The sequence below is a fragment of the Empidonax traillii genome, unplaced genomic scaffold (genome assembly GCF_003031625.1).
Source record: "Empidonax traillii isolate 1590-97213 ecotype Southwest subspecies unplaced genomic scaffold, ASM303162v1 scaffold10:size5872457, whole genome shotgun sequence".
Lineage (NCBI taxonomy): Eukaryota > Metazoa > Chordata > Aves > Passeriformes > Tyrannidae > Empidonax > Empidonax traillii.
In genome coordinates this window covers 16,805-155,470 of record NW_020955203.1, presented here as the reverse complement: position 1 = coordinate 155,470, position 138,666 = coordinate 16,805, and the positions used below count along the sequence as shown (strand labels likewise).

The 138,666-nt window shown below is 47.9% G+C and overlaps 2 protein-coding genes and 1 pseudogene across 2 annotated transcripts; 1 reads left to right on the top strand and 2 right to left on the bottom strand.

Annotated features, from left to right (window-relative positions):
- Positions 1-26,062: 26,062 nt before the first annotated feature.
- On the bottom strand, positions 26,063-52,045 carry NOL6 (nucleolar protein 6). The gene is made up of 26 exons (XM_027885083.1): positions 51,662-52,045; positions 51,339-51,542; positions 49,847-49,963; positions 49,398-49,577; positions 48,954-49,122; positions 48,109-48,243; positions 47,801-47,964; positions 47,191-47,311; positions 46,780-46,838; positions 46,513-46,614; positions 45,882-45,997; positions 45,306-45,483; positions 44,785-44,907; positions 44,500-44,648; positions 43,791-43,866; positions 42,011-42,151; positions 41,596-41,713; positions 41,222-41,376; positions 40,814-40,977; positions 40,234-40,386; positions 38,932-39,029; positions 37,835-37,959; positions 37,601-37,690; positions 35,319-35,516; positions 27,700-27,801; positions 26,063-26,450 (listed from the first exon to the last, which is right to left on the bottom strand). Exons 1-26 carry the CDS (start codon positions 52,043-52,045, stop codon positions 26,301-26,303), a joined length of 3,771 nt encoding a protein of 1,256 aa, XP_027740884.1. The 3' UTR covers positions 26,063-26,300.
- A 19,360-nt stretch (positions 52,046-71,405) lies between these two features.
- Positions 71,406-122,583, top strand: LOC114058116 (ubiquitin-conjugating enzyme E2 R2). Its single transcript, XM_027885127.1, has 5 exons — positions 71,406-71,739; positions 113,457-113,543; positions 116,655-116,752; positions 120,115-120,249; positions 121,586-122,583. Exons 1-5 carry the CDS (start codon positions 71,563-71,565, stop codon positions 121,803-121,805), a joined length of 717 nt encoding a protein of 238 aa, XP_027740928.1. The 5' UTR covers positions 71,406-71,562; the 3' UTR covers positions 121,806-122,583.
- A 4,361-nt stretch (positions 122,584-126,944) lies between these two features.
- LOC114058108 lies at positions 126,945-135,377 on the bottom strand (annotated as a pseudogene).
- Positions 135,378-138,666: the final 3,289 nt, after the last annotated feature.

Below are 138,666 nucleotides of genomic sequence, written 5' to 3'. Positions count from 1 at the left end.
AGTGCAAAAGAGCCTGTGTGCTGCCAGAGGAGCTTATGGATGTGTTTACTCATCACAAGAGACCAATTAGTTCATCGGAAGGCATTACTGCACACTAACCAATGTAATAATTGACTATATGCAAAAGACTAATTCATTTCAAACATGATAAAAAGGGTTTGCTTAACCCAACCACGAAGGTGTTTAAACTCACCCGTTTAATTTCACAACCAGGACAGGCTCAAACAGAAGAAGAGAGTCACTTACTGTGTTTCGTCTGACAGGTAATAATTTCTTGTGATGTGTTGACTTAATTCTCTTGCAATCACATGAACATGCCCTTAATTAGGCACACAAAAGCAATCTGTCCTGATGAGCAGGGGAGAGAGGAAGTGCAGTGAAAGATGACAGTGACAGCTTCAGACGCCAGCTGGTGACCTGGGAATCAGAGAGGTATTTTAAAACAAATGGAAATACTGTCCTGTGATTAATGGCTGGCATAACAGTAAGGCCCAGAGAGGCAAGGATAAACTCAGATAGGTTGAAGAACCTGCAAGAATTAGAAACTAGTGGGATATATAAGGGGCTCAGTAGAAGAGGTTCTTGAATTACATTGGCAATAAGTGGAAGATGAAGAAATGCAGCCCTGTTCTTTACAGGAAAAGAGAATATACAGCAAGTGATCCTGGGGTGCATGAGGAAGAGTGTGGCCAGTAGGTTGAAGGAGGTGATCCATGGTGGGGCCACCTCTGGAGTGCTGTGTCCAGTTCTGGTTCCAGTTCAAGAAAGACATGGAACTACTGGAGCAGTCCAGTGGAGAGCTGTCAGGATGATGAGGGGACTGGAGCTTCTCTCTTATGAGGAAAGGCTGAGGGAGCTGGGACTGTTTAGATTGCAGAGGAGATGACTGCCTCTCAGTGTTTACAAATACCTTAAGGAAAGGCGTCAAGAGGACTGGCCCACAATCCTTTCAGTAGTGCCCAGTGACAGGGTAAGGGGCAACAGGCACAAACTGAAATACAGGAAGTTCTGGCTTCCCCAATTGTGGAATCTCCTTCTCTGGAAATATTCAAAACCCACCTGTATGCAATCCTGTGCAACCTGCTCAAGGTGACCATGCTCTATCAGGAGGGTTGGAGTAAGAGATCTCTCAAGGTCCCTTCCAACCCCAGCCATTCTGTGATTCTGTGCTCTGTGTGTCACTGGTACATCCCATACTGTGCTTCAGATGCAGGAAAAGGTAAGCTGGGACAAGCCAACAACAACAGAAAGTATTAATAGTGGTTGGGAGAAGAGTCCAGAATAGGAAAAACAGGGGTTGAAGCCCAGTGGGCTGAGTTTGATAAATCAGGGCTACTTAAGGAAGCAGTCAGAGGTACGTCAGACCCATTAATAATTATCTTTGAGATCTCTTGGCATTCCTATGGGACTGGTGAAGGGTAAACTCAACATCTATGTTTAAAAAGCAGTCCCAGGAATCCCAGCTCAGTTAAGCCACCTTCTGTACCCGGGAAGACCCCTGCTGCCCTATTGACCAATCTGCTTGTAAGTGCTGGGAACATAATGAGGTGCAGCTCAGATGGGTTTGTTGAGAAGAAAACATATCAAATCAAACCTATTTCCTGGCAGATTACCTTGTGGTCTGGGAGGAACTGGGACATGAGACACCATTCTTGGCACTCTCCTGCATGAAATCCTAGTACAAAATCAACAGAGTACAACGGCAGTTCTGGTTAAAAAAGATCTGTTATCAGAAATTTTCTTCTGCAAAGCCTGGTCTCCAATATGGGAATGTCTCAAAAGGATGCACAGGGGGGGCAGGCCTGGGCATTCTTTTGGTCTTTACTTCTACTGATTCCCATGCAGAAAAAAAAAGGAGCTTTACAGTGAGTCTGGGAGGGCTCTGGAGAACAGCCTCAGGTAGAATATAAATTACTTTAATAAAGCGAACTAAAAGGTTGTAGTACCCAGGGGGAAAAGGGTGGCTATTGTGGGGTAAGGACAAGAGAGACAGAACTGGGTCATGGGAAGTAATTATTTTGTTTTTTCCAGCACTGATGGATCTGTAGCTGGAGTCCAGTGTCCAATCGCCTGTGAAACACTATAGACAAGCCAGAAGGAGTCAGGACAGAAGGGTTGGAGGTTTCCAGCAGAGAAGTTTGGTGTGAGTTGCAACCTTCCTGGAGCACCTCTCCCAGCTGGTAGAAGCCCAGCATGAAGATTACAAGCATTGCACACAGCAGGGACATGTGGGCAGGGTTGGAAGATCCATGTGAGCTGGAGAGAATGATGGTCTTGAAGGCATCACCTGGTGCTGGTGCCAGTATTTGTGTACTCCCAGCTCCTGCATGTGCTCTTATGACTGACACCCTTTCACAAGCCCACCCCAAGGTTTCATACCATAATAACTGCATTCTCTGGAGGCTTTGCAAGTTTTTGCTGTGTTTAGGGTAAAAGAGTATTGTGTGTGCAAGGGCTTTGCCTGGGTTTTCTCCACACAGACTTGGACTTCATGGTTTCCACCAGTCACTCCCCGTCTATAGCATGGGCCTTTTGCCCTGTGCTTGGCCAAAATAAACCCAAGGGTGTGAGGCACTGGTTGGGAACCAGAAAGATGCACGTGTTCAACAGCACGCATCTGGCAGGGGCTGATGGAAAGCGCACAGGAGCAAGATAAGTAAAGGTAAACCTTGTCAGTCCAGTTCCCTGACTAATTCCCTGAGTGACACAATGCAGGTAATTCAGTGAGGAGGGATAGAAGCATCACCCCTCTGCTTGAGCTCCCACAGGGTCCCTGGCCCCTTTGCCACCACTAGTTCTGCTACCAAACCAGCTGGGAAGAGGTACCAGGGCCAGCCTGCTGTCATGCATTTATTCCCTCCCCAGCACAGCCTCACCTTGTCCTCAGTCCTTCCATGCCTAAGGGATCCTGCCAACTCATGACACAAAAGCATTATTCATCAGCTGGGAGAAAGGGAAGTTGGGAGTTTACTTTCACAAGAAATTTTTTTTTTTTATGTCATTCCCTCTCTCAAGGGATGCCTCTGCAGCTGGCATTGAGTAGGATAAGCCAGGACCATCATGAAGTACTCACATCCTCCTAGGTCCAAAGGGTAAATTCCCATGCTGGTGATGCTCACTAGTCATGTTGGGCTGCTGCTATAATCATTTGAAGGGGTTCATGAAGGAGACCTTCCCAAAAGGTGGGCATACTACCAGGGAATAGGTTCATACCAACATTTAGGGCCAAGCCTAATGACATCTGTCTCCAGCTTGAGCCATGTGAGCCTCCCACCACTTCTCCATTTGTTTTACATAGCCTACACCCAAGTTGTTCCCCCATGCCCCTGATTTTGGGAATGGGTCCACCTTTCAGCAAAACCATCTCAGCCACAACAGGCCACTTGACACAAAGCTGTATGGTTTGGTCTGCCCCTGCTTATGGGATGGAAGCAGTTAGTAGCTCTTCTCAATTACTCCACATTCTTCCCCCAGTTTGCAGGCAGAGCATGTGGGACATCAGCCCCACAGCAACCTGTGTCTGAGTTTGGACCTTTCTTCCTCGTGTTGCCTAAAACTAGATGGTTTTTGTTGTTAACTTGGAAGATAAAAATCATCCCTACCCACCCAGCTAGTGTGGCTGCTGGAATTTTTCTCAAGTATTGAGCTAATCAGGGCCACCTCCAACTTTTTTCCTGTTTTCCTTGCTCAGTCCATCATCTCTTTGCACATCCTGCACGGGGGCAAGACTCGGTGCTGCCATCCCCAAAGTACCCAGCAAGCTGCTTAATGGCGCACACAACACTCCCCACACACGTCCACACCCACAGCCCCCTCCCCCCATCTCATTTCCTCCTGCAGAGAGACTCCTCCACTGCTCACACTTCCCAGGGAAGACATGTCACCTTGTCTCCAGCTCAGTCCAACAGTGAGTGGCTCAGTGATGTTCCCTGAGACCTCCCACCTCCACAGCACCGGGTCCACCAGGACGTGGCACTCCCTGGATCTCTGATGCTAAGACCTGCCCTTGCTGAGCCTTTTGAGACCAGCCTGTGCCCAGCTCTGGGCAAAGTGGGGCACTGCCGGGAGAGGGTTAAAATCCCAGTCCTTGCACACTGGTGGGGAATTTTGGAAACCACATGGAATTCAAGCTACTTCGTACCAGGGTGGACAAGGAAACCCAGACAACCACAGGCAGTTTGCTGTGTGGTTTAGGAAGTTCTCAGCTAATTGCCACCTCCCGTCTGAGATGGTGCTGGGCTGTGTAGTAATTTAGATGCAAAACAGCAGATCAAGACTTTCATCTGAACTTGATCAGAAGCCAGAAAATAGAATTTACATGCAACTTATAAACATGCTCTACAGAGGAGGTTGTAAAACCAGGGACCCTTTGGTCCAGAAGGCAAGGAAACAATTAATGTCTTCTTATGGGAAAGCACTCCCACACGTACAAGGCATCAGATTTAGTGTAGACCCAACATCTACATGAGGAAAGCAAGCTTTGTGATATCTTTATGTTATTCAATAAGACGTTATTGCGCAAGAAATACTGTATGGCTTGTTGGCTGGGAGCAAAGATGTAGGAGGGTGTTATTAGAGCCATTACAGACACTAGCTGTCAGAAAAACACAAGTCTACGTTCTGCTTGAGAAAGATGGTATTTTGAGAAATATGCCACTTTAAAAAAAGGCAGCAGTTTAAGTATGGGCAAAAGGCACTGCAGGTCTTTTATGAGAAGTATGCTTTTCTAGAGGCACTTGCTAGCCCCTAAATATCTCAATCTGATAGATGCCTGGTAAAGTTTCTATGGGTGTTGGTTATCTTTCTGATTCAAGGCTCTAACCAGCCTTGGTTATTCCTTAACTGATTGTGATGACAAAACTCTTTGAAGAAGTGGTGTGTGGATTTTTTCACCTTATACAAACCTTTGTGTAATTACCCCTTCCTTGGCTTTTCATGTAAATCTGGGAGGTTTATGCTGCATTAGGCAAACTCCCACATTGTTAGCATGACAAGTCCCAGAATACAGAGTATTTGTTAAGAACTGGAAAATATTTGTTTGGCAGCACATAGAAAAGTTCCTCAGAAAATTCAGAAAGACCTGAAGAATATTAGGAGGAAAAGATAGATTTTAAAGAAGAAAACAAGAGTCAAGACTTTCTTTAAGAATTAAAATCATTTAAAAGACGCCTTGCAGGCTGTAGGACTTTTGCTCACATGGCAAAGTTTGGCAAGTTTATCTGGAAAAATATCTTCACTCCTTCAAGACCCTGAATAACCTGGAATGGCATCATACCACACTGAAATTCATTCAGATAATTTCTCTACTTGAGAAAAAAAGAGAAGCAAGAATAGTTTTTCTAAGAACAGAAGAATCCACAAAGCCACAAGCTGAAAATTTCAACGAGTGAACCCTACAGGGACACTGACTCATTGTAAGGATACAGAAGTAACATAAGAGCCTGCTTCAAATCCAGACAAGTATAAAATAATTGCATTTTCTTTATTATTTGGGTCTGTGAAAAGAAGTGATCTTAAAAAAACCTCTGAACTGAACATGTAAATATGTCCTCTGTCCTCATCCCTCACCACTCATCACACCCTCTCTGTAAACAACCTCAGCAAGGCAAACAACAGAAATAAAAGAGTTTATCACATAGCACAATTGTCAGACTCAGCAAAGTTTCAGCAAAATGACATATCAGAGTCTTTTGCTCTCTGGGTGGGGCAAAGCACTTAAACCACTGCCCACAAATCTGACTGTCACCTTCATAATGTTAATGGATTTTTTAAAACATTCTAGTTAATTCAGCATATCCCTGCTAATCTCATGATTGAGACATTTTCATGAAGATGAAACACAAACAAAATTTCAATGGGGAAGAAAATCAGTAGGATTTGATTGTGCTTTGGCTAGTTACTGAGATCTCAAGACAAGTCTGTAAAAGACTTCTTCTGAATAATAGGCTTAGAGGACTTCTTTGATTTCATAGGACTTATTAATAGCACCCGTTTTTATCCATTCAGCCTAAGAGTTTATCCTGGACATGCCCATAGGGATCTTCCAACAAGGAAATGGTATTGCTGGCTGTGATGCCACTTACCTACTGATGATCCTTGCAGCAGCTCCTCTACTAATTTGGGCAAAAGGGTGAGCCTGCTTAGAGCTGTAATCCTTGCAAGGCCTTTCTGCAAAGGGGTTGCAGCTAGCAAGAAACGCACTTCGTTCTCTGCTTTCTTTAACATCCTACAAAATACCCTTGCCTTTGACTATGCTGCCCCATAAGTCCTGGACAAAGACATCCAGAAAACCCTCTGGAGTGGAAAGCTCCTCTTCATAAATCACGATTTGTAGACAGCATGTTACAAAAAATAAGGCAGCACATGTCAGTGCCCTGAGTGGTGCCCGCGCCAGGGTGAGATACCTTGTCATCAGTGCTGTGAGGCTAAAGTGGGTCAATGAGTTATTGCGTACCTGAGACAACGACTGCCCCACTTCTAAACTCTGCCTTGAATTAACAAAGCCTTTTGACACATCAGTCCAGGATTTCAGAGACAATAAGTTTTTAAAATTGCAAATGAACTGCAGTTAATGGAACTGGAATAGGACCAAAATAGCAAAACAAAGCCCCTGGCCTTGCACTGCAATTACAGAGAACCTGAATCCGCCCATGTGGAGTGCAAATGTCTCACCTTGCCTGGATCATCCTCATTAAGTAACCTGTCCTCAAACCACTTTCCAGCTCCCATCAGCTCTTCCACTCTCTCTCCTACGTTCTAGTGAGACCCTCTGCAAGAAGTGTTGCCTCTCTAAAAAAGCTACATATAAAGCAAAACTTTGTCCAGTTCTCAAACGTCTCTCCTCGAGAGCAAATAAAGGTATTGTGGTGAGCAACTGCATCTTTTGCTTTCTTCAAGCCACAGCAAGTATTTTTGGAGGAATCAGATCCTTGTCAAACAACAGCAGTAGCATCACAGCCAAGCTTCCTGGAATTACCTTTTGTCTCGCTGCTACCAGGTAAAATTCAAGACAGTGGGGATTAGCAAAGAGGTGGATGACATTGGGGAGGGTTTGTTTGTCAGCACTGTGAAAAGTTAGGATCAAATCTAAGGCCCCTGTATTTACCTCCCAGAATCAACATGCCAGTCTTGTGATGCAGAATCATAGAAAAATAGACTTGGGAATGTCTGCCTAGCGATTCATAGATACCTGAGGCTGGATTAGTGGATTGGGATTGCTCAATATACTTTTACTAATCCAGAAAAGGAAGTGAGCAGTTAGGTGACAACCAGTTCATTGCTCACTCCCTTCTCAACTGTGTTTATGAATATATTAAATAACAATAACCATAAATTAACACTAGTTAGTTACACAATCATAGAGAACTGGGATGCAAAGTGACCTTGAGAGAGCCAAGAAGGGGTCAGCCCTATCCTTGTGATTACAGACAGATGTTTATCTAGCCTGTTCTTTGAGATTCCCCTGCTGGGAATTTCAAGCCTGCCCAGATCACACATTCCAGCACCTAGAGACCTCACTATCCGTAAGATTTCACATCCTCCATTGTCACTGCTACAAAACACTTTCTTAACTTCCTGAGAACAGGTTCTTCCTTCTATTTTATGCATTTAAAAATTGGCACTGGGCCCCTTTCAGTCTTCTCTGTGGAACAGGAGTGGTTCGCTGACTCTCACCACTGTTGGACCCTAAGCAAGTTCTTCTAAAAGGGCAGAGATTTTTAGAGATATTATATCTGTAGACAGCTCTAAAGCATATGGAAACTTGTTTTTCTTACCTCTTCCAAATATGTACAAATAAACCAGAAGACACAGATCACAGTCTGAAAAATCAGTGCTCCAGACCAAACAACCAGGTCCCATGAGTCCAGAGCCATGTTTCCTCACTTCCAGACACTTCTGTTGTATTCCTCTGAACTCTCTCCCACTGGTACACAGCTCTCCTGAAGGGCAGTGCCCAGAGTTGGCATATTACTGCCACATAGGCATGTTCCACACTAACAGATTGTTATTTCATGTGTCCTACCAACAATGCTGGTGTTTATACAACCCAGGGATGTTTAAATTTTCCTTTCTTTTTTGCAACACCATGACTCTGTTGACTTATGGTCAGCTGATTACTGCTACAACCACCTGCAAAGCCCTTCCTGTACAGATGCCATCTACCCAACTGTCTGCCTCTCTACCTCTCCCCTTTTGGGAGAACTCTATTCCTGCATCCACACCAAAAGCTGCGCCACCCTCCTTGAAATACATGCCTTCTCTCTGGTCAGAGCTAACAACTACAGGGAGCAAAGAGCTGACAGGGCTGGGCACAGCAACTACATGTGGTCTGTAACACTGGAAAATGGAACTCCATAATGCCAGCTGCAAGAAGAAAACATCTGATTTATTCAGAACATTGCTTAGTTCAGCCTCTCTGCAGAGAGACCTGACCTCCACACAGCAGTCAACACACTGACAACCTCTGTTCCATCCGTGGCCAGCCACGCTGTTTATTTTTTAACCAAATTTCTGCTTCTGAGTGGGAACTTCTCCCAGGCGCCTCCTGGTTCCTTGCTGGTGGTCTGCAAGACGCAGCCCAAACTTGTCTCACAACAACGTGGGCAAACGAGGGTGTGTGATTGCAGTGCTAGCACCACACAGCTCTGGCTGTTGTGGGGGAACGAGGAAGTTCAGGCAGGCATTCCCAGAAGCAAGAGCAATGCCGGAGCTGTACCCAGCACCACCTGCCTTGCTGCAGGAGTCTCGCCTTGACGCAAGACGTGGTTTCGCGTCGCATTTCACCGGTGGGGAGTAGTGAGCCTGTGAGCTCCCAGCAAGGTGGAGCTTTGACATCTACGTGGGGTTTTACGCCTCAGCTGCTTGGCAGGTGAGGTGGATAAAACGAGTGATGGCATCTCTCAAGAACAGTGACCAGGAAACCCATCAGAGTCATCCTGGCCTTTCACGCGCACTTCAGCCAGAGCTGAGATTCAGTGCAAAATAGCAGCAAGGAACAGGAGGAGGGATGAAAGAGAAGTACCATGAATTTTCTGTAATTTTTTTTCCTTTTTTATCTAGAGAATTAAATCTGGAGAGTTTTGACTGAACACTTTTACTCTGAAATGCTCTGTAGACCAGAGCTGTGTGGGTTGTTTTGATGTAGGGTGTCCTTACAGACCATTTTTCCCAGTGAGACCGGGGCACTCCACCTCCTGCACAGGTGGTGAGGACAAGCCAAGCAGATCCATGAAGATCTGGTAATGCCCATCTCATTAAATTGTCCTCTTTTATTTCTCTTCACACTGAAGAATATTTCAACTGGCATCAAGTTTTTCAGCTAGTTCAGGTCACAGACTAAGATAGAGCAAGGATCCATCAGATTTTCAGTGTATCTTCTTCGTTTTGTATCAGGATCTCCTAATCACTACAATCCCCCCTACTAATTAGAGCTCAACTGACAGGCTGAGACAGTTGGGGCTGTTCAGCCTGAAGAAGAGAAGGCTCCAGGTAGACCTTATATCACCTTCCAGTATTAGAGGGTTTACAAGAGAGCTGGAATGGGATTTTTTACAAGGGCCTGGAGAGATAGGACAAGGGGAAATGGGTTTAAACTGACGGGTGCCAAGTTAAGATTAGATATAAGGAAAAAATTCTTTACTGTGAGGGTGGTGAGGCACTGGCACTGATCTAGTGAAGGGTGTCCCTGCCCATGGCAGGGGTATTGGAACACAATGATCCTTAAAGTCCCTTCCAACCCACCATGCTATGATTCTATAACTGAGGAGTGAGCGCTTTGGCACCCAGGAGTCCTGCAGCCTTCCCTGCTGTCATTTATCATGCAGGACATTATTCACACCCCTGACAGTCCATTCGGACTCCCAGCTCACACACAGCCAGATACCAGGTTCTCTTGCCATTGTGAGATACTTGTAGTTTAAAGGTATACAAAGGGATGTAAAATCCTGAGTCTTCCCACATGCACAGCTTCTGTAGCATGAAAGGGCATTGCAAGGCCCCTGGGGCTCAGTGAGATGGACTGGGCAGTCCCCCCTCACCAGGCTGTGCAAACTATGCCATGCCACAGCCATGCCTGCAGCACATCCCCAGCAATCTCAGCCAGAAGAACCCGACTTCTCTCTTAACAGGAGGGGAGGAAAGCTGGAGAGGACTGATGAGAGTACCTGAGGGACTCTGGGATGCTTTATCACTCCATTTGATCACTCCCTGGGACAACTCACACAATGAGCCAGCAGTGCTGCTGAGCTAGAGCAAGAGAGCCCCATAGCTATTTTTCTTTCACTTGGCATCTGCAATGGCTTTTTCCACCCCATTAGCTGCTCTGTCACAGCCTGGGTGTGGATGCTTCCACTTCTAGGGCACAGATGAGGTCCCATTGATGGATTAACCACCTCAGTGGGCAACCTGAATGGCAGGCACGATTTGTGACCTCAGGCTGCAGCTGCCAGGAGGGATTGGATTTTAATCCCATGCCACATGGGTCATATCCTCAGCTCACAGCCTGAATCACATCCTCACCTCACATTCCTGACCTACCTTCTAGTATGATCCAGCCCCCTTGGCAAGGAAATGGTGAGGGCTAATTCAAGCACACCAGAGGCAACAAAGGGGGAGCCATGCCCGAGAGTACCACTGAAACTGGTGGAACATGGGGGCAGCTGAAACCTTTTTAGACCTGGCCTGCAGAAGGACAAACTTAAGCCCTGCCTTCTTTCTTTTTAAGGAGGTTGGAGAGATCTCTTTGGAGATGGACATTAACCAAGAGCCATCAAACCGCAGTTGTACGGATTTTCTTTCCTGGCCCTCTAACACTGCATCTCCCAGAAACAGCAAATCCCTCTGTTCCCCTCCACTTAGCTTTCTCCCATATAACAGGAACCAGGTTTGGTCCTTGATTAAGTGAGTGCCCTGCAAATAAATTACATAAGAAACCTCTGATTACATAAAGTGCATTGCACAATGCGTTATATAAAGCTCAGGTCACGGACTAATCAACCAGCACTCAGCTCTTTCACATCAAAAAAAATTAATCCAAGGAGCAGCAAGGAAGGGGAAGGAAGAGGAAGATGCTCTCCCTCTCTTAAGGAGGCGTGTGGCACACACATGGCACACATGCCCACTGAGTGCATGTCCATCCCCAAGCCAGCCCAGGAGGAGCAGCTTCCAGCGAAACCCTACCTTTTGGCTCAAAGCCTACCTGCAAAATACCTGGACATTGGGGAGAGTGATGCATCCTGTAGAAAACAGAGCTATAATCACTACCACCTCACTGTTAACTTTGTCTAGCTCTAACAGGGTTGCCCAGAGGCAAGGGTGTCCATCCACCACTGCAACACACCTTGGAGGGGAGAAATGAGCAAATTCTCCTGAATGCAGTGCTCAAAAACACCTGGCTTTTATTTTCTGATACCCTCTGATTTCAAATCAGTAGGAAATAGCCAAAGGGAGTGTTTGAATGCTGATAGTGACAGATGAAGTTTCACACCGGAAGATGGAAACCAAAACAAGGTGGAAATTCTATGCTGAATATGGTGCTAGAGGTACCCCCGAGGTACATAACAGAAGCCAAAGGCCCCTCTTCTGTGCCCTAATATTCAGACTTTTCCAGAAAAAGTATTTGAGTTTCACAGATTTTAAGGTCCAAGAACCCCACTAAATGAGACCCAGCATTTCCAATCAATCTAGCACAGGGATGGCAGGTAGGACCTGCTCCTCCTCTTGGAAAACTTTGCTCTTGGAGATGCCTGAGGCTACCTGTGGTTTTAGTACAACTCATTCAATCAGCTTCAACAGGTCTTGAGCAGGATTTTGAGCTTGCAAGCACTTCAGGGCAGGAAACGTCTGCGAAAGTTTCCACCATGCCTAGGAGAATCAGATTGAATCAGCAGGGGTGTCAGTGAAAATAATTTGTTACTACTGCTGGTTTCTGTGATAATAGTGTACATTACATAGGAAAAGCAATAAATCTATGGGGGGGCACTGAAAATAAACAGTGAGGCTTCAGCTGTGCTTTGAAGTACCATGGAATTGCCCAGAGGCAAAGAAATGCTGGGAACTGCTTGGTCTGTTGTGCCAGATCTGCAGAGAAGTTTCTTGTACCAGTGGGGAGACTGAAAGTTGCAAGGGGAGGTGAAAAGCCTTCTGTGAGGGTTTATTTTGCAGCTGGGTTGTTAAATGAAAGGCAAGATTCTGAAAAGAGAGATGAGGATGTAGAAAAAAGCGAGAGTAGCACAGAGAGGTTGTGGTGGGATATTTCTGAGCCTTGGAGGGAGATGCTTTCTAATAGTTCCTCCCATGAGAACGGTCATAAAAGAATCCAAGAGGAGATGGGATTTTGTATCCTGTAACATTTCCCTTTGGTCACAGAAGTACCAGTCATCACTACAGGAATACAAAATGTGGACCAAATGGATGACATCCAGATGGAGGGGTGTTACACCTCTCCAGCACTTCCCAACACAGCTGGCAGCAGATTTTGGGGACAGGAGGGAAACAAAACACTAAACCACTTGTCCTGTGTAAGAAAATCAAAGGGGAAACTGTGACTGGTGAGAAGGGAGCCAGAGAACTATTCCCTGTGACCAGCCATGCCCAGAGAGGGAGTTCCCACCATGTCTTCTGCAGAAAGGAATGAGTCAATGAGAAGTTACCACAGGCACGACGGGACACGCATGTGTGTGCAGGGAGACCAGGGAGATAGCTTTCCTCCTTGGGTGATGGGAATGGAGAGGATAACTCAGGAGACCTTTCTTGCAGCCAAGGTTTCCATGGGTCAGGTCAAACAGGTCATCAGGAGCAAAGGTACTGCAGACAGATTGATGTGCTGAAGCCTGGAGGTGGCATCAGGAGAAATTCATACACTTGGAGCCTCCCTGCACCCAGTGGCCATGGCAGTGGCAATGGGTTCAGGTTGGGAGGCAGAGGAGAGGGCGTTGCTCCTTGCTACTCCTTCTACCCATCCTCCTTTTCTTCCAAAAATGGTGTTATTTAGGGATTATTCAGTACACAAAGGCTTTTGTGTGCCAAGGTTAGTTGGCTGAGTCACTAGATGGAAAACAAACACCACTGGGGAGATAATGCCTGTAATGCCAGAGCAAGAGGGCCCTTGCAAAAGGCAATGGGTTCCCGACAATCAGTGGCCCCATGGCTGGCCCGAAACACCTGTGGGCTTTAGTACTCCAAGTAAAATTCCCTGGGCAGACACAAGATGCCAAACCGTGGGACGCTCAGGCTGGTTTCACCTCCTGTTTGTCCAGTTGGGAAACTGGTTCTGCAGCATGACCAGGGAAACCCGTCCCCAGTGATGCCTGCACCGAATCCTGCCTTTGTGTGGAGCAGCGCTGAATGGGTGCTTCCACTCAGGCTCTCTCCAAAGAGACTGATGTGCCTCCCACACCTCTGTCTCTCACAAACGGTGTGTTCAGGAGATCCCAAATAATCCCCAGCACAAATGGACTTCGCACTGTGCAAGGGGAGATAATCAGAGGGGTCATATTATTCTCAGCTAAGGCATGGGAGAAACACCAGCAAGGTGCTGAGGGCAGGGGGAGGCAGGCTGCCAGGCAGCTCAGCAAGCAGGTCTCGTCCCTGTCATTTTTTCAAACTTTTACCTTTTTAAAACTATTGCTCATCTGCTGGCAGAGCTTTGGGACACCATTTGCTGCCCAGCCACCTCCTTATCTTGCTCTCTACTGCCCCTTTGGTCAAGGGTAATGAAGTGATCCAAGATAAGAGAAACTGACATATTCTTGGAGTCATGGACAGAGTACAGACCATGGAAGTAACATGGGAGCACTCACCTTACCGTCCTTGGGTTACCCAGGCACTCCTTGCACTTTGTTGCCATGTACTCTCTTCTCTCTGCTTGTGGGGTTTGGCTTCATCTCCCATTGAGATCTATGATAAAAGCAGGGAATAAATAAGTACAGTAAATTGAGAAAGATCAGCTCATCAGGCCAAGTGCAAACACTACCGAGTCATCCAGAAAAGCGTCTTGTAACGTGCAAATGGGAACTGATAGAGATCCTCTTCCAAGGGCTGAGCTTACTCATAACTGATGGACTCCCTTGGCCAAAACTGCCTCCTGCATATCTGGGTGTGAGCACTGCTATCTGCTGCTGCATCGTGCACAGCCCAGATCTCTCCTGGGCCGAGGGCAATTCTCAAATTGGAGAGAATGGAAACATTGATCTGTTGTCCTCATTAGCCCATCGTGTCAGGGAGTATTTCAGGATGAAAGTGGGGGAAGAAACATGCAGTTTTATCTTGCCACATTCTTGCATATGGAAGGGAATAGCTGAATCCCTGTGAGAAGCTCTGCCTAGCAGAGCAAGCCCAGCTTCAGGACCAGCCTGTGGATCTCATGCTGCAGCCCACGTAAACATCTTGTTGTTGGGAACAACTCCTGGGATTCACAACACAAAATGGCTCAGTGCCTGGCAACAATGACTACAACAGTGGAAAAAAAAGCCTCACTAAGGAGTCTGGGCTCTCAAGGCACTGTAACACAATTAGTCTCACCAACTCTTTTCCTTGCCCTGGGGAACCTGCACCATGGGATGCCACCTGAATCCCTCCACTGAAAGGGCTGTGATGGGGAGGGCACACAGGTGCGGTTTCACACCTCCCCTGCACTGCACAGGGCATTGCTGAAGGAAGAGACGTCTTAGGATCACTCAAGGGGAAGTAGTGAGGCAAGACGGCAGCAGGGTGAAGCAACAACATGGGCAGCAAAAGACATGAGCTGGAAAACCTGCTCGTGGGTCAGATTCCTTAGTCCAGGCCAGGACACACCGCTGTATCCCATTCCTGGCATTGCTGCTGCTGACCTTTGCAGAGCAAAATCTGACAACCAGAGATCTGCAAGGCAGATGATGCACCATGACCACTAAAGCTGACTCCTGGCATCACCCAGGCCAAAGAGCTCCACACCCTGTGTACTGGGTTTGCGTGGCCAGGTTTTGGCAGTACGAGTGGGGCTACAGGGGTGGCTGCTTTGAGAAGCTACTGGAAGCTTCTCCCATGTCCTGGAGAGCCAGTTCCACCCCAGGACTGACCTGTCACTGGCTAAGGCTGAGCCAGTCAGGAATGACAGTGACACCTCTGTGCTAACGTATTTAAGAAGGAAAAAGGAGTTATAGCGCAGGTGAAATTGCAGCCAGGGAAGAGAGGAATGAGAAAACATGAGAGGAACAACTCTGCAGACACCAAGGGCAGTGGAGTCCTTTTCCACTGGGGAGAAGGTGCTCCAGGCCTGGTGTGGTTAACCTTGGTTGAAAGGCTATGCCACAAGTGCAGTGCTGGGCAGGGACACCACACAAGCTCTGCTTGGCAGAGTGGGATAATAGCAAACATCTACAGGTTGGCACAGGCAGAGCAGACAGCTAACATGGGGGTACAGCAGCCACTGGCCAGTCCTACCTGTCCAACACACATGGGGGTACTTCCTATCAGCCCCACACAGCCTCCCCTACCCCAGTACTGTCCCAGAATGCACAGGATGCGCAGGATAGGGGAGGAGTGAAGGACCTGTGGGATGGCATGACAGTGCTCAGCTTGCTTACAAGAGTATCTGGATAAATGAAACCTACTGAGGGTGGAAAACAGGCTTGATGTTAGAAGTGTGAAGCAATTATTTACTGGCCAACATATGCACACAAAAGATGGCTAGGACTGCATGAGCTGCTCACCTAGGCACCAGTGTGCTCACCATCTCAAAAAGGTGCCCTAAGAGCCTTTGCTAGCCAGGGATTGCCTGTAGGTATTCACAGCTCTAAGGAATGTCCCCACCTTAATGCGCAACAAACCTTTTGACTCCCTGCTTTTGTTCCTTTAGGATTTTTTACTTTTCCTTGTTGCTGCCATCTCGACCATCCCCTATCCCCTCTCTGTCTGCAGTCTTACCTTTCCCAGCGTGGCAGGGTATGACAGGGTCACAGCTGGGATTTCAGACTCAGGGAGCTGAGCCCTGGGAGCACAAATGGGGTTACAGAGAGATGGAGTAAGGGTGGAGAGGAGGGGTGGGAGAGGTGGCCTCTCCATCCCATTAGCTTTAACTGTTCCACCTCGCAAGGCAAAAAAAGAGCCCCTTGGGCCAGAGAGCGCATAAGAGCGAGACAGCTCCACCATGAGCCATCTCTGCTTTGAGACAGGAGGGTAGAGTGGAAGTTTCCTGTGCCCTGAACATGGAGGACAGTCTGGCACTGGCACTGAGTGCCAGGGCATCTCCCACATGATAAGAGACACACAACCCTCAGGGATAGCAAAAGCCAAATTACAGCTGGAGAGCAGCAAATATCACAGCACAGCTGATGTGCGGCTCCCAGCTGCTTGTCTTATGTGACATTCAACAACCTTCCTTTGAAGTCCAGTGGAAGAGGTCCCTGCCCATGGCGGGTCATCTAGTAAGCAAGATGATCTTTAAGGTCCCTTCCAACACAAACTATTCCGTGGTTCTGTGAAATCCCATCTTAATGGGGTCAAGGTAACTCTCCCTGCAGAGCCAGGACCCAACCTGTGCATAGAGAGCACAGGCAGCATCTGACTGTCTGCTGGACATGACTCCTTGGACATGTTACAGCTGAAATCTCAAGATGAATACAGGAACTTCTCACAGTACCACCACAGTCCCACTGGAAACACTAAACACAAGTCTACCCATGTGCTTTATGCTGCTGCAGAGAGTACTGTGAGAAGCTTTCACCTGCACTGCCCTTCACAGCCTTTCCCCCTGTGTCCCAGGAGATGTAGCACAGAAGCAGAGTTTAGGATGACAGTGCTTGTGGGACCCAGTGGACTCAGCAGCCCAGCTAGGGCCTCTCTGCTCCCACCCCAGGACCAGATGGTGGTCATCCAGCCCTCTAGAAAGTCAGTGGGTAGGCAGATGCTGCCCTTCAATGCTCCCAGGTGTTTACCAGCCAAGCAGAACATAATGTCAAGGCACAGGCTGAACAGGTACAGCCTGTGCAGGGGGTTTTGCAGACCTTTTTGGGATAACACAGGTTCAGGCTAGGGTAACCCAAAGCCCAAGGGTTTCACTGGAGGTAAGTACACTGTAGAAGACAGGATTGAGGCAGCTTGGGCAAAGCAGAGGGCAGTGCAAGCTCTGTGCTCTATCCATGCCCACCAGCCTCCCAGGTGAGATACTTTTATTGGCAAAACACAGAGCGTGGATCCATGTCTGCTTGATAACTCCGTGTGGGTGATCCTCAAGCAGACCTCAGCTCCACTGGCACCAGCACGTTGCAACACTCCCATTATGCACGCTAAGCTCCTCCTTGGAGATACTCAAAACCTAGCAGTTCAGGGAGAAGCAAAACAGACTCATCCTCTTGGTATCCCCAGACAGTTGCTGTGGTAGTGGACTCAGCATTGCTGTCTGCAGCAGCTCCCAATGGAGGCTGTGTTGAGCTTTTTCCTGGGGGATCAGCAGCTTCCCGGGGGCTGCAGAGCATGCGCTGGCACAGCCAAGGTCTGCCCTGACTCACACCCAGCCCCATTTGCCCCAGGGGTGCTGGTTCCAGCCATAAATCCCAGCCTGAGCAAGGCCTGCCAGTACACTTGGCCCAGCCAAAATCCCTGAAGAAAAGCTCACACTAATAAATAAAAGTTTGCTGGAAGTGCTGGCATGAGCCAGCAGGATGTTGCTGAGTTTTGCACAGAAACCTACCAACAGCGTTGTGGTTTCAGATGAAACCCAAGACACCTGAATCCTCCGGCCAAGTTTTGCCACTGGGTTTCAGTGTCACCCTCAGCAGCAGGAACCTTCCACCACCACAGAACATGGATGAGGCAGCACTGGGAAACTGGGCTGATGGCTGGGGTCATGGCCAGACCCCCAGCCCCTCCAAGGCTGGAGCACTGGGCTGGTTCCTGAGGCAGAGGGGAGCTGGTCTGCTCTGTACCTGCAATAACAGGGTTTCCTGGCAGCCTGCAGGTCCTGGGTTTCATCTCACTCCCCATAAGGTGGCAGGGAGGCAGACCAGCTCCCTTCAGCTTGCACCAAGGCCACAGCAGAGGCACCAGGCTCACAAGCCACAAAATGCAGCTGGGACATGGGTGGGCAGCCCCACACCCCCCTCCAACCACCAGTCTGACTTGCTGCAGTGCTCACTGGATCTCAGGGAGCTGGCCACCTTTCCATCTCTGCCAGAAACACTGCCACTGGGAGCTGAAAGCCCAAAGCATCCTCTACCCTCTCCACCTCTCATCCTGTATCCCCGGAACACTGCAGCTTGTGGATTCAGGGCTGCTTGCTACTGAGCAGGCTGTTTTCTCCATCTCCCAGCACTGATGAATTTTGCCCATGCAAAACTGCAGACAGGCCACCTCCTATTTCCAGGGACAGTAACTTTGCAGTGGAAATCCCTCCACTCAGACAGGGCCCCTCTGTCCTCACCATAGCAGAGATGGCAGCTTCGCAGCATCCCATTTCCATGGAGCTGCCTCACAGCTACACAGCAGAGGTGCAGGAGAGGCCTTGCAGAAGTGTGTTACAGGTTGATAGTTTATCTTGGATCACTCCTGAGCACGAGCAATCCCACATCCCTTGAAAGAAAACCCTCTTGGCTGCTTTCAGTGTTATGCTTCAGGCACAGCAGCAGCAGTAGGGGCATGGAAATATTTTCATGCTTGGGAACAAGCTGTCTGTAAGATGCTGCACTGCTTTTCCCAGCCTCCAAAGCCCCAAGGCAGCATGAGCTTGTTCAAAGAGGAGGCAAGCATGGCTGGAGTCATGTCCCTGCTCCCAGGGACACTGCCAGTGACTTGTCCCGTGGCTTTGGTCCCTGTTGCCTCCACAAGCCACACAGTGGCCCGCTGAGATGGGAAGATAAAGGCAGCCGTGTCCCCATGCTGTCAGACTGTGGCTGTAAGGCATTTTTACAGCACTTTACACATACAGGTGGCAAGGATTGCAGCCTTACAGGGGAAGTGTCAGGCTTGCAGCCCAGTCTGCCTCTGTGGAGATGGGGCAATGGCTGCTGCTCTGTGGAGAGGGTGTGAGCACAACAGGGAGCGTGGGTTTGGAAAAGGCCGGTGCTTCCCGCCTGCGTGTTGGCAGCATCAGTGACATAGTTCCATCTTGGGGCGGATAGCACTACAGTGGGGTGAGGAGGGGGCACAGAATGCAAATTTGGAATGTTTTTGTTGAGGGCTGAGGTGAGGTCCTTGTCCATGGCAAGGAAAAGGGCAGGGGAAGGGGCCCAGGAAGCCATATCAACATGCAGCGGCTTGCCAACCATCCTCCTGCCTTGTACAACAGGGACATACTCCCCCTCTTTTTGGGGTCATTCCGGGACTCATGGCTGTGAAAGTACCACCCATTCCCATCCCCAGACCCCACGCTCCCCTGGCACTCCCTCCTCAGCTGCCGCTCACGCCCTCCATGTCTCATCCTACCTGCCTCCAACCGTTGGTGCTCCAGGGCAGGGAAAGTATCTCATTGCCTCTTCTCGATGGGCTGTGGCAAATTGCTGGCACTAAACAAATTTCAGTTCCTGATGAAAAACATCACCGTCATGGGGCAGGAGCTGCGAGCATTACTCATGCAGGGAATTGCATTTGCCTGTGTCAAAAGGGGCCGGGGGCAGGAGCTGAGGGGACAGAGGCTGGGGAGGCCCCACTCTCTTTCCTACAGGCCAGTGGTGACATGGCACAAGCCACCAGTCCCCCACCTACATGTTCCAGGGAAAGGCATATGGTTCCCCAGCACCTCCCAATCCTACAAGTACACAGGCACCCCCTAAAAAAGTAAAGAAAAGGTGCAGGCATACCTATATAAATATAAGGTATAGGGCTGGTATAAGGCAATATAATAACCATGAAAGGAAGGGACATGGAGGTCTGCTTTGAAGGGCATAGGGGAAAGGAAATGCTCTTGGGATGGGACTGTGCAGGGAAGAAGGGAAGAGGCCCCGGTGCTGTGGCCGCAGGAGGAGTGTTACCCTCCTGCAGCCCCAGGCTGGATTGGGAGGGAGCATGGGATTTGGTTGCCAATTATTCCACCTGGCTGAATCTTTAGCAAAGATAATCCTTACTGACAAGACCCAACAGTAAGGGCTGGCTCAGCCCTGCAGTGTAGGACACCCCTTGCACCAGGCAGTCCTGCCCTGTGAGCCCTGATCCCCCTGAATGGAGGAAAGTCACCATCACCTGTCCCCTCTGCACTTCCTTCCAAGGAAAGGCCACCATCACCTGTTCCCTCTGCACTTCCTTCCAAGGAAAGGCCTTGCTCCAGGACAAGGTCTGCTGATCCCTGCTATCCATGCAGATCTAACTGCCCACCTGCAATATATTGCCACTCATTCCTTGCCCTGTAGCATGGCCAGAGTCTCCAATCACACACAAGCACACGGTTACCCCACGGCAGCACCTCCAGCCCACAACCACAGTCTTGGCCTGCATTGACACGAAGCAGCGCAGCATTCCACCAAACCAAGCTTGGCTGTCATGTGTTTTGGCAGGGAAGAGCCAGCAAGTAACAAACTCACAGCCCAGTGGAGCCACCACTGTAGTTTACCTCCCAGACACTGTACCAGGCTCCTGCCATGCCCTTTTCTGGCACCTCCCTTAGACTTCCCACGCACATCCAGGAGCAACATGAACAGGAACAGTCTGTCTGGCACCTTCAGCAGCGCAGGAGTCACGAGCACAAGGCACAAGTGTTTCTGCACTGGCTCACGGCCAACACAAGCCCTCAGCACCTTCGTTAACGACAGCAAATGAAGCCCTGAGGAGCAGATTCCCCCTCTCCCACTCTATGGTGGGAAGAGGCAGCAAGTTTGCTGAACCTGGTCACGATGCTCAGGAGGAAACTGGAGTAATGGGGAGATCCTTGATGTATCTCCAGTTCGTTCCTCTGCCAGGGCCCACCTTGGCATCACCAGCTACCCAGCACCTCCCCACCATGCTTAAGGCCGATGTTTATTTTTCTCCTGGCAGCTGCTGAGCCTTTGGCCCATCAGTCTAGTGCAAAGACTTCACAGTACCAGAGGCTGCATCTCTGTGCCAGCTCATATGGTTTCAGCAACTTGCAGTTTTATTCTGCTCCCCTGACAGAGCCTGGGGTGCCAGCGACAAGCGTTGCTTCCCCCACACAAACTGCCCTTTCTGTCAAACCCCAGCCTCCTTCCAGACCATGTGATTTTGTGATTCTGTGATTTCTCCCATTTTGCAATTCTCCTGATGACAGAAATACCAGCAAACACACCATCCCCCAGCCTAGCGGAATGGCCACTGTGGGAACAGTAAACTAGGGGAGGACATTCCCTTTCTGTGCCAAAAAAACCCCTCAAGACAATCACTCCTTCCCTGGCCAGCCATGGAAATTTAACCTAAGAGTTTTCAAAACTGTGGGTGCCTGAGCAAATTGCTTTCTTCAGGGCCTTTACTTCCAAGAGACATCCTTTTTGCCTTCAGGATCAGCCTCAAGTGAGATAGCCCCATGGAGACCCCAAACAGCCTCTGAAAAGGTCTCAGCAGCCTCAGAGGCTGAACACCAAAGTCTGAACAATCCAGTGGGCAGGAAAACCTCACAACCCTCAACCTGCTGGGGTCATTCCATTATCCCAGCTGTGTTCCATTGTCTCTCCACCTCCCTTTCATAAATCATGTGATAAAGCCCCTCAGAGCTCTCCAGGGCACCTGGAAAGCAGGAGTCTGGCAGCAGAAGAAAGGCTCCATCCATCTCCCCTTCTCCTGAGCCAGCACCAGCTGTCTCCAAAAAAACTGCTTTTCCAGAGAGCATCCTTGTAAAGCGTGAGCTGACCCTTTTAGGAGGAAGCTGCCCCATGGGTGGCTCAGGTAAAGGCCCAGGAACACACAACAGCATTTGGAAAGTTCTGCTAGAAAGCACACACCACTGAACCCTATCCTGACTGACTCCATCCATGCACTCAGTGTACCAGTACCACTCCAGCCCAGTCTTGCATTTGGAAATACCTCCCTGTTTGTGCTCACCCCCCTTGCACAGGATAAAGAGCTTTACAGGCAGCTTTGCAAAATCAACACAGTAGCAGTGGCAATACGTCAAAGGCCATTGCTGTTGCCTCAGCTCCAGCTTTTCCCTCCCTCTCCCCTCATCCCACCTCTTGCAACATGACACAGCACGGCCTCCCCAGGGCAGCTCTGTGTTTGTGAAGCTCTTGTTTATGGCTGGGGCCACAGCTAAGCAAACACCTGCAAGCAAAAGAGTGCCCACTCACTGCTCTAGAAGTAGAAGCCCAGCGCACTTGTCAAACAAGCAAGCTCTGAACAACCCAGGCCCTACCCAGCTTTCACAATAGAAATTAGTCACAGTGCAGCAACCTGAGCAGTAAATCAGGCAACAAGAGATAAAGTTGCAAGGACCTCGCTTGTCCTCTCTTGTGTACCTGAGACACCCCTTTGACACCCCTTTCCTTTCAATCCTGCCTTTCCAGACTCCTTAGAGGCACAGGGACTCTCTGCTCCTTAGAAAGGTGCTTTGCATTTTGCTTTAGGTAAACTGTCGCTCAAGACGTCAGAGCACACAAATATCCAGCGTCTGAGAGCATCCAGAGGAGAGCAGCCGAGTTGATTAGAGGGATGGAGCACCTCTCCTATGAGGAATGGCTAAGAGAACTGCATTTGTTCAGCCCGGAAAAGAAAAGGCTTCAGGGTGATCTAATTGCAGCCTCCAGTACCCGAAGGGAGCCTGCAGGGAAGATGGAGAGGGACTTTTTACAAGAGCATGGAGTGACAGGACAAGGGGGAGTGGCTTCAAACTGAAAGAGAGTAGGTTTAGATTAGAGATTAGGAAGAAATTTTTTATTGTGAAGGTGGTGAAGCACTGGAATTAGCCTGCCCAGAGAAGTGGATGCCCCATAGCTGAAAGTGTTTAAAGCTGGGTTGGATGGAGCTCTGAACAACCTGGTGTAGTAGTAGAAAGTGTCCCTGTCCACAGCATGGGGGTTAGAACTGGATGATCTTTGTGGTGGTTTTAGTCCAGATCTTCCTTAGTGATCAGATTGTAACTAAGGAAGGGGCAGTGTTCCCAGTATTCCATACGATTTTTACGTAAATCGTGGTATAAATAAGAAGGGAGGAGAGGCCTTCGCTCTTCTTCTCTTCCAGCGAGGTTCAGGAACAGTGAGTCCTTGCATTGGTCTCGCTTATCTAAGGCTGAGGCCTACAGCATCCACTGGCCTGCCACATGGAGGCTTGGAGAGTGCTGGCCATGTCTACCAATCCTGCTTTCTAAGGGATGTGGTGAGATTTGTTTTACTAGTTATTTTACTAGTTCTCGGGTTTAATTCAGTGTCCCTTTTATTTCCTTTTGTCCCTTTTTCCCCTTTCCCTTCGGGGGGTGTTTGGATTCCCGTTTGCTGTGTACATAGCATCTTAACTGTAATATACATAAAATATATTTTTTATATAACTAGCTTGATTTTTTTCAGGTTCTTCAATTTGCACAGTTTTTTTTCCTTTGCCCTGGGGGAAGAAGGAAGGGGGAAGGTGGGGGAGGCTGCTACTGGGCTTTGAGCATTCGGCAAGAAGCCAAATCCGAACCATCACAACCTTCAAGGTCCCTTCCAACCCAGGCCATTCCAGTAATTCTATGGCTCTGTGATCCCCAGGCCTTCCAGTTATATTTCAAGGTGACTGCCCACGAGGGTCTGAGTTTAGCAGATGATAAAACATGACCTAGAACATTTGCAATGTTTGCCCATAGAAACAAGCCCCTCAGAATGGCTCAAAGGTGCCCTTACGTATTTGGATACTGGGAGATTTAGTGCAATGAGGAGTTATCCTTTCTCTGAAAGAGGAGCCACGAAACTGTAGATCAGCCACAGCTCTGGCAATACAAGCGTTGAAAGCACAGCTACAATAACAGTCACTTGGGTGACTTTTGCTGACACAGATGTATCCCCTCCAGGTGATGTAAGCTGGGCTAGCAGTGGTCAATTTTGACAGTCTTAGGTGAATTCATTACAAGGTTATTGCTGAGATACCAATATTTGTCATCAAAATTGGGCTCGCATCTGGTTGCTGAGCACAGTGGCGTTCCCTTGTGAAACACCAGCAGGTTGGTACTTGCAGAGGGTTTGGTTACAGGTTTATCTATCATCAGTTTATTGGGCACGGATATTTTTGCAAAAGGTTCACCTGGACATTTCCTGGCCTTTGGCTGCACACTGCACATGGACGTATTTTACCCAAGGCTGGAGGAAAGGCTTTATGCCTTTTTAAAGGCAAAAAGGAAAAAGAGTAGCAATGCAACATCTGACAGTGTAAAAGAAGCAGATTAAAGCAGGAGTGCTGCAGGGCTAAAAGTACAACCTTCACAGACCCCACGGCAGGAGCTGGGCAGGGGAAGACAGGGCACAGAGGATTACAGCAGAGACTGTCTCTCCATAAATATTCCTAGACAGCAAATAAGCTAGTGAGGGGCTACATCCCATGACAGCCCTGGGGAAGGGATAGCAGGACCTTCCAGCCTGCCTGGTGAAGCAGAAGACTGGTGATAAGCTCCCTTGTGAGCTAAAGCAGGCTCCAGCCCACGCCTCTGCCCTAGCGAAAAGCAGATACACCAGTGAGAAGAATGTTCTGGACCAAAACCATTTACATCCACAACGTTTAGCAGAGGGAAAAGTGAGGGCAGGATGAGGCATGGAGGGAACAGGCAGACCTCTGGCACAAGGAACCAGCGCAGCAATTCAAAATGTTGTCCAACAGTTGTGTTGGCAAGTTTACGGGATCCAAATGTCAAACTGCACGTTCAGAGTGAAAGCAAATGGACACAAGAAGCAGGAATGATCCAACTACCGAGGAAAATTACAGCCACTGCTGAAGGCTGACTGGGTGATTCCAACATCTAGAGGATGATAAAGCAGAACAAAGAGAAGATTAAAAATTAATCCCCAATTAGCTGCTTCTGAAACCTGTTGAAATCACTGCCTGCATCATTTGCTAATGGACCTGTCAGCAGGTTTCCTAGGCTGCAGGGGTCACAGCAGAAGCAGAATGTGCTGTTTTATTCTCAGGTTTGAGATCTGTTTTGCCCACTAAGAGCATTTGATGTTTTCAGTTTAGGTGTACTCCCAAAGCTCTTGCAAGCAAAGGATGGGCAATGGATTTTGCCTGCAGCCTCCCTCAGCCAGAAGCACAGGGAAGAGAGGAAAATGTTCCTCATAATTTTAATACAGGATATATATCTCTCAAAACCAGGGATGCTGCACATATATATCTGTCCCATAGGACACACTGTGTCTCCAAACACCAATCAATGGGCACTAAGTAGACAGCACCAACCCAGTGCCCCGCCTCTGCCATAGCCCACTTTCAAATGCTTCAGAGAAAACATCTGAAAAACAAGCTGTGAATCTCCTCCACAAAGCACTGGGCCCTTTGCCAACAGCTGGAGAGGCCAGTAGGTCTTGAGGCAACACGTTTAACATGCCATCCAAAATGCTCCTTACCAAACAACAACTGCCTAACTATCTGGACATCCCCTTGCCTTTCCAAGCCTGATTTATTTTTGGTGTCTCAATATCTGCTGTCATGAAGTCTGTTTTCTTTACTCCACATCCGATTCACGTGTACTTTGCTGTTGGAACACTTGTGCTGCCTACACCAGAGGAGGGGATGGGAAAAGTCCATTTGCTCCATGTTATTTCTCTCTCTTCCCTCATCAGGAGTCTTAGTGATCATTTCACTTGAGAGAAATAACCCAACATCTCTGCTTACCGTAGGGTCACCTAGAGGAAGCTACCCAGGACCATGTCCAGTTGGGTTTTGAGTATCTCCAAGACTCTACCACCTCCCTGGGGAGCCTGTGCTGATGTTTGAACACTGTCGCAGTAAAGAAAAAGCATTTTAGTTAAAATTTCTCACTATGGCTCAGTAGAAGGGAATAACCTGTTCATTATGGAAAAACTGTGTTTCTTTGGTTTTGCTAACCACTACAATAACAGCATCTGCAATAAATTCCCTACCAAACTAGGAAGCTGCCTTCCCACTGCACACCTCAGCCATAATTTTCAGACCTTGACATTTTCACATGAACACAGCTTTGATTCCTACAACGACCAAGAAACAGGGACAATTTCAAAAACTTTATCCCATCTTCATATTTTCTCCAAAATAAAAAGGCATTCATATTCTCAAAAACAATAACAGGTCCCATTGGTTTTTGTGAACAAGGCATATAAAGATAAATACAGTAAAACAGTTCTGGGATTTAGAAAGCTAAAAGCCTTGTCCAGGACTGATTTATAAAAAGGAACAGACCCAGAGTGAACAAACTGCTTCAGAACAGGCCATTCTGACACCTCTCAGTGGTCTTAGATAGTCCATTTCTCTGTACGAGCTTCCACACTTTTGACCAGGCCTTCTCCCAAAACCTCAAAGTCCTCCAGAATTGCTTCCACGTTGGGAACACAGACCAGTTCATTGTTCAGGGTTGTCACCTTCCTTCCTTTCATGCTGGAGACCTGTGGGGGACACACAAATATTGCACAAATGGGAGCACCTGCTCAGAGTTGTTTTTCAACCGCTGCCAGCCTCAAACAAGAGAATTCCTCTCTTGCCTTGTCACATCCAAACCCTGCGACTGCACCCAGTTCCCTAAGTTTTACTTCCCAACATCATCAGTGCTCATTATTAGAACTACCAAAGTGCAAGAGTGACCCTTCCAGCCCTTTTTAGGGCTTACCCTGGAGCCACAGTCAAAGGCTGCAAGGAAGCGAGGAAGCAAAGTAATGGCCAGGGGCATGGAGGAGATGGGAAGAGCGTGCAGATGCATGGCAGAGCCTGTGTAAGTAGAGCACACAAAGGGGCCACAGCACAAGGCTGAGTAAGAGTTGCCTGGGCTCTGCTTTGCTCTTTGGTGGGCGTCAAGACTTTGAGTGGGAAGAGATCTTTGGCTCCATCAGAGGCAAAAGCAAAACCCTCATGGTTTAATCAAGCCACACTCAGCTCAGTGCAAGCATCTCCTCTGTTTCACCACTGTGAATAACTAGGTTTCACAACAGCAGCCAGGCTCAATGGCCAATGCCCTCTGGCTGTGAAGAGAGGCTGTGAAGATAAATCACCCTGAGAATGACAGCAGAAGAGCCTGGGCTGCCAACACCGTGCAATGAGTAACCGGTTTCTTTGCGTCTTTCCTTCATAGAAAGCAGCATGAATCACTCCAGAATGCCTCACACCTGGCTTAGCCACACTCTAAAGTTTGCCAACCCACACAGTGTAGCTGGAAAACAGTTCTGCGCATCGACAGGCTTTGGGCACCATGGACCTGGGCTGGCCACTCCGGTCCAGCTCCTTGTGGGTCGGGTGTTTCTGGGTAAGGTGCCCAAAGCCACGAGAATGGCAGAGCCTACTGCACACACCAAACGTCTCTGGCAAATGATGCATCACCCATCTCCCGGGAAGGGACCAGGAAACAGCACCCAGGACAGAGAGCTCCATTCTGACCCATGACTGTGGTGCTGGTGCTTGTCCATGTCCCCTTTTCAGATCTGCTGATGACTGAGGGCACTGTGGACACAGCCCTGTCTTGGTTTCACCCATTTTGAGAAGGGACAAAACTCTGAGCTCCATTTCTCAAAGGGCTTTGAGGCTGATGAGACTTGGACAAAGCAATAACAATGCAGCGGGGCGGGGGGGGGGGGGGGAGAAAGCCCTTCAAACTTTCAGGACATAAAGGTAATATGAAGCTTAAAGTAGAGGAAAAAAACTCACCTTAAAAGGCTGAGGCTGAAAGCTCAAAGGTTTCCACAAAACAGCAATCACTTCTCCACCATGCTTGTCATAGAAGAACATGGCAAGATCGCTGAAGGCATCCTGGGTAGAAAAAAAGCACAGATTTTGCCAGACATCCCAGAGTCAGAGCCTACCCTCAATTCAGTCTCCTTGCACAGGAACACACAGTAGTTCCATGCAAGCCAGAACCAAAACTCAGTGGATTCCCAAGAAGGAAAGAAACTGGTAGTTCATGGACAAGTCCTGTGTGCCTCCTGCTTCAAGGACCTTTCACTGGATTCCAGCACCTTGAGTTCTGCAGTCTGTTCAACCAAGACACCAAAGCTCCTTCTTCTCCCAGGATAAACCCCCCATGACCTGGCAGCACACAGCATTCAAAAAAGGAAACATAACAGCAGAAATTTTAAGTAACACAAAGTTCTGAGAGGTGCAAAGAGATGGAAAGTTCAGTGGAGGCACTGCAGGAATCTGTCCTCTTTGCCCCAGTGTTTCAGCAGCGGTGCCAGTGAGCAACTTTGGTGGTGCTGGGCAGCAGAGATCAAAAAGAGATCTTGCACAAAGAGATGACTAAAGACCAGTCTGCCCTCCCTGAAGCCCACGCAAGCTAGATTCCCAGAGCTCCAAAGAGACAGAAGAGCATCACAGCAAAAGGAAACAATGCTGTGTGCAAGCAACTTTTTAAACCCAAAAGTCTGGCCCTACAGCTCATCACCCAACGTGATGATACTTAGAGATAAGGACCTTGAGTGCAGCTGACCGAGACAACCAAACAGCTTCTCCCTGACAATGACACTTGTTTCTTCTCCATTCCCTTGGTTTCGCTGCTTTTACAAAGAGAAGTCTTGCTGGCATCGCTATATCATGAGGTTTTCATGAGGATGTGCATGAAAAAAAAAAAAAAATCACCACCAAAGGCAAGCTTGGAAGGGGTCTTCTGTGTACACACCAGACTGCAGTAGGAAAAAAGGTGGACTGGGTTGGTGTTACCAGTGATCCTAAAGAGTGAGGCAGCACTTTAAGAATACAGACCTGATAAGCAAAAAGGGGGTGGTGCTGTCTGCAACCTTCAGAGACAGGTTTGAGTTTGGACTGCTGTTGCCCTCACAAACAGAGGGTAGCACAATTAGGTCATCAAGCTGGGAAGATCCTGACAACTGACAGCTCATCCCACTCCACGGGTTCTTCACAGGGGGCAAGGCTGGTCAAGGCATTATTTCACCAAACTGGCTAGAACAACCACTGCCTAAAAATACATTGAGAAAGAGGCAATCCACTTTGGCATTTCTAGGCTGAGAGCACGGGTTTAGCTCAGAGCCCAGTCAACAGGGAAGACTCCTCACTTAGGGCAAACAGCAGGAGGGAGGGAAAGCCCAAGGCAGGGCAATAAAGCTCCAGGCACACTGACCGCCAATGTGCAGCTTTCTGAACCAAAGGGGAACAGAGCATGTGAGAACCTGAAAAAGCCCAGCAACTCCACAGGGCGAGGTCTCAAATGCCACGCGGTGCTCCTTACGAGAAAGGTATTTTTTTACAAGATGCATCTTGCTGGACAGAAGCCAGCAGCATTTGCTGGAAAGAAAGCCTCCCAGGCTCAGATCATTTCCCAGTAAAACCACTGTTTGGCCTGACACCCAGCACCACTTTTTCCCAGACGGCTGGGAGCAGAGGGCAGATGTGAAAAGGATGGCATCCCATCCAAAATCCCAGCACTTGTGCTGCTACCAGCATCATCCATGTGACAGTGCTCCGAGCCAGCCCACCGAGCTGTGGAGATGAACCCTCAGCTCTTGGGAAATTGCAACATTAAAAGGGTCTGGTGAATTAGTCACTGCACTTCTGTTTGCACAGAGGCTTGGGGAGCAAACAGTTCACCCTCCTTTCCACATCCCATATTCCGTGCCTAGTGCCACTGGGCTTGTCTGAGCCTGCAAACACCTTCTTCAAGGGAAAGTTTCGAAAAAAAAAGGGAGAAAAAGTAATGAGTGCATTTGAACCCTTGTTTCCTTCTCAAGCTGCTGTGTCTTTGGTTGCAACTCAGCTTTCCATGCTCAGGGAAAACCCTCTTGCCATCTGCAAAAACTACTGGTTCCCATTTCACAGAGACATTAGGGACCTGCAAGTTCAGGGCTTCAATTTGGAGGAGCCTCACTGTCGAGGGAAGGGGTATATGGCATCTGAAAGAAGATTAGATGAAGCTCTGTAAGGAACCCTCTTTGTTGCAGGAATGAAAAGGATGGAGAAAAGTAGGGAGTAGAACAATACCTTGCTCTAAAATGGGATTACCAGATTAAGCAGCTCCATCACAATAGTGGATTTTGCAATGAGCTAAAGTGCTCATCACTATTTAAGAACCTACATTGTTGTTTAGGGGTAGGTGCTTTTTTTTTATCTTACCATTTATCCATCCATTTTTTCAATACTTCTACCAACAGATCAGGCTCATTGCATCACAGCTGTTAGTAGAGCCTTTTAGGGAGGTCTCTGCACTCATAATGTGTCCCACAGTAGCTTTTCCTGGTTCGACAGCAGCTCAGATGGTAAATGCATCAATCAACATTTGTTCAGTGCTCAGAGCATTTCAAGTGCTCTTACCCAGGAATCTACCAGTATAAAACCCTATTAAAAATACTTCCAACAAACAACTACATTTGTGGTTAAAACTTTCAGGTCTTTGTCATCCTACAGCAACCTGCCCTGACGTTCAGAGTTATGTGACACAGACAGAGCCTTCCCCCACACCCCAAAAGAGCAAGGAGCACTGTCAACCCTGGGCACTATGCTAAGGGTCACAGAACTGCTCTAGAGCTCTAAGAGCAGGTGATTTCCTGCCACCTCTGCCCCTTCAGGGTCATAGATCCACACAGGAAGGTTTCCTCCACACTGAGAGAGCCCACAGACTCTTTTCAGCTCATCTCTGCCAGTCTGGAGTTGCCACAGGAGGAGTCAGCCCTGCCAGTCAAAAGAGGAAGGAAGCAGACTGACCTGAAAAGATTTCACCAGTTCCAGCTACATACCCTAACCACAGCTTATATACTGTAAGAGATAGAGAATTTTTACTATCATTAGTTCCTTACAAAGGTGTAGTAGCAAGATACACATTCCTACACCATGGGAGGAAGAAAGGAAAGGGCTTCAGGTCTTCCTGATAGGTCTTGTCTGAAGGTGAAAGAAATGCAAAACATTGCTCTAAAGGGAAGGATGTTTACAGTAAAGCAGGAAATATTTTCCCGCTCATTCACAGAGAAAAGATCTCGCGTATACAAGATAGGCAGCTCCTCTGCCACAAACTCTTCCTCAGGCATATGCAGCCCAAGAAACCTAAATCTCAGTGAACGACAGCCCATCACATCAGTGACCCAGTGAGACCAAAGACCCAGTAAGAAATGTGAGGTCTCTTAACAGTCATAACATGGTTGGACATGGCACAGGCAGCTTCATCCCATTTTCCCCACCCTGAGTGAACAGCTCTGGGAGGTGACAAGAGCCTTAGGGTTTTGTGAGCTCCTGAATGCACGCAGACAGGCATGGCAAGCATATCCAAAAGTCCTGTGTCCTCTGGGGGGGGGGGGGGTGTGTCTTGAGCCCAGAGGACACCCAAGCCACCCTGAAGCAAAAGCCACACTGACCAAGCCTTCCCATGACGTTCCCAGCAAATACCTGGGGGTTCTGCAGCTCAACAACCATGACACAGACCAGCAGTCATGATGGAGACATTTGAGACACTTAAACTTGACTTAGCCTTGCTGGGGAATCCCCACCAGGAAGCAACCTAGAGTTGTTTGACAAAGTGCTCTGGACTGTAAATGGCAGGAGGCTGGTGATGGGCTGAAGCTCCAGGGAGGCCCTCTCTGTGGGATGTCTGGCACCTGCCTTCCCTCAAGAGCGTCTGTCTGCAAAGCCTTCTTATCTGGACAGACTCACAGAACAGGCCTTTTCTATCAGATCTGTCCTGGAACTGAAGAATTTGCTGCCTGAATCCCACAGTCAGCCTTTCATCTCTACCCCGAGTCTCCCAGGCACCAGCGCAACTCAATCCGGCCGGTTCCTGCAGCACATCTCCTTGGAGCAGGGAAAATTAAAGCAGTCAGGACTCAACACCTACTCGCCTTTATTTTCTCCTCTGGTTAGGCTCCCTGATGAAGGCATGCAGCAGTCCTTCAGCTCCAGAGCATTCCTGCCTTGCTAACTCCTTTGACTTGAAAAGAACAGGGACAAACAGGCTGGACAGGAGAGAAGTGGATCTCCTGGTTACTGGTCTTAGGACACTGGGGAAGAAGCTATTCCCAGCCCCTCTCAACTCGGTCAGCATGCCGAGGCATTTAAATCCCTATTTCATGTGAAAAGCTGAGTAAAGGGCAATGTTTCCTTTCTGCTCACAGAACACAAAATCCCACAGCATCTGTGTGACAGATGTCTCCCTTCATTGCTAAAAACCCACCAGGGCAGCACTGTCAGCCATGGCTACAGCCTTGTTGCTCAGTTCCGTGGTTTGTGTTGTTTAAGAGAGAGCAAATTATTCTGAGTCAAAGCCAGTCAGTGCTGCGTTCAACTGCCTTCTCATCCAAAATCTCTCAAGGATTCACTGCTGTCACCACAGTCCTTTTTGGCACCAACTTCCTGCTGCATTTGGATCATCCCCAGGGATCCAAGCCTGCAGGACAAGGAGGAGCAGCAAAAGCCAGGAAAGGAGAAATACTCCAGGGATGGAGAGACTACCAGCAGCGCCAAAGTCGATGAAAAGGTCTTGCCCTTAAGGAACAACATCACTACGCTGAGGCACAAAGCCAGATGACTTCTGATGGACAGAGCAGCTTTTACTGACATCACCAGCTTGGTGGTGGCCCTGCAGTGCAAAACCAGCTTTTGAGGCTTTCCAGCCCAAGTGGATGTGGCTGACTTAGCTGACAATACATGCAGAATCATCTCTGTGATGATTCCAGGAGAAGAAACACCTGTTTGCCTGGAAAAACAGATATTCATCAGCCCCTTCAGGTCTGCCTGCTGCTGATCTGGATGCTGTGAATGACAAGGGAACTGGTATTGCAAGATACATCCAATGTGATGGCCACAAGAGAACAAAGCCATATCTATCTAAGAGCCTTCAAGACATGGAAAAGCCCCTCAGACAGGGATGTTGGGGCACATTTTGGGCTCTCTACCCCATTGCTCACTCCTGAGAGAAAGCTGTGACCAGTTTCTGCTTTGTTCCCTCCTAAGCACCCTCAGGTCAAAGAACGAGAAATACCAAGTGAATAAACACTATTTCTAAAAAGGCAATGTGACCTTTGCTCATATCCAAATTTCTTCATTGGGATGTTGGCATATTGCATTTAGGACCAGCTGGAATTTCCAACCCGATCAAACTCTATTCCACATCTATTATTACCTGTATTAGAACAAACAGGCAGTAAAAATTCAGTCACTGTTGACTGGACCAAGTAAGTCATAACTGCCTAGAGGATAATGAAAGCTGTTTACCAGGGAAGTCTCTTCTATACCTTTTTAAGTTCCAGAGCCATTTACTGACATCAATTTGTCTAGAAGCATCCTATAGCAAACATCCTATAAACTTCAACACACCTCTATGAGTTTCCTGATTGATTGCTTCATCTACATCCAGACCTGCTGCAAGCAGTTAACAGCCTCCTCAAAGAGCCTGCTCTCCCAACAGCCTCCAGCTCCCCTTCAAGCAGGCAGTCATCCTTCTGCCAAGTTTCCATGATGATTGCTAAGCCCTGACCTCTTCAGAGACACAGAGGCTCCAGCCCCAGGTATACAGGCACGACCAGCACCTTGGCAGCTGCTGAAAGGCTCTGTTCAGCTCTAGAACCCACTTTCCAGCACCGTGTGGAGAAGGATTTCAGGCTTAAGAAACTCCATTTCTTACCCACATCTACGCCCCTTGGCTGAGGTTTCATAGCAGAAGGTCAAAGCCTCATCATTTATGGAATAAAAGAGCGGGCTGGTCTTGATGTATTGACTCCTCAGATCAAAACACCAAGAAAGAAAGTGAAATAGCAAACAGTTCCAAATCAGCTTCCTGTTCCCTTTTAAAACTCTTGTGCAGGATGCTTCTCCCCCCGCTTCTGGCATATCCTGGATCCCAGGAAATCCCCCAGTGCTCTCTACAAAGTGTCTGCAGAACCTCCAGCTCCACCTTCCTTCTCAAAAGCAGGAGAGCACTGGACATCTCCTCACCCCCATGTCCTTCCAGCCAAAGAAGCAACGCTACTTGCAGGGAAATTGTGGGACAATTTTGAGATCTTTCTCAATTTCAAGAGGTCTTTCAAGGTCTCTCACTTCCTCACCCCTCAAGACTGTCCAAACCTGCTGTGGCTGACAGGAGGACTGAGGTTGCACCTTGCTAGACTTGGCAGCCCTACTGAAGCCACAGCAGATTCATGGGCACAGGTTACCATGCAATGCAGCTGGCACCAAGTTTGGGAGGTAACAGGGCTGCGCCCAGGATGAGGAAACCTTCAAAGACACCCTTGCAAGTTTTCCTTGCCCACCCCCTAAGCTTACCTGTTTAAGCTGAAAGAGGAGCTTGAACTGAAAGGGCCCAGAATTTTCCCGCCTAAACTGGAATTCAGGCAACAGATTCACAGTGGTGGTCAAACACTGGGACAGGGAGGTGGGAAATCTCCGCTCCTGGAGAGAATGGGCATTCAACAGGACTGGGCTCGGTGCAGCCAGTGAAAGCTGGCTCTGCTCTGAGTGGGGAACAGGGCCAGGGACCTCCACAGCCAGGGGAGGTCCTTCCTGCCAAAGCCAGCCTATTATTCCTACACTGACAGTTCTGACACTGCCCACAGACCTCTGTGAGTAAGGGATGATGGCACTTGAAAACCAAGGCAGGTTGTGATATGAGCCCCACCTCTCCGCACACTAACGTTTACTGCAGCTACCACATCTGAAGCTGGGAAGGGCCAAAGCTGCAGATGCTGCACATCTGCAAAGCACTGTCTGTCCAGATCCCATATGGATGCTGTCACCCAGCACCTTGCATATCTCCTCAGAATGCTGAGGCTTTGGCTTGGTCACACAGTGGGAAAGAACACAGTCAATAACTTTGGGTACTGATGTTCTCCATATACCCAACTACCAACTTCCTCTGTCATCCTGCAGGTAGTCAGACACAGAGAAACCATCCTGTGACCAATACTGAGCCACTCTGGCTCACACAACCATTGGCCTAACAGCAGGCAGCCTACTGGTACCTGCACATTTCCCCAGAAAATATGTGTGGCTACTGCCCATCAAGCACACCAGTTGGTGCAAGAAGCCATGAAAATTCAATTAACTGACTGGAGACAGATGGCTGCACAAAGGTATCTTTGTGCTGAAATACAGCATTCTTCAGCAAAAGTTCCAGGTGGTTTGTATCTGAGCTCATTCTCACATCAGCAGCACTCCCATTTCCATGGAAAGGGCGGTGCATTCACCAGGCCTTCCCCTGAGGAAGCAACGGCCATCCCATGCACCGCACCTGAAGGTGTCACTGCCCGTGTCCTGCCGTGGCAGGCAAGCTGGATGCCAGAAGGCAGCTTCCCCCCCTGGCAGGTACCACCTGTGCCTCCCCCAGTGGCCCCGCTTACTCTCAGCTCCCGGAGGTAGCACTGCACAGGGTCATAATCCACCACAGGAAAGAGGATATTCACGGCAGTGCTGTTCTTCACCACACCGCGGGAGAAGGACTTCGGTGGCCGGTCCACGCACTCCAGATGCCGAGGAATCTGGTTTGGATTCAGGTGGATTAGGACATCGTAGAAGTCCAAAGGAGGACGGAAGACCATCTGCAAGGGGAAACGAACAGTGACACTCAATGTAGGACACAGCTGAGTAGGAGAGATGAGAGAGGTTTCTTAAGTCCTTGCCTGCCTTTTATTCCCTTCTCCTTAGAAAGCAGTAAAGCAAAGACACAGCTTCTGTGAGATTAATGCTAGAAGTTTGCCACAGACCACAGGAAGCCCACCTGAGCACATGGCACTTTGTAGGGCAGCTGAGAGAGGGACAGACAGGTGAGCTGAAACAGGTAATTGCACTGCTCATGGCAGAGTCCCAGAATGAAGAGGGGAGTCAAGAAGCCAACAGGAGCCAAACAACACCCAGAGGAACATGAGGAGCTGTGTAATAAAGGGATGGTCCCATCTGTCCAACACCATTTGCCCCAGAGGGCAGCAGCATCTTTCATCAAGCAAACAGAGGGTGAGAGCAAGCCTCATTAATGGAGGGGAGCAATCCCAGACACATAAATATTTGGACAGGCAGGATCTAGCTGTGGATACAACTGTATTAAAATGGAAAAAACTGAAAACTATGTGTGCGTTTTTGTGGAACAAGTTATGCAGAGACATGACCAGAGGCGTGGGACACTGCTCAACTTGGCACTGGCAGAAAACCCACTGCTCAGAGCTGGTTTAAAGCCAGGCTGGGGAGAACACACATGAAGAATATCAGTGACCAGCACTGAGTTTCAGGTCTAGTCCACACACTCCCCCTTTCCCACCCAGCTGACTAAGTCCATGGCTTACTGTATGTCCCCTGGGAGCAAAGAAACAGCTCACAAACCCACGTCTGCATCTGCATGAGAGTGGGTACGTCCCCATCTGACCCAAATGCAAAGACAAAAAGCCAGCTTGGAGCACCCGCTTAAGTACATGGGTAGAGGAACCAATTCCAAAACTAGAAAGGCTTTTCTCTCCTCCCTGTCCCAGCTTTGCTTACAAATAGATTATCAGCTCTGGAAACAACATCACATGTTTATCCCTAAGGAACATTGCAGGCCTGGGAGGACACTGGCATGGACCAGATGGACAGCCTGGGAATGGGAAAAGTTTCCACTGCAGTGGCCAAGAGGAAAGGAGACAGGAGGAGGCCCAAGGAGGCCAAGTCAAGGTGTTGGAAGGCTGCTATGGACATTTCAGAAGCTCACCATCCCCAGCTCACAGTGCATCTCTTGAATTTCAGTCTTGGGTCAGCACTGTGACTGCAGCACACTGGACACATCTCGTTCCTTCATAGCCCTGTAACATACTGCTACTGCCTCAAGTAGATTCTGACTTAAGCCTTTCAGTGCAAACTGCAGCAGAACTGAAAGTAGTGTCAGTAAATCCTTTTTATATTGCATAGGCAGAAGAAAAATCCACTATATGTGCTGGTTTTTTATTTTGGGTTTGTTTTTTTTCCTAATGTGACTGTTATATTTAAGCACTGTTTGACTTTTTTAGTCCTTTGAGCTTCAATTGCCTGGGTCGCTACTTGGTACACCAACCATTTACCCTTCAAAACACATGTATCTCCTTTCAAAGGGCAAATAAATATGTCTGCATCTCTCAGGTCCATTTCAGTAAGGGATGTTTCAACATACTTAAAAAATGAAGTCACTAAGAAACTGAAGAGTATTAAATTACTTATAACCTTGCTCCACCACTCAAACTAAACTAACATCTCCCTAAAGTGCCTGTCGGTGTCCTGCCAAAATCTCCAACACCCTAAGCTTGGCTGGACTCAAGCACATGAGCCAGATTTGCCAACAACACCAAAACAGTCTTCCACAGGAACAATTTGATCTAGCCATGAACACATAACTGGTCTGGCACAGGAACATCGTGGGTTTGCTCACGTCCCAAGAAAACCAGAGAACACAAAATAAATTTGTCCCTGTCACCCCAAGCTGCTATGCAGACCTGGATCCCCCAGGAGCAGGATGGCAGAGTGGGGCACCAGGATCCATCCTCCAATCCTTGCGGCTTTTCATCCCAGGGCAAACACGTGGCCACAGCCTGAATCCTCCTAAGACATCCCAGTGATCACCACCAAAGACCAGTATGCTTTGCCAGAGCCTGAAAACCCCTGTGCTTGTGCCCCAGGGGGTTACCTTCACATCCTGGCTGTTGAGTGGGTCCATGAGCTGCTCCTCCAGGGCACGGAGAGACTCTGAGGCGAGCACGACGAGGCGCTGCAGGATCTGGGGAGGGAAGAAAGCCAGAGGGTGAAACTCGGCAGTCCTGGATGTAAGCAGGGGCTCTGCTCACTCACCGGGCTGCCAGAGCTGGCTCCAGCACCAGGAGCAGGGAACTGCCCACAGGCCTGGGCAAAGGGCCCGGCTCACCTGCGCCGAGGGTCGGTCCTGGGTCCACATGGAAGTCCACTGGTCCTTGGGAGTGGCGATGAACATGACAGGGAGGCGAGAGCGAGCAGCCACAAACTTGTTCTTGATCTCTGTGCAGTCCGTGTCTGGAGTGGGCAGGCATGGGGGTGAGATTCTCTGCCCCATCCGTAGCCCTCCGGCCTCCTTGCCCATCTACTGCAGCCCAGGGAAGGGCAGTACAACAGGCCTTATCCTCTCCCATCCTCTGATCCCACAGTCCACGTGCAACCAGAGCTCCTTCACCTTGGGCTTGCTCCACTCTCATGCTTCCCTTGGCACCTGCCTGTGGGAGGTTCTGGAGCCAGGAGGCAGCTCTAGATGGATCTGTGCTCTAAAACCACTCTAGTGCACCCAGACATGGCATGTACTGAGACTGACATGGGCTGGGAACTCATGTTATAAGCTAATGACAGAGTTTGTAACCATACTCCAAGGCTTCTATCTTTTGGTTTTTATTTCCCCTCAAGCAGAGGAAAAAATAGCTCTTTAGCTCACTAAAAAAAAAAAAAAAAAAAAAGCTGGAGAGTGCTTTGGAAAGTATCAGTTTTCAAAACCCAATTCTTTCCCAAGCAGCTTTACCTTTTTTTATAAATCAGCTTTAAAAGCCGGGTTTAGCTATCCCCCCCATCCCACAACTATGCAGATCCAAGACAATCCCATGGTCTCTGCTGGCTCCTGGGGAAAGATGGCATGTACCCAAAAGATGATCAACAGACAAAACACAAGAGGGCAGGAACACAGGTCTTCAAAGACAGTACCACATCCAATAGCACCCAGGCTTGCCACAGATTTCAGCAAGACCAGAAGCAACAGAGCATCATCACTGAGACCCACCTCTTCAAAAGCAGGCAGATAAAAAAAACCCCCACACACTATAACCAAACCCAGCCAAGGTTAGCAAGACAGGACAGGAGTAAGAGCATGGGAAATCTCCTTGCCTCCAGAAGAAGCTGTGATGCCTCCTTGCCTCCCTATATCCAAGATCCCTGGAGCCAGACACTGACTAAGGAGGGCTCAAGACCCTCATGTTGCAGCTCTCCTACCTCTTGCCTGCTCACCTGTGAGGCCACTGTTTATGTTGACAATCAGAGGGTTGTTTTTCCAGTCAAAGGTTGCCAGCAAGTTGAGGAAGCGCAGGAACCCCACCTGGGGAGAGCTGCAGGCAGGACAAAACAGTTCAACACTGGCATTTGCTCTCCTGGCAGCAAGAAGGGCTGCACTTGGGGGTACTAAATGCCCAGCCCACATGCAGCCCAAGAGGGGGATGCCTATGGTGGGAAAGAGAAGTCCAGGGCAAGTTTGAGACACTTTCAGGACAAGTTTGAGACACTTTCCTTTCTCCAAATTCCCAGGGAAAGCTTTTCCCCAATGTTCTTCTCTGCCCATGAAAAAGAAACAAGCAGAAAGTAAAACACTGTCCCCGGGTTGCCCCATGTCCTGATGCCCTCCCCATCCAGACTCCTGGGTCTGGAACAAGAAGGAGGGGGAGAAAGAGCTGCTGCCATCTCTGGTGCAGGTCTGAACACCAGCCAAGTTCTCACTGTGTCTCTTCTCCAGCAACACAACACGTGCATGAAGCCAGGCAGCTGGGAAGATGAGGCTCCTGCTATTTTAGGAGACAGAAAAGCATTCTAGGCATCAGACTAGAATGCTACTCCTGCTATGTTGGGAAAGGAAACTGCACCGGAGTGCAGAGCAGAATAACCTTTTGACTCCGTATGGAACAAAAACATTTCCTTTAACTTCATTTCACTTCCTCCAGGCCCCCTAACATCTATCTGCCAGGGGCCAGCAAGCAATTGGCTCTGTGAGGTTATTTACCAACACACTGCTTGACTCAGCTTTCAGTGGCCGACCCCTCATCCTTCCCTTGGAAGTCTTCTCCAGGAGGAAGGGAGGCTGGAGCCACCAGCACCACCATAACATCCTTCCTGGGGAACCCAGAAGCCCCAACATGCTGGTAGCCACAACTCAGCCCCCACCCAGCTTCTCCAGGCCATCACCCCCAGAACAAGGGGCCTCACCAGTCCTCCAGAAGGCACAAGAGATCCTGCAGTTGTGCCACCAGCACCAAGAGGACACCAGGACACTCACTCCTATCCCTACCTGCTTCCCCCCTTTCTCTACCGAGCAAAGGGCAGGGAAAGCCACAGTCCTGCAGTGCCAAGCATCTCCATCTCCTCTGGCAACCATTCCCAGCAGGGCTTGGGACAGCTTTTTGGCAGAACAGGGGCCTCATGCTCCCTGCTGTGAACCCTCCCAACACCTCCTGCTCTGGCAGTATCACACCCTTCCGCCATTCCACGTAAGGAAAAAGGCACTAAATCCCCATCAGGCCAGCCTGGGTTCCTCATCCTCACCTGGGTGGTGTGAAAGGGGCTGGATGGAGGAACAGGTATGCCACAAGAAGGTCCACACACTCCTCAGAGATGTTGTCACTCAGGAGCTGGGCACTGACCCAGCGCTTGGCCAGCCGGGAGGTGCTGCCGTAGACAGGGTGCTGCTGCTGGAGCCTGCGAGGAGGGAGACAGGCCACTGCTCAAACCACACACCCCAGGACCCACAACTGCCCTTTGGCATTTGGCAAGGAAGAAGAGAGGGGCAAAAATATACCAGGAAGACGTACACAGTGTCACAAGCACAGGGTGCTTTCTCTGGGTATTGAGGGGAACAAAGGGAAAATGTTGCCTCGTGCTCCTCTCTAACCGTGCTGCTCTTTGGTACTTGTCTCCTTGACCTCAGGGTGACAGCTGGTGCCACCCATACCCACATTCATCCCTTTATCTTCCCAAAGAGCCTCCCACGAGGTGGGCTGAAGGGCCACTTCCCACAGTAAGCTCCTCTACCCACCACCACCCTCTAACATCGAGGGGCAGCTCCATAATGGCCTCCAGCCCCATCCCACAACCTGACCCCTCAGGCATCTTCTGCCTCACCTACCCATGCAGAGAGCTGGTTAGATAGGGCAGATGCAATGTCTCCCACTCCAGCTGACGAGATTCCTCTGTGTCCTGGTACTTCAGCAACCCTTCCGGAGTGACCACTTCCTTCAGGATCAGGGGCTCCCGGTGGTAGGCTACTTGGAGACGGAAAACGTAGCCATCCTGAGATGGGACACAAAGTGAAGTCAGGCTTGGGGATAACATAAGCAGGCTGCTGTGTGTTAGTTACACTGCCCCTCAGGGATACAACAGCAGCATCCTAACATCAGTGCAGTTTCACCACACTCCTTCCTAGGCCCACTGTCCAAATTCTGGTTTTATCCAGTGGGACCACTGCCACAGCCCCCCCCCCCACCTGCTTCCTCGGTAACATCAGGTCTGGGGAAGGTCCCGGTTGCCCCCCTACCTTGTACACATCAGTGTGGGTGACTGCAGGTCTGCAAACCAGCTGGTGCTGCTGCCGGAGGTGCTCAGCCAGCTGGAGGTGGAAAGCTGCCTTGATACGCTTAATGGCTTCCTTGTCCTGTGGCCACTGGCCACTGCCTTCCATGTGGCAGATGACTGGGGGCAAACAGATATAGCAGGAGGTCAGTGAGTCCCACAGAGAAATCAGGTGTTGCATAGGGGTGTCCAGAACTAGAGATTACAGCAGGAGACCAGGAGAAGCCAGAGCTTCGCTCCTGCCTGCAGCACTCCACTGCAGTAATAACAGAGCCAGTATGGCTACTTGCCTCCACTTCCCCCCACCAGGTCATCTCTCACACATCATTCCCCACTTACTCTTCAAGGGCGTTATGTAGGCTGGGCAGGGCTTCTCTTCCGAAGGAAGCAGCAAGTGCTTGATTCTGAGTAGTTTATGAAAGGAATAAATCGGCTTCATGGGAATGGGAGGAAAGACCTGAAACAGAACAGCCACCCAGAAACTGTGAACAGGGAGCAGAAACCTCAGGGCGACGTGCATCCCCTCACTCAAACCTCCCAGCCCAGCAGAGCCCTCCAGCACAGAGGCTTTAGTCAGCTTGTGCACAGCTAGCCCAAAGGACGGAACAGCAAAGAAGAGACCCCACACTGCCCCAAGGGCTCTCAGGAGCCACAAAAACAGAGAGTGACTACTTCTGTGGGTCCTCCCCAACCCCAGGGTGCATCCTCAGCTCCCTGCAGACCCCCACACCTGGCCATGGCCCAGGACACTCACATCCGTGTACCGGAGGGCTGGGTGGACACCCTGCACAGCCGTCACCGTCAGAGGCAGCTCCTTCAGGTTCCAGAGCTTGCGGCTCAGGTCGTCGTAGGAGCAGACGACACTGACCATGGCCTCCTCGCCCATCCCCAGCGCCTGCAGACACACAGGGAGCCTCTGCATCCACCACTCTCACTCCTGCACACCCACCCACCTCGCCACCCTCACGGGTGAGAGCAGCACCGCAGCCACGCTCTGAGGAGACAGCACTGCCACCCCAGGGAGCAGCTGCTGCTGAGGGCACTCAACAAAATCAGGAGGTAAGAGAGAGAGGGAAGACAAGGATAAGGCTGTCTGTGGCTCCCCCAGCAGCCACAGGCATCCTAGAGGCCGCGTTTCCAGTGGCAAGTAAAATTATTTCTTCTGCAAGACACTAAGGCAGCACCAAGAGCTGTACTACCAGCAATCACCCTAGGAAAGGAGACACCAAGAATGACCTGGGAATAAAGAGATCATATAGTGGCAAGGTGAGAGCCCTGCTACTGTCTCCCCAGTTACCATGGTGCCAACAGAGGCAGCAGCTAACAGAAAACTGCACCCACAACATCCTTAGCCAAGGCAAACCTCTGAAGCGTGGCAAAAGCAAAGACAGAAAATATCCAGAGCATCACAGGATGCCCTGAGGAGGACAGATGAGAAAGGAAAACTGAAGGCACTGAAAGGAAAATTGCTGCTGCTCTTGCTGCTTCCATCTCCCCAGAGCACAGCAGAGGGGCCTGCACGGGGAGGAGACATCAGTGACAGCAAAGCACCAGCTCAGGTGCAGCCTGGGCTCTCCAGCAGAGCTGCAGCACCCTCTGCAGGGTGTGCCACGAACGACAAACCCCGTCCTGCCTGTGCACGGCTGGAAGGGATTTCCTTCATCTACCGGAAGGGACACACAACACATGATCTCCCCCCACCCCTCGCCACCACACAACAGGCTGTGAAAACCAGCATCTCATCCCAAATCTGACACGCAGCTCTGCCCAGACCACAACTGGTCCCTGGCATAGGAGATTCTTTCCATAAGGCTTGCTCCCCTTTGATCTTAAAAAAGGGGAAAGGAAACAATTTCTTTCTCCAACAACAAGGTAAAGAGCTTGTTTAAAAAAGTGACACCAACTAAGTGGTGTCAAAGTGCTCATGGCTCAACTCCAGGCTTTAATTTTACAACCTGGTGACCAGAAGTTGGGAGAGGGGCATTTCCCAGCCTCCAAAATGCATCTTTTCTGTCTAAAAGTGGAGTTTCTTTGCTTCAGCTGCACATTCAGCTGCAGCATGATCTAGCACTTTGCTCCTTGACAGGAAGGATCCTTTTCCTGGGTTTTCCACCTGGACCTAAGGCATGAAAGCACAGAGTTGCCTGGCCCATGTCCTGAAGGATACAACACCTTAAAGGTGCAGCCAGAAGAGCGCTGAGGGACAGTGATATATCCTCAGACATGTGCACAGAGGGCAAACAAGCAGAGAGTAGGACAGTGGGATGCCTGCAGGGAAAAATGAGGTGTGGGGGATGCCAAAGCAAGAGGATTTCACTAGCTGTATCTTGGCTGCCATGAAAGACTGGGCAGATCCAAGGAGAGCACCATGCTCCTAACCAAAGTGGCCACAGGCAGGAATTTTCTCTACCCTAGTTCCATTCTCTTGGGAACCACCCAGCCGCCTCAGGACCACCAAAATTACCTCCAGATAGCCCTCCCCTTACTGTCCTTCCTGAAGAAAGCCCAAGCCCCATTTGAGGGAGCAGTCATACCTCTTTCCCAATCCTGATCACAGATTCCAGCAGGGCTCCTGTGTAGCAGATAGAGGATTCGGGAATGTCCGCATGCCTAAATGGAAGAAGACAACACAGCATTAGAGCTACGACATGTCAACCTATTCATCCTGAAACTGCATGCTGCACACACATGGGTCAGTCCAAGGATGACAAATCCCTTTATAAAGGAAGGTCCTGGTGAGAAGCCCAATCTGTGCCTTCCCCCCATGCCCAACTTACCCACCCAAAGCGGGCCAGCAACTTGTGCAGCTTCACAGGATTCAAAGCCAAAGCCACCAACCTGCAGCCTTTCCTCATAAGACCCATGCTCAATTCAGGACAAAGAGGCACAGGCAACCCCTTCCTTCTCGGCAAGAGGGTATCATTTTTGGCTGAGCTCTTCCAGCTCTGACAACCAGTGTCCCCTCATCCCACCTGCATGTAAGGGTAGGACCATGCAGCCTCCTTGCCTTTAGCATTACCTTCTGCAGAGGTAATGCTTGTCCACCCCACCTGCTCTTGGGAGGCAGCTCCCAGCATCAGGACAACTGAAACGACTACCAGATTTCACAAAGCCGAAACTACCCACAACATCCCCCAAAGCACAAAGCTGACAATGGGGTTATCAGGGACATGACACGAGCCAGGAGAGCAGCAGTGACCGTCACAGAGCTGCAGGTCTCAGCTGCTGCTCAGTGCAACTTACAGCTTAAGCAGGTGCCTGACAATCTGCTCAGGAATGAGGCGTTTCTGGCAGGCAGTGCTGGCCTCCCACACCACGGCCTCACAGATGCTGCCATCCTGGAACCGCCGCAGCTCCGACTTCTCTCCCCAGAAGGTCCGGAACTCCAGGGCCTGTGGGGGGACATTGACCAAGCCAGGCCAAACACACAAGTCACTCCCATGACCATCAACCAACCCCACAGCCATCTGCAACAGTGCAGTACCAGCGCTATTCCACCCTGCCTGGCACGAGCAGGGCTCCCCTCACCTCGGGGTGATCAGCCTGTGGTCCCTTCTCCAGCGTGCTGGCAGCAAAGTCGGGAACAAACAGGAGCCCAAATGTCAGGGACCCAATATCCTTGTGTTTTGGTGGCTCAGCATCAATTGACCACTGTGGGAAAATGGGGAACATGAAGCAGAAGGAGAGATGAGGTTGCTGGACCAGCAGCTGCTGGGATATTGGTTTGTTATATGAACCTTCTGTTACGTGTTCCCAGGCACCTGGACAAGCACAGAGAGAGAAAGCCCCTCTAATAGGTCTCCTTGATATAAAAAAATGTTGTCTTCACCCTGCCACATTATTGGGCCAGGAATTTTGCCCAGACCAAGCTATTCAGCTGCATCCTACACCCCCGTGCAGAGCCCCAGGTCCTGTATTCCCCACAAAGGGTACAGACCTGTCTCCAGCCCCAGTGAGTAAGGATCCCGTCCCTGGGCTCAGTAGTGCCACAAGAGACACGAGACCCCACGTGCAGCAAAGGATGCAGCATCACTGCCAAGCTGAATTACCTCAGGGATCTGGGGCAAGGAGTGAGCCACAAGCAGTGCTCTCTTGGACAGACCACGTGTCAGCAGCGAGACAATGAAGGGCAGGGCCGCAGCCACGTAGTTCCCACCCCGATCCATCAGCTCATTCAGCAGCTGCATCTTCTTGCAGGTACCCTGCAGCTTGGACACATGCTTCAGGCTACAAAGAAGAGGAGCAGCTGGTCACCTACCTCTGGCACCACATCCTTTGTGAGAGAGAGAGACATGTTCGAAGACAGATAAAGTGGGGAGCTGAGGGTCCTGGCCCAGGATGGGTGCTAAAAGAATGCCCTTTAGCACCTCAGGATGTACCAGAGGAGATGCTGGTCCTTGGGACAGCCAACATTCCCTAAGGTTAAAATATTTCCCCCCGGTGGGAGGCTATCTAGACAGGAAAGGCAGAGCAGCAAGTGCAAGAGGCACCAGTGTCTATCTCAGAGCTTAACAGGGCCACTCCCACCAGGTAGGTTCAAACCTAACCAGTCCAAAGCCAGAAACAGCCCTCTCCTCTCTGAACAGGCTCCCTCAGCATCACCTCACCAGCACAGCAAGACTCACTGGAAGATGTGGTCAAAGGCTCTGAGCATGGGCTTCGGAGTCATGAGCAGTGCCTGAAAGCCGTCCACCATCCGGTCATCCAAAATTTCCATGGAGCGCTTGGCTTCGAACTGGACCTAAGCAAGGAGACAAAACAGTGCAAGAGCATTTGGGAAAAGTGAAACAAATCCCTCCAGCAGTGGTCACCAATGCTCCCCCATCAACCATGGCCACCCCAGTTCCATGGTCACCAGCACACCCTGATCCCAGGCAGCCTCTGTCCTCAGCACAAAGCCAAGTTACCAACAGCTCTCTTTGCTGGCCAGATAGTCCCTTCTTGATACCCCTGACGTCAAGGTGGTTTTTCCTCCTCCAAAAAAGTTACGTCTGCTAAACAACTGCTTGGCTTCACACAAAGGTGCCCATGAAGAGGGAAACAACTTTCCTCCATCATTCAAGCAAGGCAGCACTACACCTAAGTCTTAAAATTCATTTCCAAGCTTCAGAGCTGGAGATGTTAAAAGCTTCAAAAGGAACACTGAATCCCCTCCCCAGGTCCTACATCCTCCTCCAAGACATCTAACTGCTCTCTGCCTGCTTCAGCTCACTCCTAAGAGAGCATCTCAGGGTGCCACCACAACCTGCTCGGTACCTCGTGGTATTTGCTGGCAGTCATATCAGCGCAGAGGTTCACCAGCCCAGAGGGATCCACAAAGACCACTTCAAATGCCTGGTGGAAGTCATCCAGGGCAGGCTGGAAGAGCAAACACGGTCCTTAGTGCCACAGCACAGCACGGACACCAAGACACCCCAACATCACTGCTGTCTGACGTCCCTGTGACAGGCACGTCCCTGCCCAAGGGGCACTGGCAGTACAGACAGGCACAGGAAGGAGATCCCCTCCCATAGCGTCACTTACCAGGGACGAATCCGCATCCTTCGCTAGACTGATCCCTGTCACGCTCAGGTCAGTGGTGGCTGTGGGTAGACAGGAAGGAACAAGTCACACCACCATCCATATCTCCCCGACTGGTGGCAGTGGCACAGTTATGTGCCAGTACCTCTGTGGTCTCACAACATTAACAGCACTACAATGCAATGCCAGAATCCATCTTGTGATGGGACCTACCAACCCCTCTGCAAGCTGCACCACCCAGCCCTGACCCGCTGACTCATTCCGTCCTGTCCATCCCACCCACAGGGCCTCATTATTAGAGAGAGAAAAGCCACAATTGCCTCTTTGCCTCTTCCCTCACTGTGTTCAGGCTTTGTGTAGAGACTCTGCTGGCACCAGGCTTCCCCTGCTCAGTGAGGCCCCCTGGAAACTCACCCAGGAATTGCAGAGTGCTCCTCAACACCTGGTATCCACTCATCATCTTGACGATCTTGCGTTTCATCAGCAGGTAGGCAACTAGCATGGAGACCAAGAAGCCACTAAAGCACCCCAGGCCCTGTGAAAACAAGGGCTGAGTCAACAGGAGCTCAACAAGGCACCATGAGAGCCCAGAGACCACCTACATCACAGCTTCTGGCCTCTACCCCTCTACCCCTCTACCAGTGGGGTAGGCTCCAAGCCCCAGCCCTGCCAGGAAGACACTGAGGCGAAACACTGTACAATAAATATAGGGATACCCTTAGAGGAAGGCAACACCTCAAAGTTCTTGGGAAATAGGATGAATTAAAAAAAAAAAAACACCATCCAACACCCCACTACATTATTCCAGAGATCTCAAAGAAGCACGACTGTTTGGTACCGCAAACTCAGTGCAACCCACAGGTTAGGATGGAGCTCTCTTGAGACCTGACACATCTCAAAGCAGAGTCACAAGCCCACCACACCATTTATTGGGACCAAACCACCCCCTTTTCACCCTAGGAAGGAGAGCACGGCAAAGGCAGGTTAGCCAGGTAAGCAGAGCCTATCTTGGCATAGGACATACCTTGCTGAGCTGGCGCTGGTTCAGCCAAACTTTGAGGAGGGCCAGGCCATCCTTCATGCCTGGGAAGTCGGTGGCTGCATTGGACAAGAACTGCAGGTGGGAGAGCATCACTGTGTCACAGAGGATGGAGTTGTTGTAGTGGGGAGTTGGGGGCTCGGTGGCTCCTGTGTGGGGAGATGACAGCACGTTGGACACAATCACAAACCTCCTGCTCACAGACAAGGGCTGCGGTGAACCCACCTGCAGGCACTGGGTGCAGTCTCTGCCTGAGACAAACAGCCTCACTGTCCCCCAGCCCCGGACCCTACCTTCTTTGGGGGTGCTCTGCTCCATGAACCAGGCGGTGCGGACGTTGTTCTTGCTGGGATGGAAGCGGCTGGGTTTGAAGAGACCCACATCAGGACAGGCATGGAGTCGGACAGTGACCATCTTCTCATCCTTGCCTGTAAGCACCGAAGGGTAGGTGTGCAGGGACACGAGATGTCAGACACTAACTTGAGAAAACACTGAGCACTCCCAGCTTGGGGACAGTAAAAAGCTCCTTCTGCAGCAGTGGAAATCATCTCCGAGCAGAGAGTGACCACATTTCAGAGCCAATAACCCTGAGGTCACGCTGCTTCTGTCCAAGTCCCATCTTCCTCCCCACCAGCCAGCTTGGTATCTCAGCACTCTCCTGCCTGCCCTGGCTTCCCCCTGCCACATCTGTCCCAGATCCCAACCCACTGTCTCCTGGGGGCTGTGGAAACATCCCACATCATCTCATCAGGCAAGAGCCAGGCTGCACACAGGTCCCCAGGGAAGGCAGGAGGATGGTGGGCAGCAGGGATGAAGAAGAAAGGACAGAGCTAGACATAGACATGTTTTGTAGGGTCTACTTATTTTACCCCTTGAAGTACTCACAGGGTGTGCCTGCCAGCAAAGCTGGGGAGCCCAGCCAAGATGCAGAGGGACTGGCAGAGCAAGAAGACCCTGAGGTCTAGGCTCTGGGTGAAGGGAGAAATCAACTGGGAAGTATCCAAAAGTATCACCAATCATGACAGCAGCCCCAAGTGATCCCCCTCCACAGGGCCTGTTATGTGGTATGAGACCACCACCCTCCACCCAACACCAATACCCACTCACACCCCCCATGAGAGCAAGGCTCAAGTGCCACCTTGAGGCCTCAGGAGCAGGATGGGTTTCAGATGGTTGCTGTTCATGTAGGCAAACTTCACACTGCCAAAGAGCTTCTCCTTGGAGAAATGCTGGGCAATGTGGGACAGGTACAGAGCTCTCTTGCGGTGGTAGCGTTGATTCAGATTATCTTTGTCCTGGAAGATTTCCTGGGAAGAGAGGGATGGGGCAATCACACCTCACCAGTCTGCAGAGCGCAGTTCAGCCTGAGGCACCAAACCACCCCCACCTTTCCCTGCCACCACAGGCCCTGACAAAGCAAGTGGTCAGACTGCACTCCCCAGCTCCTCATGGAAGGCAGCACATTCAGATGCTGTAACCTCACTGAGGAGTGGAGAGGGCAGGGTAGGAGTCACGAAGGACAAAAGGGGACAGGGCCCAGCCAGGCTCCCGGCCATCCAGGAGCTGACACAGCCAAACTCACCCGGGGCATGGTCACTGCCACGTCCACGTTGATCTCCGGCTTGATGCAGGTACCCAGCAGGTAACTGCCCACCACCTTCAGCTCGGCCGGGGGCACAAAGTGGAACCTGCCCTTCACACCGAACGGCACCTGCAGGAACGGGACCTTCACGTCCTTGGAAAGCCAGGCCTGGTCAGTGAGCTGGGAACAGACAGGACACACAGAACACTCTAAGCACAACCAAGAGCAGATGTGCAGGGACCGAGACTCCTCTCCCCATGGAGTTGCAGGACACTGCACCCAGGACTTACAGACAATGTCTCCCTTTCCCCTCTAAGATAAAGCAAGGTATTATTTTTTCAGCCCCTAAGGGAGACAGTCCATGAGGACCCCTGCTTGCACAGCAACAGCAGAGCCTGATCCATACAGGACAGGGGTCTTGCTACCTCCTCCATCCCCCTGGAACATACTTCAGTTTCTGTGGTCTCTGGGAGGGTGCTCAGCAGGCTGTTAATTTCATGGAGGAAGGCATCAATCTTCTTCTTCTTTGTCTCCTTCAATGTCACTTCCTTCAGAAGCTCTTCAATCTGTAGGGGGAAAGGGGACCCTAAAAGGCAGCTGCAACACCGGAATTGCTCCTGCCCTTTACCTTGTCCTCCAGCACCAACCATGATCCTGGCACAGAGGGCAGCAGGTGAGCTGGGGAACACACCAAAACCTCTCCACAAACCCTGCCTGGAGCTGGCAGCTCAGTCAGCTCCTGCCATCTGCTGTGAAGTGCTGGATTGCAATCAACTATTCCACCAAGGACCAGGCAAAAAAACCCGATGTAATTCACACAGGCACAGCTCTCAGGAAGACTTCTTGTATGATAACAGAATCAGCAGGAAACAACCACGCAGGTTCTCAACACAAACCAGGCCCTAGAGATCTTGCCACCAACACCAGCAAGCAGTCAGAAGATTAAAGGTGCTCCTCATAAAAGTCACCAATGTTAAAACCTTCTGAAGGACGGGATGCCATCCATGGGGACCTGGACAAGCTCAAGTGGGCCTGTGGGAATCTCATGAGGTTCAAGACCAAGTGCAAGGTGCTGCACCTGGGTCAAGGCAACCCCCGGTATCAATCCAGGCTAGGGGATGAACAGATCAAGAGCAATCCTGCCAAGAAGGACTTGGGGGTGCTGGTGGATGAGAGGGTTACAAGAGAGCTGGAAAGAGACTTTTTACAAGGGCGTGTAGTGACAGGACAAGGGGAAATGGATTTAAATGAAAGAGAGTAGGTTTAGATTAAATATTAGGAAAAAATTCTTCCCTGTGGGGCCCTGGAACAGGTTGCCCAGAGAAGGTGTGAATGCCGCGTCCCTGGAAGTGTTCAAATCCAGGCTGAATGGGACTCTGAGCAACCTAGTCTGGTGGAAGGTGTCCCTGCCCATGGCAAGGGGTTGGAACAAGATGATCTTTAAAATTCCTTCGACCCAAACTCTTCTATGATTCTGTGATCTAGTCAGCAATTGATCTCCCCCAAACACAGAGAGCTGCCTCTCCCAGGACATAAAAAACATCCTCCTGTTCCATTCTGAAGCCATTTAAAGACAGCAGCTGGGTACCGCTGACCATGTAACCTCCTCATCCCGGTAAGCAACAGACCATCGGAACGAAGGTCGCAATGGTCCTGCTTTTACAGAACCGCAACGCTGTGTCGGAGAAGCTCCATTTTAACAGCGTAAAAGAAGCACAGAGCCTGGCGCGGGATGTGAACGGGAACTCCAGTGGAAAAGCCTGTGCCCTCTGTGCCCGCCCCGAGCGCAGCTGCTGCAGAGCAGCGGCCGCCACCGGGACGGAGCAGGCCAGGAGGCCTCAGGGGCCCCTTCCCCGGGCGGTTCCTGGGAAGCTCCGGGTCCGGGATCCCGGTGGAGTCCCCCGCAAAGAAGCAGAGCGTGGCCCCCCCCCGAGGGCTGACCTGAAGGCGGAGCAGGCTGGAGTGGAACAGATCCTCCGTTTCCTTCAGCTGGCTGAGCTCCTCGCTGGTCGGCGGCTTGTAGAGCTCGGCGCGGCTCAGTTTGGCCGGCTGCGGGTCCGCGGGTGCGGGGGCCGCCCGCTTCCCGCCCCGCGCCGGGGGCTGCGGACCCTGAGCCGCCGCCTCCTCCGCCGCCTCCGGAGAGCCCTGCGGGGAGAACATAGCACATCACAGCACATCGCGGCTCGGCTCAGCTCGGCTCGGCCGGGCTTGGCCCCAGCCCCGGCCCCGCCGCCGCTGCCCCCGCCCGGCCCCGCCGCCCTCACCGCCATGGCCGCCGCCCACGTGGGGTCCCCGTCGCCACGTGCGGCGGCGCGCGCGCCCCGGCGGCCGCCGGGCCCCGCTCCCCATTGGCCGCGCGCGACTCCGCGAAGGCTTTCTATTGGTCGAAGCCGCCCGCGCGCCCGCCCCTCCGGGCCGACTCCGCCCATGGAGGGGGCGGGGCCCCGCGCTTCGCTTCCGCTTTCCGGAAGCGCCGAAATCGCCGCTTTTCGACCCAGAACAGCGGCTGGCGCGGCGGAGCGGAGGGGGCTCCCCTTCAGGCGGGCGAGCGCGGGGCCGCGTCGTGGCACTTGATGATTAATCGGCGTGGACATCCCGGGCGTGACCTGCCAAGAGGCCGAGCCGGCCTGGCCGGCAGGAGCGAGCATGGGGCGCCAGGGAACTCCCCCGGGATAGCTGGAACGGGCACCAGGAGCCACCAAAATCCTCCTGCAGAGCTGGAACGGGCACTGGGAGCCACCAAAATCCTCCTGGCCGGCAGGAACGGGCACCGGGAGGCAGCAGCGTCGTTACGTGCGGATTGTCGGGGTTGGAGTAATATCCCCTTTGTACATGTTGCATGTACACGCATTTACAGGAGCAGCCCTGAACCCCAGGCCCGCCCTGATCAGATTTGGGTTGTCAGGGTATTTAAAAGCCCCACCGCATGTGTGTCCCTGAACAGGAGGACACAGATTTGGGACCCAGACAATTTTAGTTCTGTGTCCAGAACTGTTTCTTTGCGTGGCTGTAGTCAGTCTCATTCACTGGTCCACACCCTCTCGTTACACAGGGATGTTGTGACTCCAGTGGGAATGTCCTTTAGAGGGGCTCTGCTCTGGGATAGTATCCCTAGGACTCCAAAGCCAGATCATCCCAGTGCTCATGGGCTGTTGGGAAAAAACAAGCAGGTTTGGGGGAAACAATAAATAAGCCACGTGTTGGAGGTGGGAAGCAAGCTATGTGTTCAGAGAACGTTTGCAGTTGATACTCTCTCTGACCTGCAGGTCTTTGTTGCATCTGACTTGCCACGGAGTAGGGCAGGTTCTCACCTTCCTTCTTTCAGGGGAAGCAGAGTAATGCCATGTCCTGCCCAGCTTTCACCATTTCTACACACTACTTTTTGCAGCACCTCTGGGAAATCACAGTGTCGAGCCAGGCATTGTTTCTGTCCCCAAAAAAGGCTGGCATCAGCCCGTGTGTCACCTGACCTGCTGCCTGGCTGAGGCAGTCACCAGCATCGTTACCAAGAGCATTTCAAGCTTCACATCTGCTGGAAGCAGGGTCTCAGGCTTGTGTCAGCTAGGGGACCGGGACTCCTCCAGGTGGGTGTTTGGCTTCTGCTTTCCAAAGGAAGTGTCTTGAGAGCCAAGCTAACTCCTTGTATTTGGGGACCATCTCCCACACACATCCCCACACAGGGATGCAGGTGGTGGCTGTAGGTACAGCATGAGCCTTCTGGGCCCTGTTACTGCTCATGGCAGCTCCTGCCTGGCATTACAGCCTCTCTCCATCCCAGCCACCAGCAGCAACTTCCCCAGCCCTCACCAGAGCATCTCAAGGGGAGGATCTTTGCCCATTGTAACCTCAGAATCGGTTTTTCTTCCATCTTAGTGGCCCTGGATCGCATTCCACGGGCTTAAACCTGCTCCCTGATCTGGGCAGACAAACCCCCTGTATCCATTCCCGTCCGTGCACACGCTCCCCTGCACACCTCCAAAATTGACTTCCAGTTTTGTGGCAGTTTAACTCCCATCAGGTTTCACAAATAATTCCTGTGCGCAGCCTGAGTGGTTCTGCCGAGTGCGAGCCCTTGACTTGGGAGGAATTTATCCTACATTTTCCCAAACGAAGCAGTTTCCTGGCTGGGGGAGCCTCCTGTTCTCCCCGACAGGACGATGACTGCCGCCCTCAGCTCCGCCCCTCTCCCCCGTTCCCAGTTGTTCACGTTCCATCCCGTCCGTGCCGCTCTGCTCCCGGGACGTGATTCGCTGCCAGACCCCTGCGGGTGCCGTGGCCGTACCTGCAGTGTCAGGCTCCCTTCTGTCTAAAGGTGAGGGTAATTACAGCCCTGTGCAGGATTTTTAGGAAGGCTGGGCAAACCAGTTTGGTCATCCTTGGCCCCAAGGTCGCATCCCTGCGCTGCTTGAGAGCAGCAGGAGAGGAGGGATTCAGTCAGGGGCAGGTCCAGCGTGGGTCACAGGGATGCCCTTTGTGCAAATCCCTCAGCATCTCCTCCTCACTCCTGCGATCCCTTGGGTGGCATGTAATGTCCTAGCGGGGTGGAAGAACGAGTTCAGGGTCCATCCTGGGGGACTGGATAACAGGGCCATGCCCAGAGCCTTCCCAGCCCCCTCCCACCCTCTCCACTCCCCAGCATCCCCCTGCTTCCAGGTGAAAGGCCTCATCCCGCGGCCTCCAGGAGGGGGCACACGCACACACAGGCACACATGCGGATGTGAACACACACGGACTGCAGCGGGAGCAGGACCAGAGGTGCCTTTCACAGAACAGGTTATTTAATAAAGTATTTCAGCACATAGTGAGTCATTAATTACGCCCAATCCTACAATGCTAAGAGTAGTAATATTAATTAAAAAAAAATTTTACTGCATTCCATACCACGTGCCTACCATCATGCACCTCCTTCCATCCCGCCTTGCCCAAAGAGCCACTGCTGAGCTCTTGCTTCCTGCTATGCTTCATCCTTGTGCCCAGAAACCCCTGGGAATTGGAGGAATCCTTCCCCTGACTCTGTCCCCAGGAATCTGAAGGTTCAGAGCTCAGAAGAAGCCATTCCTGGGTGGGTTCTCAGCAAAGGTGAGCCTCCCCAAATTCTGTATACCGGCATCTTACCAGCATGGCATTCCAGATCTCCAGCTTTCCTGAGAGGCACAGGCAGACAACAGACCGGCCTCAAATGCACCCCTGGGAAAATCCCACACCAAAACCAGGTATTCAGACACTGACATCAAAAATCAACAAAGGCATCTTGTAGACGGCAAAACCCCACAAAATAGCATTCATGCTTCCTACCAAAAACCTACATTGCGCTGCAGGAACCACAACACAGTCTCTGGCTACTGTCACTTAAATGGCCCAGTCACCCAAATATCTGATGTCGTGTTCTACACGTTTAACCCCAAGCCCCAGAAGGTTCATGACCACCAACCCCAGGGCAAAAACCACATCCCATACCATCACTGCACATAAATGGAAGCCACGTAGGATCACACAGCTTGCTGACCCACACTGGGACAAGCTGGTGTGACAGTCGGTAGCTAAAATATATTCCACGAGGAAACAGCACTGGTGGGACCAGCAGGCTGGGGATGAGTTTTTTCCCCTCCACACTGGGTTATTTCCGTTTTCATCTGTTCCTCACTCTTGTGCTGGTGGAGTTGGGCTGTCCTTTACCCTGGAATGCAAGTAAGACCAGGGGTGGTGTTGAAGCACTGGCAGGGATTGCTGGTGACCCAAAAGGGGGATTCTCAGAAGAATAAAGAGGTTGCTGCTCCCCACCATCCCTTTATTCTTGGCAAAATGAAAATCCTCACGTGGTTCCTGAGTTCTTTTCTCAAGGCATACAAAGCTGTTTGTAAACAGGATGCCAGATTCCAGCTGGAATCCTCCTGCCCACAGTCTTTGAACACGCTGAGCTGGCAAAAGGACCACTGAGAGCATGTGGAGGCACATGCTCAACTCTGCCTTTCCTGGGAGCATCTCACAAGCACCTGAGCACCTCCAGACCTCAGCCCACCACAGTGGTGGTGCCCTCAACCCCACAGCTCAAACCTCTCTGCAAAGTGCACACCTACACACACACCCATGTTCTCCCACGTCCCTGCTCCCTCTGTTTCAGCCTCAGGAATGCTGCTGACATCACAGCTGGCAGGAAGGGGCTGCCCAGCAGGTTTAGCCATCACACTGATCCCAACTTGTGCAGTGTCCATTCTCCCTCCACACCACCCTGTCCCCTCCCAGGGTCTTCCTGCAAACACCACCGCTGTGGAAATACTCTGGTTTAGCTGTGGAGGGTTAAACTAGGAGCAAAAACCTTGGCACATGCCTTGGGGCTTGGCATCACCCGCAGAGGTCTCCAGGCAAAGCCATCTCCTCCCTGGGGCTCTCCCCTCCAAGACTTTTGCATCCATCCACTAACTCCTTTTGGCCACCCCATGGCCATAGCTGCTTTTTTCTCCCAATTCCCCCAAAACCTGATCTCAGTGATAACAAAAAGGCTTATAGGGACATGGCATTTCTCCCTGCCTGGCAGCTTTACCCAGATTCGATGTGGTTTCTTGCTTTTCCTGGGGAAAGGGGGCTCTGTCCCACTCCAGCAAATCACCATTTCATTGTAGGATTAAATAGTTCCTCCCTTTGGTTTCTGAAGTATTTTCAAGTGTTTCAAATGCTCAAGTATTAACACATGACAGAGTCATTTGTAACTCCCAGACAAAAATAACTTGGTACACAGATTAATGACAGACTCCTGTAATGTTTGACTTCCAAGTATAGGCATATCACAGAAACATGTAGAAAATGAGGAATCTTCACAATGGCCAAAAATTGTGGGACTTCATCAGGACAAAGGAATAAGGTAAAGTAGATGTTTGTAGCCATTGAAATTTTAAACAAAACCTCGAGGGCTTCACCCCAGGATTCAGGCAGGCATCCAGCACATTCCTGGCAATCACTGAAAAAATAGGGTCCCAGGAGAGCTCCTTGCCTGTGGGATGGTGGTTAGAGGGATATCCAGGTCCCTCCTGATGCACACAGACCACCCAGACAAAACAGTGCTGCACTGATTAAAATGAGCCTCAGTCATCACTTGTTTCTTGGATGGATGATGGTTTAAGTCTCACCTGGTTCATTGAGCTTTGCTCATCTACACTGGGATATAGCAGCCACTTTGCATCTCCCAGCAGCAGCTCCAGAGCTTTACAAAGGTAAAGCTGATGGTGCAACAGCCACAGCCCTCCTCAGTGGGTCAGACACTGGGAGGGTGTATTAGGCATTCCTTCTCACTCAAAAAAAAAAGAAAAGAAAACAACAAACCAGGATGAAACCAACCCATACGTATAGGTGAGCAGCAGAGAGGGAGAGACTCATTTTGACTGTTCAAAGTCAGTGGCTCTGGCAGCTTTATCTCAAAACTGTGGCGGCCTGAATTACCCAAAGAGAACTAATGGGAAATTGATATGCCAGCAGTGTTTTGTCTCCTTTTATATCACCAATTTTCTTTTTGCATAGATTGTTTTGTGTTCCTTGTTTTTATTCTCCGGTCAGTTTTGTTTGCTTTCTGCAACAGGCGAGAGAGCAAATTTGTCTGATTTCCAGTCTGTTGCCACGTTGCTTTACACATAGCAACGAGGAGGAGAAACCCTTTCCATTTTTTTTGTGATAGGAAAAAAACAACCTGCAGTCTCCAAAAATCACATCAGAGACACTGAAGGAGAGGAAAAGCTCTGCTGACCCCTTTCTTCTTGCAGTCATGTCATGTTTTATCAGTGATGGGTGGTTTGCCTTGTCTGTCCCACCGAAGCAGCCCCTGGCAATCTCCCTGCAGTAGAACAATGCTCTTTCCCAATCACAACCAAAAAAAAATTCAGTCTCTGGGGCAGCTCCTTAGATAAGAGGAAGTGGAAAGAGCCAGGAACATGTAAATGTGGTGTTTGTTTATTTATGGCTTAAACCTCTGATGGCCAACCCCCCTGGCAGTGTGAGTGCCCTCCCCGCCTTTCATCCAAACCCAACCTGCATGGTGCTGAGCAAACATCAGCAGAGGTGACAGTGATGATGATGACAATGACTTGATGAATTGAAATGTTCAAGCACACCTGACTCAGATTTAACAGCCCTGGCCTTTGTTATTCTTTGGTCCAGCCTCCCATTCCAATGACTCTACAAGACAGGTATGTTACATCCTCACTCACCTGATGGGGAAACTGAGGCAAGGCAGTGGAGGGATTTGCTGGAGTGCAGTAAAGGTGAATCACAGCTGACATGGGCATTCAGGAAAGTCCCTCACAGTTCTCCACTTTGCTTTTGCTTCCTATGGAAACAGAGAGTTGTCTGTCTCTCTGTCACATTCATCGTAGTTTGTGATTTTCAAAGCCCAGAGGCTGTTTCCCCCTCCATGGGGAGGGGATGTGGGTGTTTCAGGGATGTTTTGTGGAATTTGGCAGCTCAGCTGGAAGGGTAAGAAAGACCAAAGTCTTCCTGCACTGGGAGGAAGACAGTGAAGCACTCTGAACTGCACACAAGACTCCAGAAACCGGCTTCAGTGCTCTGCTGCTCCAGGAACACTTTGCAAAAGTGTTACCCTGTGGGTATTAAAGCTATCCTCCTGGGCCTCCTTTCACACTGGGATGAGTTCCCAGCATCTGGCCCCACCCCATGGGGTGCTTTGGGGCTGGAAGGACAGAGAGAGAGAAGCACTCCGGCTGGGATGAACTGCTCTTTCCTGGCCCCTACAGCCCCTGCAAGGCTGCTCTGTGAGCCAGAGCTGTCGTCTGTTGAGGTCAGAAATATCATCCACATCAGAGAAGATCCCTTTGAGGTCTACACAAGGGTCCTCCCATCAAAGCAAACAGTGGACACTGGCTCTGGGGGATCTGGGAAAATCTGCTTTGCTGCCCTTTAGCCTGGTTCAACTTCAAAGAGCAGGAGTTACCTGCCTCTGCTTAGGACACCCCAGAGAGACATGACACAGGATGAGTCAGGGGACTGCAGGGTGAGGGCAGATGCCTCTGAAGGTGCTGAAGGCTGCACAGAGAGCTGAGGGCTTTGTGCTATCTAACATCCTGGTGGATACAAGAATCCCAAATGCCCAGACCCAGAGGTGACAGACGTGACATACCCCATCCTGCCCTGCTATAGGTTACCAAGCCATGAACAAAAGGCCTCCTTGCCCCCTGGGAGAGGAGCCTCTGTCCTGAAACATGCTGGTTACTGCAATTAAGTTTTATGCTGGAGATGAATGACTCTGCTGTCACTTGGAACGTCCTTTGCCTCTCCTGTGCCTGGTGTGGGAGGAAACACAAAGAGGCAGATTCCCCAGGAATCAGATCTTGCAGTCTAGGTGAGGACAGCAGCAACACCCAGGGGACAATCTGAAGTCACCTAGGAGATGGTGAACATTTCACTTTGGGGCATTTCCCTTCGATTTGTCTCTAAAGAGTCTGTGAAGGTGTAGCCAAGACTCTGGGTGCTTCTTTTGAAAGGGTTGGAGATAAAAAGGAAATGATCTTCCAGTGATCATAATACTGTAAGGTCTCTGTGTCCACAGGAGGAACAGCTGTGCAGGCTGGAAATCTTCTGTTCCCAAAAGACATCATGGTTGTAGTAGAGGCTGCAAAGTTACAAGGGGTGGAGTGTGATCGGATAGAGAGGGACCACTCATCATCTTCTTCACCGTGAGGATGAGGGCGTCAAAAAAGCTGTCAGGTGGCAGGATCAAAACAAACCAAAGGAAATGATTCTGCACCCAAACAGGTCATTAAGTTGGGCAGCTGTTTTGCACAGGATGTTGCAAATGCTTAAAATTTATCTGGCTTCAAAAATAACAAAAGAAATTAATGGGAGAAAAATGTACTGAAGACTATTAAATGCAAGGACAGTTCTGACTCGGGGAGTCTGAGTCACAAAAAAATGTCAGAGGTTGAGGAAATATTCTGGGGAATTATTGCTTGTCCTTACACCCTTCCAAGGGTGGACTTCCATGAGGAGAAGTGCTGGGATAGATGGGCCCCTGTGGATATAGAAGCAGCCAGCACTGAAATGCAGTGTTGGTCATGATAAGTTTATCTACCTGTGTGAATCTGCCCCAAGACCTCACTGCTGGGCTGTTCAAAGCGTCTCCTGGAGGTATAAGGTTTGCGGGAGGCACATGTGGAGCCCAGCAGGTGGGGAAAGGAGATAGAGCCCAGCAGGACCTGTGCAGGCAGGTCCCTGGAGATAAGGCGATGTCAGGGGAGTCACTTAGTGCAGCGCCTTGATAGAGCACCAGCTGCTGGCTCTGAAGCCAAGAGACAGAGCCTGAAGGTCCTGAGATAAGGCAAGGACAGAGGGAAACTAACCATGGCCCGGCAGTGAGAATTTCCACATCTCCTTTTTCATTCCTGTGACACAGGAAAACAAGGTCAAAAGGGAAAATATTCAAAGCAATCAATACATACTCCAAGCAGGCACAGCCCAGCCCATCCCAGCTGCCACAGCCTCAATTGCAGGGTCAGGCTCTGAAGGCACATTGAAATATCTTCAGTACCAAGGTCCCTTGAGAGCTGTACAGTGAAAGCAGTGGCAGGAGCAGGATTCAGTGTCATCCTAACAGATGGTAGCACCTTTCAGTCTTTTGGGCTATTCTTACCTCTGTGTCTGTAAGAGAGGCAAGTCCACTGCCCCCAAAACAGCCTCCAAATCTTCAAGCCCTTGGTTATCTCTGTATTGGTATTGTTGCCATTTGGTGGCTGTACACTATCTTCACACCAAGAGCACTGCAAAGCGCTGTTGTCCCTCCCTCTGTGTGCAAAGTATCTCTTGTGAAGCCAGTGCCAGTGCTGGCAGAGAGCCTCGAAATCTTGGGTCTCATTCTGCAACCACCTCCGATGTCAGTAAAATGCTGATGGCCACATCATCAAACTGACGACCGAGAAACACAGTCAGGGATGGGATCCCATCCAGAGGGACCTGGACAAGCTCAAGGTGTGGGCCCACTGGAATCTCACAAGGTTTAACAAAACCAAGTGCAAGGTCCTGCACCTGGGTCAAGTCAAGCTCCAATATCAATCCAGGCATGAACTGACTAGGAAAAGCCCTGCTGAGAAGGATTTGGGGGTGCTGGTAGGTGAGAGGCTGGACACGACCTGGCCATGTGCACTCACAGCCCAAAAAGCCAAACATGTCCTGGGCTGCATCCAAAGCAGAGTGGGCAGCAAGTTGAGGGAGAGGATTCTGCTCTGGTGAGACCCACCTGCAGACCCACCTGGTGGAGCAATGCATCCAGCTCTGTGGCCTCTGGCATAAGAGAGACATGGACCCGTGTGCTGGTTTTGGCTGGGGCAGAGTTAATTTTCGTCACAGTTAACTTTTTTTCACAGATATGGGGTTGTGTTTTGGGTCTGTACTGAACACGATGATAATAATACAGAGATATTTTTCTTATAGCTGAGCAGCACTTGCACAGAGCAGAGGCCTTGTCTGCTTTTTGTACTGCCGTGCTGGCGAGGAGGTTGGGAGTGCATGGGAACTTGTGAGGAGACAGAGCTGACCCCAATTGACCAGAGGAATATTTCAGATCGTATGATATCATGCTCAGTACATGAAGTGGGGGGAAGGGGGAGGTGGGGGGACCTTTGGGATGATAACATTTGTCTTCCCGAGTTACCATTACATGTGATGGGGCCCTGCTCTCCTGGAGGTGTCTCAACTCCTGCCTGCCTACGGGAAGCAGTGAATTCATTCCTTGTTTTGCTCTGCTTGTGTGCACCAGCTTTTGCTTTCCCCGTTACACTGTCTTTATCTCAACCCACAAGTTTTCTCACTTTTATGCTTCCGATTCTCTCCCGCTCCCACCACGGGGGAGTGAGGGAGCAGCTGCGTGGGGCTTGGTTGCTGGCTGGGGTTAAACCACTACACCCCGTCAGAGACGTGCTGGATGCCTCATCCCTGGAAACATCCAAGGCCAGGTTGAACGGGACTCTGAAGCAGGAAGGCTTTTGTTTTCTCTCTCTTTGCCAAGATTTTGGAAATACCTCCAAGGATGAGAACAGCCAGGAGCCACACAGGCTCCTGGTTTCCGAGAGCCCCAGATAAGATATTACTCAAATGGCTTTTATTATTTATTAATCATCAGAATATGAAGAGTAACAGCAGGGTATTTTCATTGTGCTCTGTTATCAGATCTTTTGACAGCTTTTTCAGAATTTTAAATAGCAAGTAGATGTGAAAAAAGTGCCTGTATACATATATTTCATATATATGTGAAAGGTGACTGTAAACAAAAATGAGAGTAGGGCAGTAGAGTCAATGGGACAGTATTTTCAGATATATTAAAAAAAACCAAAGTAAAATCCTTGTGATCAAGTCAAGCTTGGCCCTGAAAGAAACAGCTTTAGACTGTTAGAGGACAAACCAGGCACACTGTAAACCCTCCCTTCTAATTTCTTTTGCTCCTAAGTGTTCAGGTATATGAAAATATGTCTCACTCTAGGGAAAAACTCTGCATTTCTGAAGCTGAGCACGTGTTCTGCTGGCTAGGGAAGGATCTGAGTGTCCTGGAAATGCTCACCAGTGCTGCACTTAAAGAAAAAAAAAAAAAAAAGAAAAAAAGAGATAAATATATTAAATATGGATGCTGAGAGAAGAACATGCTTGAGAGAGAGAAAAGCTTTTATCCAAGTTGTGTGGCTTCCATAGTATTTTGTCTGCTTCCTTGCAAAAAGAAGGATTTACTCCTTGTAAAGTGCTTGCTGCTTCCTCTGGTTCCCATTTTGCAGTCGCTGCTGTGTACATTTTCCCTGAGAAAGGAAGTGCTTTCAGGCCTTCATCCCACAGCGCTTTTCTGCTTTGCCCCACTCACTACACTTCCACACCAAAGGGGCATCAGGAAGAGAGAAATAGCTAAAACTTGCCCTTTTTGTTCTTTCTGACATCTGACAAGGATATTTAGGTGGGTGGTTGTTTTCTTTTTAACTTCCCCCGAGCAGAAGTGTAGGAAAGGGCCTTTGATTATCTTAGATGTGAGGGGAGTGCAGACCCACAGGACCAGACTGCAGCCATCTCACCCAGCTGAACACCTCCCCTGCAGAACCAGGGAATGCGTCATCCAAAGGCAAGAAGAAAAGCATTTTAATTTAAAGCACTGTACAAGTGAGCATCCAGATGCAAAGACTTGAGGTGATTTAAACTCCCTCTGTCTTCTAGACCCTTAGGATGTTCACATATAGGAAAAACAAACCCATTTGAGATAAAATCCACAGCTTATAGTTTGGGACAGCATCAGGGCCTTCTCCACCTTTAAAATGGGACTGCTCCTGCAGAAAGGACTGTTCCTGATGTGAATCCAGATGCAAACTTGCCTGTTGGCTCCTTCTGCACCCTGCCAGCCCTTGAGCTGACAGCTGAAGATGGGAGAAGGGAACAGTCCATCCTACAGGCCAGGCAGAAGGTGGGAAGCTGTGCTAGATGGGAAAAGGAAATGGGATGTGCCAAACCTATCACACATCAAGAGCTTCAGGTTGGTGTGGCCAATGGGTTTCCTTCAGGATGGAGAAGCATGGGGGTAATTAATGGAAATCTCACTGTGGGTAAACAAACCTGGAGGAGATCTACCTGGCCCTGCAGGCAGCTATAGATGGGTACTGAGATGTTGGCACAGCAAAGCATTCAGGCACAGCACCTGCAGGGCACACCAGGGCTCCAACCTGTCCACAGGTGCCCCAGGGACCCTCTTGCAGGGCTGAGCCCTCCAGCCCCAGTCACAAAAACAGGGCAGGAACATACCTGGAGTTGTCCCAGGGTCTGCAGCAGGGTGCTGAGGGAGCAGGGGGAAACAGCAAAGGGTGACTGGAGAGGGTGCAAGGGAGCTGGTGGGGCCAAGAGGCAGATGATCAAACCCCTGAGTAGTCCCTGCAAACTCCTGTGCTCCACAGGGCTTCCTTTTCCAGGAGGGCATGCAAGCATGGACAATGCTGGAGGGTGCTGGTCTTGTGAGTTCAGACCAGTGGTTTTCTACCTGTGGTTTTTTTTTTCCCAGACCCCATAGAAGCTCTTTCCATATTTCCACGGGACAGCAAACCCTGGGGTGGAGATGACAGCACCTCTCAGCACGTTTGGGCCAGGCAGCAAGGCTTCTCCAGACTTGTTCGCCTGTCTGGGAAATTTGCATTAATTACCCTCATGGTGATTCAGGCTCCTGTAGGAAAATTCAGCCTCTTCCTCTCCACACGTGAGTGCACAGGCCAGTCGGTAGGACCAGTGCCAGGGTCTTCCCCTTCCCAGTTCTGCTTCGCACTCACCACAGTTTGGTTTCCAGAGCTCACAGCTTACCTGTGCATGCAGGGGAGTGACACATTGCGTCTGCCACACAAGACTGACAAATAGTTTTTCAGAGGAACATCTCATTTTCAGGAAGCTGGACATGGAGATGCTGAGGGAACATCTCCTGCCTCAACGTCCCTCTGGACCTCCTCACCCAAGGGATTCTCTCTGCCATTCAGCCCCCCAAGGCTGTTTCCTGAGCCTAGGGCTTTGTGCTTATTCCACAGATTGGTTTCCTTCTTCTGGATCTTTTAATATTTTTTGTGAGAATGGTCATGAGAAGGCCAAATTCAGCTTCAGCAAAGCAAGGTCCAACTCAGCTCAGTTGGCCCTCCCTGTTTCCTAATGGAAGCTCTTCTTTGTGGTCAGTTTCCAAGGCCCCAGGCAGGACCTGAGTTGTGCATCTTCAGCTAAGCCTGGCTGACCCCGCATTTTAATGGAGTTATTTGCATTGCTGATGGAGACCAGCCCACAGAGACCACCCAAGGCACGGCAGCAGGTGAGAGCACTCGTAAGTTCAGCTGACAGCGGCCAATAATGTGCCAGTCAGCACTAACCACTGGTGTTGATGTGCGCCCAGCTCCCAAATCCAGAAAAATGTGAGACCCAGTAGAGCTTCCTCCTCCCTTCTCACTCACTTTCTGCGAAGCTCTGTCCCTTCTCACCATGGCTTCTGGCCAAATACAAGGAGCTGTCTGCTCTGAAGGTAAAAACAGGGTCTGGTGAACCCACTCAGGAGCGCACCACGCAGCTGTTCTGTGGGCTCCAGCTCCTTTACCTTCCAGTGCCTGCCTAACCCAGATGGCTCGTCCTCAGGAATGGGAACAACCAGGAGTCCCTGCCTGATAGTCACCCACTCTCAAGGAACTCACAGTTCTGAAGGGCTGACCCTGCAGCAGAGGTGAAGGTGAAACCCTGGGAATGCTGGTTTAGGCTGATGCCTTTCCCAGAGCACACCCAGGGCCCTGTGCTGCCTTATCCCAGTGATGCTGACAGCCACACCATCTCAGCCACGCTGCAATGCTTGAGACAGGGATGCCATGTCCTGTGCAGCTAGAATAATCTAAACTGCCAGTTCCCAACACATAAACTATTACTGAGGCTGAACAATACGGATATTCCATTACAGCCCCACCAGGGAAGCATTAAGTCCCCCAGATTGCTGCTTTGGAGGATGGCAGTGGTCACTTCAGGCTTCGGCAGAATCCTGATGGGTCCCTTCCGACTCAGAATATTCTATGATTCTATGAGATCATGAGCCTCTGAGAATCACAGCACATCCCACCACCACTGTGTGCAGCTGGAGGACTTCTCTATAACTGGTAGGTTGAATATGCTCAGATATTTCTGTGCACTGAGCCCAGAATGGGAGGTGTAAGATGACCTGAACAGCTGGTTACCCGAACTCCTTGGAAATACAAACCACTGTCTGACAGGCATAAGGTCACAGCCATCACACTCCTCAGGCCCTGGAATCACAGCTGAAATAGCATTGTAATGCACTTATAATTTATTCATCAGCTGAATGAGAGCAGCAGCAGGCATTGTGATGGCACTCTTTTATCAAGCCCTTGTGATGGACTTCATCCATTTTAAAAGAGCAAGGTGGAGTCAAAAGGAAAAAAAAATAAAAACAACTTTATTCAAATTGTGAAAAAAAGAGACAAATCAAAATAAGAAAAAAAACAAACCCTCTTGACTAAAGACTTGTTTTTCTCCACTTCATTTTTCTTTTGCTTTGCTCTGAATCGTCCAAACTTTGCATTTCTCTGCTGGCGGCTACTTTGATGCAGGATGCTCCCGTTAACCCAGATGCTGCTGACTGATGCTCAAAAGCATCTTTTCATCCCTGTGATGAGTTCTGCCTGAGGATCAGCTTGCCCCATTTTGGGGTGAAAGAGAGTCAGAAGGGGAATTGCAGGGGACAGACTCGTATTCTCAAAGATTCACAGATGCTTTCCTTGAGTACCTGGGTGCTCTGCTCCCTCAAATATAGGAACCTGTATAGATACCAATGTGAGGGTGAGGACTCCTGTATGCCTGCTCTTTCTTTTTTTGGAGGTGAGAATCTCCCTGTGCAGTAATGCTGCATGGTTCACTTGGGCAGCAGAGCACAGAATTGTACTTTGATTTCCGTCACTAAATACTCAAGGCGTTTTAAGGGAGAATCTTTCCTTGGCATCAGGGCATTAGTGTCTGGGCAGAGATCCATCACCAAGGTGCTTGTCTGTCCTCCAGTCTGGTACTCAAGTATCAGTGTAAATAAAAGAAGCAGCCCCAGGTTTCCCTGTCACTGGCTAAGAAACCATCCTGCAAAGCCTGAAGTGATGTTTCCCCTTAGCCCATGGGCAGGGATCTGCTGCTGCCATGGGAACAATGAGCTACCAACACTGGCATGGCTGTGGCTGGAGATTTGCATCCAGCCAAGGCTATGGCACTCCAGGAAGGAGATGGAGGAAATAGTCCTGGCTCCTCTCTCTTTCTTCCATATTCCTATAGTGATCTTGACAAGAAGAAACAGGGTAAGATTTGGACAGGGGGATGACCCATCAGTTCTGTAACAGGAAAGGAAGCTGAGCCCAGAGCTGAGCCACACAGACCTAGGAGCAAGCAGATCTCCCCTTAGGGCACTCTGAAGGACAAATATTAAAGAAGTGGCTGGGCAAATATGTCTTGGGCTGTTTAGCACAAGCTGATACTGCCTTGGGGCAGGAGTGTGGTAAGGTGGACCTCCTGGTGTCCTGCTCTGCTTCAGTAGAGCCCAAGGAATAGCTGTTGGTGCTTTGAGTTACAAAGGACTCCTGGGGGGAAGTGTGAGCTCGGCAGAACTCCTTACTCTCTGCCTTATCTTCTTCATCACTTCACTATCTGACGTGCTGAGAGTGAAACGGTATTAAAGCCAGTCCAGAGTCCCCAGAGTCATCTTTTATCCCAGGTGAGTCCACTCCTCTCAGGGAAGGAGCAGGTATCTCATCCTTTGAGCCACTCAGGAAAGAAATTAGATAAAGCAGTGAAGAGTATTGTGTGAGATGATTCTGTCCCAGGAATGGGAGGACCTCCCACATCTTCCCCGCTCTTGTCCCCTCCCTCTGACAGACTTATGGAGCAGGAATCCTCTAATGTGACACCAAGACAGGTTTACATTTTCAAAGCTTCTGCTGTTGCTAAGCAGAGGAGTTAACTCTCAGTCTCCATCAACACTGCTCACAGGAAGGAAGAAAGAAATGAGGAAAAGAGATATTAAAAACAGATGATGAGAACAAACCAGAAATTACTTAAAGAGAAGTTTTATTCTCAGATTTACCTATTGCACCAATGGCACCTTGAGGTCTAGTTTACAGTGACAAGTTCTGGTGCTGAGGGTTGGATTAATGGCACATGTAACCTCCTCCCCTCCCAGTGAGATTTTCCCATTCTGGAGCCACGTGTTCCTACACCAAACCTTATTTCTTTTTCTCTGAGACCAAAGAAAAACTGATTCCTTCAGGTAAAAATAAAATAAAAGAGGGAACAACACAGTTTGTGGCAGACCACCCTTCGTGGAGAGCCCTGCTTGCAGGCAAGCAATGACCATCCACAGGAAAACAGCTAAAGGAGGAGAAGGAGGAGAACAATATTTCATCTTTTCATTATGATCTATCAGGGGTTATCAGAGGGGAGAAATGCCGTATGATAAATCAAAAAAGTTGTGTCAGCCTCAGAGCAGCCTGGGCCCAGGAAAGGGGACACCAGGAAGAGCAGCTGAGCCTCCCTGGGAGCACAGGCAGAAATGCAGGCAGGAGCCTTGGAGGGGGCTGCCAGGCTGCCCAGGCTTCAAAACACTCTGTTGCTTCAACAGTTTTTGTTTTCTTTGAGCACAGAATGTTTTTGCAGGAGAGGGGGAAAAAACTCAGAGAGAAAAAGACGAATATTCTCTCTAAAAGCAGACCCAATGGAAAATTTTCAGTCTGCCCTACTGAGTACACTAGGGCTTGCTTTACTTTTTGCCTTGCATGATTACCTCTTTCGTTAGCATTCAAGACAGGCAGCAGGCAGAGATAAATCCTGAATAACTCCAAACTTTGCTTCTCCCATCTCTCCCAGTGTTAGGCTGGTTCAGACAAAGCCTGTGCTGGAGGCTGGCTGCAAGGAAAGATGTTTTGATTACCATAGAAATAGGGGCAGTGCAATCCCAAAAGAGCTCAGCTCCTGCACATTCTCCTCTGAGCATGAGCAAACGCACGTTTCACCAGCAAGCTGGGATGCCCTGTTATCAGAGCAGGTTTTTGCTGGCTGGCACCAACACAGAAGGTCACAGCATGTGTTATGTCCATCAACTCAAGACAATTTAAGAAGGATGTGAACATCCTTGAATATGTCCCAAGGAGGGCAACAAAGGTGGTGAAAGGGCTGGAAGGAATGCCCTGTGAGGAATAGCTGAGGACTTTGGGCATGTCTTGTTTGGAGAAAGGGGGCCTGAGGGTGTTGCTCTCTACAGACTCTTGAGGAGGGGAAGTGGAGAGGGAAGTGCTGAGCTCTTCTCCCTGGTATCTAGTGACAGCACACATGGGAATAATTCAAAGTTGTGCCGGGGAGGTTTAGACTTGACATCAGGCAGCACTCCTTTGCAGAGAGGGTGGGCAGGCATCGCAACAGGCTTCCTAGAGAGGTGGTTGATGCCCCCAGCCTATAGCTGTTTAAGGGGCATTTGGATAATGCCCTTAAAAACATGCTTGAACTTTTGATCAGCCCTGAATTGGTCAGGCAGTTGTAGGTATCTTTCAACAGAAATGGCCCGTTCTTTCCTCTTCTGTTCTGTTGTCATGAATAAAAAGAACATAGGACTGAAATTCCACCAGAAAACGCACCCAGCATGGTACTTCCCAGCCACCAAGGAGCTTCTCTGACAAACAGCATTTCATATCCTAGCCGTCCAGCCCCCATCTGAGGATGTGAGAGCTGAATTAATCAGCTTTCTGTAAATCTGAGCTCACTCCAAGGCAGCAAAGAATGAGAAACAGTGGCTGACCTTTGCCTGCAGGGAGGCACAGGTAGGGGAACACATACTTTTTTCAGCATACCTAGGCAAGCTATGAATGGACAAGGGACGCTTATCCGTATTACCTCTGTGGCACTGAGCAAGGGCTCATCTCATCTCATGAGGAAAGCAACACCAGTCCCCACAGGAACATTTTTCACAGTGAGGAGGGATTTTGCAAGGACTAGGATATTTTACAGCCTGGAGGCAGTCACAAGCCCTGGACTGGATACCACTGGCAGTGCTGGAGCATCTTTGGAGAGGGGAACAGGGGAAAGCTCAAGAAACAAGAGAAGGACGAGAAGAGGAGCCCCAGGGACAAGGGGGAGGATGCCATGCTTGTCATTGGGCAACAACAAATCTGTCCTGGTAGCAGCTGGTACTTGGGGAAAAACATCTGCCTTCTGTTCTCCGCTCTGGGCTAAGGTATGGAGAAGGAGCCAGAGTCATGGCTGTCAAGTGCCAAGTAGACTTCCAAACTGGCACAGCTGCATGATCTCCCACCAATGCAGGTGGCCCTCACTGTCTGTCCCATACCTTTGGAAAAGCCCGCAGCTCTGAAAAATTCAGGAGATTGATCCAACGGTCATCCTTGCCCACAGGGTTGTCATCAAGATGGGAAAGCATGAGAAGCATGAGAGGTGATGGGGGCAAGGAAGAAGGTTAAAGCTACGTAATGCTGTAGGGATGTTGGGACACATCATCCAACCTGTTTGTCCAAGAAGCAGGTGCCTCTGTGAGGTGGCCTAAGCCCTGCCACGTGCAGAAGGATGAAAGAAATGCCAAGCACAAATGGGTTGTCCTACTCCTAGACAATTACTGTTATTTTTATTTCTTTATTTTTATAATGAACATTATTTATGTTATTCATTAAAGACTTGCTAAGGAACAGGCTCTGGCTCACGTTCACTGGTCGATATACCTCAATGCCTTTGCAATCATTTTTCACCCTTAACCCAGATGGAGAATGGGAGAAGTACTCAAAATGGCTTGTTCTGGGGTGCCCATGTTGCACATCCATGGAGAATGTGAAAAAACCACATGGGTTTTGTGGGGGGTGCCAGCTGCCTGTTCATGTCCTGTTGTTCCTGGGGGGCTGCTGCAAGATTTTTAGGGGACCCTCAGTCACGCAAATTCGCTCCTCAAAAACCATCCTCTGTACAAAAAGAGCTGATTTGTGATCATGGGTGTCCATCAGTGGGCCAGCCACACCCCACTGTACTCACCTGACCTGTGACTATCTGAACAGGCTGGATTGATGGACCAAGACCAACCGTATGAAGTTCAACAAGGCCAAGTGTCAGGTCCTGCATTTGGGTCACAACAACCCCCTGCAATGCTCCAGGCTGGGGATGATGGGATTGCCAGCAGGAAAGGACCTGGGGGTGCTGGTCAACAGCCAGCTGAACACGAGCCAGCAGTGTGCCCAGGTGGGCAAGAAGGCCAATGGCATCGTGGCCTGTATCAGCAACAGTGTGGACAGCAGGACCAGGAAAGTGATCATTCCCCTGTGGTGAGGCCACACCTCGAGTGCTGTATCCAGTTCTGGGCTCCTCCATTCATAAAGGACATCGAGGTGCTGAAGCAGGTTCAGAGAAGGGCAACGAAGCTGTTGGTGAGGGGTGTGGGGCGCATGTCCTAGGAGGAGTGGCTGTGGGAGATGGGAGTGTTTAGCCTGGAGAAGAGGAGACTCTGGGGGGACCCTATTGCTCTCTATGACCTGAAATGAGGTTGTTGCCAGGTGGGGGTTGGGCTCTTCTCCCAGGCAACCAGTGACAGGATGAGAGGACATAAACTCATAGAACCATGGAATACGCTGAGTTGGAAGAGAACCATCAGGATCAGCGTATCCAACTCCTGGCCCTGCACAGGACACCTCAAGAATCCCACCATGTGTCTGAGAGCATTGTCCAAACACTTCCTGAACTCTGTCATTGTTGATGCTGTGACCACTTCCCTGAGGAGCCTGTTTCAGTGCCCAACCAACACTTTTTTCCTGATATCCAACATAAACCTCCCCTGACTCAGCTTCATGCCATTTCCTCCGGTTCTGTCACTGGTTACAAGAGCGAAGAGATCTGTCCCTGCCTCTCTGCTTTCCCTTCATGAGGATGCTGGAGACCACAATGAGGTCTCCCCTCAGTCTCTTCCAGGCTGAACACACCAAGTGCCCTCAGCTGCTCCTCACATGGCTTCCCCTCCAGACCCTTCACCATCTCTGTGGACGCTCACTAACAGCTTCTTTATAGCCTCAAGCTGGGCCAGAGGAGGTTTAGGTCGGACACTGGGAGGGACTTCTCCATAGAAAGCCTGACCAGACGCTGGAAGGGGCTGCCCTGCCCGGGGACGTGGTGCAGTCACCGTCCCTGGAGACTGTTCAGGGAAAGACTGGACACGGCACTCAGTGCCCAGGCGTGGTTGACGTGGTGGGTCGGTCACAGGTTGGGCTGAACGATCGCGGAGGTGTTTTCCAACCCAACCCTGTGATTCTGTGACTCCCCCTTTCCCCCTCCCCCGGTCACGGCTCTCTCCTGGTGCGGGGGGGGGGGGGGGGGGAAAGGGGGGGTCGCGGCCCCTTTAAGAGCGCGCGGCGAAAGGGGCGGGGCGTGGCGCGCGGCGGTGGCGGGGTGTGTGTGTGTGGGCGTGTCCCGCGCGCGGTGGGGGCGTGTCCGGCGCGGCGCGCTGAGGTCAGCGCGAGCGGCGCCGTCACAAAAGGAAGTGGCGGCGGCGGGTCCGTCAGCGCGGGGAGGGGCGGGGGCGGCTCCGGCAGCACCGGGAGCACCGGGAGCACCGGCAACAGCGGCACCGGCACCCGCGGGGCGGCCGCGGCGGGGGCCGCGCCGCGCCATGGCCCAGCAGCAGATGAGCAGCTCGCAGAAGGCGCTGATGCTGGAGCTGAAGTCGCTGCAGGAGGAGCCGGTCGAGGGCTTCCGCATCACCCTGGTCGACGAGTCCGACCTCTACAACTGGGAGGTGGCGATCTTCGGGCCCCCCAACACGCTGTACGAGGGCGGGTACTTCAAGGTAGGGCCTTCCCGCCCCCCCCCCCCGGGCCGCGCGGTGGGGCCGGGCCGGGGCCGGGCCTGCGGGAGGGGGCTCGGGCTCGGCCCGGGCAAGGCCGTCGCCTCGCTGGGAACCTGCTCTTTTAGCCCCAAAAGAGCCTCCTGCGGGACCTCAGGGAAGGGCAGGAGTTCGCCCCTGCCGCTCCGGGGTGCCCCCGTGGCTCTTCTCTGTATGTGTGTGTCACAGAATCACGGGGATGTGGCGGTTGGAAGGGACCTCTGGACATCGTCTGGTCTGTGTTTCCATATCCTTCCAGGATCTGATGGGAACTCACAGGAAGGATGGGGCAAGACTGTTTTAAAGATCTTAAACTGATAGGACAATGCGTAATGGCTTCAAACTGAAAGAGAGAGGGTTTAGATTAGAGATTAGGAAGAAATTCTTTGCTTTGAGGATGGGGAGGCCCTGGAACAGGTTACCCAGAGAAGCTGTGGATAGCCCATCCCTGGCAGTGTTCAAGGCCAGGTTGGATGGGGCTCTGAGCAACCTGGTCTAGTGGAAGATGTCCCTGCCCATGGCAGGGCATTGGAATTGAGTGATCTTTAACGTTCCTTCCAAGCCAAACCATTCTACAGTTCTATGATGATACTTATTTCAAAGGAAGGGGCTTTCCAGCCATCCCTCGATAGCTGCCCTCATCGATGGCTAGTTCAGGATAAAGGCTGTGTTTTCCTCAGAACTTCATGGGCTTCAGGCTTGTTTTACATGATTATTTTTTCTACTCCTGTTTTTTTCCTCTCCAAACTTTCAGAAGGCAGCCTTCAAAAGGCTACGGCAACACATAATGGGTGAAGGTAGATAAATGCTTTCAATTCCTCTCTCAGCCTTCCTGTTCATACAAAAAAACTTTTGTGGTTGTTATTTCCACTCTTGTGCATACAGCGAGTAAAAAATCTGGCACAGCTGTCCCACAAAAGAACTGAAGGCAGCGGACTTAAATTATCAAAACAACTGGAGAAGGAGGAGTTGCCCTTTTTTTCTTAAAGCAAGCAACTGGAAGACCTTAGAGTGTGCAGAGGATACTCTGTATCAGCCACACTTCTCTGCACTTGATGTCTGTTTGATCCCTGGCAAAATATTGTCCCCACCAGCTCGCTTCTCCCAGCAGTTAACTGTTTCAGTTGTGGCTCCTGCATCTCACATTCCATGCCCTTTGGCCTCTGTCAAACTGAAGAAAATTTTGAACGGTGTCTTTGCTTGACTAACGTGCACCTTTGGTGCCTCTTGGCCTCTCCAGGTCAAGGTTTGAAACTTTGTTCCACAGGACCAAAATAACCTGTAGCTTGGGGAATAATAGATTTGAGTCACGTTCGGTTTGGCCTCATTGTTTGGGAGGAAGGGAAGGCTTTGGCACAAGGCTTGCCTTTTGTAATGAGTTGGCTGGCTTACTCATGTAGGTGTGATAGGTGTATTCTTAGACTCACCTCCATTATTACTTATTCAGGAAGTCGCTCCAGTCGTTGGTTGGTAACAGTGTCATCTTCACATCCGAATGGTCTCGCAACCTCTTCCTGCACTTAAATTACTCATCCTTTTTTTTTTTTTTTTCAAAGAGATCATAACGGATCAAAATATGTTTGCTTGGTTGGGGAACACTCTGGTATGTGTGTTTGCAGTTGTTCCTAGAAAGAACCTGAAGCGGCCTGTGAAATAATCTGGGGATGTGTGTTAACAAGCGTAGATTTAGGCAAGGGTGCCAGTTGCCTTACACAGTGTTGTGACTATGCTATCTTTCTGAGTATTTGATGTGATTGAACTGTTGTGTCTTTCTTCTAAATTGTTTTCACCAGTCCTGTGACACTTGTTTTGAGAGTGGGAGGCTGAGGTCTGATAGTGCCTCCAGAGCAGCAGTATTCCCTTTAAGTGGCGTGGCTGAAGTCTCTTGTGTGCTGTTTCTCTCATCCTTCCTCCAGGAGGAGCTCTGTGGGGTGGATTTTTGTAGCGTCTGATCTTTGGTTACGTATCCTGACTTCTGAGCCACTGAAAAAGCGGTCTTGGACCCTCATTCTGTCCCTAGGGAGAAGTGATCTTCGCGGCTGTCTTTGTATTAGGCCTTCAGATGCATTAGACATGGCTTATGGAGTCACTCAGAGATCAGATTAATACCCAAACTTTATTTGATGAATGACTTCAATGATGTACTGATAGTATATGCTGCTCTGAACTAGTGCTTGCTTTGCCTCTGTTTCATTTCTCATATTTCTTGACTTGGTGTAATATCTAGCTTCATCTTGTTTTGTGTTTTTAGTTTACTAAGGTTAGGTAAGCAGGACTAGAAATATGCAATTACAGGATGTAGCTTTTTTTTCAGCTTTGTGGCAATGAGAGTTTAGAACTTTCGTCCACTTGAAGTGTAGTTTAAGGGTAGGAACTGGAGGGGAAAAACAAAGGCTTCTAGTTAAGCTACAGTATAAATATTTTAAGGAAAACCTGTGTTTAGAGTGACCTTAATAAAGAAAGTGTTAATGATTGTTGATAGGGAATAGAGATGCTTGATTTGTGCCTGTGGAAATCTCGGAGCTGGTAACATCAGCTTTTGGAATCTTGGGAAAATACAGCCTTTCTCTCTGTTGTTGGAATAGCTGAATAAACTGAAAGGAGGAAAGTGCTTTCTCTGCACCTCCTTGACAGTAGCTACTGCTGTCTAAAGCTAGTTCAACATTTGAACAGACTGGTTTCAGTTGCAAATCCTGTATCTGTAGCATTTGATAAGCTGAAGCAGAAAACAAGTCTTCCTGAATATTTATTTTAGATGGTACGTTATCAACCTGCTAGCTGTAATAAAGTTGGGGACTTCTTAAAAATTCAAGCACAGCATCTAAGAATATTTTGTCAGCTAGGATAGCATGCTCAGTCTGCTGCGGTGCTTCAGAGTTTGGGTTCTACAAGCTAGATGGCAAGGGCAGCGGCCTCTAGGAGCAACAACTGCGTGAAGAGCAGCTTGTAGCAGCAAGGGATGATCCAGCAGCCTCCCCCTCCTCTGTGTGATCATCTGAAGGTGGACATCTGCAGCGGAGATGATATCAACCTTTGTCTTGCCTAATTATTGTATTCCCAGTCATACTCAATAGTTTCTAATGTTTTGGGCAACCCTTTGTTTAGGTTCCATATTACCATCCTCAAGGAAGGAGCTGAACTGTTCCATGCACTGGTTGCTTCTCATTCCTCTCTGGCAAGGCAAAAATAGCTCAGGGGCAGTGATGTTAAATCCTGCAAAGAGGTTGAGATAAGAGCCAATGTCTGTCCCTCAGTTGCTGTCAGGAGGAAATTGAGTTTGACAAAAGTTCAGGCAGAATCAGTTGTGTTGGGCTACAGGCACCTGACTGCAATAGGTGAACTGAAATTCTCGGTCCCAGACTCATTCACAGAGTTTAAGGGTGAAATTTAGGTAGATCTTGTGTGTTGAAGGTGTTGCTCACATCTGATTCAGTTACTGAGGTTTTTTGAGTGATGAAGGGAGTATTTTTCTCAGAATGAAATGCTTTGTGTCATGGTCACAAGTGGTGACGCTTCTTTCTTAGGTCAACTGGGAAGGACATGGTGTGATAAGACGGGTCTTTAGATCAGAATCCACTGGCCTATGTAATAGTTCTGAATCGCTCTGGAAGTGATGGGAATGACTTCTTCTGGTTTTGCAGGCAGTGCCTGAGCAGCAGAGAACCAGATTGTGCCATAATCTGCAGAGTTAGGTGTGAGCAGTTCACTGATTCCACCTTTATGCCATAGGCATCTTCTGTTCATCTGAGATGGTCCTTTGCTATGTGGCAGGAGAACTTCTTCACCCTTAATTTTGGCCGATACTTAAATGGGGACCACCACAACAAAGGTGGTTATGCTGTAATCTGGTGATGATGGGTGCGAGTTGGGATAGATCTTAGTGGCTGAGGGCTCTGCTTGGTGAAACCTTCACTATCTCAGGTAACAATTCTTATCTCTGTCTTGAAATCCAGCGTCTTTCTTTGATGCTTGAGCCTTCAGAGCATTGTGGTTGATGAACCACTGCCCAGTGCTTTGATCAAGCAGTGTTTTCAGGACACTTGCAGGACTACTAGAAAGTGTCTCCTGATGGCTTACTCAAGATCCTGAATGGTTGGTGCCATTACACGTTAGGTACACAGTGTTTGATTGTCTTTAAAAAAAGACAGTTCTTCTAAATTTTTTTTAGTTGGGTGATATTCTTGTGCCGGGAGCCAGCGTTTTAGGGGAGGTACAAGTGAGAAATTACACAAATAGAAACCTCGTTATTGAGCATATAGCACTACCCAGAAGCATGGTTTGACCAAGCACACTGTGCCAAGAAGTATGTTTAATGTAGAGCAAAAGTCAATATTAAAAGCTCCTTCAGAGGTGATTCAGACTGGGTAGATTAAAATTAATACACCTAGCATGAAAAGAAACAAGAAAAATTAACTACATTGTTAAAGTTACTATTTGATAGTTCTTAAGGCTGTTCTTTTCATAAGGTATTTTTCCTGCTTGAAGGAACAAGCTTTGACACATAAGTTGGAAGGGGAAAAAACCAGCAAGCATTATGATTAGTTTTGTTAAGCAATTTGGGGGCTAAATGCTTGTCAAGGCATTATTATCCTTGCTTTTTGTTACTCATTAACCCTATGCTGTATGGAGTTCTGTATTGTTGGATCTCAGCTTCTTCCAGGTGATTTGATTTCAATGTGATTTGCAGTATTTGTTAGTATTTCAGAGCAGGAAATAGAGAACTTATGGATAACTAATGGCAAGAACAAATACCATGTTTTAAAGTTTGGTATTGTAGTCTACTTCTCAGAAAGCCTAAAATTAAGCAAATATAAGTGTCCTAAGCACTTACATAATTATATAACTTGTAGAACATTTAACTTCACAAAAATTTACTTGATTCTTGAGGAAAAATGTGTGGCACTCTTGAGCACAAAAGCTACCGCAGGCCTCTGCATAGCAAGGTGCTACAGAGTTTCTCTCTGTGTACTTGGTCTCCTATTTTTGTTGCCTTTAGGTATCTTTGATGGTAATAAGCAGTAGTTTGATGCAGCAAAGGGGTGCATAGAGCCCTGCTTGCTCCAGCTCTGCAGAGCTCCAGTTCAGAGCAGCCTGTCTCCAAAGCCAAGGAGGCTCTTGGCTGCCTGCAGGCAGGGAGGCAAAAAACTTCTGATGTTGATTCATGGATCGTAAGCACAGTTATGACCTCAGAGTCTCAGGCCTGGGCAATACCTGATAGTCACTCACTCTGCTGTTCCATATAGTTTTTTGGATGGCTACAACTGTTATCTGCACAGACAACTTGTCCATCCTGTAACCTGTTTTGGACATCAGTGTATCCTCGTGAGGAAATGGGCAAGGTTATTTTGGTGGGCAGCTCCGAGTCTTTCCCTAGGCTCCTCTGATCCTGGTAGGATTATTGTGTGTGCCAAGAAGCACTTCTGATACTGCCTGAATGTATGAGATCATGTGCATTTAGGTCCTGTTGTATGGCAAGAGGAGAACTGCAGCACGTCCCGGCTCTGCCATTAGAATAAAATGGAAAGCTGTCCATGTGGATAGAGTGAGCACTTGCTTTGCTTAATTTTTGTACAGAGTGGTCCTTGGATGAGGTAAAATATAACTTGACTTTTTTTTTCTTTAGGTATCAAGGAACTGTGCCTCTTGAAACTTCTTGCCTGTCTTTTCAAGCAATAGTCACTACAGCATGTAGCTTCAGATGAGGTTCATATTATAGGAATTAGTGGAAGTTTTTGACTCTTTGGTTTTGGAAAAGTGATGGGGTTATGTATTTTTTCTTTTTTTGGTAAATCCTTTAGATCAAATAGTGCAGTGATGTTATGCCAATATCTGAGGGTTTGACACATCTGTAACTTTTCAAACACTCAAACGTGGTTTTGCCTCGCTGTTTCTGAAGTCACTCTTAGACTGCCTGCTGTTTTCATGGTGATATACTCACCTAGGTATCTTCTGTATAATAGCACTTTAAGTCTACTGCGCAGTACTCATTTTGTGTCTAGAGGGTAGGGAATGCCAGGGAAAAAAAAAAACCTCTTGCAGAACCTTAGCTCTGATCTTCGGTGTGCGGTTTGGTTGTGTAGTTTATGGCAGGTTGATCAGGTGTTCAAGGGAATGAATAGCATCGGCTAAAAGGTGGACATTTTACATTGAGTTTAAATGTAACTGAGTTCAAGTTGGAAGTATCGCAGTTACAGGTGGCCTGCAGTGTGGATGAACTAGAGATTGTGTGACTCATAGTACAGCAGGCCCTCTTATAATTTGGTCTGCACGTGATCAGATGTGTGCAAACATACATCCCTGTACACAAAATTAGCTAGCTATTTCCAGAATGCTGCTTCATTTTTAAAGCCTTAGTGTTTTTATCCAGCATTATGAGTTAGAGGAACTGCAGGTAATCTTGCTTTGTTTTCGTGGTGGTGACTTGCTGAGAATGTCTCATCTCACAACGCCAGTTTGACAGTAATAACTTTGGCATTGTGTACCCCCCCAGAAGCACTAGTAGCCAAGATTATCCAGGTTGATTGATTGCCTATCTCCACACTTCCTGAAATATATAAAATACATAAATATTTGCCAGAAGCGGCTTACAAATAGGAGGTAAATGAGAACTACTGAATTAGGATGCATTTAGGATATTTTGGATATTGCTTGATTTGAACAAATGCGACCTCAAGATTCCTGGATGTTTCTTTTTAACTGAGGCTTTTACCTGGAGAACGATGAGAACATAAAGGGGCTGAACTTTACGTGGGTGACACGTTGAGGTTTCATAGTATCTGTGTTTAACAAAGAGAAGGCTGCCTGGCAGACAGGCTGTGTCTTACTCCTTAAGGTTTTAGTACCAAAAGCATGAACAATGTTCCTTTTGGTCTATTTTGGTGTCTTAAAATTATGCAGGTAGTTTAAAAGTTTGGATAAATTTTGCTTGAGAAGCCTAAGTCAATAGCAGGAAGGACATGTTTGCAATAGCTATGTGACTCTTCCCCAAGTTATGTATGCTAGTCAAGTATTTAAAACATATGTTTTAATGTTCATTGTAACAAAATATTTGGAGGGATTAAGATCCAAAACTCTCTGCCAGAGTATTGAAACAGTGCAAGGACCAGTGTTTAACCAATTTTGTCACTTGGGCCAATTTTTGAGCGATAGTCTCCTGTCCACTGTACAAAAGTTCTTTGGTTCTAAAATAATCCTTACACACCTCTGCAGCTAGAAGCCTTTTGCTGTCAGACCTAGGCAAAGGCTGAAATAATATTCTCTTTTGCAGTACCCTCTTTGGCCTTGTCAAAACAAAAGCCATGCAATGGAGTAGTTTGGACTTACAATACGTTCTGTGAATACGCATTTGTTCTTGCATAAAGTCTGCTCGTAAAGGCCCCTTATTCATGGATGTAAACCACACTAGTGTGCAAGTGTTTGCTTATCTTGGCTAGAATAACTATCTGTAAAAGCACTCACCTTTATTAAAAGAATGGGCTTCTTATAATGTATTGAGGAAAACTGAATTTCATCTCGGTGTTCCCAGTTACTTCTCTGCAGAACAGTAACTGTACCCACACTTAGTAGCTGAATGCCTTTCAGTGGTGCATTAAGCAGTATAACTTGAGAGGCTCAGGGTCTCTTCTGTACCTTTTAAGTATCTTGTAGCTATTACCTAAATCCCTTCTAATTTGTCATTCATGTGGTAACAAAATGCTTGAGATGAAGCTGCATGGCACTTTTTGGTGAAGGTGGAAAAAAAAAGCCTTGTTTGTTCTCAATGATGTTGCCACTTCAGTGGGATCTCTGCCTAACCTCGTTTTTTTTATGACTGTGTCCGCGTTACTCAAAATGCTAAGCAAAAAAGACGTTGAGACACAAGTCTTACTGACAACTTAGTTTTCAAGTTCAGTGTGTGATGGTAACGTTTCTTCTCTTGCTTAATTCTCTGAGTGTCAAGTGGCTGTTTCTTGACACAGCCATAGCCATGTTTAAACAATTCTCTACAGAGGACCTATTGTCACTTTTTTTTTTTTTTTTGAAAGTACTTCCAAATGAAACTAAGCATTTTATATTGCTGCCTGATCTCCATTGGAGCATATAAAAATGAAAGTTTTGAGACCAACATATGGAATGATTTCCATTTCTCAGTCTCTGCCAGAAAACTGAAAGCTTATGTGCTTCAAAATTTGACTAATATGCTTTCTGTGAAATGTAACTGATTTTTTTTTTTTCCTGCTGGTTGCAGTCTTTGATTTGTGTGGAAGGAGCTTGGCTGCCTTTGGCCTGGAATACAGCAATAGCAGCCCTACGGGGGGCAAGCTGGGTAGGAGGCTGTGAACATTTGGGCTTTTGTATTTTGAAATTGGCTGAATTATTTTTGAAAACATTTTTTAATACTGAAGATTGTTTTGACCCTCAGAGGTTTATGGACAGACTCATCAGGAGCTAAAAACCTGCCTCAGAGGTTTTGTAGTAATTGTGACATGTCACTCTGGAGATGTATTTTAAATTGCAATAGTAGCTGAGTACATGATCTTGAACCTGTCTCATCCATGGCTATTCTGCCTTTGGAAAGAGGTTGGATTTGTACTGGCTGCTGCTAAGGAGGGATAGCGTAAGAAATCTGCCAGTCTTGGCCACTTTATTCTGGGTGTCATGGAATGAGTCTGGGCTCTAGTGCTGTTAGAGGTGATACTCCAGTTTCCCTAATTCAAAGCAGCCTACTTAATGTTCAACTCAGACATATCACTATTAATTTTTATCCAATTTCCAAGCTTGTCCCACACCTACTAAGCAGTTGTTCACTTTTGTCCATGTCTCTGGTGTAAGTGATGTGCTTACGCTTGGGTTCTTCAACCAGGGACCATACTTTGCCTGCAAGGGACAGCGAGTAACCCGCTGGCAATCAACAGAAGCTGTGAGAAGCCGTGGTGGGATGGTTGCTGTTGGTGTGTGGTACCTGCCTCAGCCAGGGTGTTTCCTGCTGGCAGCTGTAGATGTGTTGCTAAGTGGTGGATCAGGTCACGTTGGGATAAGGGCCATGAACAACCATCCCAAAGCGGGGCATTGCCTGTTCCCCTACCTTGTGGGGGTGCAGTGAAATGTCACATGGGCGTGGCTTCAGCATGTGTACCATATGTGAGATGTCTCCTGCTGTCCAGGCAGCTGATGCCACGTTCTCTAGGGTCAGCTCTGTGCAATGGTAGAGGCGTGCAGAAAGGTTTTACCATGATTGGCCATGAGAGACCGGTCATCGTCATGCTCCCAGGCCTCTTCATTTGTCTTGGAATCTCTTGGAATCCAAGCCCGTCTCAGTCTCCCTCTTCCTTCAACTCTGTTCCTAAACTGGAGTAACTGTACTTTGAGTCATGACTGCAGGCTGACATAAGATCACCATGTGTGACCTGGTTAGAGCTCTTGGTGTCTCAGAGACTTGTTCTGTCTCTTCTTCTCCCCTGCAGCTCTCAGCTTTGAGCACATGGATGACTTTCACCTGTTTAGAACCATAGGATCATTAAGGGTGGAAAACACCTCTAAGATCATTGAGTCCAGTTGTCAACCCAGCACCATTACCACGTTGTTCACCACTAAACCGTGTTCTCAAGTGCCACAGACACAGTTTTTTTCAAGAGAACAGTGATTTGACCTGCCTACATCTAACCTATGCTTCCAAGGTGGCTAGTGTCTGCTTTTAAAGCAAATGTGATACTGGGACAGCCTGTAAGTTATACTGCAGACCTCTGTCTGGAGGTTAGTGGGCAGACTAACTCTTCATTTGTTGGCACCTGCGTCAGTTCTATTCTATTTGTAACTCTTGCATGCATCGGTTTATTTGGGATTTACTTTTTGTTCAGCTTGACTTAGTTCGTAGCTGAGGTTATAAGTAAGTTTTGGGGTTTTTCTTTTGTCTCCTTGCTAAGTATAGAGCAGTGACTCCTGTGCTCTAGAAAGAAGAATAGATACTGTATGTTTCACGGAAAAAATTAAATTGGAAAAGACCTCCTAGATCGAGTCCAACCTTTGACTGACCACTACCATGTCAACTAGATCAGAGCATTGAGTGCCATGTCCAGTCTTTCCTTAAACACCTCCAGGGATAGTGACTTCACCATCTCCCTAGGCTGCCCCTTCCAATGTCTAATCACCCTTTCTGTGTCAAAATTCTTCCCAATGTCCAACCTAAACCTCCCTTGGTGAAGCTTAAGACTGTGTCCTCTTGTCCTATCATTGGCTACCTGGGAGAAGAGCCTGACCGCCACCTGGCTACAGCCTCCTTTCAGGGAGTTGTAGAGAGCGATGAGGTCTCCCCTGAGCCTCCTCTTCTCCAGACTAAACAACCCCAGCTCCTTCAGCCTCTCCTCATAGGACTTACCCTCTAGACCCTTCACCAGCTTTGTTACTCTTCAGCACCTCAGCGTCTTTCTTGAATTAAGGGGCCAGAACTGAACACAGCACTGGAGGTGCAGCCTCACCAGCACTGAGTATAGGGGGAACAAACTTGGCGTAAATAGTCGGTTTTGCATGGTTGTCATCTAAACTCTATTTTAAATCTCTTTCTAGTAAAAAAAAATACTGTGAAGGAGGTGTTTTATGGCAGAGGAACATAATGATGGCACAGGAAAGGAGTTTCCCTGTTCTCAGAAGGGACTTCAGTTTTGTTAGACTGCTCTTGTGTGAAACATAATTTATACAAATGTAGTAATGGAGAAAAACTGAGGATGACAAAATTTGGGCTGATCATAAAGCCTAGTTTTAACACTTGGTTGGCACATTGAATTTGAATCCTAATTTGTGGATTAGTAACTACAGGACATCAATTTGAAATAAGAGGGCTGTGGGAAATCAACTTCTTCCAAGAAAAGTGTGTGTCTGTTCCTACATGCTTTTCTGGCCAATCAAACATCATCTTCTGCTAGGGAGCAGCCAACAAACCTTCTTTAGTATGTTTAGCTGAGTTATAGTTGGTTAAACTTTTAAATATTGTGGTGTCCTGTTAGCTCTGAACGCGACTCGCTGCAGCCTGATGTTAGACTGGGTGAAAGGGATGCACAATCCAGATATGGTCATCTGTTAGGCCCTTTGTGTGGGTGCAGCACAGCACTTGTCCAGAACAGTCTGCAGATGCTACACAAACAGGATAAGAGAGCCAGTGCAGTGCTTTGTCCATCATCTCTAGTGATTGTAAGAGGTGCTCATGTGAAGGACACTGGGATAACACTGGAGGAACCGTGTAGACACACAGGGGTTTGCACAGCTTTGAATGTCAAGGAGGGTCAAATGTTCTTTGACAAGAGTAATTTAGTGTTCAGGGACTAGGTTTTCTTTCTGTGATGAGTTCATATTCATTATTCTGGATAAATTAACATTTTTACGTAAAATGAGTATATCTTATAATAGCATAATTGACTAAATCTGTAGGTAGGAAGTGTCTTGCTTTTTATAAATAACACATGGAAAAGCTTTCTTCCAAAACAAATTCAACTTGTATATTTACAAGTACAGTATTTAAATTCGGTATAGCTGAAGAAATTGTCAAGTGAATAGTTTTCAGGCTGCTTAAGCACAAAAGCAAAGAGATATTTTTCAATAAGAACTTCTGCTTATTCCTGGTTTTTAAAAATAAAAGCCTGAGCAGTTTCTTGAAGCACCCCAGCACAGAACCTGATGTACTGACAAGTCACACTCCTCTGCACAGACTTTGTCCGTGAGGCAGCTGCGGCAATTCTCTTAGAGCAAAAAATAAAGCTGGGGTTGTGTAACTTAACCTGGGGGAGGAGGGGGACATTCCTGGTGTTGAAGAGAAAGCCATCAAGTCAAGGCCTGAGTATGTAGGCTTGTGAGACGTTTGCTATGCAGGCTTTTGAAATAAATCTCAGAAAGAGTGCATTGTGGAGAATCTGGGTGAACTTCTTGTTGGAGGAGGCAAATTTGTCCCTTGTCTGCCTCATCGTTTGAAATGTCAGAGGGGTCTGCACTGATTTTTGAAGCTACCCAGCTTTTCTACCTCCCACCTCTGGGATTTCTTTCTTGTACTGTATTAATTGCTCCAGCCTCTTGTGCACTTCCACTTCAGCCACCCTAGGTCTTCTCTCGTGGTGCTTTGAAGGGTGGGTTGAAATGAAGCCTCTCAGCATAGAGAAATCAGCATGTGGGATTTGATGTCAAGTGTGGAAGTGTGAAATGGCTCACAGCTCCGGAGCACAGCCAGGGAAACAGCCTGGTGTGGCACGTCATGGAGCTGGCACGTTCACAGGGCAGGATTTGGTTCCAGTCAGTTAGAACGAGGTTTGAGGTGTTTTACTGACATGCCTCTGAGCTCTGTTGTGCTTGTCACCCAAAGTGCAATTACCCAGGCTATGCCACAACACTGAGCTTAAAACACATGGGCGGGAAGCCAAATTCTGCACTTAGCAAGCACTTTAAATAGAAAACTACAGCGCAACTGACCTGCAGGTACCTTTCCTTTTATAAGGAAAGCTGGTTTTTCTAACTGCCTTAATTATAAATGCATTGATAAATGGTGTTATACAATATTTATTTGCTAAAATAATGTTTAGTCACAGCTTAATGTGATTGCTGTGTACGGTTTGAGTTTCAGGCAGACTATAACGCCTTTACCTTCTCTAGTTTTGTTAACCTTGTATAAATAGGTACAGCCAAAGGAGTATGTGGGGCATTCTCCAATGACACTGTGGCAACCATGGCAAAACACCAAGGCCCACAGTAATAAACCAGTGGGATCACTTTATAGTGCTCAAGTATGTCTGCAATGCAGCAGTGGCACATTTGACCTGTAGTGGGGTCTGGTAGCGACAGTGTGATATTTAACACCAGTTGTGAACTGACCCAGCTTACGAGCTGGTTTTGCAGCCCATGCTTAATCCACGTTGCCATGGCTCGGCCGCTGCCAGTATCCGTGCTAATGGATGCAAAGCCAGCACAGCCGCAGCTGTAAATCTCTTGGGCACAGCAACCAGGGCCATGTAGACCTAAGCTTGGGAGGCTGCTCTCATGTGGCTTGAGATGCTGGTGATACAAAGATGCTGATAGCATTGTTGGCGTTAGAATTCAACCAGACCTGCCTCGACTGTTTTTGTTGGTATATTCCTTTCTTTTGTAAGATGTAAATTCTGATCAAAGCTCTTGCTGTGACTGGACTTGTGAAGCCTTCTTATTTTGGTCTAACAGAAGTGGGTTGGGGGAAGGGCAGTACTAGGCAGGATCTTATTTCCATACTTCCACTATTGAGAAACTCCTAGAAATTGTATTATGTCATCCTAGGATTTGGCTGTTGCAGAGCTCAGCTGACTTTGCCACTAGGTTTCATGGCTGCCACGGCAGGAGAGTTGGACAGCTTAAGCCTGATTTAGTTAAAACATGCATATAGTTATGGGGATTATCCACTTACTACTCACTTTGTGAAGGTTCTGTGATATTTTTTAGAAAAGACACACATATGGGTGTGCATTTCAAGGCCTGTGCTGGGTTTGATAAGTGTCAGAAATATTGTGTCACTTCCTGTTTCTCTTGGTAACAGACAACAAAATTGAAGGAGGCTTCAGTGAGTTATTGAAAGCAACAGAACAGGCATGCATAAACCTGGTTTGGATGTATACCTCTGTGATTACCTCAGTGCCTTGGAATTTAAGCTATCAGACTTCTTCCAGCTTTACAGGAAACCTTACTTCTGAGGATATAATTAAAACAAAGCTGTTCCTATGACAGGAACTTCAGATTCTTAGGACAGGAGATCTCAAAGGCTACTGCTAAAAGTTAAAAACACAAAAGCCAGATTTCAAAGTTGCTGGTTTTGGCAGCTGATTTCCTAGAAGTCATGGTGAACGGAAGGGAAGCCCAAGATAGATGAGCTGAAGTGCTGGTGTTGATGAAGTGGTTGTCTTGGCAACTGCAGTCACTTAAATATCTTAAGGAAAATAGCAAGCAAATGTTAAGATTGAGAAATGGCACCGGGCTGACAGAAGAACCAGGAGCAATGAGCAGTTTGGGGCTTATACAGGGAGTTGATTTGACTGTAACAGCAAGTCGCTGGTTTCAGTGGTGGGATTCATGAGTGATGCAACCCTGATGGTTCTTCTCTTGTAATGAGGGTGTGCCTGACTGCCCTCTTGATGCATGAGGCAAGATCTCTGAGGAGACACCTCCCAGGGTATATTTGTCCCCAAAAAGGTGACAAATGCCTGTGGCGTACATTCAGGTTCTACTGGAGTGGTTCATTTTGCAGCCCCCCTGTTCAGTGTAGTCATACAAATATTGCAGCAAATCCCAGTGCAAAATAAACCCTGCATTCAAGCAGATACTAGTATGAGAATTGTATTCCATGTCAGAGCTAAACTGCTGAAGCTGCAACTGTGTCAGGGATTAATCTTGGTCTCTGTAGTGCTTTCCATGGTGAGGAATTGAGCCATCTCACCATATGCGTGTTTTGCTAGTCATGATTGCATGTGTTGATTGGTTGTTCTGTAGATAAAACTGATCATTTTTATTCTGATACTTTCCTTCTGGAGCACTTAATTCTCTTCCACTTCGGCACAAAAAGCAAAACCCAGAAAAAGCTCACCTGAATAAAACAAGTGGAGTTTGAGCCAGTTGTTTCCTGCTGCCACAAGCATATTTGTAACTGCCAACTATGACAGGTATTTCTGCAGTCACTGAATCTTAAGCAGAACACCAGGTGCTCAGAGAAGTTACAGAAAACTAGGTGTACTCTTTCTGTCTTTCATCTAATAGCTGATTTCTGAGCTTCTCTTTGTGTAGTAACTTGTGAAAAGTCATAGTTGGAAACTTCTTTAAGATGTAAGTGAAAAACTCACAAGCTACTTCTTGCAGCAAAGGGCAGCAAGTGGTGAAAACTGGTGATAGCATCAATTTCCTATTACATTTTTTTTCACTTTTTTTCCCTAGGAAAAATCCTACCCTACAGATACAGGATCAGTTACTATATAGATATGGCTTTTGGTTTTCTACCTGCACGTTTAAAAGCTACCTGGTAGTGGTCAGGACACGAGGCAGACTTTGTGATACAAATCCAGTTTGATTCTCTGGTTATTTCATTCAGTCATTTGACCATCTATTTCTACTTAGCTACATTTTTCAACCCAGGCAAAACCTCTTTTAACTTTCTCTAGTAGCAATGTAAACCTGTGTTACAGTAAATAGTTGATTTGACTTCTGAAGCTTTGCCAAATTAGAGGGAAGTTTTCCTTGGCAAGTGACATCAGCTTCTGCAGTACTGAAATGTTAAAGTAAAAAAATTGCAGTCCCTGGTGTAATGCAGATACTGATGGTAGGTGTCTTATTTGTGAGTAGTTTTTGCTGAAGGAGCAATGGCAAAAATACCCATTTAGGCTTTCCCTCCTTTCTGGCTTTTAAGTTTTTAAGCAGTCTCACATCTCCCTCTGATCCTTCAAGGTGTTTTTACACTGAAAGTGGTACTCTGATAAAGGACTTCTTAAGGCTTCTCATCAGACACTGGTCAACAGATTAAGGTATTTTCCAAATATTTTGTATCATTGAAAAGAATATTTAATTAAAAAGTGAGGGATATGGGATGAAACCTAGATCATCATATATAAACGCTTTGAATTCTGTATTTGCAGTGATCTGCTGTGCTGTTTAGATCTGCCATTCTTTTTTATCCTTCTGCTTTCACTATTTTAACAGCTAAGAGCTTCAAAAAGGCCTGGTACAGCCAAAACCACCCTCTTGTCTAAATGAAGCTTGATATAGGGAGCTCTATAAACTAGGCACTACTACTACATAGAGTAGTCTGGGTTTTCTGAAGAGAGCATATGGTAGCTGGCACTTCAGCTGGAGATGGGTTGGTAATTATAACTCCTTTGTCTGAATTCCTCTGTCATTTCATGGGGCCAATGGCAAATTAAGCTGCTTTTTTGTAGGTGCAAGGAAAGCAGGCTGCTAAAAACTTTTGGTTTCTGAACATCTTTAATTAGTCTATCAGACTTGGACTTGATCAGTATCTTGGAGTCCAAGGTATGAGATCAAAGTGGTTAAATTCTTCTAAAATGAATAGTCCTGCCACTGGAGCAAAGCTGCTTATGGATGGAGAAGTTCTTGATTCTCTGATCTCTTTTAGGACAGGGCAAGGCAAGCCTGTTACACAACTTGGGATTTTGTTTTTTAGCTTCAGGTAGTAGCTGGTTAGTGAAATCAGCAGAGAAAACACCTTACTTTTGTTGTCTTTCATTGTGTTTCATTGTGATGGTCTGGGTGTTCCATTGTGATGATCTAGCTTTGAGGTGAGTCACATCAACTTCTGTGACTTAAATGTCTCAACTCTAGTATAGTGTGTTGTGAATATAAAGCATTTGTGAATACAGATTGGCTAAAGTTTGGCTTGAGTTGCTTTTATTCCGAGATAGATGTAATATACAGTTGAACCAGCTCTCTAGAGAAGGCTGAAGCTGAGCTGGTGAAGTCTAGGTTGATTTTTGGTTTTTTGTAAAGCTGATCCTTAGTGCAGTGTAGTTAAGAGTTGCTGGAACAGTGGGCATGGTTTCTACTGCTCTTTGCAAAGCAAAACAATCAAAGAAAAATTTATCTATGATATAGTGGCTGACTTATGCCACAAGGTGTGGTATTCCTTTAATCCTTTTATAAACTGTTTTATCCTAGCTAACGTAATTGTGGATGTTCTTATTACCCATATAATTCCTAATTCCTTTTGAACTCTGCTAAACTGTTGGCCTTAATGTTGCTTAGCAATAATTAGCAAAACACAGGTGGTTTCTGTAGTGTTTAACTCTAGATCAAATCTTTGAAATTTTGTTTGTGCTGACCTGTTATGCTCTTTTGTTGGTGATACTTCCACTGCTAAACAATGAACGGGCACTGCTCCAGATGGGTGCTTGAATCAGCCTGACTGCCAGCCCTGAGCTTGAATCTTTCCTTAATTTTGTCTTCAAAGCCCTTGACATGGCAGGCTTTTAAGAGGGCCTGATAGCCTCCTTCCCAAACTATGGAGTTAAGTTGTAGGAAGCTTCACCTTCACAAAGAAAACAAAGCATCTGTGTCCCTTTTTGTGGAAATCTGTGAGCTGCTTTGCTGGATCCCCTTCTGCTCTCTGCAGTTTAACCATGGTGCTCTTCAGCACGGCTATGATGAAAGAGGAACGGTAGTTGGTGTTCAGATGTTTTGGATGTCTGATCTGGAGGTTGCTTATCTTTGCTAGGATACTTGGAGAGGCCTTCACTTCATGATTTTGGTTCCTTGTTCTTCCTTTCCTAGAGGTTTGTTCCAGGCAAGTTTGGTTGTTCAAGGTCAAATTTCCACTTAAAGAATAATACAGATCTCTCAAATAATCCCTGCTATGCTTTTGTAGCAATATTTTTATCCCATACATTCTTGCCTTGTAACTTCATCACAGTTTTAGAGCAATCTGTGGTAAGTAGGGTAAAGAACTAAAATTGTCCAGAGGTGCCTGAAGTGTCAATAACTTCAGCACAGAAGGGTGGTAGTGAGGGCCACCCCACTTATTTTACATGCCCAGCTTTGTAGGGGGACTTGGAGAGGTTCTGCCATCTTTTGCCTGGGGACAACTGTGCCCTCCTCAGGGTCTTCGCTTCAGCAAGAAATTTAATATGTGGCTCTCAACCAAAAGTACTGGAGATGAGTTCAGTTCCTTCTGCATCTTAAAGGGACTAAGCCCATTTTTTTGTTTGTTTGTTTGTTTGTTTTTGGTTTGTTTTGGGGTTTTTTTTGAGGTAATGTAGTTAGCAGGCTGTGAGTTTTTATACTGAGGAATCCTTCCTTCCCCTTGTTGAAAGGTTTGCCTGGTGAGCTCTTGTCTGCACAATGGGGTAGGGCCAAAACCCAGCTACCAGTGCAGGTTTCCTCTGTAGCTGAAGATGCACAACTGGAACAAGGGTTAGCTCCTGTTTGCCAGCTCCCTTGCCAGTGTGAAATATTACTGATCCTGACAGTTTTTTCCAAGCTCTGTGCTCTGAGCAGTGAGTCTCCTTTTGTTTTCTGGCTTGGGCTTTTGCATTCCTGTCTGGACAGTGGCCTGATGCCAAGGGGAAAGCTAAAGAGAGCTGTGCTTAGTGCCCTTTAGGGTAAGGCATCCACTCAGAAGGTGGAGGATGCGAGTTAAAGTGCCTTTGGCCCAAATGCCCCAATGCCAGCTGATTGAATAAGTTGTCCCAGTTTAGCTGATTTATTATTTTATTTTTAGGAAAACAGGGCAATCATCTGAATGAAATGTGTGGTCAAGTACAGGTTTCCATGCTCTGAGTCAGCCTTGTACACACACCTGTGTGTAACCTTGACTTCAGTATTAAATTCCCAGAGTTCAGTGTTCAGGACATGTCAGGGCATTTTGTTTCTTGTCGCTTCTGCTGGGCAGGTCATCCAGCTCTACTGAGAAGGAACATAAGGAGAACCCTGGGTTTCTGAGGGGTGGGTCCCTGGTCAACACTGGCTCCTGGGATGCGCTCCACAAGCAACAAGTTTGCCGTGCTCACCCATGCAATGCTTATCATGGCACTACTGTTCTAGCAGGGTACGTTAAAATCAAAGGATAGGCTACTCTTAGGTAGCTGTTAATTAATCTCTTCTGGAGAGTACAGGATCCTCTTTTCCTCTCTTAACCTCTGTTCTCAGTTTTGGAGGACTCATCTATACATCTGGAGTAAGAAGGTAGACTCAACCAGTTCCTGTTCTGTGCTCAGTCCTAGTAATGTATTTATGGCAGAAAATCTTTCAGTGTAACAAGTAGATGACTTAAAAATCCATCCTTATAAACACCTCTTCATTGTCTGACTTTTTAAACATTTTTTTTTCCCAGTGAAATTTTCTCATTAGTTTGATGTAGTCAGTTGTCTCTTGGATGAAGCTGTGATTTTAAAAACATCACTTCACACTGGAAGCAACTTCAATGTCCTATGATAACATGTACAAGAATGTCAGATCAGTCAGTGTTTAATTTACAAATTAAAAATCTTGCTGTTGTGGCTTTTTATGTTAAGCTACTGGACTGTAAGTACAATGAACTAGTGAGGCAGACTTCCATGATCATTAATCTGATACTGCAATAGCTGTGTTTAAAACTAACTGCTCACAATAAGAAAGCAAATGAGCTATGTGTTACCTTAGATATAATTAGATACGCTGCCTTGTATGTTTATTTTGGAGATTAAAGCAGAAGCACAAAACCCCCTACAATACAGGCTGCAAGGCAGAAGTGATTGTACAGGGAATGAGAGCTCTGCAGCACATACAGCTTAGTAGCCCACAGTGTGGGTTACTCTGCACTAGGTTTGCTGAGATTTTTTTTTTTCCCTGCTGATGGGAGAATCACAGCATTTTAATCCTGGTGGCTGCAGTAGTTATGGCCCTGTGTGAAATGTGAGATCTGGTGTCCACAGACTGAGCACTGTGAAAGGCTGGGCAGTGTTGCAGCAAATATGCAGGAGCTTGTGCTGCACAGGTCATTGCTTGGATACTCCTGAGGTCACTTCCCTGGTATCCAGCTCCTCAGTTTTCCCTCTGAGAAAGATCAGGGCTCTTGAGCCTGAAATGTTGTCCCCCTTGCTGTTAGTACAGGCTGTAGACAGCCACAGTGTTCAACCTTTGTGTCTCTGCAGGCCTTCTGTCTTGAAAAGATGACATGACTTCACTGAGCAACACTGAACAATAGTTAATTATGTAGATATCTTCCAGATACTTGTTTTGAAACACTTTGAAACCAACCATAAAATATACTGGATCTGCTGCAAAGCTGCCAGGATATCTACTTCTAACACAAGGGCCATCTTGCCAGCAGGAGAAAAGTCCTTCTTCCTACCAAGTCTAAATTGAACCGAAGGTTTTTGGTTGGTTATTTTTGGTGCAGTTTTGTTTGTTTGTTTGTTTCTTTAGACACCTGAAAGTTACTTTGGCCTGGTGGTAGGTTCAGCATCTGATTCTTCTTTTTCTGCTTTTGTACATTGATACCTGCTGTGAATGAATCCTGACTGGGAAGAGGCTAACTGAAAATATTACAGAGTAACTTGAGCAGCAAAGTGTGGTACTCAATTGAGGCTAGCTTCTGTATAAAACAGTGATGGAGCATGTTTTGAAGTTTGTCTCTTTTCCCAGGAAACAGTCAGTTGTTAGTGTATTTTCAGGGTGAGATGTGTTACTGCTTGTCTAATGTCCAGTGTGATGAGGCTGTGACTTTCTGGGTGCTCTTGAACCTGTTAACCCAGCCCGCAACTGCAATAAGGGTTTGTGGCTGCTAATGAGCTTCAAAAATGATGGTTATTGTACAGCTTTTGGTATGCAAATGTAAGTAAATTAGAGTTCTCTCCAAAGCCCAGCGTACTCTGAAGGGTGGTGACAGGTGATTTTTTGGCTGTAGCTAGGCTGTGTAAGAGCTGGCTTCTGGTGAGTGCTTTCTTCCACTCTTTGAAAAAGTTAAACATGGTATGTTAATGACTTGCTCCACAGAGGCACATGTGCTGCTGAAGCTGTAATTCTAAAATCTACATTATAAATCAGGCATTCACAAAGTCTGGCCAAGAATTGTTGGCTTGGCTGTCTTTATCACTAAACAAGCAAGTAGGTCACTAATGTAACTTGCTTAGATTATTTTTCCCTGCTGCCATTTCCCTGCACTACAGCTTCCAATATATTATGTTTGGGTATGCTTGGGTGTTAGGATGGAAAAGGAAGGAGAGCCCTGTCTGTGTCTTGTCTTCTCAGAGTAGAAAACTATGATAGAGTGTAAACTATGATATGTGTGCAGCATTCAGATTATCAACAGATTATTAACACATACAGCCACAATTGACAGTATGCAGAATTGTCCTGCCACGAGTTTTCTGCTGGGGAAGGTAACATAAGCAGTGGTGGAGGATTTCAGTAGTAGCCAAAGGCTCCTGGCTGGGATTTTTTTCTGTCCATGCAATCCCACACTTACTGAAAGATTCAAGTGGCTGCTCGGTCTAAGGATGTCCTGACTGAACGGTAGACACTCAACTCCATAAATAAAGGTCTAAACGGTAGCTTCTAAAATAAACTATGTAAATTAAAAATAAGGCACTTTCTGGCTAGTTTGTAACTTGACTGCACAAACACTTGTGCCACGAGGAGGAACCTCTGTTGTGACTTGCACTAGTTTGTTCCTCTCTTTTGCTTAGGGCTAGTTTGGATGCTAAGTTGTTGGTTTTTGAGTTTTTCTTTTGAGCAGTAATCCTGATTTATCAGGCCCATAGTTGAATATGAGAAGTAAGAAGCAATAGTTTATGCACTTCAGATTTTGTGGTGTTCAAATGCCAGTGACAGTACTGCCCACACTGTCATCATTCATCTGGTTCTTCATAGTTTTTTTGACATAGTAATTCCAGTTTTTCCTTGTGTCTCAATTTGACAACACATTCGCAATGGTGCTTGTTTGGGACCCTGAGCTGTCCTGCTCGGTGTGCAGCTGGAGAGCTGCTCTTAGAGTACCTGTTGGACATCACTTTTTTAAAATGCTGTAAGTCTAAACGAGCTCTGGGGGCGTTTTGGCATTGAGCTCCCTGTGCATCTCTATTTCCCTGAGCAGCTGCTGTGGTGCAGCTGCTTCTGCACAAGCACAACTGTGCTCATGAGCATCATCAGAGCTGCTACTCCAAATGTCTGCAGTGGTGGAGAGAGAGCCTGGAAGTAGTGAGAAATCTGGATACTGAAAAGATACCTGTTATTCAAAGATAGCTGGGGAAGGAGAGCATCCTCACTAGTGAGAAAAAACAGATACAAGTTCAGATTTTTAGAGATTCTTTGAAGTTAGTTCCGTAGAAGTTTGTCAGATAGCAGTGTGGCTACTTTCTACCATCCTGGACAACTGTAGCAATAAAGTTTACATGGGCGCCACTTCCTTTTTACAGCTCTTTCTTGGAACTGACATCTGCCTCCTCAAATGAGAAGTCCAAGCTGCATCTTCAATCTCCTTTTACAACTAGCTTTCACCTCTATTCACCATCTGGTACCCCTTGAGCTTCCTCGGTGCTTTATGAGTTCACTGCAACGTCTTCTGCTGTTCTAAAGTACCTCTTCGCTGACTCTTCATGCTGGTGTCCAGGTGTTAGAAAGATTAATTATTTGTTGGTAGAATGGCCTTGTTAAGGTTTAAGGCTTGACATACTTCCAACCTACAGGAAGATTACCAAAGCTTGGGAAGCAGGGTGTACCAGTGATAGTGGGAACAAAGAATGCAGAATTTACCAGCCACAAGGACATTTAGCAGAGTCAGAAGATTGGGAAGAAACTTACAAAGTTGGCTGAGCTGAAATCAGCTTCGACTGGATAAAAAGAAATTCTGACAGGGGGGAGATTAGGACCAGCAACTCAGGACCTACCAACTCAAGAAACCCACTGGCTCAAAAGAAGAGAGACTGGGCATGCAGACTAATTAGCATGAGAAGTGAGGGAATAATTTAACCAATAGAAGAGAGGATATTAATTAATGAGGGAACTATGTAACTTGTAGCCAATGAACATTAATGCATTTGTTTGCTAAAATGTATAAATAGTGAAAGGTCCTAGTCCTCCTTGTGCTGGCTTTGTGGATTTGTCACCCAGCCCCCATTTCTGTGCAGAACTGTAAATAAATCAAATACTTCAACTTGGTGTGGGGAAGTGCCTCTTGCACTCCAGGTGAAAGAGCCTGTTTTGGGACAACAACACTGCAGCACAGTGAGGCTGACTGCATGGAACATCATCTTGAAGGGATCTCCAGATCTGGCTTTGACATCAAGATGAGGCTACTTTGAAACAGTTGATATTTGAATCAAACTGTCATGTTTTAATTTGTTATCCTTCCTAATTCTGATTTATGCACTAGATCAGAATTGCTTCTGTCTGCTCGGTCCACTGTTTTGTCCCTGATACTGCCTGGCAGGTTTTAATAGAATACTTAAGGCAGCTGAACTTGCAGTGTGTATTTTGATGGGGAGAAAAGGAGCAGCAGAAAAGGCAGCTTTAAGTATAGTTCGGTCCTCTATTGTAAATGCTCCTGATCTTTCCTATTAGCAGGAAGGTAGTTCTCAGTTGATCTTATAAATCTGAATTTTCTCACAGCTGTTTTTATTATGCATTGTAATAGTTTGGTAAGTACCACTTGAAATGTGTAGCACGTAGAAAAATAATACTGGGCTAAATGCATCTCTCTGAAAGCATCCTCTGTGAAGAATCCAGGAGTCTAAATGCTGACTTCTGGAGTGTGGGTAGTCAGTTTGGTGTGTTCTCTGCGTCTTTGCTGTACAGACAGCTAAGTGTACTTCAAGGCTGGGAAGTGTCAGACTAAAATGGCACACGTAGTACCTAAAATAAATTAGGATTTTAGACTATTCTAGGGGATTCAGACTATTCTGGAAGTAAATGACCTAATAGGTAAGTTACTGAAGACCAGTTAGGACACTGAAATTAACAAAACACTACCAGATAGAAAATAATTAAATTACCAGGTAGAAAATCTGATGCTTTTTGCTCACATTTTGGGGAGAGGCTAAATGTGTTAACAAAGATAAAGAAGCTTTCTTGAATTACGTGAGCAAGGGTGGTTCCAAGGCAGGGAGCACGAGTTCAGCTCGTCATAGCCTGGCATCCTGTTCTCCTGTGCTTCCCTACGGTGCAGGTGAGCTGGGTTTTGTAGGGATGTCTCTGCCAACCTCGTGCAGTAAGTGCCTGGACTAACCAAAACATTTCTGAGGTGGGAGTGCCCTGGCTCCCCAGACATACCACACTTCTACACGTGCAGTTCATGCTCCAGATTCTATAGAGGAGCTGCTGCTCTGACACACAGACACTGCGTAGCAGTTGTGGAAATGCTGGTTGTTAGAGGGGGATTGCAGACATTTTTGCCATAGTACACAACTTGAACCAAGCAGCTGCAGCTGGTTTCCTGGGATACCAGAGCAGAAGCCATGAACAGATTAGATGTTGTTCCCCTTTTGCTCTTGGACTCATTGACTGGCTTGTCAGTGTTGTCTAATCAACTTACATTGCAGGTTTGTTTGAAGTGTACCATATTTGGAATGGATTAGCAAAATCAATATGATGTAATTTGTTTTGTAGCACATGAGGCTGAAGACTGAAGTCAAAGGCAGAGGACTTTATCATTCCCTCTGCTTTCTGTGGTAGATGCTACTTGTGTAACTCTCGAGTATCCTATTAGGAAGGTTATGGATTCTTAACAAAGCTGCATATTAGCGTAAATGTCTGTCTTAAAATCAGACACAGGAGATAACTTGTCAAGTCTTTTGATATTTATTTTTCCATACCCAGATGAGTTGTACGATTTCTGCTTTTTATACTGATGCTCAAAGTCAGCAAGCTCTAACCTGATCACTTCAAATGTTGGCAATATCAAAAAGTCCCTTAAAAGTGATATATTTTTTAAAGCTTCTCTTTTCACATAGTGAATACTGAACAGTAACCTTCAGAACAAAAGTTGCATACTTTCTGTAGCAGGAATTTGTAGGAAACCTCTTGCCATTTGTGCTGGTAATTTGTTGGGTTGGAGAGGATAACTTTTTTCTGAACTTCAAAGCATAGTGTGCTAATTTGAAACCGTATTGAGTGTCTTGAATTGCAGGCTGAGACAGATCCTTAGCCTACTGCTAAATCCTGGTTTGGTTGGTGATATTGATAATGGACTAAAGTTAATACTGTTTAAAGGCCTTCAGCAGCAGAGTGGCTGAGAAACGAGGAGGCTGAGCATCAAGCAGTCTGTAGCTAAAGGTACCCTGTTTGGGAGAGGGAAATCCTTGTTGAGAAATGTTTTTTCAATTCCTCTGTTTCTAAATTTGACTTGAAAGGAAAACACAAATGATTGACGTCGTATATACTATATGTGAATTCTGCTACTTCCTGGGATAGCAATGGCTTTGATTTCCCCTCCTAAATTCACATTACAGTGGTAAGTGTGCTGTCTCCCGCTCCAGCAAGTTTCAGAAAGTAGCAGCTTCTGCTGACCTAGTTGGTGCAAAAGGTGATAATTACATCTCTAAAAAGCTCTGAAGGGAGTCCTATTAGGGGAGGTATTCATGACTGTACTAACAAGTGGGTGCAAAGTGGGAGTTAAAAGGGATTCTCTTATCTTCCTATGATTGCTTAGTATTGCTGTGCAGGGGAGGAGAGCTCTGCTGCTACTGCAAAGCATCTTTGTAGTAAGGAGTTGTTCGTACTGATATCCATTGCTTCTGGATGTGTTCAGGAGCACTGATGTGTTTTGTTAAAAAAGGCAGGAGATTGCAGTTCTGTTATTGTACTCCCCAGAAATGTGTCCGTTTATAAGAACATTGTGAGGGTTTTACTTAAAAAAGGCAAGTTCAAGATGGTATTGCTTGCGTGGACATTAAAATGAACCACTAGTGATGTTCCTTGTCCATAGGTTTGGTGCATATGAAAAAATGCTGCCCTTTCATGGGTCTGCTTTGTCCTTCGAAGTCTGACTCGAGTTGCTGAGTTTGAGGTGTTTGGCATTATAAAAGGCAAGGTTCTGGGCCTTAAGTTTTGAGTAGCATGGCATAAACCTCTGGTTCCAGTGGGACAGTTAAAGGCAGAGTAGTTTTGGACATTGTCAGTATATTCTGTGTTGTACCAGAACCATCAGTACTCGATATAGAACAGTATAGTGCTGAGCAGGCAGGAACAATATTAAGAGTCAGATGTGCAGAGGTCTTTTGTTGTGCTTCTTGGTTGAGCTGTTCGTGTGCCTGACACAGAAAATGTGTGATGTCATGGCCGAGTTCACTGGCTCTTGATCTGTCTTGACACGGTTTTGTGAATGCACATTAACACAGGTCACCCAAAATCCTGCTTTGGTGAACGTACTCCATGGTGCTGTTCCTAAGAGGTGCATAATCTTTGTTTCACAGGGCCAGTTCAGGACTGAAGGCAAGTCGTCCTGATGTGGACATGCATAACCCTTTTGGTACAGCAGGGCAGACCCTTGGAATTGAGGCTTAACTTCCCAGACTGCCTTCCATGCCACTGAAGGTCACTGCTGTTGCAGTGTCTGATGGAAACCATTTTGCTCATCTGAAAATGCTTTTCCTTAGAGGCAGTGAAAACTGGGACAAGGTGTGGTGGGAAGGACTGAGCAGTGGCTCTAATAAGTAATACTGAATGTCCAAGAATGGGAAGAAAGGGAACTTTGTGTGTGATTTTTCTGGGAAGGTGCTTGGAATGAGCTCCTGCAGTTGTCCCCCATGCCACCAGCCTTATAGGGGAGGCACTTCCTCCGTGTGTTAGTTGAAACTCTTCGTAGTTATGACAGGGTGCATGACCTGGGATGTCTTTTGTGAGCTGTTGTGTTCCAGCATTGCCCCTTGTGTGGGTAGATACTTGTAAAGCTGGAAACACGTGTGTAGCATAAAGCTTTTCTTAGACTAAAATTTCCATCCTGTGGCTGCTCCCCTACAGGAAGGCAGCTGAGAGCAGCACAAGAGTAAAGCAGCTGCAGGACAACAGTTGACTCCTGTTGGTCACCTTGCAGCCTTCTCCCATCCCAGCCAATACTGTGATCCCCCTCAAAATCTGCCAAGACATACAGAGCTTTTAAATGCATGTCATTCCATGCTTGTTCCACAGTAGCATCTGCTGAACTCAGTGGTTTTTTTCCAGGAAATGAGTTCCATGCAGGAATATGACTGTAGCAATGTAAAAGTATAGCTCTGTAGGCTACGTAGGGGGAAAGAAATTCTTTTTGACTTCCAGTCAATTTGCAGTATAGTTTTCATCCAGAGGTCTAACACAGCAGCATGGTTTCTTATACTTATAATTTAAATGATATATGCTGATGCTTACCTATTTATGTATTATTTACTAGGCAGAAAATACCTTGAGGGCTATACTTTTTATTTCATTATGTCCAGGTTTTCTAAAACAAACCTTGGCAATTGCTGTAAACATCCTCATAACGTGTGGATGTCTTTTAAGTTACTTTGCAAACAACTGTAATGTGGGGAAAAAATTAACATCTGTTCTATTAATTGGTTTTGGGGAAATTCTAGTCTGCATATCAGATGGAGTGTAAGGAAGATAGAGACCTATAGTTGTCAGCCAAATCTTTCAGCTACCAAAAAACAAACCTCCGAAGTACTTTGACAGTGTCTAGCCTGCAATTGTTGCAAAGTGCTGAAACAGCATTAACTTTTTCCGCGTCTGAACCTTGTAACTACAAACAAAATCTGGCAGTTTTGCTCAGTACCTGGTGCCAGATGCTCCAGTTCTTTAAGGGCTCCTACTGGAACCTACATGGTGGGTTGAGTTGATGCAACCAAATCACCAAATGTGGTTTTCTTGCTTTCCTTTTGTGCCAGGCTAAAGGCAGTGTTACATCTGTGTTAGTGCTTACCGAGAGGTGTAATGTAGCAGGGCTTCCTGAAAGAGTGAAACTATCTTTCCAGTTACGTGCCACATCAGTGCGGCTGCAACAGGTCACAATATTGCAGAAACTCCCCAGTTAATGATACCTGCTGGTCTTGCCAAATGGAGTGCAAACAGAACTGCTTCCAGGAGATAATGCCAAACAGAGTTCACGCTCTGGAGAAGTTCTCTTCTGGCAGCAAAACATTCTCCAGTCCTGTTACCTATGGAAGATTCTGCTCTAATGTCAGTGTAAAGTTGCTCAAAGGATGTGTTTCTGCAGTGCAAGTCTTAAACATCCTTATTTTCTGTGTGCATAGACACAGTTTATTTAAAAGCAGTGGTCTACCTGGTGCAGAAGTTGGGTACAGACACTGCTCCCCGTCCTCAGAAACTTTCAGAATTCTTTATTCAGTTTATGCACAAAATGTTATCTGTCTGAAGTTGAAGAGGACAAGAATCAAGCTGGTTTGTTCCCTTATTGAATCAAGACAAGGTAAAGCTTGTAGGCAGAGCACTATTTGAATCATCCTGCTTCATCCCAAGTGTGTGTGTGTGTGGCTTTCAGGTCTCGCCACTGGTAACCTGACTGGGGGTCATGTCTCAGTAGGCCAGCAAGGCTGTTGGCTTATCCTTGAGCATCTGCTAACTCATAATCACATCTACTTTGTCACCACTAGAGGCTCCTCCAAGTCATGTTTTGGATTCACTTCTGTGTCAGGAAGCAGTTTATGCTCTAAGTAGCATACAGATGTCTGAAACTGTCAGTGTGGCACCTTTTTACAAGCAGTGAATTTTTTTTTAACTTTTTTTTTTTTTTTTTTAATTAAAATACAGCCATTCTTTTGATACCATGGCTGGACCCAAGTCATCCATTTGAAATAGTTCCTTGTCATTAACTACTGATGAACCTTAAATGTTGACTAGAAGCTTCTTGTGTTGCTTGCTGGTAGTAGGTGGAAAAAACAGGCATGAAAATATATAATGACGAGTGTGGGTAAATAGTTTTCTTTTAACATCAACTTATTTTATCCCAGTATAGATAAGGCTATAATTATCAACACAGATTATTTTGTGGTTCCTTGTGTGTCTAGGGTAGGTTTCCCATCACAGGGCTGTACTTACACTTGTGTTCTCAGAACACTGACTTTTGCTGTAGACTGCTTATTACTGCACTGTAATTTGATAAAGTGCAAGTATCTTGTATCAGGTGCAGTGTGTCCGATCTAATGCCCTTATAACATGAAGACATAAGTTTTCAAGAGTTAATCTGATAAAACAGGAAAGAATATCACCATGGGATTGTGTCTACAATAGAAATATGGATGAACTGTCTCTTCTTTGCCGTTCTTGGGTTTTGGTAGCCTTGACTTGTCCCATTTAGGGTCAAGTCCCGTGCTCAGGTTTTACGTTTTTGCAGATGTGTGGGTGTCATTTTTCTCAGCTAATCCAGTTTCCAAACTGGATGTACAATTTTTTAGTGTGGAAGTGTGCTGGAGCACTGTACCTGAGCTACTGGACACACATTGCGCAATTTTGTAGAGTAAACGCCAGTGGTGTCTGTAGTCACAGATAATTACATATGATGATCCTGTTATTTAGAAAGTGGAAGAACTTAAATGCCTTACTTTTGTGGAGGGTTCAAGATAAGGAGGTGCTGTGTGTTACTGGTGTACCCACGAGAACTCTTTAGAAGGTCTTTTTATTATGTGTTTCTCTAGCATTGCACTACCGTTCCTAAACTTCAAGACTTTAAAAAGCAGAGCTGAAAAATAAGTCAGCCAAAAGTCACCAGAAGGTAGGTAACAGAAGGGACTAAGTAGAAGATATTTTGCAGTAGAAAATTTTTTCTGTCTGGAAGTTCTCTACTTTTTTTTTTTTTTTCTTTTGAGATATCACCTGTTCCTACAAATCTCTGTCACCATAAACACAAAACTTTTGCAAGAGCTCTTGCTGTCAGTCAGATGTCAAGCAGTTTATCCTGTTGCTCAGCTGAGGCTGTTCTGCTTCTTCTCCTCATTGTTGTGTTTGGGGGCTTCATCATTTTACCTCAGATCCTTTCTTAGTACTGGCAGAAAATACTACATAATGTCAAAGCTGTTTTAAGGGTAGCTTTTAGCCACGCAATTTACAACTTTGACTTTCCTACAAGATCCATCTTTCTCTGTCCAAATTATAAGATCCCTTGCCTGTATTCTCATTTTACATTTGTCTCATTAAATTTCTGGTATTGACTTTGATACTCTTGACCTGTGGTAGGCTGAAGTGGTTCTTCCTGACTCCTACTCTTACCCTGTATGCCTCCAAACTTAATGGTTTCAATTAATTAGAATCAAGCTTGAATTTCAAGGATGTGCATCCACGTATCAATCTTCGCTTGACTGCACTGGTCCTGCTTTTATCAGAAGTGTATAAAGGATACCTTAAATTATACTGCACTGCAGATGACTCACACTGCTTCACACCCTTTTGCTGGCTCTTTCAGAAGATTTTTCAGCAAATTGAGGATTCTGGCTTTATCTGGATGTCATATTAGCAATTGACATGGGAACAAGTTGGAACATAGGTCAAAATACCAATTGTAGCTTTCACTTCAGAGCTGTACTTTCTCTTGTATATCCAAAAGATGTGGATTAATGATGAGCAAGAACAACTTTGTAGATGGCTCTTGTCTAGCTATGTGTAATTGTTTTTTTAAGTGGAACATGGCTGATAGAGCAAGGAGGTGATTTCCAGGCTATTTGTAGGAGATCAGGATGTTATGGCCAGGGACATGTTCTTTAGTAGCTGTTTCCTTCGGGCCACATGGGGAGCTTAGGGTCTCTATGGCAGCTGACACAAGGTGACTGGGGTTCAAACAGCAGTAGCACTTTGTGGCCACTGAAAGCAGGTCAAGGACAGTTCCATAACTTGTCCTTGTGACTGCAGCAGTCTAATTTGCCTCTTTTTTGAAAGCAGATGTTAGCATAAGAGCAACTTGTCTGCCCAGTGTAGAGCAGCTGTTGCACGTACAATTGCAGGAGCTGGTATTGTCAGAATCTCCTGCTTTTACCCCCCAGCCCAGGCAAGAGTACTTTGTAGTGTGATAAGTAGCTAATAATACTCTGCAGGCCTCAGTGATCTGCCTCTGTGTTTTGATTTTTGATTTAAGGTGGGTGGCTGTGTTTTGAAATCATTAAATGAATTAAACATTGTTCGAGCTGGGCTCCTTTTTCTTGGTAGACTCAAGCTCGAATGGAGACTTTAGCACTTCGGTAATATTGTAAAATTTGGAGGGGTTGTCTTGTTTTGAAAAACCAAATCTGAGATCTGGGATAGGATTTATCTCCCTTTAATTCTCGTCCATTGCAGTGCCACTTACTGGCAATCCAGTCATTGTTGCTCTTGAGAAAAACTATATTGATTGTGATGCCGTGACCTCCAAATCACCTAAAGCACAAGGCAGGAGTGAAAAGAGGTTAAGAATAACAGAATACCAAATGCCTCTTTAATTTGGCTCCACACAAGCAAAAAAACCCCTCTTACTGTAGAAACAGTAGCCTGAGGAGCGAGGATGGATATGTATCAGCTAATCCACTTATCTAAGCTAAAACTTTAAGCTTGGTCTGTTTAAAGCAGCCTGTGGTAATGAAGCTCAGAGGTGCATAATGCAGTAATGTCAAAATTTTGCTTTAGTGTCTCAAGTATAAGTGTCTCAGTAGCAAATGCCTGCTGACATAGCGCCAAACTGAGGATGCTGGGCAGGGAGGCAGCGTTCTTTCATGGATCAGACCTCGCTGGCTTGTGCAGGATCACAGACTCTTTGTAGATGGGTTGTGCTCTGGGATTATGGATAGCACAGTTGTGTCAGTGTAGGCTTATAAATCTAGACTAATACATTACTGATCAGGTCTCCACACTGGGAAGTGGTGCTGCTGATGTAGCTGTTTGGTTGGAAGTGGTACGGTCCAACAGACTTGCTGCTGCTGAGTCTGCCCAGATTTACTGACTGTATCCAGCTCCAAACAGGAGGGCTTACAATCAGTGGTGCAGTGGCTGAAAAACAAGTAGTAGGGCTGCATAACTGTTTACTTGGCTCCTGTATGGCAGCCAGCGTAGATAAGATTTCAGGTGCAGTTCCTAAGTGCTGCCATTCAGCTTCCAGAAACCTGGGTCCCTGGTTTCAGGGAAGGCTGGTGTGCCAGCCTTTGAGAAGTCTCTTCAGAGAGCTGCTGCCTGCAGTGCTAGGATAGGCAAAGTTGTGTAACACTGCAGCAGAGTGCTGTGGTTTACACTTACAATGCTATAAATACGCCTTTCCCCTTGCTGCTTATGAAAGAGGTGACTGCATCAAGACCTGCCCTGTGTTTTTAGCAGAACATGTGACTGGCTGTCCCTTGAGGAGAGCTTTCCTCTTGCATCCAGCATATGAAGAGAATCAAAGCAATTAGTCATTCACTGAGTCATGAATGGTGCTTGTTTAAAGAATTGGCTAAAAATAGTTAAAACAGGCTGAAGGGAAGGTTGTTCTTGTATTGAGCTACCTTGGACATCTCTTCACTCAGCAGATGCAAGGGGTGTGTCTTGCTTCACCTAACAATAAAGCAATCTGTTGTGTTTTGGTAAGGATGCAAATGTGGGAATGAATAGGTGAGACTGCAGAAACTGTCAAGGCTGATGCAAAATGCTGCAAAACTGGGATGTGCTTTGGTTGTGATTAATCACAAAATGCTAAGGGGTTGAGAAGAGACCTTGAAGATCATCTCATCCCCACCACTGCCTGCCATGGGCAGGGACTCCTCCCATTAGACCAGGTTCCTCAAGGCCTTATCCAGCCTGGCCTTCAGCACTGGCCATGTTGGGGCACCCACAACCTTCCTGGGCAACCTGTCCCGGTACCTCACCACCCTCACAGTAGACATTATTTTTCCCAATATCGAACCTAACATTCCCCTCTTTTTATTTGCACCCATATATCCTTCTTTTATCATTGCTGACAAAGACTCCCTTTCTAGCATCCCTGTGTGCTCCCTTCAGGTACTGAAAGGTTGTTATGAGATCTCCAGACAACCTTTTCTTCTCCAGATGGAACAGCCCCAACCTTCTCAGCCTGTCTTTGTAGGGAAGGTGCTCCACTCCTCTTATGAACCTTGTGCCTCTCCTCTGGACTTGCTCCAACAGTTCCATTCCTTATGCTGGGGGCAGAACTGGACACAATACTCCAGGTTGGGTCTCGCAAGAACAGATCAGAGGGGAAGAATCACCTCCTTCATTCTGCTGGACACACTCCTTTGGATGCAGCCCAGGATACATTTTGCTTTCTGGGCTGTGAACGCACACTGTCTGCAACCATCGCCCACAAGTCCTTCTCTGCAGGGCTTTTCTCAGTCTCTTCTCCATCCAACCAGGTGCTGGACACTGCACTTGGCTTTGTTGAACTTCATGGCTTTTGCACAGTCCCACCTCTCAAGCCTTGTCACGGTCCCTCTGGATGCACATCCTGCCACTGCACCACACGGCTCGATGCCATCGGTGACCTTGCCAAGGGTGCCCTCGGTCCCGCTGTCAGTTAGTCCCGCTGATTACTTGAATTTGAGCAAACTGAACTATAAAAATTACTAGGGTAGGTCTGAAGTAAGTCATACTGTCTCAACCACTCTCTTGAAGCAGCTTTACACAGGCACATCTATGAAGTATGAACTACTTACCCAGTAAAGTGGAAGTCCAAAATGTTCATTGTGAGATTGAACAGGATGCTGGAGATGTCACAGACTATTGCAGTAATCTTCTGGACCCTGAAGCTGGCAAGTGGAGGTGGGTGCCCAGAGTAACAACCCTGTACACATGTTACTGGAGGACTTACACACAGGATGCCAGAGATGCCAGTAACGTAGGATGATACTTCGAATAATCAGCCTCAAATATTCGCACCACTGCTCCAGCAAAACTATTGTTTTTACAAAGGGAGGCGGAAAACTGCTTTTTCAGTGAACACAGACTATTTCTAGAGCAGCTGCGGTCATGTTAGAGCTTTACCCGTTCAGGTAACAGCATCCTCAGTTATACCTGCAGTAGGACTATTTCAAGTGCCAGCTTCTGCCCTGAAGCAGAGATCTCAGAGGAGATGCATGATTTGGAGTAAACTTTAGATGTGGTATCCCTACATATCTTTGGCTCCTTCAGCAAATATCAGATGCTATAGGGAAACTTATGGTTTACACATTTGGAGTTATTTTTCCTGTTTTGTCCAAATGGGAAAGTCGGCATGTTTGTACAGATATAAATAAGAACTGAGTCATCTGTTTCTGCACGGAAAATAGTCACACAGAGTAGCCTCTCTGCATAACACACACCCAGTGTGCCCCATCTCAAGCCATACAGTGCAGAGTCTCTTGGCAACCCAAAGGCATCAGAGCACAATCTCTACGTGAGGCCTTCAGCCATAGCAGAAGTCTCCTAACATCTGGCCTGTCACAATATCAGGCCTGATCCTGGAGTGAAGGTTAAATTGAGGGTGAAATCTAGTAATATTTCACAATGGGAATTCCTGGGAAAATACATAAACCTCAGTATGATGTCAGCTTTTTCCCATGGGAATCTGAAAATGCTTTAGTGCTTGGCTCCTGTGATCTAAGCTCAGTAAAGCTGTCTGGCCGGCAGCTTGCCCTGTGGAAGAGGACTAAATAGTTCTGTTTGGTGTTGTGTCTTATATAGCTTCTGGGAATTGCCTTTTCAATGATGATGCAGTAGGCAAGAACAAAAGTTAAGTGAAAATGGGCAGGTTATAGAATAAATACTTCAATGTTTCAGGATGCTTCCAACTCATTGTGTCTCCTGCACTTGTTGAAATGATAATGTTTTCTGTAGCATCATGAAAAGTCAAAGTAAAGGAAGTGAACCTGGCACTTGTTAGCTGAATGTAGGCGAGTGCTCCTGTAATCTGCTCCTTCACCTGAGTTCTCAGGGTAGTGACCTGCAGATTTGAGAAAAAAAGTTGTCAGATTAACACAACTGTGTTTTAAGAGCTTATGCTAAGGAGTTTAGAACTTTAGCCCTGTCTGGAAACACTCCTGCTTTGCCATTATCAGCCTGGGAGGTTGTATTGGTTTTCTGTAGCTGGGTTTTGGCTGGAGGGGAGCTATAGGGGTGGCTTCTATTAGAAGCTGCTGGAAGCTTCCCCTGTCCTGTGGAGCCAATGCCAACCAGCTGCAGAACAGACTTCCTGCCGCTGGCCAAAGCCAAGACAATCAGGAGTGACAGTAATGCCTCTGTGATAACATATCTAGGAATAGAAAGCTATTGCACAGAAAGAATTCCAGCCAGGGAAGAGCAGAGTAAGAACATGGGAACAACAAAGCAGGCACCAAGGTCCGTGCAGAAGGAGGGGCAGGAGGTGCTCCAGGTGCCAGAACTGTGGCCCCTGGTGCTGCAGACCATGGTGGGACAGCTGTGTCCCTGCAGCCCATGGGGGACCATCGGAGTGCAGAGACCCCCCTGCAGCCCATGGAGGAGGCCCTGCTGGAGCAGGTGGATGCATGAAGGAGGCTGTGACCCCGTGGGAGGCCCAAGATGGAACAAGATCCTGCTGGAGACCTGCAGCCCGTGGACAGGAAAGCCCACGCTGGAGCAGGTTTTACCAGGCAGGACTTGCGGCCCCTGTGGGGGACCCACATCAGTACAGCTCATCCATGAAGGACTGTACCCTACAGGGGAAGGACTCATGGGACAGCAGACTGGGAGGAACTGTTGCCCAAGGGATGGACTCACAATGGAGATGTCCATCAAGGACTGTCTCCCATGGGAGGGACCCCACAGGAGCAGGAGAAGGACTCCCCTCTCTGAGCAGTGACAGAAACAACAACTGACTGTAACCCCCATTCCCTGTGCCCCTGCACCACTGCAGGGGAGGAGGGAGAACAGGGAAGGAAGGAGGGGAGAGGGGGAAGGTGTTTTTTTAAGATTATTTTACTTCTTACTTTTTTGCTCTGATCCTGTTAGTAATAAATTTAAGTACTATCCCCACTCTGAGTCTGTTTTGCCCATGAAGGTAATCAGTAGCTGACCTCTCCCAGCTGTTATCTCAACTCACGAATCCTTAGCTGTTGGGGTTTTTTTCTCTCCTCTCTCTGTTCGCAGAGGGAGTGAGTGAGTGGCTTTAATGGCTACCTGGTATCTGGCCAGGTCAGCCCACTACAGATGTAGAATTGAGGCAGGAAAAACCTCTCTGTCAAACCCTGGGCCCGGCAGAACTGCGAGGTGTGTGTGTGTGTGTGTGTGTGGCACTTGGGGCCCTGCTTGGCTGTGCGACCAGGATGGGGAGCAGCTTCAGGAGTGTGCAGGTGGACTCTGGGCAAGGGGAACTCCTTCTCCGGCTTCCAGCCTCTCCCTAGGTAGTTGTCCATGGAAGAGCACTAACAACTGCCTGCTCTGAATCTGGATGTTCCTAGGCTCAAGAGCTGGGACAGTATTTCTGGCCAGAACCAAAGTGGTGCTGGTGTGGTTCAGACTGAACAGCACAATTAGCTATGCAATGCCATGGACTGTCCCTGCAGTAAAATCCACTGCAAGAAAGAAATAACTTCTCTGAACTGCTGAACTGCTTGAGACACTAAACACATGGGCTTGTGCAGGCTGACTTGGTCTCTAGATGAGTAGCACTGCTGCAAACAGTTATTGCCATGAAGAGTAGCATTTCTAGACTGAACTTCTACATTATCAAAGGGAGACAATATAAAGAAAAAAAAAAGAAATCCTTTTGCTTTTTTTGAGTAATGTCAGAAGAAAATTGTTTGGTTTCCAGGCACTCATTGTTCAGAGCAGTTTTATTTTCCGAGGTCCCTTGAGAGATAACCCAGGCAGCAGGAGTGTGAATGTACAAGATTGCAGGAGCTTGGATACAAACCAGCTTAACAGGGTGTAGGGAATTCCCCTTGTATCATTCAACTCAACTATGGTTTCATGTCTATTATTAGTCCTGATTTCACATCAAAGGAACAAAAGACTGATATGTGGGTGAAGACCCTTTTTTCTAAAGATCTAACTGTAACTTTGACCATCATATGGTCAGCAGGCTTTCTGCTTTGGTTCTGGGCTGGGTGACTTGACAACAATCTCAGCTTTATGAATATAGCTACGTGGATAGATAAATATTTAATAAAATTTTACTGTTAAAAGAACTTTTGATAAAAGGAAACCTAGTTTGTACCACTGGAATTAACAGGCTTTATTATTGCCCTAGATAACTAAATTAAGAAGTGTATATAAGATATGATTTAGTGTAAAACAAGAATGGGCTCGTGCCTGTCAAACCAGTCTCTGACTGTGTATGCTAACTCCCCTTCCTGACTCATCATTACCCTGCTGTCTTATGGCTTGATTTTCATTCTGGTTTAGAAGCTTCACATCCTATTCATGAGATCATTTTTCACATTCAGTTCTTTGTGTTTCACATTCCTTATGAAGAGGTGCAGGTAGTGCAGGATATAAAGGGTTTGCTGATCTTGCTGTTCATGTGGCCACTCCAGTACTGAGAGAGTTTTCAGGACTCACAAGGCTTAGTTGAGCTGGTCACTCATCTTGGATCAGGGATGTGCTCCTAGTTCTCTCAAAGCACAACAGATGTCAATAAACATTGATACGGTGCTGGTGGGAAATGAAGCAAAAACTGGGCTTAAAATACCAGTCTAGTGCCCAGCGCTGCCAAAAGAAGTTACTTATGTCCTAAGTCATAATAACTGGAGCTGAAATAGCAGTGTTGGACGTATATTCATTTTTACCTCGTCAAATAGCTGACCATGTCTAGCTATAGTGCTGCTTTACAGCTTGTGAGCCGGACAGTGGTAATGTGCTTTAAACCTCATGGATGTGAGGAAAAGGCTGCTGGTGCTGCCTGCTAACCTGTACCAAACATGTTTTCCAGCACATGGTATTTAACACTGCACTCACTAATCCAGGCTTAATGTGGAAGAGGAGAGCCCATCAGATGAATTGTGCCAGTGCTTGATGCACCAGAAGCAGTAGAGCATTTTGTGGGATTAGATCTTAACCCAGTAGTGGCTTGTGGTTCCTCTGCTTGCCTTTGCTGCACGTTCAGCGTGTGGAGCAGTCAGCAGCGTGTGGGCAGGAGCCATCGTCAGGCGGGAATTGCTGCAGGAAGGGACGATGTGCACAGCAAGGAACCTGGCTATCCTGTTGTGAAGGAAAGCAGGGATGCCTTGTGCTGTCTGCAAGAACCAGGCCAGGGTGGGTGATCTGTGAGAGACCTGGGTGGTACCTGCACACAGAGTCAGTAGGAGCTTGTCCGTGGGCCAGCTGTAGCAGATAATTACAAATAATTGCAAAATAACTTAGAAACTCAAAGCACTTCCTCTGTAAATACAGTTTTCAAAAGGTGCTTGGCTTCACTCATGTTGCATTTTAATAGGGCTGGCATTAAGCTTGTGATGTTTTGAAATAAAAAGTGCCTGTAAGTGGCACTTCCAGAAACTGAGCAGCTGCAGTCTGTGCTGGCCACTGTAAAAGCTGCTCATGCTCCCCATTACCCTCAAATCAAAGCAGTTGTGATGCTGGTGGCTTTCTAGGAATTGTGTGCACTTCCCCAGGAACCCTTCTGCAGTGAGCAGGTAGGACGGATTCACCATTCCTACCCTTGCTGCCTGAAAACCAGGGTTCTAGGTTTTGTCAACTTGAGAGGAGCATAGGAAATCCGCGTCGGACTGGTTAAGTGTCATTTACAGCTACAAGTACTGAACTTCTAGACAGCTGAAGCTAGGAGAGGGTCCTGCCTATGTTAGTCCTACTGGCCACCCTTTGCTGATCCAGGCCAGGATGCTCTTGGCCACATGGGACTGACTCCAATCAGTGAATAATTTGGTAGGAATACTAGGTTTGTGTTTTCAGTCAGATAACACAGGATCCAGTGAGGCTCTTATTTTTCTGGCATGCATAGCAAAATCTCTGACTTCACCTTACTGAAACAAAAGAAAGGTTACAAACCTGAAGTGCAGTCATTTTTGAGGATGCATGGGAGCAAGGCAGTAAAACAGGAAACAAAGTGACCATGCTGGTAGAAATATTCTTGAAATACATGCCATGGTGTAACTTGGAGGTTGAAGTTCTTGTGCAGTAGCTGTAAATGCCTGTAAAGGGCTGGATATTCTGCCAGGCTGGACTATTGAGAGGAGTTTAATATTTTTCTAGGGACTATAATTGTGACTAATTATAAACTGGAGAAGGAGGGGATGGGTTGGTGGCTGATCTCCACCTTTCTGGCTATTGACTGTGTTCAGTGATGTCAAAGAGCCATGGCAAGCAGTTGGCTAAAATCAGAACACCAAAATAGTTATTTCTCTCCAGTTTAAGCTCAGCTAGAGGAGTCAAGCCCATGGTGAATGCGGTAACTGTTGGGTACTTGCAGGCCAGGGACTGAGCTGCACCTTTAGTCCTCCTAAATTAGTTTGTCTGGCTGTAATGGAGCTAACAAGCTGCCTGAAAAAAACTCTGCCACTCTCTAGTATGTAGCAACCTGGCTGAACTTAACAGAGATGAGCTGATTTGCCTTACATCGGTGAAGTTATAGGGAGGAAACCATTCTGGGAGCTCTATTTAGAAGTTTATTGCTGAATTTGGTCTTTTTGTTTTTTAACATGTTTAGAATCGGGCTTTCAGTGGGAAAAAAAAATGACCTGTAATCATGGCTGTTGCTGCATCTTTGCAGTCTTGCAGCTTGTCTCGAAAATTCTTGGCTTGGTTAACCCACACAGAAACTCAAATAACATTCAGTGAGTGCAGAGTGGGCTTACGTAACTTCTCATGCTTCCTCTGGCACAAGAGATGTGGAGTAATTCTCTCGGACTTGTTTGTAATGCCCTGGAAAAGCATCTGGTTTCACTTTCAAATTCTGGATGATCTCACCACAGGGACTGAAATTGGTGCTCTTTTTGTTTGGAAAAAAATCCCTGCCTGTGATGTGAGGTTTCATGTTGTGGTGTCTTTTGGCTCTGAAATCAGGTTTGTAGAGAAGCTTCACTTGGCTTTATGCTCCAGTACAGCATCTCAACATGCTAAACAATTACAGGCTTGTTAGAAATAGCTTATCAACACATAAAGTGACTGCTTTCTCTAAATATGTGATGGATTACAGTGCTGCATCCATGTGGGAAGAAAAGATTTCTCTAATTTCCTCAGTTGCATTTTCTAGCCCTAGAGCTCAAGAGCATCCTTCTCGAGACACAACACCACATTCCACAATGATAATTATTGTAGGCAGGTAGTCTCTTCTACTAAAGACTTGTGTCTGTACGAACGGATTTAGAAGTTTGGAACAGTCTTCCAGGATCCACAGCTTCTGCAGGAGTCTGCATCACATACAGGGACCATAACTGGTGCTCCAGGCTCAGCTTTGGGAGCGGCCTTCCTGAGAGAAATCCCTCAGGGTGAGACAATTTGAAAGCAGAGGGTTTTTACAGAGAGGAATGAGACCTGCACTCCTTGACCATTCATGTGAGATACAAGCATGTCAGTTCTGGTACTCTGCTGGCACAGTGCTTTTTGTTTCGGCCTCCTAGAAACTGTACCTGTGTAGAAGACAGATTCTGCCAAGAATCTTGTAGGTAGCTCAATCCTGAGTTTTGTTGTCTCGTGCATTTTTAATCTCAGTTCTTGGGCTGTTTTATGTCTTAGATCTCATGAAACTGCATGTAAGCACAGGAATGGACTTTCCTGGGAAAACCCCAGTGGTCCAGATGAGTCTGCAGCTACATGATGCAATACCTTGAGCTGGAGCGGATGTGCTCTGCCCTGGGTAAATCTCTGCTCTGCTCCCAGTGCAGGGTGGCTCATTGTAGACCTGTTCTAGCTGCAGCAGGCGCTCTATTCTGCAGTGGTGTGGTGACAAGAGGCGTTTACTCACTGCCCTTGGAGTGATGCCATTCCTGCAACTGACCTTAAACCGTGGGCTGGGATTTGAGCGGATCATAAACCTCCAGGTCGTGAGTGTGCTGTGGGAAATGACTGTGGGGTGAGGACTCAGTGCTGCTGAAACAGTCACTATCATGGACAGGCATGTGCAGACCATACAGCCACATGAGCCAATGAGTTTCTTACTTAAAGGTGAACACAAAACCTTCTTTTCTTGGCTGCCTGGCACTCTGACCCCATAAAATTTGGGTTGCAAGGCAAAGGTGTATGCAGATAAATAAAGCTGTAGCCAAGTACTTCACAGCTCAGTAATCCATCTGTTTGGTTGTCTGCTTCTGTTTCTGGGAATAAAACTTAGTTTGTAATGTTGAACAAGTCCAGCACCCTGTGTCCAAGCAGCACGGTTAGATACTTAGGTGGAAGGGAGTGGCCTGGAATTCTGCTCTCACAATCTTGCTTCCCTCTTCTTGTGTTCAGTTGCACATGAACCTGGCCATGGTATAGGGGCCAGGAGAGGCTTCTCTGGAGATCCCACACTGGGTTGGTGGTGGGAGCTTGTTGGCAGATTGAACAGTTTCAAGGGAAGGGTTTGTGCTCCACAATGCAGCAAGTCCCCTTTTTAGGGAGGAGTATTTTGGGCACTTGTTCAGTGCAGATTCAGACTGCTGCGAATGGCAGGACAGCAGTTAATATCCAGAGAAGTTAATATCCAGAGAATATCCAGAGGTGGGATCCCTGCAGCCTCCCCTCAACTGACTCAGCTCAGAGTTGTGCCCCACGGCTGGTTGCTGACCTCTGGAAGGAAATGTTTGCTGTCATTGCCCATCAATATTCAGTTCATCAAGTTGCACTAATTTGTTAAACAGACACAGATAGTACTGAGACTTCAAAAAGTGCCTGTGGTGGCAAAACACTGTATTAGGAACACAGGTAGATGGGCCAGCTTAACTTTGGCACAAGAAAGGCAAAAATCCTTGGGTTATGTAACAAATCTTTTTCGTCATGGAAAGAATAATTTTAAATATTTGCACAAGCAAATGTAAAACAGGTCTATTCAACTCAGCAAACATTTTTTTAGTCTGCTCTTAAACCCAGTAGTATCCTGAGTTATAACTTTTCCAATACATTTTGCCCTGTTTAACAACAGTTGTTGAATAGTGTTTCTTGAATTAGGACGTGGTAAATGCCCTTTTTTTGTCTTGTTTTCTGAGCATTACCAGCCCAGGTGTTTGGATTTTTTTTTGTTCAGTTGGCATTTTGCTCATAAGAAACTGTGTAGAGTCCACATGGCCCCACTGTATAAAATGAGCAATTTAGTAGCCTTAATGACATGGGGTTTTTTTTCTAGTCTTTTCTCTGTAATGGTTGCTTGTTGATCTTTTTTGTTCTGTTTCATATTGAAATATTTTCTTTTTTTTTTTTTTTTTCAGGCTCACATTAAATTCCCTATCGACTATCCATATTCACCACCTACCTTCAGATTCCTGACCAAAATGTGGCACCCCAACATTTATGAGGTAAGGTGTCATCACCTTTAATAACTGAAAACTGCTCATGGAGATTGCCCTAAGCCCAGGGACGTCCTCAAATGAGCCTTCTGAGTTGGGCTTTGTACCTGGCACAGAATCTTGCATGTAGCCAAGGGTGGTGGTTTTCTGTGAGGCTCTATTCCAGTTACATGGAAGTTCAATCCATAAATGAAGACAACTTTGAGATCTGCAGATTATTGCAGACCCATACTGTGGGTATTGAATTTCTGAATCCAGAAATCCTCTGGCAGGAGGCAAGTGGGAAACAGTTACCAAAATGACATGTACAAAAGGAGTCTTGGAGAGGAAGTCTCCCAGTCCTGGTGGGAAGGATGAAAAATTGGCTCTAGAAACTCTAGAAACAACTGAAGGTAGAAGGAGAAACTAACCCAAAACTTCATGGGTGTCTTTTGGGTTTACCCTTGAAATATTCCAGCTCTCAGCTTTGTACTTTGTGTTTGTAGCAGTATTTCTTGCAGCTGAGGGAACCTGAAGCAACTTGCAGGCTGTTTTGGAAACAGCAATTAGGCAATGAAGATGAGGCACTGGGACAACTCCAAATGAAACTGAGACTAACTCAGCAAAGTGCTTGAGGTCTGAGGGCTTGTCAGGAGCAGGGAAAAAAAGAAACCCTTCTAGTGCAAAGATAAAAGAAAACAGCAGTTTACAGAATCTGATGGTGGGACCAGATGGAGAGGCTGGGGCTGATGTTCCAGTTCTGAGCAGTGAGACTTGAGTACGGTGTATTTTTCGCATCTCCACTTAGGTCATCTAGTTGAATTTTGGTAAAACTGCATTCACTTCACAGAGTCATAGAATTAACTGGGTTGGAAGAGACCTCCAAGATCATCAAGTCCAACCCTCAATCCCCCACTGTGATTACCAGATCATGGCACTCACTGCCACATCCAGCCTCATCTTAAAAACCTCCAGGGACACTGAATCCACCACCTCTCTGGGCTGGCCATTCCAATGTCTGATCTCTCTCTCTGGAAAGAACTTCTTTCTAATATCCAACCTAAACCTCCCCTGGCAGAGCTTAAGCCCGTGCCCTCTTGTCTTGTCTTGTTCGTTATTTTTATGACACAGGATTTCTCAGTCCTAGATAGAATTGTGGCTATTTCCCGTTGGCAGATGAATGCCTCATCCTCCTTGTCTGTATATTTCATAATGTATGTAGGAAAAGGTTCACTCCTTGCCTACCCTGATCCTTAAAACCTTGTGCTGATGTCACCAGGCCCCATTACCCTTTACCCTTCCAGACTTTAATGCAGTGCAATTCCCAAACATGTAACACTGATTGTTGCAAGAGGGAAACTTCTCACATCCTTGCCTCCCTCGTGTTGCCAAACATCTGCTTGTCCACATGCTGCTCACCTCATCGCTTCAGGAACTTCTCCTGAGTGCTGTGATGCCTCCTCTGAGCCACCAGCATTGCATTCTCCCAGGAAAGGGTTAAAGGAAAAACTAAACTAAATTATTAATAAAAATGTGATGGACTGGGAACATAAATTAACATTAGTGAAGTTAACTTTACCTTAAAATGATACTAAAAAAATTCCAAGGTTGCACAAGCCTGTTGGAGTCCTAAAAAGGAAACTGCCTTCTTATGGCAAACTGTTCCAGCAACATAAGTATGTGCTGTGGTATTCAGCAGCTCCAGGTGCTGCAGTGCTGTGTTCTTCACTAAAACCTGCTTCAAAGTGACAAGGGCTGGCTAGATTAGCAAACCTGGCAGGGTTGGTGCGCCACTGAAATCTGGATCCTGATCACAACCCTCCAACGCTGATGGAGGATCTTTTCTTGGCTATGAAACAAAAGTCATTGTTAATCAAGATGAGTTGAAATGTCTGCGAGGCCCCTCAGGTGAGCTGCTGCAATCTGTGGCTGTGATCACTGGCTTGGGCTCAAAGGCACAGATGCTGTTGCTGTGAGCTCTGCATTCCAGCAGTGCTGGAAGGGCCTGGGACCACATGTGTGGGTAGCTGCCAGCCTGGAATCCTAAACAGGACTGATCCTGCCATCAAGCTGTGCCTCTGAGTGGGGTGACCAGGGGCGGCGTGAGTGCTGCCCCTCAGCTCAGGCTGTGCCTCCTGAAGGTGTGGGGCTGCCTCAAGGAACTTGTACGTCACCCCAGCAGCAAGGGGGAGCAAGCCAGTAGGGCCTGGGGAGGCCAGTATCTGCTGGCTGGCCTTAGGACTCGTCTGCACCTTCACCCCATCCTGCAGTAAAGCACTGGGACCCCACGAGTCCCTGGAGTACTTTAGTGGAGGATATTGGATGTGGTGGATACTGCCACAGCGCTCCTACAAAGCAATTGTGTCAGAGGGCTGTTGCTGATGGAGAATTGGGGTTTCAGGCTTTTCCAAATGTTTATAAAGGGTGGGCATTATGGAGCTTTAAATCTATATTCAGGCCATAACAGTGGTGAGTGGAACACATATGGGGGATTACCTGGCTGTATGGCTTCCATATGCTGCCAGAATATCTCGCATGCTGGAAGGGATTTTCAGTGAAACCTTCAGAGAGCATCTCCTGCTTTTTCATCTGATATTTCGAACAGCTGTGTCCTAGGGGAGCAGTGCAAGCCTGCCCCACGCCATCTGTTCAACATCCCTGTGTCCTGGGAGAACAAATGTTTTCGTACCTGAGCTAATAGGGAGTGATAAACCCTTCAATTCAAAAATTCCTGTAGCAAACTCAGCTACCACTGGGAACACCAAATTTTTTTAACCCTACTTTGAATCTCCTGTGACTAAAGCTTATTTCTATCACTGTGACAGTACTTGCTATCTGGAGACCAATTAAGTTTTATGCTATCTTATTACTATTTTTGCTTGCTTTGCTGCATTCTTTAAACATGACTGTCTCTAACTTTAGACTGGGTTTTTTGCTAATTTGCAGACTAACCCTTGTGTATAAATAAAGTAGATCCCAGGATGAATGGAGAACCACTTCCAGTTCTTGCTAGTTTGGGTTTGGGTTTTCTTTTTTTTGGGTGTTCATATCAACAAGGCTAAACTGCTCAAGTGGTGGAGTTGCGTCATCAGACTTCAGCCTCAAGCCAGGCTATTCTCAGTGCTTTTTTCTGTCTTGCAGAATGGAGATGTATGTATTTCAATTCTTCACCCACCTGTAGATGACCCACAAAGTGGAGAGCTGCCATCTGAGAGGTGGAACCCTACCCAAAATGTCAGGTAACTGTGGATGTCATGTGCAATAGTGACTTCAGAGGCCTGTTGTCTCTACAAGACTAAGGCTTAAGTTGGGAGAGGCTTAGAAAGGAATTTAAAGCTTTGGGGTTTTAAGGCCTGAAGTGGAAACCAGGCTTACCAAGCTGTCTGAAGGTACTGAAGGTACTCTCTGTCCTGATACTGGGCTGACAGTGTGGAACCTTCTGTCCCATTCACAGGCTTTCATGCTCTTAAGGCAAATTATCTCAAATGTTCTTGCCTTTCCCAGTCATTGTTATCTTGTTCAGGATACCACTAATGGAAAAGTACATTTTTGAGTATTTAGGCCCAGTAGAAGACTTTTGTTTGCCTTCTGTTGTTTGTCTATCTCCTGTCCTGCCGTGTGGTATCTTGAGCAGTTACCTGGGTAGTTTTCTTCCTGCCAAAAGAACAAAGGATCACTGTGTACCAATGGCATTCCACGCCTAGCCTGTCCATGTTTTCGAAACAGCAGCTGAATTTCCTTCTCATTACAAGACACTGCCCATAAAGAGCTGAGTAGGTGAGCCTCAACTCACTGCTAGGAAACAGCTTTGGGCATTAATTACGCAGATCACATAAACACTTTGAGTATTTCATTATATTCAACTTCTCTGACTTCTGCTCTCCCTCACCACAGCTGCAGGTTTTGGTGCTTACTCTCATGGAATGTTTGGGCTTAAGGGTGACATATGCAGGCGAAACATTCCTGAGCTGTATCAGAACATGTAAATAAAACTCATCCTTCACTGATACTCTGCTACCAGCATCAGCCATTGGCCTGAGTGCCAGCAGAAACACATCCTGCTGGAGTCCCATCTGGCATTGGAAGGCTCCAGAGTGTCAGAGGGAGGCAGTGGGGCTGAAAGTGTGGAAGGCAGCGTGCTTGTCATGAGCTGCCTGTGTAACCAGGGGCTGCTCCTCAACTGCTGCATTTCCTAAATCCTGCTGAGTGTTTGCCAGACATGACCAGGGTTGAAGTGTTTAAGGGGGAAAAATGTCATTCTTCAACTTTGAGAGCACCTGTGCTTCCACCTCTAAGGATGTCATGCAGGCTCATTAATTTTTTTTAAACACAATCAAGTATGGACTTTCCCATCACTGGAGATGGGTGAGGAGGGCATGAGTAAATACAGCAAACACCCAGCAAGATATTAAGGAATGCAGCTGTGATCTGTGTGGCAGAGAAAACTGCCTCCTGTGTCCCATGGATCTGAGGGAGTGGTGTCAGGTGAGGCTCTTTGATAATTCTGTTTGCCCTTCTCCGTCTCCCCTGTCTCCTCCCTGTCCTTGAGCTGCACAGGCCAGAACTCAGCACAGCATTTGATAAGTTGGTACATCTGTATCTTGTGCAGATAGGTGATGTCCTGTTTCACTATTCCTTCGTTTCCCAAGGATTCCCAGTTTTCTTGGCTTTTCTGGCTGCCTAAGGTTGGGGCAGGCCCTGCAAATAGCTCAACACACCAAAGTAACCATCAGTACAAGCTAAGCCAAAACTGTTAACTTATACTGGAGAGCAAAGTGTGCTAGGACAAATCTGTGCCCACTTCTAAAAGTGGCTCTGAGAGGCTACAGAGTGGATAGCAGCTAGAACAAAAAAAAAAAAAATCCTTTTTCAACGAGGAATGTAATAGGATGTGTTGGTTGGGAGCACCAGCTTATCTACACCATGTCTGTGCTGGCTGCTCTTCCCGAGTGGCAAAGGGATGTGTAGAGACTCCTCTATAGACAGCAGCACTGGAACCCCTTTGAAACAGTTCACTGTTCCCCAGAATGGGGTGGGAGATGTAAGGAAGCAGAACCAGGTTTGAAATCCCTGGTCTTCACTCTGTTAGCTTGCATGAAACAACATGCTAGGACGTGATCCCTGGGATTCCATCGACTTTGCTCTACGGTAAAGCTGCTGCACGATGCTGAAGCTACATGGTGGCTTTGCAGCCTCTTTGCTGAGAATCAAAGGCTTTTAAACAAGTTCTTGAGATGAAGTAGATGATGATCTCTTCTGCCCATCATTCCAGTCTGACCAGACAGGGTTTTTTCTGGAGCTGCAGATCTCTTTTCCTACAGAGTTACATAATTTGGAAAATAAATTGTATAAGACTCTTCTGATAGCCGTGCTAGTCTGGTCAGACACAAGTGTTTAGTTTCAAAACCTCTCAAGAAAATCAGCAATGAATGAGAATGAGAAATAGAAAATGAAAAAGAATGAGAAAAAGAATATGGCCGAGCTTTTCCTGGAATTGCATCCCAGATATATGATCTGGTAGATGTACTGAGCACATGCTGCTCTGAGAATGCCCTTGAATCAGTGCAAATACAACTGTGGCTTCAAGTCTCCTTTAATCGAGTTCTGCAAAGGGGCTGTCGTGTACTGCTGTGTTTCAAGCCTTACTCCTTGTCTCTTGTTCTTCCCTGCCCTTGGATGGGAAGCTGTTGCTGTCAGGACCACCGGGACAGGTGGAGCTGTTGCGGTGTCCTGGTGTGCGGACCTGCCTGGCGGGGCTCGCTGTTGGTGTTTGTGCTGGTTGTGGCACAGGAGCTGAAGTGCAGAGAGCTGCAGGAACTACAGGAGAAGGGTCTCTGGGCAAGGGGGTGGTGTTTACCCCTGGTAAATGCCAGCAGAGCAGGGCAGCTGGCGAGGTCTGGGTTGCTGCTGGAAATCCAAGAAGGATGTCTGTCTGCCAGGGGTTACGTGACTGGCTCATGCTGGCTTTGCTGAGCACCAGCAGCTGAATCCCTCTGGGCCTTGGCAGCTGGCCTGGGTGTTGAAAAACATCTGCACTGCCTTCCCCTCCTGTGCTCGAGTGCTGCTGCTGCTGCAGCTTTTTGAGTGATGCACGAGCTGACGAGAGGAGGGACTTGCCCACGGCCTCAACCTCTTACCACCCAGTGGGGCAGAGGCAAAGCAGTGCAGCCTTTTCTGATGGCCTTGGATCCTAATGGTCCTTCCTTCTCCTTGTGCAGGGCAGGCAAACAGCCTGGCTTCCTGCTGAGGGGCTGCATGCCAGTGGGAACAGGCTCACTGAGCAGGCTCCCAGCCCCGCACCATCTGTGAGTGGTGTGGACAAGCTGAATTGTGCTCTGGTTGCAGCTTTGCCTGCTGCCATGTCACAAGCACGTGCCCAGACACGCTGAACTGCAGGCACATGAGCTTTGTGTCGTGTCACCTTTCCTCATGGATGGCCAGGGTGTGAGGTTCATAAATATCTGCTCTCACTTAAAATATTATCCTCAGCTTAAGACTTGACTTCAAACAAGTTTCTGATGCATCATCCAGAGAAGTCGTCGGCATCCAGAATCCATGAGTGCATTAGCTCTGACTCTGCTGTTGTGGTTACCTCTTTCAGGACTATCTTACTGAGTGTAATCTCTTTGCTTAATGAGCCCAACACATTCTCCCCAGCCAACGTGGATGCATCAGTCATGTTCAGGAAATGGAGGGACAGTAAAGGAAAAGACAAGGAGTACGCCGAAATCATAAGGTAAGCTTTTCCACGTGGGATGCTGTGCTGCCAGCCTCCTGCGTTGGATCCTGTAAAATGGGCTGCTTCCAGAATTTGCTGAAACTCATTTCTTGCAGTAGTTGTTTCTTCGGAAATTAATTTTATCACCTTATTCCAAGTCCATGCATCTGATACCTCCAGAGTTTTCAGGGCACAGAAGCAGAGCAGACTTCTGGGGCAGGAGGATTGGGCTAATATGTCTTTAAATGGTCCTTTTTTCAGACTAATCTGTCATGATGCTCTGCAAAACCTACTGGCTACTGGTAAATCCCCGTCAGAGTCCCTGCTTGCCTTTTGAGCCCTGCATTGCTTGGGATGTGATGGAAACTGACTGCATCCTACTAATTCCTGTGCTTAATGCACGTATGAATCATAATCATGTCCCTCCAATTCGAAGGAGTATCAGTGGGATTTGGCAAGGCCTTGCAAAGCTGGGTTTGATTAGCTGGAAGCACTGCTCCGTGCTGCCTTTTGAGTTCATGGTTCGTCGGGAGCCGCAGGGAGGTGATGTGAGAGTGAGCCAGGGCCGCTGCAGAGCCTGGAGAGGGACTGCTGCCGTGAGGCCACATCTGCTCTGGCTGTGCCAGCTGGGCCAGCAGGATGTGCCCCTTTTGGAGCTGGCAGGGTAGTCTGTCTGTGCAGAGAACCGAGCTAGGAGGTTCAGTCCTCCAGCTCCCTCGGCATCTGCAGAGCTGGATGTACTCCCTGCGCAGGGAATGGCAGGCTGAGGAGCAGGCGGGTGGGTGAGGGGATGAGGGGATGAGGGGATGAGGCTGCCATCTGTTCCTCCCTGCTGGGAGGCAGCAGCCAGAGCCTGTCCTGGGGGGATGGGAAACACTTGGCTTCTGCCAGCCCCAGGCTGGGGTTACGGCTGTGCCTTGGGGTGCAGCCACACACTCCAGCTGCTCTTGTCCTCTGCTGGGAGCTCAGACCTGCCAAAGGCTTGTGGGAATGGCAGTTCTGAGCACATGGGAGGTAGAGCTGTCAGAGTAGAGTCAATAAATCATGCAGGAAATCCCTGACCATTCCTGCTGTAGCAAATGGAATTTGCTCTGAGCTCTGGCATGGGTCTTACATGGAGTCCTGTGAAATAACGGATTTCATATGTTGCTGCAAACACCCTTGCTGTGTTCACAAGGCTGGGACTGCAGGAACTAAGTCCATTTCCAGTGCTGTTTGTGGTGCTTTATCCAAACCTCCAATCTCCTGACTCTGAACTGCCAGGAGGGCTGGGCTGGGGCTGGCCGGGAGGGGGGAGTGGAGCCGAGCTGCCGCTGGCCCTGCTCACGTTCCCGCTGTGTCCTTCTCCCCACAGGAAACAGGTTTTGGCTACCAAAGCTGAGGCAGAGAAGGATGGCGTGAAGGTCCCCACTACACTGGCAGAGTACTGCATCAAAACTAAAGTGCCTTCCAATGACAACAGTTCAGATTTGCTTTACGACGACTTGTACGATGACGACATTGACGACGAAGACGAGGAGGAGGAGGATGCCGACTGTTACGATGATGATGATTCTGGCAACGAGGAGTCGTGACCTGCTCCCTCTATGCCCCTGTACTGCCCTGCCGACTCAGGCCAGAAGGGAGCAGCGGTAACCTAGCAGCAGTCCAGCAAAAAAAGTGGGGGGGGGTGTCAAAAAAAAAAAAGAAAAAAAAGAAAAAAAAACCACAAACAAACAAAAAAAAAACCCAACACAAAACTTTGTCTCCTGCTGTCTCCTGTTGTATGGATCTGTTTGCTCCTTTTTTATGGACCTCTTAGAGACCCTCCACAGAATGTCTGAATTCTTGCATTCTTAACCCTTTCATCACTGTATTACGATTTCTTTTTAAAAAAGAAACTCCCCTTTTCACTTCTCTACGAAACGCTCACAGCAAAACAGGTTTGCTCGCGTTTAGATTCTTGAATTAAATACAGTCTTGCATTGAGATGTTTAATGTATTTAAAGCTGGAACAAACCCATTGGAAGCCGGGTTTTCAGGAGCTCAAGTGCTGCATTTACTGGGAAGAAAAAAAATCCCCACGAAGCAAATTGCCAAGGTTTAGCTGCTCCATTTACAATAATAGCGTGTGTACATTCGTTTAACCTTGTGGTGGTGGCTTTTCCTTTATAAGGTGTGGGGCGGAGAGTGTAAAGCTACTGTGTGTTGAGCTTGATGGGATGTCACTGAAAGGTACAGTATTCCTTTTCAACCTACTAAGTTAGGAAATATAGCTGGCCTCTGGAGCCCCAGAGGGCACAATCAGCTCTGTCTCTGGAAAAGGCTTGTGAGATGAACCCTAAAATAAACACTTAACACTTCACGTCTGTACAACTGAGCCCTGGATTGCTATTTATTTTTTTTTTTTAATTGCTTTTTTTTCAGACTAGGATAGGGTTGCAAAAGTTCAGTTTAGCTGTTCTGCTGGCATTTGCTGCCAGCTGCCCCCCTCTGCAGGGATGAGAACAGATGTACACCCTGCTGCCCAGTGGGCCGCCATTCACCCTAAACTTATTTTTGGCAGTAAGAGAGACCAGTATTCTCCTGCCCCACTAGCAGCCCTTGCTTCCTGCAGCCCCAGCCCTGTGCAGCTTTCTGTTGCTTATGCTGCCTGCCTGTGGGTGGGCGCAGCTCTGCTGCAGCCCCACGGGCTCTGTGGGGCTGGCAGAGGTCAGAGCTCCTCTTGGTGCCTGTGGTGTCCAGGCTGTCCCAGTGCCCCCAGGGCAGAGGGTGGGTGGTGCTGGGCTCTCCCTTGCCCACCTGACTGGGGCACAGGAAACACGGGCAGCCCCCCACGAGGCAGGGCTTTTGGGCTGGAAGGGAAGGCCGGCAGCAGGGTCTGTCTCCAGCATCGTGCTTCATTCAGCCGGTGCCCTGAGCTCGCCATCCCGCACATTTCTGGGAGCTCTTGGCAGAGCTTAGGGCCCTCCATCGTGGTCAGGGGGATCGAATCATGCATGTTCCTGTCTCAGAACCCTCTTCCCCAGTCCCTCAGCATCCTGGCTGTGGTGCAGTGCCCCAAGTTCACCTTGTGCATGATTCCTGGATCTGATGCCAGCTCTGGCAGCCCCGGAGCAGCTCAGGGGTGCTGCCCCTGCTTGGGTGGGACCCTCGGTCCCCACAGGCACAGAGGCATCACCATGGCCAGGACCTGCTCGTCCCCTCCGTGTATCTCAGGGTTTTCCATGGTACGTCACCAGCTGCAGCCTCTCCAGGGGTTTGTTCGGGATCAGCTGTGCCCCGGGCGAGACTGAGTTCCAAGTGTGCTGCCCGGAGGGAGAGGAGGGGAGGCGGCCCTCGGGGAGGAGAGGAAGTTATGTGGGGTTCCGTGTGAAATGAGCGAGGCAGATCTGTTTTCAGTGTTGCTTGGCAGGGGTTTGCTGCAGCAGGGACAGTCCCTGCCCGGGGATGTGCATCCCTTTGCCCCCAGGGAGTGAAGGCAGCCCAAGTGGTGATTCCTTGTCCCCGCTGCTTCCCACGGCCCTCTGCCCTCCTGCTTGCATGTTACCTGGAAAGGCAGCTGCACCCTCCTGAGGTGTCCTGCTCCTTCAGCTCGACCTTCCAGCAAGGACTGACTCAGTCCCAGGTGCTTTTTGCAGCTGACAGCGGGGCTGCCCCCTGCATCCAGCGAGGGTGGGGCACCCCCAGCCTCACACCAGCCCTCCGAGGGCAGCATCAGGAGTGGCAAAAGGGCCCCTGTCTCCTGGCTGCAGAACTGGTCCCAGGGCCATGCCGGGACAGGGGCACCAACCTTCAGCTTTCAGGTGGCTGGGGGTGGTGAAGGAGCAGAGGGTGACAATGCTGGCTTTGCTGATGGCTGGGTTGGAAATGAGGATACTGCATCTTTCAGGATTTCCCTTGTACTTTTGACCGTCTTCACTGTATACTCTCCAGTGACTTGTATTTCCAAGCTTGGTGTTGTAAGATGCATTATTATGACTCTTGTTTTACCCTTTTTTAAAGACAAGAAAGCAACCTCTTTTGAGCGCTCCAACAATAACCAGACTAATTTCTCTCCCCCACTGTCTTGTGCAGTGTCATTGCTTGTTGACTTGCTGGTTTCCTTTTTTTCAGATACAACTGAAGTATGAGGGGATTTTTTTGAAACTATTTAAGAGATGATTGCAGAAAAATGTTTACCTACCCTGTGTATTCTGTTTTTTCTTAACCCTTTTTCTCCTGTTTCAGCCAATATTAGCGTTTACATTTGCAACTTACAAGTCCCTTCAAATGCAGTTTTCAACCATTCTGAAACCAGCAGGGTACACTAGATTTCTTAGTAGTTTTCTTAGCTGAACTCCCAGATGTTTTCCTTTTTTTCTTCAGTATAATTTACCAGAAAGAATTAACTGATGCATTTTTGTGTTGTCTTCCCCTTCAGTAGTTATATTTTGTCTTTTCTGCACATCTGTCTACTAATAAAAATGTGAAATGAAAATATTTCTGTACTGTTACTTTCCTGGTTGCGTTGCATGGGTTATTCAAAGCTTTGAATGAAAAGTTCAGTGCTGCTCTGGTATCAGTGTGTACACCCATACACAAAAATCCGTGAGGTTACTGGGAAATAAAGCTGCTGTCTGACAGCCGCCTGCACCTAAGACTAAAGAACAAACTGATTTAGAGGGGGACTTTGGGAAAAGGCCACAGGCTTTGCTGTTGTATTTAGTCTTCTTAAGTCAGGAAGGGGGAGACCAGTGAGAAGCTGTTTCATGGATTTGTGACTGGAGCAGGGAGGCAGGACGTGGGTCAGAGTTGCGGCCGTGGGGCCGTGGTGCTGCTGGTGGTCGGTGCTCTGGCAGGGCAGGAGCACAGCGCTCCTGAAAGGATCAGACACGGCAGCAGGGAGCTCCACTGCTGGGGCAGGGAATGGCTTTGGCCTCGTGCAGACGCCTGGCAGAGAGAATGAGGTCATGGCTGCTGGCCCTGCCTGGCCCACGCTGTTCCCTGCAGGCCCAGGAGGGAAGTGTGTTTGCTGTGCCTCGATGCTGCAGTTGGGCTAAAATTAGCAGGACAAGCAGCAGGGGTTTGCACCGGCTGCACTTGGCGTCAGTGGCAGAGTAGCAGCTGCCCAGTCAAATCTAGCTGAGGTCAAGTGCTTTGGGTGCACAGCTGTGCTGGAGGAATGGTGGAGCTGCCTTCCCAAAGGAGCCTCCATACTGGGGAATGGGACACACAGGGATGGTGCTGTCTGGGATCTGGTTTGCTTGTATCTCCTGCCTGGCCCTCCAGCACTGGGCTGCCCAGAACTGACAGGAGTTGCTCCCTCCAGCTCCAGCCCATCCAGCAAACCCAGCTGCTGCTCGTGGAGGGAGGGATTCCCCCGCCTTTCCTGGACAGCCAAGTGCAGCTGGGTCACCTCGGCTCTGCCATCAGTGCCTGAACAGGGCTTAGAGAGGAAATTGCTGCAGAGTCCTGCAGAACTGACAGCGTAGGGAAAGGGAGAAACACCTTGTTGAGTCTCACAAGGAAAGCAGAGGAGCCTCCCTGTGGCTGACTGCGACACTCTGCCTGTGGGCAGAATCCCAGAGCAGCTGGGAAGGTGCTGGAGCTGCCTTGGCTGCCAGGTGCTGGGGAAGAGAAGGGTGCTGTAGGACGCCACAGTCCGTGTGCTGCCCTGTGCTCTCAGCCAGGCTGAGGATGGAAGTTGCGTGGCTGGAAACAGTGGAGAAGCACTGGCAGGAGTTCTTGCAGTGGCTCTGCCAGGAATCCAAGGCTCAGGGGCTGCTGTGGGCTGGCACCAACTCTCACCTGCTGCCTTTTCCCAGCTCCAGCTGCTTCTGGACCTTGACACACACAAAAGGACTGAGCTACACCTGCAGGGCAGCACCAGGTATCTGCAAACAAGAACTCAAATGAAGGCAGTTCTTTGGGGGGGGGGGGGTGTGAAGAACTCCTGAGAGGCAGCAGCTCAGATAGTGGGTAAATGAGGTCCTGTTGCTGTCAGGGCCCAGCTGCTTGTACAGCCCTTGTACAAACTGGGAGGCCCCAGCCCACAGGCACATCCTTGCCCTTCTTAACATCCCAAAGCCGGTGGCAGTGGGACAGCAGCTGCCAAGAGCTTGCAGCAGCTGCTGGAGTTCGAGCAGTGTCAAAACCTGAGCCAGGGCAGAGGAAGGCCAGGGCAGTTCTTGTGCTGCTCAGAGGCTGGGGGAGGGTTGCGTGACAACTGGGTCCCAGAGTGCCTGATTGCTGGTAACAAAATTAAAAGCGGTTCTCAGGATAGAAACAATTTTTTGTGGATCTTGAGGGGAAAATAGAATCCCCTTGCCTGTTGTGTGCTACATATTTACCCACTTCCTGCGCTGCTCAGGAGGATGAGCAGGAGACTTCCCCGGGGAGCCCTCACCACTGCCCTTCCTCCCAGTGCAGCCCATGGACCTCGTGGGCAAAGCAAGGCAGGGCAGTGCTGCAGCTCTGCTCCCTCCCCATCCCAGCTGCTCCACAGGGACTCAGCACCACCTCAGAAGACTCCAAGGGCAGAGACGATGCTCCTGGCAGGAGCCAGGGTCCTGCCCCGATCCCATCCCTGCTGCAGCTGCTTGAGAGCTCTCAGCCCCAGGTGAACTCACCTTGGTCAGACCCACCTGCTGCTCTTACCCTCCCAGCTCAGCTCCTGTTGCCAGAGCAGGTGGAAAGGGACAGGTGGTAACACCACTCCTGGAGCCTTTGAAAATGCAGACAAACACCAGTGATATGCTCAGATCTTTATTAGGTGGAGGAAGGGGTATAAAGAAATTAAAATCCTAGAACATTCACCGCACTGGTGCAGGACAGGAAGGACCAGGAGTTGCCTCCAGGGTCTTTGTTTTAAAAAAAGTGGGGAAGGACAGATGAAGTTTCCATCCAGTAGCTCTGGCTTTCCTGGGAGGGTGGCTCAGGGCAAAAAGAGGTACAAGACACAGCTTATACTTTTATTTAAGAAACTGCTACATAGTTTTTGCCTCTAATGATGCAAAGGAGGTTCCAGGAGCCATCCGGTCTCTTGACAGAGAAAAACAACAACAAAAAAACCCCTAAATAAACAAAAAAAACCCCAAAACAAAAACTGAAAAACAAAACCAAACCAAACCAAACCAAAAAAACAAAAACAAAAACAAAACCCCCACAAACAAAAAAGAAAACCCTGTCCTTTTTTTTTAATTATTATTATTATTATCAAAAAATTGAAAAATTCAAAGGTGATGCTGCAGCTCAAGGCCACAGTGACGAAACAGCCCATGACAGTTTGTCTTGCACAGCAGGAGGGAGGGAGGAGATGAAAGAAAGGGGAAGGCCAATAAAAAAATTCTTTTTCTCTCTCTTTTATTTTCCCCCTCTTTAAATTAACAGCTATACTGGGGGCTGGGGATGGATACAAAACCAACAGGACACATCTTGATTTGGTTTTTTTGAAGGGCAGGTCTCCTTATTTGCCTGAATTTAGAACTGCATTAAATAAATGGGCTCCCCCTCCAAAAAATAAAAGGCCCAGTTTATCTTTTGTCTGACAGAGTTAAAAAACCCACAGAGCTTAAAAAAAAAAAAACACTAAAAAAACAAGGAAGGAAGGATGCCCTGGTGCAGATGGAAAATGAATAATTAGTTTTCCTACAAAGAAAATAAAACAGGCTTCGAGATGCAGAAAACCACATTTAGGCTCTATTACATTTACAAATACATACATAAATATATTACATACAACAGCAACTCAAAGAGGAAGCAGGCGAGTCACACAGAGGATGGCTGGCTGGCTGCAGTTCTCCCCGCACAGACGTTTGGCTGAGCAGTTACTTCTCCTAATAATTCCAGGAATGGGCTTCGGCTTTTGTTTTCCTTTTTCTCTTTTGTTTTCTTTTTGTTTGTTTGTTTGTTTTTTTCTTTTTCCTCCTCTCCTTTCGTTCTCTCTCCCTTCCCCCATTTCGGATTTAGTTTGTCCAGTATGGAGAAGTGCCATAGGCGGTTTTGGTAGCCTGAGACTTTTGCTGCATGGTGCTGGGTTGGTTGCGTTGGCCGGATCCACCCTAGAGATGGGAAGCAAAGGAGACACCGTCATCAGCTGCCACAGCCCCACAGCTCCCAGGAATGACAGGCCCACCCAAGGGTCAGCAGGGACAGCCCTGACAGCCACCAACACAGATATGCTCCCCCTGAAAGGGATCTGTTCCTGCCCTGCAACATCTCTGCATCCTGCAATCCAGGATGAATGGCCACAGGGGACAACAAGCAGGAGCTTGGGAATGCACCATCCCACTGCCTCCCACCCAAGATAGGGTCAAGCACAAGGAAAGTGAGGAGCAGGATGGGAGCAGCAAAGGAGCTCTCCCAAGGTGATCAGAGGCGGCGCACCAGACAAGAATGTCACACGTTTGTAGTGCGAAATCATGTCCTATTTCTGGACTCCCAAGGTTGAACACTCTGTTCTTCCAGGGAATATTTAGACTGAGGAAAGGAAACAAGTGTGCAGGTGAAATCAAATTGGAGCTGACATGTAACCTACACGGGGATGTTTCATTTTCCCCCAGAATCACAGTCCAAGAGCTCATGTTCTGCTCTCCTGTCGCAGGCAGGGCACAGCAGCGCCTGCCTTGGCTTCACCCCTCAGCCATCTCTCCAGGCCCCACATTAGGATGGGCTCTACACAGTCACAGCCTGGCTGAGGCTGACAGGGACCTCTGGAGGTAGCTTGTCTGACCTCCGTGCTCAAGAAGGATCACCTAGAGCCTGCTGCCCAGCACTGTGTCCAGACAGCTCCAAGGATGAAGACTCCAAACCTTCCTGGGCAACCTGCACCAGTGCTCGGTCACCATTCCAGTAAAAACATGTTCCCTGATGTTCAGAGAGAACATCCCGGTTTGTGCCCCGGTTTGTGCCCACTGCCTCTGTTCCTGTCACTGGGCACCAGTGGGAAGAGCCTGGCTCCATTCCTCTTTACACCCTCCCTTTGGGTGTTTCTGTTACATTGATGAGATCCCCTCTCAGTGCTTTCCAGGCTGAAAACTGTCCCAGACTTTCCTCACAGGAGACATGATCCAGTCCCTTCATCATCCTTATGGGTTCTTCATTGTACTCTCTCCGGTGTGTTCACCTCTCCCATAGTGGGAAGCCAAGAACTGGACACAGAGCTGCAGCTGTGGCCTCACCAGGGCTGAGCTGAGGGCAAGGATCAGTTCTCTGAACTGAGGAACAGTTGGCAATGCTGTGCCTGGTGCAGCTCAGGATCCCATTGTCCTTTTTTGCTGCAAGGGCACTTTGCTGGCTCATGGTCACCTTGGTGCCCACCAGGACCCCCAGGGCTTTCTCTGCTGAGCTGCATTCCAGCTGGGTGATCCCTCATATATGTTGGTGCATGGGGCTGTTTCTTGCCAGGGGCAGGACTTGGCATTTCCCTTTGCTGAACTTTGCTGGCCAACAGCATCAAGTCTGTCAGTCTGTAGTCACTGCCAAGGCCCTTTCCCAGTGAGCAAAGCAAACACCAGAATAAAACAACCCCCCCCCAACAAGACCCTGCAGGGATGGGGGAAGCAATGCCTTTGGGCAGCTGCAGAGGCAGAAGGGGCTGACTCACCTGCCCATCCTGCTGAAGGTGGTGATGCAGCATCTGGGAATGAGGCTGCTGATGCGCAGGGAGGATATGGAGAAACGGGGCTGGAGCATAGCCTGGGGCAGCACCAGGATTCAGGGGCCCAGTGGATCCGAGCGCAGAGGGCAGGCTGAAGGGAGGCGGAGTGCCAGTATGGAATCCCTGCTTGTCAAACGTCTGCACGGGAGGCAAGGGGCACAGTGTCACACTGGTGGGAGCAGCCCCAGCCAGACAAGAAACAGAGTGGCCCAAACACACATCACCCGAACCTTTCACCTACCCCATGAGCAAGTCAGGTCACACTGAATACCTGCCAGCATGCCTGAGGATGAGTTTCAGCTCCTGTTCTCACCCATATAGCTGCACTAATGGTTCTGACATTTTTATTTCACAGCCATTGTGTTCCTTTATTCCCTGACCTCTTTTCATTCAGAGGGACATAGGATGGCAGCAGCTGCCTAATCAGTTCTTCTCACACTGACTGGGCTCAGCCTGGAACTACTTGACCTGCCCAGGGAAGCCCAACAAAATGCAAAAACTTGCAGTAATATCTTTCTCTTGCTGGCCCTAACTCTTGCTTGACCCCTAACTCTAAGCATGTGGCTGACAGCTGGCTTGCTACCTGTAAGTATGGATCACAGCCAGACACCAATTCCCCTGCTGAGGGTGCAGGGAGGAGCAAACAGGAGCTGGACATAAGCCCACTGCTCAGCTTGTCAGGCACCTTCTGCTTTGCCTGGGAAGTCGCACGCTGAGCAACGGCCTCCAGGGACTGTGGGACAGGGATTCCTGGGCATAGGGATGGGCACTACTGCTTGGTCCCTCTGGTGAAAAGCAAGAGGCCTCCTGACTCTCCTGCCTTGGGAACTATTTTGACTAAAAATCCTATCACCCATCACATTTCATTTGCACCCAGGACACTGCTGGCACGGGGTAGCTTGGGCAGCATGTGGCACAGTGAGCCTCTGCCAGCAGCTGCTCTCAGGAGCTGACACAGCAGGAACAGTGGGACAGAGGACCAGTCCAGCAGCAACCAGAGCCAGCATTACAGAAGCCATGGCCTGCTGACACTGGGACTGGCCAGCCTGGGAACAGAAGGGGAGTCACAGGCCTGGCCTTGTGCCATGGGGGAGGAGGGTCCAGCATTGCTCACCTGAGTCTTGTTATAGACTGAGCCGCTGATATCAGGCACACCCGTGTTACTTGAGGTCACAGAAACACCTGAAAAACAAAAATGCCACCGAGAATGAGAACGCCACCCAGCACCCAGCAAGACCCCATGCTTTGCTCCCAGTGCCTCCAGCAGCCTCAGCAGCCCTGCTGCTGCCGCTGGCCAACCTGGCAGGGTTCTCCAGGATCTCAGACCCACAGCAACCCCACATGGGAAAAGAAAAAAGGGCTCAGTTCCTCGTTCCCACTGCAAAGCAGGAAGCCAGCCCACTGGGATAAATCACCCAGTCCATAACGTGGCAGTTACACTTGGATTCCAGTGCACTTCACCAGGCAGCAGCAGGTTGCACTGCACATTTAAGCTCACAAAAAGCCAGATTTCCCCTAGGATCAGAGGTCCATTTGGCTCTTCTGCAGCATTCAAGAGCTTCCCAGTGGTGCCCTGAGCAATGAGACACAGCCTCTCCAACATATCTGAGCCCTTGTCTTTTCACATCCTGCAGAAGAGTGAGGCCTGCAATGCTACCCTGCCCTGACACCAGGGACATCACTGACTCAGACTGGCTTCCACCTGGACTGTTTGGCAGCACAACAGGCTCAGAAACACTCACCAGCAAGGTGGCTCTCAAACCAGACACTTATTCACAGTTTTATAAGGACTGTTCTGATCATTTTACTTGGATCAGGATAAAACCAGTGGTTCCTTTGGCTGATGACTCAGAGGACTGGACTCATATGTGCACTCCTTAGCAACACAGGTTACTTCAAGCCTGTAACCCTCCTCCAAACATTGTTGGGTTTTGGATTGCTTCTCCACCAAGGAAAGCATGATCATCTGGTGTTTCAAATGCACAGCAAAGCTTGGTATTTGCTTAAGCCCAAGGATGAACTAGTTAGTGCTAAGCAGTTCGGTACACACTTCGCAGGTCTAACCAGCATGTGCAGAATAAAGCTTTCGTATGAGCTGTGTAAATTCTTCAGCCTTTACGGTCACAGAGAAAACATTTCCAGGCATGACACAACGTGAATTACAGGGTGTACAGAGAGCAGCTTGACAGCCTAGAGATGTGTGAGGTGCCCTGCTCGTCCATAACACACGGGTGTCTCAGGGGCCTACCAAGAAACTTAAAATCTAGCCATCACTTGTCAGAGGACCATTTCAGCAGCAGCATCCAACTGCTCCGGTTTCATAAACATGGCACTGCTGAAGGACCACTATGTTTGTCAGCAAAGAAAACTTTGGCAGGGGAAACATCTCACCATCTCTCTCATGTATAAAACTGTGGACAAAGCTGCACATCAGCCACACAAACCCTTTATGCAGAGTTCAGCAGTGAGGTTTAGAAGGAACACCTGGGCCATTAGAGAAGCATTTTGAATACGGGAGATGGAGAAACAGCTTGGATCGTGACCCCGTTTAACGCTGGCTGCTGTGCTCGCTCCACAGCACTGGGAGTTTGCCCTACTACACCGCACTCCGGAGCAGACTCGTGTGTTACCTTTCCCAGGTCCAGTGCCAGCAGATTTGTTTTGTGCTTGAGATGACCCACTGTAGCCTCCTTTGCTGTAATCTCCAGCTGCCGTTCCCTGCGTTAAGTCATCGTAGCCTGCCGGTGTGTACAAGACAAGGTGTTACGGGGCGCAAGCAGCGCTGCGGGCACGCGGGCAGCGCAGCGGGGAGCCCTTACCTGCGCCGTAGCCGTGCTGTCCGTACCCACTCGCCTGCTGGAAGGGAGTCGACGCTGTGTTCAGGTTGACTCCGTGCTGCTTGGCAGACGCTGGAGGGACCTGGACAAAGGGAGGGAACAAAAGGCGCCGTGAAGTGGGGAACACAAGCTCCCTCTGCCATCTAGCGGGGAAGGCACCTCTGCCTCACGAGAGAAATTCAGTCTGGAGTTGGGAGGGCTGGCACGGCACTCACACTTCCAGCAATAAGTTGCTGTAGTGGAACTGTGCAAGCTCCAGGATTTTTGCTAGAGTGACTGCAGTGCAGCCCTCCCTCAGAACAGGCCGCATATTTCTGTCATATGCTCCACGAAACCAGCAAATTCTTATACCCACAAACCCAGGAAGAAAAAACACAAAATCAAACTAATCATCAGTTCCTGCCCGAGGCTGTTTCATAAAACACTGGCCTGCAGGGCCCTAAGTAGACTCATCTACCCTTTTGCCTGGAGCAGCACCTCTTTCCAAATAACCTTCTTCCTCCTGCGACTTCCAGCCCTGCCTTCTCACTTAATGGGGTCTCCTCCATCCTTAAAAGGATCTCCAGGCACTCTCAGCTCACTGACTCAGCTTTGGGTCTCCCTTGACTCTCCAGAGACTAGTAAGGGCTTTCAGGAATACGTAGTCCATGAGCTGCAGCTGTCAGCTATTTAGAGAAAACTGTCAGCTATTTGAGAGAGTTCTGGCCTTTTAAACTTCTTCTTTTCTCCTGGAAGGGACTACATCTGTTTCCTCATATTGCATGTTTTTGGAGATCCTTTGCAGACTGGGGAAGTTGACTCTATTCCATTTTCATGAGACTCCACTGTGGGGTCCTCAGTACGAGAAAGCCAGGGACCTGCCAGAGCAGATCCAGAGGAGGGCAGGAAGATGATCATAGGGATCAGCACCTCTCCTATGAGGACAGGCTGAGAGTTGGGGTTGTTCAGCTTGGAGGAGAGAAGGCCCTGGGGAGACCTTACTGTGACCTTTCAGTACATCACAGTGGCTTATAGGAAAGATGGAAAAAACATTCAGCCAGGCTCTGTAGAGACCAGACAAGGGGCAGAGGTTTTAAACTGAAAGCTGGTAGATCTGGATGGAGCTTCGATCAATTTGGTCTAGTGAAAGGTGTCCCTGCCCATGGCAGAGATGTCGGAACAACATGGTCTTTGATGATCTCTTCCAACCCAAACCATTCTATAATCCCAAGATGTAGAATGTTTGGGTTGGAGAAAGCCAGACCCAGAGAGGCAGGCAGGGAGGGTTACAATTTAGGCTGTCACACTTACAAACATGGTTGGCCCATATTGGAATGCACTGGGAACACCGGGCACACCAGCATAGTAAGGGAGCCCGGTGTAGCTGTACCCCGGGGGCAGGGTGGGGTTGAGGAAGGGCTGCTGAGTCGTGTGGTGAGTCTGTGTCTGGTTCTGCTGTGGCTGGGCCAGCGTGGTGGCCGGAGCAGGAGAGGCGGAATCCCCACGTCCAAATTTTGTTACATCACCTGCGAAAGAACGAACTGATCAGAAAGGCTATCAGTGACACTCCAAAGATGGAGAATTCAATGGATTAAAATCCTCTGAATGCAAGCAGACAACTACAGAAGAGAGCATACCCTACACCTGAAAGCCTGCAGTTGTTCATGGTAAGCCCTCTCCCAGTCTTTGTTCTTGACAGCCACAGGAATATTGCCTGTTCAGGGCACAAGAACTCCGTGCCATGAATAATCCATTGATAAAATGGAGATACCGATACTCACCTATCTCACATGGTCTGAGCAGATTCATTACTATCAGATCATTGCAATTAAATATGCTAAAAGCAGAAGTATGGTAAATAAAGCCGAAGAGCCAATGGTTGTTGGGTTAAAGTGTCACTCTTCTGGAGGTTAAAAAGATTAGCTAAGCTTCATGGGCTGAAAGCAAGTTAGGATTTACAGGCAGTGATGGGTATATTTTTGCCAATGTCTGTTTATTTGTCAAGCATGACTAGTTAAGATGTCCAGTTCCTCACACCACCAAAGTTCTGAAGACAGTAGCTGAAGGCCAGGAAAGCAAGGCTTGCATCGTGGGCCACCTTATTGGAGAAGTAGGAAGGGAAATTCAATTATTAACCCAAAAGCAGCCTCCTGAGAGAAGGGATTATGAAGCAGAAAACTCCCAAACACCTGCATGTTCTGGCAGCCTACAGAGCAGCAAGCTCAGGGTTTTGTTTTTAAGGTGGTGACATACATCAGTCACATCTACCTCATCCCAAACAAGTTTTTCTTTTTGAAGGTTACCAGGAAGTATGACAACACTTAATACCATCACTATAGGAACTACAGCACCCCTGGCTACAGTTTCAAGCTGTAATCAGATGGCAGTGGATGAAAACCATTGCTGAAAACCTTGGATAGCGTTAACGTCATCTTTGCACAATGATGACTAAAGAGAAAGAGCAGGAATGAAGAAGAGCTTCTTCAACCACATGCTTACAGAAGAGAAGAACAATTCCTCTTCCAGCAGCAGCAGGATAACCTGCACTTAGAAACCACAGCATCTTGCTTATCCAACCTCGTCTTTCAATAGCACTCACCTGAGTACGGGTTGTTAGCAAGGCTCCCATCTCTGCCTGTCAAGGTTGCAGGAGCAGGGAATGTAATTCCGTAGTAATCCTTGGAAAGAGACAACATCATTCATTAACAGTTGAAACTGTAATAGAGCTAAACAGCTCTTATCATCGCCATATTATATGCAGAAGAAAATTCCGAAAGCAAGAACTAAAAGAAGTTTGGGTGCAATTTAACCTTATGCCCTGCAGCAGAGATGAAAATTTACCTGGATCCTCAAGTTAAAAATGAACTTACTTTACAGACATTTAAAATATTACATACAAATATTTCATTTCTTAATAGTAAGTTAAAGGCAATAACTAAACAATTTCCCTCCCAGCTGTCATCTTCCAGTGAGGCTGTGCCTGGAACAGAACCAGGGCCAAAGTCACAACATGGAGGTATGCAGACTAAAGGTTTTGTCCCCGTACCATGCCCTGTTTAAAAAAGTGGAAATGTCAGCCAGTGAAACAGCAAAAATATTAAGAAAAAAAAAAAAAAAGGAGAAAAATAGTTACTATTGGATGACTGGAAAATTTATTTAAACTACATTACAGGAGACCTTAGGTCAGTAGTCTCCAAAGTGGGGCACGCATGACAATCCATTGGGATGCAAGAAGAAAATGGGTTTGGTACGTTCATAAATTAAAACTTACAGAATTTTAAAATAGTGGTTTATTTAACCTTTCTCTCCTCCTTTTTTAATTTTTATTTTTATGTCTGTTTTATAACATACATGTTAGTTCAGGAATATATGTATACAGTGTAATTCAGAAATAAAAATACACTCTGAGTGCTAACAAATTTTTTACTGATGGGGGTACATGATAAGAAAGGTGGAGACATCTGTCTTGGATCAGTCTTCTAGGTCCTCTACAGGAAAATAAACACTCCTCACCCTAGAAGGCTTGCACTCTGAGATGATAGGACATGACAGCAAAATCAAAGCAGCATTTGGACTTCAGCTTGAGAGAAAAAGCAACAAATTTCCCCTGCTCTCTCTGGTTGAACGCCACCTGTGGGCCTGGTACTCTACTGTTTCTCCTCCTAATTTTCCTGTTTTACTCCTCATCACCTACAATCTATCTAGAGTTAATCCTTTAACCAGTAACATCCATTTCCACACATTCTCAAACACTTGAAAAGTATCCTCATTTGTCGTACCCCTCTCTGCAAATTCCGTGGCACCTCAAATGCTTTCTGAGTTGACACCACCTTGGTGCACTTCTGTGCATCACTCCCCTGTGTTCTGCACCCAGTCCTCTATGACTGAACATGAAATATTCTGGCAAAGTTTTACTATTGGTTCTTTCTGTAACTTGAAATGGTGCCATTATTTCATAATCCTTTCCTTCCCAAGTAATTCCCCTTTATCAACTCCTGCATGAATCACTCGACAGAACACAACCAAGTTCACATTAAAAGTCTTAGCAAGTTATTCAAAAGCAGCACTCCTATCATCTCCTGATGAAAATGTCACAAAAAGAAGATTTAGAGGAGAGACATCAACAATTCAGTGGGTATGAACTGGAACTGACACACTAGGAGTTTCTCCTATATAAACTGGACAAAATATAATTAAATCCAGGAGAACAGAGTGTAAGGATTGCAAGTATTCCCACTCTGCCTCCGGCAGAAGAAAACCACATCAGTGCTGAATATCCCTACCCCCCACACCTGTGCATACACACATTCAAACCAAACAGCCATTAGAAAGTACGACTGCAAGGCAGTTATCTTTGCAGTTCATGCCTGCCCAAAAGAAAGTATTAGAAGAGACACTGCTCTCCACACCACAGATATCTCCTGACCTACAGAAGGCACACAGGAGAAGCTGCTTGAAGTCAAGCAGCTGAAATACCAGAAATAGGCTCAAAAAGTGGGACAAAAAAGGATGGAAAAAGAGTAAGTGATGAGACATAATAGATTTAAGCTCCATCAAGCAGCTCACTGGGTACCACACACACCAGCTGAGGCATCTGTAAAATCTCTGCAACAGATGAGCAGAGAAGATAGCGTAGAGAAGATGCTGTAACACAGAACAAAAGGACCCAAACAACAAAAAAATCCACAGCGAGAATTTACAGCATCAACATGCACACTGTACATTTAGAAAAGAACCTCAGGAGAAACTCCCATTCTTACTGTACCAGCAGCCATCAGGTTATCTTGCTGCTGGAAGTTGTCCAGGAAGCAGGGATGACTTCCACTTGGAACTTTGCCGGCTTTCACTTTCTAGGTGTAAGTGGACTGGCACGTGAAATACAAACATTCCTGCCTACTCCTGCCCCCCACAAACATCATTTTCACAACAAATTCAAAACACTACAAAAACCACCACCAAAATCTATAAAACACAACTACTGCATGAATAGCTGATGAAAAATCCTTTGTGATATATATACATTTATTTCTAAAAATGAACACACCCAAGATAAGCAACTCAGGGTGCAGGGGTATGAGAGATACCCCCCAAAATATTCTGCAAGGTATTTGCAGAGGGAGCAAACACAGAGGAAATAAAAAATATTAATACGTATCTATTAAAAAAAATTAAAGAATACTGGGAGAGTAACAATATTTGTCAATAAGAAATACAGGAAAAAATTCATTAACATGCAAAACAAGCATTACATAAAAATAATATCAGAGCATAAAATAGAAAAAAAAATAGCTGCTGGCAGGCAGAGAAATTTTAAAATAAAATCCAAAAGACAGCACACAAAACAGATGAGAAGGAAACCCTGAAACACATCCCAAGCATAGCCACCCAGAAAACTTTTTGTGCCACACTTTCATCTCCAGTTGCACCTTAACAGGACAGACAGGAGCTCCATGAGAGGAGCCCTGGGAAAGAAACAGTTCCACTTCCCACAGAGGGCCATCTCCTGGTCACACTGAACAAGCACAACCGAAGCCTTCAGGAGAAAGCAAACAGAAAGCAAAAATGAAAATAAAGGAAGGGAAATTCTGCCTAGATGATGGTGATGATGAAAGGAAAGCCAGGGCACCACATAAAGACACACACTGGCAGCACCCTAAGTACTGCAAGCACGACCACCGAGCCAGACCAGGCTCCTGCACAGCCCCCACGACTCCACCATGGATGTACTTGGATTTCAACAGCCCTGCCTGCGGAATGGCACCCTGGCGTTCCTGCTCCTGCTCATGGCTCTCACCTCCGGTCTCGCCTGCCAACACCTGCAGACGCTTGATAACACCTTGGCTTGGGATGGACTCCGACTCCTCCATGACATGGCTCCCAACTCCACACACACCTGTCAACTCCACAACCAGCCCTTCTTCCCCGACACCCTCCGACACACCAACCTCAACCCGCAACAAGCCGCCGCCGCCGCCCTCCGCATCCTCCAACACCTCTTCC

What these genes read in the sequence shown, in the direction of transcription:
- NOL6 (XM_027885083.1), bottom strand. Translation starts at nt 52,045, where the DNA reads ATGCTCGCTCCTGCCGGCCAGGCCGGCTCGGCCTCTTGGCAGGTCACG. An exon ending in TGATCAGGATTGGGAAAGAG is followed by an intron (nt 42,152 to 43,790) that starts GTATGACTGCTC and finishes GTGTGTCTGCAG; the next exon opens with GCGCTGGGGATGGGCGAGGA. An exon ending in TCAACAGCCAGGATGTGAAG is followed by an intron (nt 35,517 to 37,600) that starts GTAACCCCCTGG and finishes TTCCCCTTGCAG; the next exon opens with ATGGTCTTCCGTCCTCCTTT.
- LOC114058116 (XM_027885127.1), top strand. Translation starts at nt 71,563, where the DNA reads ATGGCCCAGCAGCAGATGAGCAGCTCGCAGAAGGCGCTGATGCTGGAG. An exon ending in AACCCTACCCAAAATGTCAG is followed by an intron (nt 116,753 to 120,114) that starts GTAACTGTGGAT and finishes TACCTCTTTCAG; the next exon opens with GACTATCTTACTGAGTGTAA. An exon ending in GAGTACGCCGAAATCATAAG is followed by an intron (nt 120,250 to 121,585) that starts GTAAGCTTTTCC and finishes TTCTCCCCACAG; the next exon opens with GAAACAGGTTTTGGCTACCA.